This window comes from Aphis gossypii, chromosome 2 (genome assembly GCF_020184175.1).
Source record: "Aphis gossypii isolate Hap1 chromosome 2, ASM2018417v2, whole genome shotgun sequence".
Lineage (NCBI taxonomy): Eukaryota > Metazoa > Arthropoda > Insecta > Hemiptera > Aphididae > Aphis > Aphis gossypii.
Genome location: NC_065531.1, coordinates 67,847,831 through 67,992,009, shown reverse-complemented (window position 1 = coordinate 67,992,009; position 144,179 = coordinate 67,847,831). Strand labels below are relative to the sequence as shown.

Sequence of the window (144,179 nt, the reverse complement as noted above, 5' to 3'; positions counted from 1 at the left end):
CTCTTCCAAACATCACTGTCCATTGTACTTAGTGTCCCATAAAAGGTAAAGCACACACAACAAGTACATTATATTCCTATGCCACTGGATATTCGACACTATTAACTTATCGTCGAACAATTAAGTAAGATTTCGAAGATCAATGTAATTAAAACGTGTTCGGATTTATTAACACGGCGCGATGTATAGATAAAATAAGTACACTCATGCGTTGAAAAACAACATGATAATAATATTATGTCAGTTGATACTCAAACATAATAATATTAATATTACACATTTTTTTCTCCTAATACAATATTTGTTTTAAACAAGGTTAAAGAAAAAACTATAAAGCCATGAAAACTTGGCGATTCAATAATAAAGGTGCATATTATTTTAATATCATACTCATAGTCTATTTTTAACTATTTTTTATCAATTTTTTTCACCATTTATTTTATATTCCATAGAGAGTTAGAAGAATTGTGCGAAGTGAATTCAAAAACCGAACGAGCGATGCGATTAAATGAACTAATGAACGACCACTGGTTTCTGGAGGACTACATGGAGACTATGTCGGACACTTTTGGACCCGAATTGATATTCACAATAATGGACATTTACGTACAGCTATTGTTGTTCATGTATGTAATGATATGGGATACAGTTGTCCGTCGCGTGTTTAAAGACAACGCGTATCCGTATATCAGTGGTGTCATCGAGTCGAGTATTATTGTAGGAAAATTTGTTTACCTGTGCTATAGGTGTGATTCTTCTGTCAAAGAGGTAATTTTAATAATGTTTTTTTTAATAGCTATGATCATATTATAATTAAACGCATAATCCAAAATTATAATAAAAAGTATACAATATATTGTATGCGTTTTATTATATGATGCTTTTATAATATCGTAGTAGAATTGTGTAGTTCGTAAGAAAATTAAACTTTATAATATTATACAGAAATAGAAATTCACCCAATACTCTACAAAAATAGTAAAAATGTATGTAGGTTAGGTAGGTACCTATTATAATATATTTTAAAGAGAAGCAATGGCCAAATTTGAATAACAGAACTTCGAATACGCTGTCCCCGAGGTCAACTGGATGGGTTTAGGATTCGTTCTACCTTTTTTTCGAATTGGATATTATTCTACACGGGATTACTGAAAGTTGTTTCTGTGATCCTACTTAATATTTAATTCTACATAAAACAAGATACTATATAGCCCGATGCTTTATTATTTCAAAGTATTCGTATCCTATTTCTAACGGATACGACCAGACGACGATACATCGAAAAAAGATACCTTTACTAGTATTGGCTATAGAAATTCGTTTATAGCTTTAAATAATATATTTTATACATTAAAATACATAATAAACGTTTAAAAACTCAATTAGCGCTTAGAAGAATAATTATTTGAATAAATTTCCCCAAAATTAGTCTCTGACTCAGAACTTCTCCATAAGTCAAGCGTGGAAGTCTTGTGTATAATATAATTAATATATATATATATATATCAACTGCGAAAATTGCATGAATACAGTATAATACCCCCTAAACGACACCTCTAAATAGGTATCAGATGCAATTTTAAAAACAAGGTACAAAATGACTACAAAACGATCCAGCTAGATAGCGGACAATATTTCAATGACTAACAGTGTCCGGTACAGTATTTACAGGTTTCATTAAATATTAATGATTGTTGATGATATGAATGCAACAATAAAGGTAATAAATAATAATACATTATGTGTGTACTATTAAAATTGATTTCAGAGCAAAAAGATCATTTTTCACTTGAAACACTTGTCTTCGAAGGTGGCAAATGATTTGAATTCTCAAACCATTGTTAGTATACGCAATCATATTATTATTATTGTGTACGGTAATAAAACAACCTAAATAATATAACTAATGGTTGTATCAGCGCTAGGCGGTTGTGGTAAAAATTTGATGAATTCATGCCACGACATGCGATTGTTATTTTTTACATGTACATAATATTATTATGTAATAGCAATGTCCAATAGTTAACAATAATAATGCAGTCGCGAAGACTTACGGTGTCTATCGTGTTTGTATAACTTCACGAGGTTCTGACGTTTTGGTTTTGTATATAATATTATTATAATAAATTGTGTCAACAATAACTGTCTCGTCAGAAACGGACGGTTCTAATTATTCGAATGTAGTTTGTTTATTCTCGCTTCGTTCACAGTTCAAAATATATAGTTTTATTGTATAGTAAGTTTTTCATATACGAATTTCCCACCATTATAGTATATAATTATTATTATTATTATTATAGTATATTTGCATGATATGCGTAATTATAACCTCTGTCAAAATGTGTGAATACAAATCAAATCGAATAAAGAACTTTTAACGATAAATTTCATTCGGTCGATTGAGTTCTAGACCATTTATAGCCTAAACATTTTTCTTGGCTTTTCAAAAAACTATCGAATGGATCGATAAAGCTGTTTATATATAAGACCTATCTAACATATTTGTACGCGAACGTTTCGGCACTTTTCAAAAAAAAAAAAAAATATGCATAAATTAAATGAAAAAATACCGCTCATCTCGCTGAAAATATAACAAAAAAAATGGCAATTTATTATTATACATACATAATATACTTTTTACGCCCGTTAAAACCATCAAGCCGTGGCTAATACAATTTAATACAAAATAAATTTAATCAATAATACCCGCAAGACTATACCTACGTTTCTCAGTCAAAACGCCATAACGTAACATATAGACGAATATTAATTTTAAAGGAAACAATACTTATATTATATTTTAATATTCGTGGACATTCCCTCGTCTGAATTGGAATTTTTTTCCAATGCATTTGTTTCGCGCATTTTTACTTGTTCTGAAGTAATAGTGGTTTTCCGAAGTTTATTGTCGTTTTTAATGACGCCGTTAATCCTTTTAAATACTTAGTTATATATATAATATAATATATAGTGTTTGTATCACGCGGTTTATCCTTTTAACAGCGCTGCGAATCCCTTTTGTGTCGTTTTCGGGTTTGTTAATTGTGACGGCGCTACAGAGTTTAAAATAATATAATAACTTACTATTTTATTTGTTTTATATGAAGTTTTATCTCAAAACATTCAAAATAAATTTGATTTGTTGTATTTTTTAAGGTTTCTGAATGCTGACCAGTGTGAAAAGTATTTATTTTTTTTTTATGTTAATAAAATTAATGTACGTTTGTGTGGAGTTTTAAATATTTGGAAACTACTTAACCAATTGGCATCAAATATTGTTCACATATTTCTTGAGACTCGTAGAGAGTTCATATTTTATTTTTTCAACTTCTGTAGATTGCTATACCGAAGTTCACTAGTGAATATCATTTTTGTCCGCAAAACTTGAAAACATTTACATTTAACATTTAAAAAATCTCTGTGAGTTTACAAAACTTCTTCTCCCGAAATAAATAATTAACTATTGGCTTGTTTATACAATTTTGTAATAGGTAATCAATCTTTTATCAATGTTTGTCGGGGGTTTTTTTTTAAATATTATACTCGTATTTAACTATTGTTTGTCACCCAAAAATGTATTTTATACGATATCGCAGTTTGATTTTTCCTCGCCGTAAATGTTTAATGAAAATACATTTCCTTAAATAATTATTGTTATTTTTGTCTATTAAATACTACAATATTTTCTTCAGCTACTTTTTTTCCAGTTGTTTAATTTTTATTCAATATTGAAGTATTCATTCCAAATAAATTTGACAATATCTTTTTAGTCTGTAAGACCCTGCATTATAAATCTTTATTTCCAACTTAAACTTTATTTATAAATTAAACTAGTCACTTTTTGTTCTCAAATTATATCTCTAGTTTTATTACCAATTAAAATGTTATCCTTGAAAAACTTTGGCTTTCATTTTTCGTGATTAAATAGCTTAATTTCTATATTATATATATATATAAATATATAATAATATATTCACACAGTTTTTGTTTTCTTCAATATTATTAAATTATTTATTAACTCGTGGCTTTTATACGCGCAAAAAACGTATACGTTTTGTATGTATTAAACTTGGTACGGTGATGTACTTATGTACTTAATCCTAGAGATTTTGAAATTAATGCCTATAATTCCTATATAACTATCTGAAGATTAACCCTCGAGCCCATAACATTCTTGGCTCCGTCAAAACATTCATAGTTCCGGGTATCTAGTATCAGAAAACAATGTCACTTTATAATACTACTAACTGTCTTATTTTATTTTATCTAATAGACATTAGATGGTCCGGATGATATCTGTATAGCCCATTAAGCTTAGATTCTTAAAACCAATATTAGTCGCTTTGATGAAATTATGGTTTGAACGAATTGCATCCCCGACGTTGATTAAAGGAATTGAAAGGATTTGGCAAAAGTTTCTAACATGTCCTGAATTCATCAACGTTATTAATGGTGGTATTATCTTATATGTACGAGTATATATAATATATATTTTAATTTTATGCAGTGTTCCAGACTTAGATTGCAGTATTAGTATAATTCAACGATTATATGATTTAAATGAACTCAATTACTATTAAACGATATAATTAATATCAATTATATTATACACGAATATCATAAAAGAAATATATATTATTGAAAGTTCTTTAAAGAAATTATTTTTAATTGAAATACAATTAGTATTAAAAGACGTGCATCATCCACGCAGTAACTAAATCGAATATTAAGTCTTCCTAGTTACCGGTGACTTTTATGATACAATTGGTGGCCATGTCTAAAATTTTAAATTACTTATCAAAAAACGCTTCAAAGTTATTGCTATTCGCTGTTATATGCGAAGGCTTTGTGACAGACGTTCGTCCTTTTAATATAAAACGTTAAAAAAATAAAAATTACTTTACCTTAATACTATGTTAATTAGGTGTTGTATAATTTAACGAGTTTTTATTGTTGACATATTTTATGGTTCACCTCGATTTTTTTATTATTGACGTCGTTATGCCATAATTTACCGAATATACTTATAGTATTATGATCAGCCGTCATCCGTCGATGATGATTATGATCATTGATGTTTTATGTTTGCAAGTTTTACCATTATTTGACTATTTATCACAATCGACAATTTTCTACCATCGTTCCATAATAACTGTAAATGCATTATTCAAAATTGTTAATTTTTTGATTTAAGATCGGAAATTCTTATAGTTAAAAAAAATTAATATTTCATCCGATTAATTACAATACTATCTTAAAGTAGAATTTTTTTGGTTTTGTTTTAAAGACATAACTTTAGGAAAAAAATATTTAAAAATATGTCTGTGCTTACGGTTTTATCGACGATTCATTAATTAATATGCCATTCAGATATTATATATGATGACAAACAAAATACCCTGTCGATATTGAACACATATATTTTGCTAATTTTAAATTATAACTCTCTCGGATAATATACTATTAGTAATATTGTGATTTTAAATGTATTAAATATACATACTTTGGCCTGCAGGGTTTTACAAATTATTTCATATTTTGGCTGGCTTAGTAAATTATAGATTATTTGTTTATTACTCTCGCATTACAACTGAAACGTCTGAATAACATAATATTATATTTGTGAAATATCCAAATAACCGATCCCACCACAGAAAGTAATGTGCATAAACATTTATAATTATTACATTATCATTCTATAGAAGATAGAACTGAATCGTCTGAATCTGTTAAATTTTTTAAACAAAATTGTTCTTCTTACTGAAGTCTATAATATAAAGTAGACGCTTTAACATTTTCTGCAGTATTTTTTTCAGTGATTTTGTGGAGTTTATTTGACTCTCGACCCATTTGTTTTAAAAAATATAAATATAAAACTGAGAAATATATACTGACTTTTAGTTTGTATATTATGTGAAAAGTGGACTTGTTTTTAATTTTTAATTAATTCACTATTATTACAACTATGTTAATTTTACGCGCTTTGTATAAATGAACAAAATATATTTTTCTACGTATATATAGTGTATATATTTTTTTTAATTACTAAATGTACATCGTGATCAAATTCTGAAGGTCACTAATTTCAACAAAGTTTTTTTTTCATATAACAAAATAATATACATTAAATTGGCGTTGATGTTTGAACTATTATTGTTTGTTTATTACAGCTAAGGTTATTTACACTTCGCGTTAACAGTCGTGCAGTGCAGGTTACAGCTTCCGGATTTTTCGACATAAATCTATCACTTTTGTTTGCGGTAAGACATTTAGATTTTAAATTAATTCTAATTAGTAGACAATTATTGATAATGGATTTCCCGGAAATGTACTCTATGCAATTTTATTAAATCTGAGACGTCACAGTGTCACATTAAGTAATATTCAGTGACCTATACAAATTATAAGTCTCCCGTAATATGATTTTATTATTATTGCGTTATTTTTATGTGTGATACCGAATAATGTGTTGAATACAATAAAGTAGGTAGTTATTTTTGTTTTCGTTGACCATCATTTTATTGTTTTTGCAGACTGCTGGTGTTGTACTGATATACTTTTTGGTGTTGGTACAATTTCAAATGGAAGGCTACAAACAGATGTTAGTATCCAATTCTAGTGATGCAGTTGTAGCGGTGGTCTGTCATTCATGGCCTTGTCTTGAGAGGGATGTCCAAGATTAATTGCATTAATTTTAAATCAAAATCATATCCATTTACTACTTAACATTTGAAATATATTAATTTTTAATTTTTTTTTCGGTTATATATGATTTTTCTTAATACTTAAAGTAGGTAGGTATATATAAACAGAACGTATAATATCTTATAGCTTTTTCTCTCTGAAAATGTATTAATAACCAACATTTTGAAACGAAATATAGTTAAACCGAAAAATGTATAAAATTTATTATTCTGCATTCTCTGGTTGCATTGTGGAATAGCATTGTAGATTTCCGTCCATGGTTATTGTTAATACGAACAAATCAATATATTATAGTATTCGAGGTTACGCAAAAAAAAAATAATAAGAATAAAAATATTCTAGTTTCTAATATATATTCCTTAGTACATCTATTTTAATAATACACGTACGAATTTTGACGTGATTCAAAAAAAAAATCATCTATAAAATGATTTACGGTAAAATAATGTTAGTTCTTATTTGAAAAAAAAACTTGTATCACCACATGATACACGCGTTTAATGGTATAGAAAATCTAAGTATTTTGAGATATGGTGTTATAATTACTAGATATAATATTATAAATATGATTATAGGTTTACATAAAAATTCCAAATAAGTGCATTACTATATAGATATGAGCTTACTTGGAAAACATACTAATTTTTTTTATAAAAAATGCAATTTGTACTTAAAACACTTTTAATATATTATAATATACTATCTTTCACCCGCGTGCTCCGTCCGGCGGATAATTGTTTGCAAATTGTACGGTTGTTTCTTTGTCTTATAGTTATTTCGATCATAAAATGTTATAAAGCGTACATACGCAAAATAATAAAAATTTAAGGTCTTTATAAATTCTCGTAAATATACTTATATAGACAATAAAAACAATTTTTTTCTCACATTAACATCATTATTCTTACACCCGGGAAATATATTATATAATAATATTATAACGTCGTTAAATAAATAACAATAATAATGATTATTAAACAATAACAACAACAGTGGGCATGGCATCTTGTGGGTCTTCGCGTATCATACAGCCAATCAGCGCTACTGACTTATTATACTACTTTTCTATTGGTTATTAAATTATTATTATTATTATTTGATGCGTTTTAACATATCTCAACTACTCGAGTCTCAAGATAAGTACGACAGTCGTAGTTGGGACGCAGTGATCTACACATCAAATCCCGCAAGACCGTTCAACCGAGCTGTTGTCATATCTCACAATATAAGTATGTCGACAATAATTCATCTGATTCATCGTCGATTCTATATACACATTCTGAGGTGAGTCGTAAATTATTGCTTTACTAAACGCTTTAAACAATTATTTTAATATATTTTAATATATAATAAATATACGTATATATAATGAGAGACACAACATTTATTTTGTGTAACGTCTTATTGTGTTCCCTTTTCGAAGTAAATCAGTGAAAGATACACATACTGTTACTATATAGGAACAAGTAGATATGTTTCGTTTTCATACCAAATAGTGTGTATAGACACAAATTACATATTTCTGTAAAAATCTGATAGTTTCAAAATATTGGACAAGTTCCCTAACAAAAGTAGTACTAAAACTTCTAGCGAAATGTCAGGTATAACAGTAAAAAATTAGGCGACGATACGTTGAACGGTGTGGATTTGTATGCCTGACAAAAAATCAGGACTCGCTCTTATAGTATAAATATATAATTAGAATTATTTTTAAAATAAAAATGCACACTATTCTAGTACATAATATAATTATAATATTTATAGTTGTATTTAAACACCATCCGCATTAATTATTTGGTTAATCTATAGAAATCGCGGTCGTAAAGCTAGACACTGGTTAACAAATTGATCACGATTACAACATTTACGGTGTATATATTGATATAACCTAAAGCTCATCTGCCAAAATGTTTTCTTCTAAACTTTTAAGGGAAATTAATTATCGGACAAGTATAGCAACTGACTTATTTGTAAGGGGGAAACGTCGTAAATCCGAACGTGTCACATTTTGCGCATTAGCATAAAAATCACACAGTACCTACTCGTATATCCGATACTTCGAAATGGGTAATTCCCAGCCCAATGCATATTATATTGTGTTCAATTGAATTATTATTTGAATTTTGTGCTTGAAATAGTGGTATGACGTATTCAAAACGAAATGTAGTGAATGAAAAAAAAAATCGATCGTTAATAATAAATAGACAATTTCATGGTAATGATTTACTGCATGCATTTATTTATTATACGGAGTGATTTATTACGCATACGCAATCAAATTTTTCTTTTAATAATGAATAGGGTACATTCAAATTCTAATTTTTGGAACTTTTAAATACACTAATTTAAGGACTTAATTTTTATACTTATTTAGATTTTATATACCGTTTATGGAATTTGCTGTGGTAATGCAAACTTTTTATTTTCAAAATAGAATCACCATCATTTCATGTGAATCATTAATCAGATGACTTTTAAGAATTTTGATTAATCTGAATCGAAATTCGAACGAATAGTTTTTGAGATATATTTAACTTTTAGTACTAAAGATAATAGGCCAATGATAATGAGTTTGTATGATATAGGGTATGACGATTTGAAAACTTGAGTAATTAATATTAATCCATCAACATTTTATAATTTGTAAAAACGTCTGATGGTAATAAATACTAGATCCAATATTGTACATACTTTATATTCTTGTACAACTATTTTAAAAGACTATTATCCTTATTGTGTATCCATTATCCATATTAATAACTCATAAATTATTCATTCAAATTTTTATTTAAACACACCGACATTTAAAAAAAATATATGATTATTATAGGTTAGAAATGATTAGTTCTTACTTTTTAGTCTATTTAAGTATTTTATAACATGGTCCTTAAGTATATAGTGATATTTAAAAATTCGAATAAATTCATTGTTAAGGAAAAAATGGGCGTGACACTACTTGGTAAATCACTCTGTATTATTTAGATGCATAACTATAATACGTTCATCTGAAACAGATACATACTATATTATGTAGGTAGGTATTATGCACGAAAAGGTAATGTAATAATGTAATGTACGTGATTAATTTGTTTTGCAAAATAAAAATATATGTCGTACCTAAACAATTTTAAGGGGAAATGAAAGTGTGTATATATTTTCATCGCCTATCACGTACATCCTGGATCGCAGTTTTTCATCCCGGCGCGAATAATTATATATAATTTGTGCGTAAAACACGTTTCGGGATGATTTTCGATCATTTCGTTATTGTTGAACATCGTAAAACACGTACCGGCGTAAACTCAATCGCTATTACTGACCAAACGAACATTTATTATATATTATATTATTTACGAAAATATAGGACTCGGCGGATGACATTTCACGAGCGCACAATATTTCGGATTCGTATTGTGTGTATGTATAGGCACGAATTTGCAGTTTCGACACTTTATCTGGTCCATATATTACTATACCCGAACACGTCTCGTTTCCGCGAAATCGTCGACGTCCATCGGGTACAATTAAATCGAAAACCGTAGACAACAAAATTCGACACCGCGTCGATTATAATATTCTTGAAACGTACACCGCCACATCGCTCAATCATTGACGTTTTCAAATATAATAGGTATCCGAACAAACATCGCAGTTAATATAATATAATATTACATCTATCTTTATAATTTTATAGTTTTATAATTAAATACCAACCTAACCTAACCCCTATTTTTCTTTTCATAATAAGTTTATCCAAATTTTGACTTTTATAGATTATGAACGAAGTGATGAATGTATTGATTATACAATGACGTATTTTGTGTGTGTGTACCTACTTAGTATTTAGCATAACTTATTGAAATCATCAAACTTCGGGGGTGGTTTCCGATAGAAAAGTGAATATTCTTGGTGCATTATAGAGGTCAAAAGGAATAATTTTCAACAGTTTTCAAAAAAATTGATTTTTTTTTTATAGGTATGGTTATAACTCAAAAACCAATTTCTATAAAAACTTGGAATTTTCACCTAATATTTATATTAGTGTTATCTTTATACAGTTAAATTTTCAAAATATTTTGGCTTTTAATTTTTAGATTCTGAACGAAGTGAAGAATGTATTGATTTTACAATGATGTGTGTTTTTTTTTTTTTTTGTGTCTGTGTACAGCATAACTAGTCGAAATAATGCTCCAATTTCAAACTATGGGGGTAATTTCCGATGTAAAAGTTAATATCCTTGGTGCATTATAGAGGTAAAAAGTTAACATTTTCCAACAGTTTTCAAAAAAATCGAGAAAAACAAAAAAAAAATGACGAAAAAACGGCAATTTTTACGCAAAACCAGTTTTCAACCAAATGGATTTTTTTTTATAGTTGTAATTCAAAAACTAATCACTGAAAATACTTGAAATTTTCACCAAATGTTAATGTCAGTGGTATCCGTATATAGTTAAATTTTCAAAAAATTTTGACTTTTTTTGAGTTATTTAAAGACCACTGAAATTTTCGATTTTTTTGAGAAATTTTTTTTCAAAGTGTCGATAAAAAATTTTTGGATGACCAAAAAGTTTTGAAAATTTAATACAAGGTTCCTTATGAGTTGTTTTTAATGTAGCTAAAAAAAATTAAAAATCGTTAGTCACAATTTTTTTTTATAAGCGTTTTTAGTTCAAATTTTTACGAAATCTGTCGAAAACGCGAAAATTTGCAAGTAATTTTGAAGTTGAAAAATCATAAAATTTTTTTCTTTTATAACTAAGATTTGAAAATTTGGTACAAGGTTCTCCATAAATTTTTCTTCAAATATCTGTAAAAAAAACTCTACCGGATTCAGACAAAAAATTTTTATGAGTGTTTGAAATTTAAATTTTTACAAAATCGCGTTAAATAACAGTTTAGCCTCAAACGATTTTTGATATTTGTTATTATTCAAAAAGTATAAGTCGTAGATAATTGAAAATTTTACCAGTTATTAAGATTCGCGTTTTCTTTACGTGATTTAAATTTCAAAATATTTTGACTTTTTTGAGCTATTTATAGACAACTGAAATTTTCAATTTTTCTAAAAAATATTTTTGAAGTGTCGATAAAATTTTTTTGGCCCTATCAAAATACTTGAAAATTTAATACAAAGTTCCTCATAAGTTATTCTTATAGTGATTAAAAAATTATAAGAATACATAGGCACAATTTTTTTTTATTAGCATTTGAAGTTCAAATATTTACAAAAATTCGTCAAAAGCATGAATATTTGCAAATTATTTTGTAGGTATATTTCATAAAAATTTTTGTATAAGTAGCTAAGAGTTGAAAATTGAATACAAGGTTTTTCATAAGTTTAGCTTACAATTATTATAAAAGAACTTAAATTTTGTTGTATTCAGGCCATTAAAATATATACCACCTTTTTCACCAACCACTAGAAATTATATCCTAGGCTGACAAATCATCTTCGTTCAGAATCGTTTTTCGTATACAATGATAACTATCATTGGATTCAAATTTAACACTCCTATATAATATATAATAATGATCCATACGGCACCTAATGTACAGCAGAGCGGTACTCACTTGCCCGCTTTTTTTTTTTTTAAGTGTCGATAAAAATATTTTGGGTGACCAAAAGAACTTAAAAGTTTAATACAAGATTTCTCATAAGCCGTTCTTATTATAATTAAAAAAAATTCATTATATAGCATTATATATAATCGTTCAAAGTTCAAATATGTCAAAATCGCAAAAATTTACAAGTAATTTTGTAGTTGAAAATTTATAAAAATGTTTGTATTTATATCTTTATATCTAAGGTTAAAAAGTTCAACACTAAGTTTTCCTTCAAATAGCTATAGAGAACTCGAAGCGTCATTATAAGGAAAAATGTTATGAGCGTTTGAATTTTAAATTTTACGAAATTGCGTAACGATAACGATTTATCCTAAAATGATTTTAATTACCTACTTGTTAGGTAATATTCAAAAAGGTCGTAGATACTTGAAATTTTTACCACTTATTTATATTGGCATTTTCTTTACATGATTTAATTTTCAAAATATTTCACTTATTTTAATGCTATTTATAGGCATTTGAAATAATCATTTTTTTTTTTTTTATGTATATAAAATATATCGATAAAATTATTTTGGCTGAGTCAAAATACTTGAAAATTTAATACAAAGTTCTTCATAAGTTATTCTTATAGTTATTCAAAAATTATAAGAATACATATGCACAATTAAATTGCAATTTCAATTATACATTACTTTAATGCATAATTTTTTTTTATTAGCTTTTGAAATTCTGAAAAAAAAATTCGTCATAATCATGAATATTTACAAATTATTTTGTAGTTAAAATTTAGAAAAAGTTTTGTATGAATAGCTAAAAGTTAAAAATTTAATTCAAGATTTTTCATAAGTTTATTGGCTTACAATAATTATTAAATAACTTAAATGTTGGGGTATTCAGGCCATTAAAACATAAACCACCTTTTTCACCGCCCACTAGAAAATATATCCTACGATGCGAAATCATCTCCGTTTAGAATCGTTTTTCGTATACAATGATATCTATAATCATTGGATTCAAATTTAATACATCCATTGACCATTATAGTGACTTACTATACAGCAGAACGTTACTCACTTGATCACTCTTTTTAGATTCTGAACGGAGTGATGAATGTATTGATTTTACAATGATGTGTGTTTTTTTTTTTTTGTTTTTTTTTTTTTGTGTTTGTCGACAACATTTGGAGCAGTAAAAATGCTTCGATTTTTGACTTCAGCCCCTCTTTGAAAAGGAAATTGAATCTAGTTGGTACTTTGGGGAGTCAAAAGTTAAAAATTTAAATGAACCGGGGAAACCCTAAAAAAATGAGGGAAAAACGGGATTTTTTACGCAAAACCAGTTTTCGTCAAAATCGAATTTTTTATTTTGCTATAACTCAAAAACTAATCGATGTAAATACTTGAAATTTTCACCAAATGTTTATATTAGCGTTCTCCGTACACGGTTAAATTTTCAAAGATTTTCGACCTTTTTTTGAACTATTTATAGCCAATTGAAATTTTCAATTTTTCTAAGTATTTTTATTTTTAAATAACTATAAAAATTTTTTGGCTGACCAGAAAATCTTGAAAATGTAATACAAGGTTTCTTATAAGTTGTTCTTAAAGTGATAAAAAAAATCCGAAATCGTTAGGCACAATTTTTTTTTTTATAAGTGCTTAAAGTTCGAATTTATACGAAATATGTCAAAATTGCGAAAATTTGCAAGTAATTTTGTGGTTGGAAAATCGTAAAAATTTTTTCTTTTATAACTAAGTTTTGAAAATTTGGTACAAGGTTCTCCATAAATTTTTCTTCAAATATCTGTTAAAAAAACTCTACCGGATTCAGACAAAAAATTTTAATGAGTGTTTGAAATTTAAATTTTTACAAAACCGCGTTAAATAACGGTTTAGCCTCAAACAATTTTTTATATTTGTTGTTATTCAAATAGTATAAGTCGTAAATACTTAAAAAAAATTTCAATTATTTAGATTGTCATTTTTTTTACGTGATTTGATTTTCAAAATATTTTGACTTTTTTTGAGCTATTTATAGACAAATGAAATTTTCAATTTTCCTAAGAATTTTTTTTTTTTTAAGTGTCGATAAAATTTTTTTGGCGGAGTCAAAATATTTGAAAAATTAATACAAAGTTCCTCATAAGTTATTCTTTTAGCGATAAAAAAATTATAAGAATACATAGGCACAATTTTTTTTTATTAGCATTTGAAGTTCAAATTTCGACAAAATCACGAATATTTGCAAATTATTTTATAATTCAAAATCATAAAATTGTTTATATTTGAATCTCGGACGTTTCGCCCCCGCCGTTTCGTCCCCGTCAAAAAAACCAGTCCCCGGACGTTTCGTCCCCGGCAATTTTTAAGATAGGACATTTCATCCCGGAGAGTTATTAGACATAGGACGTTTGCTCCCCACCATATTTTGATAAGTACATTAATTTTAAATGAACAATTTAATTTTTAAATGACAATATTACAAAATTACAAATACATACTCAATATTCACACAATATAATTACAAATAGTCAAAATTTAAATAAATCACAATTATATTAAGTCATATTGAATTTCGTAAAAATGAATAAATTAATACATTTTTAGGTCAACTGGCTTATTTTTTTTTAAATAATATAAAATGTCACTATGGTTATTATATTTAAATGTTGTACAAAATTAGTAATTACTGTAGTTTCTTTTCCTTAAAACTAAGTATTTTCGGTACATTTATTATTTCATTTTATTTTTGTATCAATGCTGTCGTTGCAGACGCATTGCACATCTGTATTGATTCGATAAATATATATAAATTAGGATGTTTAATTCTTACAATATTTTTTAATTTTTTGTTGAACCCTTCTGACACGTTGTTGATCCGACCATAGCCTTCTTTTGTGACATTGTAAACGTTTCACATGTGTGGTAAAAATATTGGTGGATGTCGTAGAAAGCGAGTTGTACCGTACTCCGTTATTGTGAATTTGTAAGTTCCGTTGACATAAGTTGAATCAAAATACACCAAGATATCGTCTAATCCTTCCAATGATTGAAAATAATTGGATAATAGTGACATTCCTACATATTTTTTAAATACTTAAAGATTATAAAACTACTTAAAATTAATAAATAATAACGATTTAAGAAACCTGAGAACCGAATGTCCTTTAATCAAAATATGCCGGGGACTAAAGTCCTATGTCTTATAACTCTCCGGGACGAAACGTCCTATCTTAAAAATTACCGGGGACGAAACGTCCGTTTACCTTTATAGGTATTTATATCTAACGTTAATTAATATTCTAGACTGACAAATCATCTCCGTTCGCATCTCTCGTTTTTCGTATACAATACCTATCATAGCATTCAAATTTAACCTACCCTAGTCCGAGGTTCACCCCACCCCCTAATGTATAGCAGAGCGGTACTCACTTGCCGACTTATTTTATTTATGTTATTTGATCAATATTTTTATTTTTTTTTACTTTTTAAAATCCATTCGTTTTTTTTATTGCGTACCCTGTGTATTATAATTAAGTTACTATTTTCTAGAAAGGCTAAAATTACAAATACTAAGTATCTGAGGTACCTTTGGATTCATTTTTACTCTTCAGACATTAAAAGCAGCAAAAATTTAAAAATTTAAAAATTTAAAAATTCGAAGTATACATTTTTATAATAATATCATAATATGTGATTGTGTATGGTGTATCTTCATCTCAACGCGCATTAATACATTGTTAATGACCGATGTTAAGTACACAGTCGATTACGGATTAAATACGTCGTTGCACAATAATTATGTCGTTTATTATATACAATACCAGTCATCCTGGTCGAACGTAACTTATTAACGACGTTTTTATGGGCTCTTTGGGTCTACGGTAGTACGTACGTCGTTAACATAATATTTTAATAATATTATATTGTATGGGAGGCTTATAGGTACGTATGTGTTTGTCGTTCGTCTGTTGCATATTCATTTACGCTCATTACATACATGCGCACTAATATAATTTTAAAATATTAAAATGTATTACCTATGCTGGCTCTGCTCCACTATAGCTTTTGATTTCTATAATTTTCGGAACATCCGCCTTTGTGTACCCACAGAAATGGGTAGTGCGGAGATTTCAGTTAACTTTTATTTTATATAGGTAATCACACATCAGTTTATAACATCTGTCGCAGACGACATGATGCGTATACGGATGACAAACACTATTCAACAAACGAGTAATGTTATTAAATCACGTTATCCACCCGGTAGCTCATTAACTCAAAACTTACTGCCACTCTTTATATAATAATAATTGTAATTGTATTTTACACATCTATATCATATATATTCGCGATCTGTTTTCTAAAATTATATAATGCGACTAATCTAACGACGACGCCCTCCTCTGGGATTTTGTGTCCGAGAGATTATGAGCTTATTAATAAGAAAAAAAATATAACATTTTTGTTGGTCTTACGGAAGTATAGTCCCGACCCAATTGTTGTTTTTGAACACGACTAAAAATATTATATTTTAATTAACGAACGATTTTTATAAACGTCATAATTCTGGTTGCAAAGCTTTTGAAAAGGGAACTAATTGCTGAATACAAAATTTAAGCCTAAAGGATTACTTAATCTGCTAGTATTGGATTAGATGGTTCATTGTATTTAAATTTGTTTAGTGCATTTTTTTTTTATTCCGAAACTATATTGAAATAATTTCTTCTTTATTATTATTTAAACTTTCATCACATACCAAAAATATACGCCCGAATGAAAAAAAAATTAGAAACCTGAAGTCGATCGTGACGTATGTTTCAGACTAAAAACTGAATTTTCTAAACATACTTTTATATTTTTTGTATGTCTATGATAAAATTGCTGAATCTAAAAAAGGCCTTCATCCGTTTTAAATTAGTTCATTAAACCTCGTTGGTCTACTAGCTACGTGATATGTACAAAGATCGCACATCTACATACATAATTATATAATATTATAATTTATAATGAAAATTAATATATTATACATAAGTACTACTTTACAAACACTTATAATAATAGGTACCTATAGTATAATACGCGGAAATGTACAATACTGTTCTCAATTTGTACATAAAAAAAAAAAAACTTCAAGAAAATTCACTGATCTCATATAGGCACTGCAGTAAATTGAATATTAATATAATATAAATTATGCGGTTCAAATAATTCAATTACTGAGTGAGCATAATAATATAATATTGTTTTGTGTACTATAACTATAAGTACTTAAACAACTATAGTTTAGGAACTCCTCGACCAAAACGCGTATACATAGTATAGGAAAGGTATCATGTTCCCTATATTGATTTTATACTTTATATTTTACTAAGATAGAGAAATCAGTATAGGTACACAGTTATTATTACGAAAAACAATTTAAAAAACAACTTATACATTATTTTGATAGGAGTTGAAAAAATGTTAAAATTAAGACATTGAAAAAATTGAATTATTAATATATAATTTTAATCTCTCTATAGATGAATTTATAAGTGAAATAAGAATTTTAAAGACTTGTAACAAAAATTCCAGTGACAAACTTACCAACAAACATTATTCATTTTAGCTATATTGATTAATAGACATAGGTAGTGAAATTGACTTTTGAAAAAAATTGTACATAACACAAGAAAATGTTAACAAAATTCTCTGTAATGCCAGTTAAGAGTGCTTCATATGAAAGAGTATTTACAAAGCTTATATAATATGTTATAAGACTATAAGCATCATACAACAATTGATTTTAAATACTAATAATTAGGACTTAGATTTTAAAGCACATGCTTCTTTATTTATATATGAGATAGAAATCTAATTTGTATACATAAATTCGTTTCACGTCATTCTGATTTCAAATAAATCAATTTATTTAGTATTCTTTTTTGTAAATGCTTTTTTTGTTTTGTTTTTAAAAAAAAAAATATACCAGCTGTGGATTTGGTATAAGCTTGAGTTTATACAACATTTTGATTTCACTTACTACTCACATTTCGTCGGATTGCCTACGTGGTGAGTTTATTTGCGTTTAAATGGATTTTTCTCAATGGTAACTGACAACTTAACTTGAATGTTTACATGTTATTCGACTTTAACTTATCCTACAATACAACATTAGACTTTCGACTTCAGGGGGTATGACAATCCGCTGTAGATGGATTGCACTTTCGGATATCGATTTACATTATGTGAGGACTGATAGCTAGATACTCAACTACCATTTTCCATATTTATTTATTTTTAATATTTATTTAATTAAAAAAGTTTAAAAAAAAGAACCGGAAAAGCGTTGAGACAACCTTTTATATTTACATTTACACCAAATCCAAATGATAATATAAGATTTATAGAATAAAAAAAATAATTGAATGTAGGTACACAACCACAACAATCGACTTGAGTACTTTTCCTACTTTTTTAGTGTATGATTTATTTTCTAGACACCCAATTACCATTTCCGAAAGAATTTCCGGTAAAACGATTTTCACTTGACCACCTCGAAACACGGAGGCGGCTTTCAAACACCCTCATCGAGTTTCACCGGCCCCTAGTAGGTACAGTAAAACATTAAGGTTAGAATAAGGAGACCAAACTATTAAAAAAAATAGTACGGCCGCCCGCATGAAAAACGTACCGAAACGAGTCGCACGATCGAACGGCCAGAGATGGCGCTGCGTACGCTAATATTGCTACTTTAACACGTTGTTATACCGATTATTAACGTTTTTTGCGTTTTTTGTAAAATATGTGCATTATTTCGAACCATGACCCATTATAAATTTTATAGGTCGTAAAATTGCGCATTCATACATATGCATGTGTGTGTATTTCATTTCATTTAACAAGATTTCATTCAAAAAAAAATAAACATATTTTAATATTTCTAAAATAAGATAATTAAATATTAGTACATAACATCTATAATAGGCATTATATTCAGAAATATTTTGATTTCATGATCATAGGGTCAACTTAGATATTCTGCTAAATATAGCAATGGCCATGATTGCATTCATTTTATTTGTATGGATACCAATTATAATTGGGCAAAAAAATAAAATATACACATATACACATGTATGAATGCGTAATTTTACGAGCTATAAAATGTATAATGGGTCATGGTTCGAAATAATGCATATATTTTACAAAAAACGCAAAAAACGTGAATAATCGGTATAACAACGTGTTAAAGTAACAACATTAGCATACGCAGCGCCACCTGGTAAAACGGCAATTGTGCTTACTCATCACGCAATCACGCATTCACGCCCATGGGCCATGACGCTTACGGTATCAGAAGCGTGGTTTGGTCTCGTAGTCGTTGTCTTCATGCAGTAAAATATTAAAATAATAAGATAGTATTTTTAATTGTTGTACTAATACATTTTAAATTTTATATTTTTTTATTTAAACATCACTATTGATTTATTTTCAACGAAAATTACAATGAATAACAAGGATCGGACGTTTTCGAAAAGATCCGAAGACACCAATCGTTTAATGCTCCCAAGCGTTCGTGAGATATTAGAGAATAAAGATAGGCTCGACGAGGAAGATCGAGTAGTACGTTTCATTTATGATTTATTGGTGAGAAATGTATTAATTTGTTATTATAAAATTGTTTTAGTTCATTGAAGAGAATTTTAATGATGAAGATTTCATTGACATCAGTGTAAGTCAACAGGTATCTGCAGTTACTAAATTAAAAACTTACTATGGAAACTCTTCATGGAATGCATCAATGAAGGAGGAAATCGTAAATTATATTTCAGTTCTTGGAGAATTTTTCAAAATGCATACTTTACGCATCCATTTACCATCATTTAAGTTGCTCTTGATTTATCATATGATATGTGCATATAAAGATAGGCTCAATGAATTTGATTATTATCAACGAGTACAAATCATTGAGTCGATTGATCCAATCGATAAATATGTAGCTAAATTACTACGCCGTGGCTAAATGGAATTTGTAATTTGCATTACGTTAGTATCCAACACTGGTAACACTGATACAGACCTAGTAGAATTAATTATTATTTCACAAGTCATCGAAAATTAAATTTGTATGAACCTATTAACTAAAAAATGATTAATAATTTTTTATATAGTATACTTAGCAGGCACACATTTAATAACTAAATATCTTTAACAGTTAACAGTTAAAATAAAGTTTGACAAAGTAGAGAAGTGCTCCAACAAATTTAGATGTATTTCATTTATGCTTGTTATAGTGATTTTCCCAACTTTGTAATGGTGATTACAGAATAATAGAATGAATTATTACTCGTTTTATTAGATTACTATTTACTACTTATCTTAATGTTTAATTTTTTAAATTGATACTTATTTTATACTACAAAATTAATTTTTAATTATTGTAATCAAATACAAACTTCTTATTGTGTCCGGTGCTGGAACTATATGGCATATTATGCTATTACATTAATAAATACAATAAAACTTAAATATTTAAAAATTATTTGTGTTATTTTAATTGGACTGGTACCTAGTCCAAATTGTATGATTTCTGCATTATTTTATTTTAAAAATTAGCCAACCTACAAAGGGCTGTTGACATGAAGATTTTTAGTTGATATTCACTAATCATGATACTGTTAACTTTCAGAAAATGAACTGTAAGTACCAGTAATTAAAAATGGTTTTAAATTAAAATACATATACATTGTACCTACGTCCTACATATATTTTGCTAAATGATAAGTATATTCAAATTTTATTATTATTTATGATGTTATGTAATAACATTTAATTATTTTTTCATAATTTTGTATAAAAATTAAATTAATTATTAGTGAAAACAATTTCATTTTACTTAATTTTAAGAAACATACAATATATTTCATTAGATTAAGAAACAATTTATGTACAAATTTTATTATACAGTCTACTTGAACAAATTCTCAAACACACGATCTTTAGAGCCTTCCAGAACGTTAGAAGAAAGGTAAAAGCATGAAATTAACATTTATATTTGATAAGTGATTAAATTGTTCAGCATTTATAACTATAAACAATAATCTTCTAGACCTACATCTATTATTCAAGTTTTAGTTATCCTTGGCTCAATATTTTTTATTTTTACTATGGGTAGGGTAGGTAGGTATTCTCTTATAGTCTTATTATAATACTTTATAATTTAAATTTAAATACAATACTTTATAAATATAGGTACCTGCCTATGTTATTTAAAAATGTTACGAAAAAAAACTATACTTTGATTCAGCCAGTGTATGTCCAATACTCCAATCCATGAATCATTAAAAACCAAAAATAGAACAAAATTATTACAGGAAGAATATTATATGTACGAAGGTAGATATCAATCCACCTTGATATGTACTATAGAGACATAGATCATCTAATTTGTACCAACTAAAAATCATATCATTTTAAATATTGAAAACTGTTTTATGCAAGACAATGTTGTTTCGTCGTCTATTGAAATCCTATTGTCAACATTTGCTCTAAACAAAAATTTTTTGAAATTCAATATAATCTAAATATATTTATTATATTATGAAGATTATATATCTAAAAAAGTCTCTATTTGTCTCAATTGTTATTATGTTTTGAAAAATTGGTATAAATGTAGTATAAAAAAAAACTGAAATTATGGATATTTTAGATTTGTGTGATGCAAACTTTTAATCTTGGTTACCTTTACCTACCTACGTTTCCCAAGTTCCTGAACTGAATATTTATACAAAATATTCAGAATATAATAATCACCATGAAATATAGATATTATGTTATAATCATGTATGCTATATACTATGTTAATAAATTTTTTTATAGTATTTTTATCCGCATAAACATTTTAATAAATAATATTAAATTTTTTTCATGTCGTTCATGTATATGCTTCATCATGTCATGGTTTGCTTGGTTTTTTACTAGGTATTTAAGAACGTTGTAAAATGTTTCGTTTCACCTCATTCTGATTCCATATAAACCAATTAATTTTGTTTTTTTTTATGTAAATGATTTTTTTTAATTATCCCAGCTGTGGGTACTGGTTTTTTTATATGTTTATCATGCTGTAGCAATAAATAAAAAAAATAATAAGAAATGTATAAACCCAAAATACGGATCAATAAATTATTGTATTGGATTATTATTGCTTTCGTTATCGGCTTGTTTATTAAGCATATTAAATAGTATATTATAATAGAAATAGATGATCGAGACATGGCCTACAGTATACCCACAGTAAGTGGGTAGTCAGTAGTCAGTATGGCTTCAACATCTATATCGACCACATCAATATTTAAGATTAAGTATTATAATTTGAAACGTCTTGTATAAAGTATGCACCGATCACTTCAGTGGTTTTAGAGCGTTTGTTTTCTATAGATAAAAACATTCTGTCGGACAATTAAGTCAGTTCTTATTTTCACTACCTACAGAAAATATAGGGAAATACATGGTTGTTAATTGTTTTTTTTTTTAATTTAAATACATTTTTCAGTTTTTTTATTAATTTATATAACTAGTTCCTGTTAATTTTTGATTACCTATGCTTCTTTTTTGCTTTTTTAAAACAGACGAGTCTCGTGAGCAGATTTCTTGTTAAAATCCGAGCTCTACTAATATTTAATAATAATAGTATTTATGAGGAGTGCTATAAAGTATAAAATATAGATCTATAATAATTAAAACGAGAAATTGAGAACACAAGACTCTTGAATATCTTTAATCTTCAAAAAATCCACGATCCAACTATCCAAGCCAATTTTTTTCGTAGTTGTTATCAAATTGTTATCAGCTGTGTGATATATATATAAGATAATAATCCGTGTGTAATCCATAGATATTAAAGATATTCTATTCTTTAATATCAATGGTGTAATCATGTGACTAATCTATGGAGTTGAGTATTTTAAATTGTAATATACTAATATGTTTTAATACATACAGTAAAATATTTAAGTAATAAAATTGTATTATATTGTTGTACTAATATATTTTAAATTTCATATTTTTTTATTTATTCATCATATTTGATTTCTTTACAACGAAAATTACAATGGATCAGAAAGCATTTGATGAGGCTGTGAATGAAACCATGGATTTATTAGACATGAGCTATTCTGAGGCGTTAAAAGATACAATCAGTCAGTTCCAGCAAATGGTGCGTTTCATTTATGATTTTATTGGTTAGAAATGTATTATTTTGTTATTCTAAAATTGTTTAGGGAATGGATATGACCGGAATAAAAATCAACATAGAAAAAGCTACAGATCCACTGCCATCAGCACTTTTTAAATTAAAAACTTATTATGAAACCTCCTTATGGGATGAATCAATAAAGGAACAAATTGTAAGTAACCTTTCAATTGTTGAAAAACATTGCAAAACACAGGATGGCCGCCATTTATCCAAGTTGAGTGGTGCTTATAATATTGTATGTGGATATCTGGAAAGGCTCACTGAACTTAATGTTGATCAAAAAGCACAATTCATTAAGGCATTCGATTCACTCCTTGGAGGTAATTTATGCATTTTTGATACAATTTTTTAGAGTTTAAATAGTATGGACGTGTTTAAATTATTTTTTTTTTTTTGCTATTAAGTAAAATGTTTAAACACATTAATATGCAGAATAACCTTACAGATAAATAAATTTGAATAATTTGTAAAAATTTTCTTTTGTGTTCTTATACAAATCTCAACTCTTAAATTACTTCAATACTTTTATGTATTTGTTTTCATTGATTTTTTTTCTGCAGGTGGACAAGTTGTGTATGGTAAAGCATTAGACATAATGGTTGAATTATTGAAGAGTACTAAAGACGAAAAAGTGTTATTAGCTCTATTATCGTGGTTCAAAACAATTAGTGAACTTGAAGATGAAAGAGAGGTATCTATAATGTAAAATCAAAATGCTACTACATTTTTAATTGTTTTATTTAATTAATTGTCATTGTTAAACCGACAATATTGTAATATTTTTATCATTATCAAAATTTATAAAATATTGAGAAAGTATATTCTTATTCAGTAAATATATTTTTAGGAACTTCGAATTATTGGTATAGGCAATATTATGAAAGATATTTTACAATCTAATTCTTCAAATGAAGCTGTGATTATTGCAACTTGCCAGTTGATTAGAGCCCAACTACGTGAAGACAATTGTAGTGGAGATTTCTCTAACGCAGGGGAACGATCGCGACTTTTTGGTTGTGAACTATTACTACCTCTACTTCAATTGTTAAATGGTGAGTTTTAACTTTTAAGTATATCAAAAATGTATTGTTAATAATTATAGTAGAAGAATGAAAAAAAGTATATTTTATACATTTATTGTTGCTAATTATAGTTATGTAATTATAAAATATCTAGTTTTGTTCAAATCAAAAGGAAAACATAGTTTATACCTATGTTAAAAATGTTCCAAGCTAGATTTATCGTTAATCATTTAACAGCTTTATTTTATTATAATATATTTTATTTTAAAAAACTTACATAATATTAAATAATACATTTAAAATATTTTTGATTTATTTTAGATGATCAAATAATTGAATTGGAAGAAGTGACTAGTGAAATATTCTTTACTTTAGCAACTATTATTGTTCGTTTTGAATTTTGTCGTAAATTTAATGAATGTGGAGGCTTGTTAAGACTTAAATTAGCCATGGAACGTCATTGCACAATGGTACACATTATCATTGAGTATACTATACCCAATGATAGTATACAGTGCACAAAACTCCCTCCCTAGTTTTATCATAGTATTTTACAACTATCAAAGTTCATAATAAGATTGGAATTGTGTCTGTTCATGTAGGTGGATGAAAAGCTTATGTTACGACAGGTTTCAATCATAACCATGGCGGAGACAAATAAGCAACACACTTATGTTGTGGAAACCTATGTTTATATACACAAGTCTGTAGCTACTCTCCTAAGCTTCGTTCATTCTCAGTTTTAAAACTAATTCTTGCCAATCAATTCTGGGTCAGAAATTAATTATATTGTGCGTAAAAAACTTTAAAAAACAGTATCTGTTTTCACTTGATCAGAAATAGAGGTGGATAAGTGGACTAGGGAGGGTATTTTTCTGCATTCTGTATTCTAAAATAATAATAACAAAATATATTGACTATTTTATGTTACAAAATCTAATCTGTTCTTAATTCTGACTATAGAGATTGAATTGTCAGGCATTCAAACTTCTTAAATCACTAGCTGGAGATGATATTGTGAAAGACGATATCAGAAAAGTAGGATTTTGCCCACTCATACTATCAGTCTTACAAAGGCATATAGTGAGTAAATTTCTTTGATGGAAAGTTTTTAATTAATAAACACAACCAAACTAAAACAACTCACTTTTGTTTTTTAAAGAACAACAAACAACTATGTATTGACGCAATGAAGTTATTGACAGCTTTGACATTACGCTCTCCACAAAACAGTGCTGAATTGACACAATTAGGTATTGCAGAACTTATTGTTCAGGCGATGAAAGTGCATTCAAATGATGACAAACATCAGGTATTTTATAGTATAATATGTATTACATTTAGTAGTAAATCAGACTAAATCTAAAATGAATGTTAATTAATATAGACAAGTATTCAATTTTTTTTTAACAAAACAAAACAAAACAATAAACACATTTATACTAGAAACAATAATGATTTAATTTTAATATGAATTAGAGTTGTCACCATACATATTGTATCTTTACTTCATTAATTTATTTAATACTGCAATAATTTTTATTATTTAGGGTGTAGAGTATATTGAAAGATATCTATTTTTCATATTGTGTTTTGCCTCAAATATCATAAGTCAAACTATCTATAAATATCATTTGAACCTGTATTTATGTCTTTGTAATAGCTGCTTTTATTTTCTATTTAATAATTTTAATTAGAATGTTTATTTACATTGAATAATAATAATTGTTTTGTGTATTACAATAAATTTCTGTTTATTTTGCAGAAGCACGCTTGTACAGCTGTGCGAAATATAGTTTCAAGGAACCGTGAACTAGCCTCAGAGTTTTTGGCACATAATATTGAAAGTATAATTGAAAAAATAATAAGTCAATATAAAAATTGTGAGTTTGAAGCCAAAAGTGCCTTACGAGATCTTGGCTTAGATGTTAACTTTAAGGAACAATGGACCGGTACTGGACAAAATTTATCATCATAAATGTATATTATTAAAGTTAATAACCACTGTTCTAATTCCAATAATTATTAATTAACGTGATTTTTTTCCCCACATTAATTATAATAACTTTACTAATTTTTGTTACTTTTATATTGATTATAATAAATAATTGTTACACTAAAATATATTAGATTTACTTTGTGCTTTATCATATAATTTTTGTATGGCATTGAGAATTAATTGAAATAATAATAAAAACATTCTCAATAATATACTTATACAATATACATTTAATAATAATACCTTTTTTCAAAATCATCTTTAAAATTTAAATATATTTCATCAATTTTTTTATTTGAATCTTGGCCATTGGTGTCATATTTATTTTATATAATATCCTATCTTACTTTTCAACCACTGTTTGCTTATTTTGTATCAATAGGTATATAAGAAATGTTATGCTTTTTAATTAAGACAAATTTATAAATTAAACATCAGATGTCTGTTGTAATATTTATGAACATACTTACAAGCACGTAAGTACAAAACAATAATAATACTTATATGTTTCCGTAATGTATACTGTATAGTATTCACTCGTATCTGAAATTAATGTGATTCAAATAAAATTATTAATCAAGATTCAATATATCTAAACACAACTTTAATACAACCTTGTACTCGGGTGATAACAGTAATAAGTTATATACATTTATCAATATATTAATTGTATTAGGTGGACATAATATAATATAGATCAAAAGTTCCAATTTAAAATTTAATATTTTTGTATACATGTATTGAAGTAATAATTTACTGTATTAAATAATTTTAAAAGTTAAGTATTAAATTATTACTATAATACAGAATTCAGGGTTGGGTAAATTATTTTTAAAAAGTAATAAAATTACATTACTTGTTACATTAAATATTTTTGTTTAAATTACATTTGCATTACGTAACACTGGTTTTATCATGTTATGTTACTTTTTTATTCAAAAAGTAGGACGTTACAACTAAGGTTGCTTTTTAAATATATATATATATATATATATAACTGTAGTTAATGTAAAATAATATTTAATTGCTATTTTAGACTTTGGATTACTCTCAAGTCATAATTAATTTTTAAATCTGAACTCTTTTATTTTCCACAATAACATTAATTCTTGAGATCTTTAACAGTATTGATTATTAATATCTAAAAGTCTTAAACTATTTTAAGTATTTTTTTTTCAAATATTCTGCCACCAAGTTTTGACGTTTTGTTATTCATAACTTATTTTAATAATGTCAAAAATAATACGTTGCACTATATAAACTACGCTTAAAAAGTAATCTTGTTACAATTGGGTTAATTTAAATTAAATGTAATACAATTACTTCAGCGTTACAGAATATTCAAAATAATAATAATAAAATTAGTACTCATTTTCCTAAGATTACTATTTACTACTAATTGTCTTAATGTATTTTTTTTTTTTTTTTTTTTTAATTGATGTTTAATTTATATTGCAAAATAAATTTTTCATTTTTTGTAATTAAATACAATAAAACTTTATTTAATAATTATTTGTGCTTGCATATTTTTATTATTTTTATGGAATTGGTACCTAGTCCAAATTGTATAATTTCTACATTATTTCATTTTAAAAAATAGCCAACACTACCGTTGACTATCGTCTTTGCAAAGAACAATATAGAAGTGACACTCAGCTGATCGGTCTACACCTGTATCCCTGCTACCGGTTGAAGTATTAGCACAGAATAGAACAAATAAGTAATAACAATACAATATTATTAGAATCTAAAATTTAAAACCGTATCCGTAATCTGACTGGATGTTAGCTCTGTCGGCATATTACATTGATTCGGCACCTTCAATATATGAAGTTAGTAACAATATTCACAAACTATGTTATATATTCTAGATAATCATTGTCATTGTTCTACAACTTCCTGCAGATAAGATGCCACAAAATATAAGTAGGTACGACCGACTGGCCCTATGAAAAAACGTACCGAAACGAGTCTCACGATCGAACGGCCAGAGATGGCGCTGCGTACGCTAATATTGCTACTTTAACACGTTGTTATACCGATTATTAACGTTTTTTGCGTTTTTTGTAAAATATATGCATTATTTCGAACCATGACCCATTATAAATTTTATAGGTCGTAAAATTACGCATTCATACATGTGAATTTGTGTGTATTTCATTTCATGTAACAAGATTTCATTCAAAAAAAAATAAAAATATTTTAATACTTCTAAAATAAGATAATTAAATATTAGTACATAACATCTATAATAGGTATTAAATTCAGTAATATTTTGATTTCATGATCAGAGGGTCAACTTAGATATTTTGCTAAATATAGCAATGGCCATGATTGCATTCATTTTATTTGTATGGATACCAATTATAAATGGGCAAAAAAATAAAATATACACATATGCACATGTATGAATGCGTAATTTTACGAGCTATAAAATGTATAATGGGCCATGGTTCGAAATAATGCATATATTTTACAAAAAACGCAAAAAACGTGAATAATCGGTATAACAACGTGTTAAAGTAACAACATTAGCATACGCAGCGCCACCTGGTAAAACGGCAATTGTGCTTACTCTTCACGTAATCACGCCCGTGAGCCATGACGCTGCGGCCTGCGGAATCAGAAGCGTGGTGGTTTGGTCTCGTAGTCGTTGTCTTCATGCAGTAAAATATTAAAATAATAAAATAGTATTTTTAATTGTTGTACTAATACATTTTAAATTTTATATTTTTTTATTTAAACATCACTTTGGACTTATTTTCAACGAAAATTACAATGAATAACAAGAATAAGAGGTTTTCGGATAGAGACAACTACGCCAATCATTTATTGAACCAATTGGACCCAATCGTTTTTAAGATAATAGACCATATAGATAGGCTCTACTCGGAAGATCGAGTGGTATGTTTCATTTATGATTTATTGGTTAGAACTTAGAAATGTATTATTTTGTTATTATAAAATTGTTTTAGTTCATACACGAGAATTTTAAAAGCAAACCTACCACAGATATCGATTCAGAACCAATGATATCTGCAGTTACTTCATTAATAGAAATTCTCTATGGAAACTCTATATGGGATCCATCAATGAAGGAGGAAATCATAAATCATATTTCAATTGTTGGACAATATTTCAGAACACCGAATTTACGCTTCCATTTATCATCATTTCACGCGATCTTGATTTATCATATTGTACGTGGATTTAAGGAAAAGCTCAATGAATTTGATGTTGATAAACGAGTACAAATCGTTGAGTCGATTGATCCAATCGATAAATATGTAGCGAAATTACGTCGTGGATGAACTATAATTTGTAATTTGCATTACATTAGTATCCAACACCGGTAACACTGATACAGACCTAGTAGAATTAATTATTATTTCACCAGTCATTGAAAATTTAAATTGTATGAACCTATTAACTAAAAAATGATTAATAATTTTTTATATAGTATACTTAGCAGGCACACATTTAATAACTAAATATCTTTTACAGTTAACAGTTAAAATAAAGTTTGACAAAGTAGAGAAGTGCTCCAACAAATTTAGATGTATTTCGTTTATGCTTGTTATAGTGTTCCCAACTTTGTAATGGTGATTACAGAATAATAGAATGAATTATTACTCGTTTTATTAGATTACTATTTACTACTTATCTTAATGTTTAATTTTTTAAATTGATACTTATTTTATACTACAAAATTAATTTTTAATTATTGTAATCAAATACAAACTTCTTATTGTGTCCGGTGCTGGAACTATATGGCATATTATGCTATTACATTAATAAATACAATAAAACTTAAATATTTAAAAATTATTTGTGTTATTTTAATTGGACTGGTACCTAGTCCAAATTGTATGATTTCTGCATTATTTTATTTTAAAAATTAGCCAACCTACAAAAGGCTGTTGACATGAAGATTTTTAGTTGATATTCACTAATCATGATACTTTTAACTTTCAGAAAATGAACTGTAAGTACCAGTAATTAAAAATGGTTTTAAATTAAAATACATATACATTGTACCTACGTCCTACATATATTTTGCTAAATGATAAGTATATTCAAATTTTATTATTATTTATGATATTATGTAATAACATTTATTTATTTTTTCATAATTAAGTATGAAAATTAAATTAATTATTTATGAAACAATTGTCATTTTGATTTCATTGACGCAGTGGCATCAAAACATTTTCTTCACAGGGGCAAACATTGAAGTTAGATTACCACGCAAATATTATTTTTCCGATATCTACAGGTATACTATACTTTTAACAAGATAATAATAGGCATAGGCATTATGTTTTTAACATTTTGTATTTTAACTTTTATTTTTTAAGTAGGTAGGTACAATTCACATAATATTTGACAATTGTGAATAAGAAAAGTAAATAATATTGGGCTCATGGATGAGAATCATATGTTTCTATAGATCTAAAATAAGTTTTTTATTTATGTTATATCTATGTATTTCATTATAATATGCGCTCACATATAGTTGCATAGGTAACAATAAATAAATAACGGCAGTCAAACGCAGATACCTAATAGTTTGTAATTCGCAGTATAAATGTCGTTCATTGACGAAAGGAACAACGTCGGTCGTTTGTGTTAATTGTATTACTAGCCAAGGAGCATACCTTCAGTACTTACACCTGTTTCTCGATTAGAATGATACTTAATTAATATAAATAATTAGGATTTTGCGAATCCTGCAAAATTGTATTTTTACTTTAAATTTTTGAAGAAAAATTGTTTTATTACTCATTTAAAACTGATTATTGAGAGTAGGTTAGTAAGTATATATAATATACCTACCTAATATGATATAAATTAATAATTGTTTTTATTTTAAACAATAGATAAAACAGCGTCTAAAAAATTTAAATTTATTATAAACCAATTATTATAATATAGAGACATTATTAATAAAATTGAATTGTAGTAGGTCAAGTGACCCTTACTAAAACAATTCTGCACACCTGTGAACAATTTCTGCGCGCGTCTCTGCTATGCACGTATAGATTTAATATTTTACAACTAGGATTTCGATTTTTACTATAGGTATCCGTTATATTATACTTTCATGTGGTTTTTTTTTCATCTTTTTAAAAAAAATATATATAATATTTAAGTCTTCAATTGAATTATATAGGTAGTCACATTTTTCCAGTAATAAAATTGATGTTTTTTCAATAATTGAATAATATTTAATTCGATGACTAATTATTTTTTTATAGCGTGCGTATTACGTATCATATTATTCATAATATTATATGATTTTGTACGGCGACTAACAATAATATTAGTTTTTAAAATAATATTACAGAAACTCAAAATAATACCAATAGATAACACAAAAATTAGATTGTAGTTGTACGAAGTTTATATTATAATATTATAGGTATATAAAACTTAACTACTTGAGGCAAACAAAATAAAGATAACATCATTATATTATATTTGGACTATTTGGTACCTAGCTAAAATATTATGACTACAAGGAGCATTAAATATTTTAAAATCAATTTAATAAGGCGCTTTGTTATACTTGCTTTTTTGGCGCTAAAGGTAGATTGGTAACGTATTTAAAATCATGACGACGCGTATTTGGACGTTGCTGTGTTATTTCATGTTTGTTTAATTAAAAAGGTTTTATAATTTCGATATATTTCAGAAGATTTTTAAATTTTTAATCTAATACCTGTCCTGTGCAAGTGATACTTATTCAATGTACCTACTCGTAAATGTTAAGAATTTCTTCTAGGGCAATAATCTTAATGGCCATGAGCGTGATAACTGATAAATTTTTTCAATTTCCAAATTGGTTTGAAATAATATGTTTAAATTTTAAGTTGGGTACCTACTACCTACCTACGTCGGCTACATCTGCAAAGAAACAAAAATGCTGCAAGTTTGTACCAAAGTTCTAATTTTTTATTTCTGAAAATTCAGCTTTTTGTTTGTGAATAAACAATTTAATTTCCTAAAACTTAAGATTTGCTTAATGGATACCTCAATATGACACATAATAATAACACTGTATAGAAGATTTAGCTCGGAGAGAAATTTTTTATACTTTCGGTCATTTATAAATATCTGGCTGTGATAAAAATAACGATTTTAACTGTTTTTTTTTTCATAACAATGATGCTATAATTATTTGGAAATTTACATAATACATTTTCCTGCTGAATCATGTAATAGTCGGAATTCATTAATTTTGATTTTTAAAAAAACAATTTTTTAATGCGGACATGTGGTTAAATACCTAACAAATTTTAAACGCATATCGTAAGTATAACTGTACTTATAATATCTGTTAAACCGGTGATTTAATAAAAAAGGAAATTATGAAATAAACAAAAATAATAAGATAAGAAAAGCTATTGCATTTAACATTATGTAAAACAAATGATTTTATTTACTAGGTATATTTAAATTTTGAATTTTAAAATGTACAATTATTTAGTTTTGGCGCTCAAGTGCTCAACACGTCTTGTTTAGGATCTCAAGCATGAAGACATGACCGCAGTAGCGCTGTAGTATATTCTGTGGTTACTGGTTAGACCTCAGTTATCATTCGTCTTATCACACACCGTTGATGTGTTAACAGTTAAATAAAACATAATATTTTATTATTATTAATAATATTATTTAAAAACGCTTAGGCACAATGCCCGTCAGATACCTATTATATAAATTAATGAAATTATTCAATTTAAACAAATTAAGGCCAACACCACTCGTTTGAAATGTTATTTATTATTAAATGTTACAGTCTATATTGTAGTTTCTATGTGTTCGAAACGCATTAGGTTGCCATCGAACTGAACGTGCACATCACAAACGACTTCGGAATGGTGGACGTTTGGAAATACGTCGTTAAGATGAAGGCTCCCAGTCCAGTGAGCTACGTGAGCGCGATACTTTTGATAGTCTTCACGGCGGGTGTCTACAAGCAATTAACGTTGACCCAGAAGACGGCTAACAATTGTGAGATGACGTTCATGTTCGAATACCCTCATTTTGTCGTGAGTGACATAAGTTCAATTATTTACACACACACTCTATATGATGATACCAATTGATAATCTAGTTAATTTTCTTTTTTTCCAGGAAATCTCCGTACCCATGAATAGGGGAAAGTATAATTTATACGCTTACACCGAAGGCCAAACAATGGAGAAAATAAAATCTATGAAGTTTTACGGTACACCAGTCATTTTTATACCCGGACATAGTGGATCGTACAGACAAGGTGATAATTATTCATAAATAGTTTTTGAAGTTTAATTGAACCATTTACGTTTTATCCTTTACAGTTCGATCCATTGCTTCGGTTAACATTAGAAAGATGTATCATATTCAATCAAACATAAAATTTGATTTTTTTACTGTTGACCTGAATGAAGAATATTCTGCCGTTTTTGGAGGTGTTCTATTACAGCAAACCGCATTTGTTTCCCAATGTATTGATACAATCATAAAAACATATGAACATGACTACAAACCTACGTCAATTATACTTATTGGACATTCTATGGTAATATATTGAACTTAATTATGTCAAGAATACATAATTAAATAATTAGTCTTCTTTTTCTCTTTATTACAAACATTTAGTATACTAATACCGCTCATCATATTTCCATCATTATTAACATAAATGATGATCTATAATTAGAAACATCAGAGTAAAATCTTTTTTTCTTATGAATTTAATATTTTTAAAAAAATTGTATTTTGGTGCTTATTCGTACATTGTATTTATAGTTTCAAGTGTGTACACCTATTTTATAACCATTAGATATTTAAATTAATTAATTTTAATAAGTTATTTACCGTAGAATTATGGCACAGTAAATTACTTTAACTGGCATTCAATTTTTACTACAAAAACAATATTAATACCAATTCAGTTATAATGATCAAGACAAAATAAATATAATCGGATCTTAAGGAAATAATCTTATTGTCGTCTTTATTAATAAATATTATTTACTTTTATTTGAAACTTGGTATGCTGTTACAGTTTAAAAATTATCTTAAGTACAACAGGCAATAATCTGGTGTGTTAGCAATAACAAACGAGTATCATAATTTTGAAGTATATTATTATTATGTATACAGTACTTTTTAAAATCAAAATATTGAAAAAAATCATCTGAGAAAGTACATTTCTTAATATATGTTATAATAAGTTTTATTAAATAAATAGTCATAATGTAAGTATAAATACAGCAAACAATTTCATCATACATTTAAATATTAAGTTAATTGACTTCACTTTTTATTCTTCCAAAAAAAAAACAAAATGTGATTAGTTACTAAATCAGTTTATCAAATACAAATTTTAATGTTCTTATAATTTATATTATTAAAATTTTATTTTATTTTCAGGGTGGTATTATAGCCAAAGGATTGTTTATTGATCCTCTGTTTGATACCAATCTCGTAGAATTGATCATTACTTTGGCCACTCCCCATAGACCTTTGTTTTTAGCCGATCACTATATGGATAGTTATTATGACCAAGTGGAAAAAATTTGGGGAAACGGATTAGACAAACCAAGGTCTTCATTTTTGTCAAATATTTCACTATTATCCATTGGTGGCGGTCATCGAGACTTAATGGTTTGGCCTTGCTTGACTTATACTCCACATGCAGACATAAATGCATTAGTAAGTACTCTATTTTACATAAATAATTCAATCAGACTTAAGAATATTACTAAATTCTAACATCCAATTATTGATCTTTAGAGTTTAGCTATACCTGGTGTTTGGACTTCCACTGACCATCAGTGTATATTGTGGTGTAAATCATTGGTCAAATCTATTGTAAGAGTGCTATTTGACTCTGCAGAATCTGATTCAGACGATACAATTTATGAATGGAGAAAAAAAGTTTCTACTTATCATTTTGACAAAGTATGTATAATAACAATAACTATTGATCACATTGACCTTATAATATCTATTTGATATATACAATACTCACTGATAATCTGTGACCTGAGTTATTTTTACTAATTGTAATTATTGAATAACAGAGAAGTAACGGAAAATGGTTTCATTCGAATTTACATCCTGTTACCGTGAAATTGAATGAACCTAATGTGATTGAGTGGAATGAAACATATAAGCTTCAAAGATCGATTTCATTGGAAAAGGGAACGGCAATGCCAATTGTCATACACCTGCCATTAGTTGAAAAATCTTTAAATTATGAAATGACTGCAGAAGCTGTAAATATTGATTACCACGATTGGGTATTTTCGTGTAAACCCGATTATCGTTCAAAAAAACACTGGTATGATATTTTATTAATTATTAAATTAATTTTTTCTACAATTTTTTCTTTAAAATTCCAAAAATTGTATTATTTTAGTTTATTTGGCACAAACTGGTCTTCTAATAGTACTATATCGGTTTCAAAATTTATGAAAAGAAGACATATTACTTTAAAGTTGCCCGACGTTCACAAATTGGGTCATTCAAATTTGGTTTTCAAAATAAAAAATACTAAAAAACCAGTGAGTTTTATAAGCTGTAATAAAAATCATAAATATAATTTAATAATTCTTCATTCTAGACAGCATTAAATATTGACATGTATGAAGCTAGTGATAGAACTAATGAAATAACGTGGCGATTTTGGTACGGAGTTTTCAATAGATATCTGTTGTGGAATGTCAATGTTTTTGAAACAATACAATACAAAACTATTTTGCATGGTTGGCCAGATAGTATATGTATGCATTGTGTGTATAACGTGCACATGGTACCCATCAAATGTTCAAAAAAAAATCATCACGCTGTTTCTAAATTTATAGTACCGTGGACACAAGGCATTTTGCATGGTATCACTAGGTAAGTTATTTATCATCATAGCTAATCTCTTGTTAAACTTAACGTTTTGGCTTTGATGGTTTTACTTCTAATTTCAGTGACACTTATGTAGAACCATTGAGAATATCATTAGAAAACATACCTTTGTCAAATGCAACAAATGATCCGTATTTGCAGTTCATACTAGATCCAAAATGCAACTATCGTATTGAGTAAGTGTCAAAAGCCAATTGTATTCTGTTGTATTAAAAATTTATTAACATTTAGATTAGAACTATCTATTATGGATACGATTGGAACAATAGGATTGAAATATGGATTGACTTTTCCGTCATACATTGGGATCATAATACTGTTGGTATTGTCAAACCAATTTTCGCAATTGGCCAACTCAACTAAAGACGATTGCTCAATATATCACAACTCCTTGCCATCTATAATCAGAGTTTTTAAAACTTTAGCTATTACAATTTGTTTTTTGACTGTTATGTAAGATCATAAGTTGATAAATTTTAATAATTAGGTATATTTGGATTATAGTGATGTTTATTTTTAGGCAAAACCAGTGGCCTAACATCAATAAACCGATTGGTGGCATAGACTGGCTTGGACATCCATTAAAGGCAATGATATTTTCGTCATTGCTATATTGCATAACTAATTCATTCATGTATTTTGCCACTGTAGCTCTGTGGATGATGATGTTGTTTTGGGGAAAGGCCATAAACGAATTATTAGTCAGGTAAATACTACACATAAAAGTTTTTTTTTAAATAATTAAGTATTTTTTAAATTTTTTAACAGGTTTATAATGAAAACGTTGAGAAAAAATGCTACATTATCTGACTGGATACTGTATGGATTTGGAAAATTACCAATAGCTGTTTCAATGATAGCTATTTTAATTTCTTATAATACATGTGGTACTGTAGGACTCATTATTTCAGCATTTTTCTATTATTTCTTAGTAAGTTAATTGTACTAAAGCTTATATTTTTTAGCTGTCCTTTATTTAAATTGTAATTTATACAGGGACGTATTGGGACATCGGGAAATCGAGATATTCCCGATGGGTCGCGTGCTAACTAGTTGATGGAGCCGCTGCGTGCGCTACCAAATTACGGCTGTAGCCTTTCGCAAATAAAATTTTAAAATTTATTTTATTCATATCAATAATTGTAAACTAGAAAGCAATAGGTTAATAACTAAAATTTGAATAATAAATATTACCCAAGTCTATATCGCATAATATAACAGTACTCATAAATTTAACAAAAACTGAATAATAATTTAAAGTTATAGCAATAGTTCTTATCAAAAATAAAATAATCTCCGTGAACAGTAAAATCTATAAATAATTTGATATTCCGTATTCAGGTTGTCGCCTGTCAGAGGGTGACGACATAAAATTTAACAATGTAAGTCGGCATGGAACTTTAGTCTGAACAATAAGAATATTTTTATTTTAAATTTATATTATTTATAATATTGTAATAAGTACTGTCTAATTTATATAATTATTAATACACATATTAGTTTACTAACTAAATAATTAATTCGTTTATCGTCTATCATCTTTCGACAGTCAACACTTCGTTAATCAGCACCAAACAGTCTATCTATTCACACCTCATTAATATTATATTATAATATAATAATTTTTGTATTAACAATGAATACACCATAAAATTTAAATAAATATTTACTGCTCCTTTAAAGGACTAAAAAATACCTTTAGTATGGTGCACTTGCCCTCAACAAAAACACGGGGCCGCTAAAAAGTTATTTTCCCAGGCCGATCGAAAATTCCAATCCGTCCCTGATATATTTTTAAGTTTGGTAACATCCAGTCTATTAACTATTTTCTTTATTAATTTTAATCAATGTTATAAAGTCTATTTTTTCATTCTAAAATTGTTTAGTATATAAGATAATTAAGGATATTTAAATGTTTGATGTTACAGCTATGCACAATGGTTCAAGACTGCATTGACCAATTAATTTATTACCCAATAATATTTTTTAAAGAGTATTTTATGAAAGGCGAAAAACCTGGTTTAAATTTGTCACTGACATCTATCCACCTGCATTTTTCACTGTTTTTGTTGTGGTTACTAATTTGTGGTTGTCATCTGCCGTGTAGCATTGAATGGGCACGGAATTACCAGTAATTTTTATATTCTGTATGTGTTAAAATTTGAAATTAATTTTTTGAAATTGTTACAGTCACAGCAAATCCTTAGATCCAGATCCATCATTGATTACTTCGTTGATATTAAATACGTGTGCTGGCATTATGTGGCAGATGGACATCCCCAAACGTAATTTGTAAGTAATCGTTAAAAAAAAATCATTGTATTTTACTAAATAGTAAATATATTGTATATTGTGGTTTTAGGAAATTCTACGCACAATTAAGCAACCTTTGTATAGCAGCTTCAATAATTTTGTTTTTGTTCTGTCAAACTGCATTATTTCGAATAGCTCCAATTTTAACATTGGTTTTTGTAGTCATCACTCTTCACCAATGTTTTAGTTCTTGGATAGGAGTACAGGATCCAACCGATAACCAAGTAAGTGGTGCTAATGATAAGACACCACAAAAAAAGGTTGAGTAAATGAAAAATTGTAATTAAGTATATTATAATGTATGTACAGTTGATAGGGGTGGACTGGTTTGGGTGTGCTGATTGTTATAGCACACTAAACTGGTTCAATTTTGGTCAGGGAGCTGACAAATATTTGATAATTTTAAACAATGACTTATTACTATTAGTTTGTCATTGTACGATACTGGTCCACACACTTCTCAGTACGCCTCTGAATTTGATTCTTTTATTCAACAGTGAACATAATTTTTGTCAATGTTTGGGTTACAAATAACAACTAAGTGGTCAGTAGGAGTTATGTCGCAATCTCATTTATTTTGAGTATAAATGTTTATTTATTGTTCAAGCCTAAAATCAGTATTTGGTTTTTGCATTTATGTTAATTAATAATTTTATTTAAGACAAAAAAGTGTTACAAAAGTTATAAAACTTAAACCCTTATTTTTCTTTTGCTTGTGTGCCTATCAAAAAAATTTGAATCGTTTGTTAATGACATTTATTGGTTATTTTCAGAGCTCAGATTTTATAGTACTAAAAATGAATAAAATATGGGTGATGGGTCGATTGAGCGAAAGTAATAATTTTGACCAAAAAAATAATAGTCTGTTTGGGCGATTATCATTTGTACCGTTTGGAGTGAAATTATTTTTACCTATGTGAGGTAAAAACCTGGTGGCTAATCATTATTAATCACTATTACTGTTAAGTGTATATTATGAGCATCTTCGTACAAAGCCAATAGATTAATTTAAAATATACTAATTTTATTATCTATAATTTTATTTATTATTTTTTGACTGTAGATTACTATTTACTATTGATTATTAAATAGATCTATTCTATCAATACTATTTACCTATATAATAATATTATTAATATTTATACCAATATTTTTTTTTTAAAATAGGACTCATTATTAGTTATGTATATTTTATATGATTCTGTTTAATTGTTGAATGTATACCTATTATAAGCATTTTCTTACTTATTCGCCCAAAAGGAATTTTTAGTTGAATAAACCTTCGCCCAAACGGTATATATCTATTCTCCCAAACACCAAATTTTGAACGGTCTATGCCCTTTAATATGACCTAGAAAATTGCTATAATATATTTTAAAAACATGAAAAAGAGTAAAAATAAAAATTTATTCTGTTCACAATTTAAAAAAAAAAACATTTATTTAATAATTATTTATGAATTAATGCATTTCTAAATTGAAATTTATAAAAATTATTCTAAATTATTTTGTCTAAGTCACACTGTATAATTAAATGTTTTGTCAAATTTGAAAATTTGAAACACCAACAGTTGCATTCAACAATGTTTTGTATTTTGAGAAGGAATTTGATATTTGTTGTCCTCGATGCATAAATCAAATTTGTTGCTCATTCTGTTATTTTTCTGTGATGTTTCCTATAATAATTGGCAAATGCTATAAAAATTGAGCCCTGGTTATTGTTTGATACTTTTTAGAGCTTTTAATCTAGGCCCTACTTATTTTAGTTAAAACTTACCAATACTTGACAATTTTGTATGCATTTAAATATATTTTGTTTGTTCAACACTAACACTGTGAAATAATAAATCAATTAATGTCAATATCTATAATAGAATCGGAATTGTGACTATACTTATACTACATATGATTTAATTTAGCAATTTGTTTTATAGAACACATTAATAAACTTCAGTCAAATTCTTAATTTAACAGTATGTGGTTATAATGGTAGTGCCAAGTATGATAACGGAAAAATACCAAAATTTATTTTGTTTAAGAGAATACAACATTAAAATCACAGGCCAGTTTAATTATACAGTGGAACTTTGATTATTCTTCAGGCACTGGCCTAATGTCCTGATAAATAATTAGATAGATGTTTAATCAGATGTATGGTGTATGGTATTTCTGAAAATAAAACAACAAAAAAAATGATTTTTAATTTTTGTACATTGTATACATGAATGGATATATTTTTTTATAAATTACTGTAATGTATAATTTAAAAAAATTCATATATTATCGAATGAGTGTGCCGAACTCCAAATTATCGAATTCTATTTTTAGCAAAATGATAAATATTTTTCATTTGTTCAATAATGTTTTTTTTTGAGTATGACGGTTAAACAAAGTTCTACTGTATTGGGAGTACAAGGAAAACAGCTCTTTGTATTTTAAATTATGTGTTCATAAAGATTAAATTAAAGTATAATATCTTCATAAAAATTATTGAGAACAATTTTAATTGTCATTTTTTATAAAATTTATTTTAAATGTTGGTTGTTAATAATTTTATGAAAATACCACCGGCTTTCAATAAATAAAAAAAATTGTTCTCAATCATTTTTTATATAAACATACAACACCTCAACTACAGCTATTAAATTATTATTTTAGAAGTTTTTAAAAATACAATAATTGACTAAAATAGTGTTCACAGTTAAAAGAATCTCCATGTATAAAATGTTACCAATTTTGGCTATAAATCATTTACCTGATGTATGAAAAATTTTATATAATATGTATTAATGAATTGTGTTGGGCCATTTTTATTTATTTTTTACATTTTATTTACCTTATACCAGTGTCATTTCATGTTTTTTAAAGACTGATTTGTGTTTTTGATTGTGTTTATTATTATTTTTTTTTATTTGTATTTATTTGTTTTATAATATGTATTATTTAATTTTGTTTAAATGTAATTATTTGTTGTGGACATTGTATTCTATATGTTGAATCTTATAAGTCTAAGTCATAATAATCTTCTAGTCAGTTCTGTAAACTCAAATGAATGTATACATTAATATCTATATTATAATGTTTTCTATGTTTCGTTAAGTACTCATTATTCATTAGTATATATAATAACAATTAAATGTAACATAAAAAATAAAAAATTTATATAAACCTTCAAAGACCAAATGTGTATTGGTCATGTGATTTTGTTATATATTATATTTGTATGTACATAAATCAATCATAATTATTTTAGTACATGTTATAATACTACTAATTCGATCATTGTGTATTATATTTTTGTGTTCTAATAAATGCAGCCAATGAAATTAACAAAAAATTGTAAAATCGACAATGTGTTGTGTGTTTCCCTTTTCGTCCTCTACAAATTATTGTTTGGGTGAAACTACCGTGTGTAAGTCCAAAAGTTTACTGTAACGTCAAATGACAAATATCTTTACTTTGTATATGATGGGTATGGTCGTGAAAATGTTTGTGTATTTTAAACCGCACAAAAGCGTATTAAGATGGTTGTCAAAGGAGCCTCTCATAAAGTCTGTTTTAACAACAAGTAGGTAGGTATCTATAGACCTAAGCGTTCGTTTGAAACTAGTAAACAGAGTAGACGAAATAAACAATAATAAATGGTAGGTGGGACTTAATCCCCGCGAGATTAGGTCATGTCTCCTCCCCACCATTTATGCGTACGGTAGAAATCTTTTAATCTTCTAAAATAAATAAAAAAAAAAAAATCCACCCTTACTTAAACGTTCCTGCTAATTACGCAAACGAAAATAGTACGCATTCCCCCTTATAGTATTCGGGTCAGTGTTAACTGCTAATTGTCGTGGAAGTCTAACTGTAATCAACGCTCGTGAAAGTTTCCATTTCGAATAGTACGTATATATAAAAAAAAAAAAAAACCGGAAGAAAATTCGTATCGATTATTATAAATGTCACAATTTTTATCCGTATATAAAAGAACTGATGACGTATTTTATAGATGGTTTTTTTGCGTAGAAACTTATGTAAAAAGATAATTTTTACCTGCTAAACCTCGAGTGGAAACTTCTTCCCGTCGTACAACATGTTGACACATTGTCGACATTATCTGGGTTACAAAGATAACTAGATTGTATTATTTCACGAATTGTGATTATATGAGAATATCACTTTAAAGTCATGTAAATTTTTTTTTCGCACGAGTTTTAATGCCTTTTTTTGCCTATCTTGCCATCTACTAAAAAGTTTTTAACTATAATGTTTTACGATTATCTATATGTTTATAGAGAATTATGACAGTATGACTATATTATAATTCCATTCGTTAAAAACTCGACCTATTTCCAAATTGTTTATTCGCCACCATATCGATGAGTATAAAATCAAAAAAAAAAAAAAAAATGACTATTTTAAAATTGCTAAAATATGTGAATTAAAAATAAAGTTAAGCGCGTTGTCGACATTTTATACTTTGTAAATCGCGATAAAAAGGTGGTCATCAATCACGTAGTCAATATGTTTACATTATAAAAAAAAAAAAAAACTTCATTACATTCACACTGTTTACGTACACGAGTTGTTTATACGATTAGGGTTACCTATTGGATTTTTATACTCGATCGACATGTACTGTAAACAGGCATTATATTTATGATGACAGGAAAATAGTAGTACAACAATAATGTGTAAGGCGTATACTGTACATAAATTTGCGATTCGCACTCGACGCGGCTTAAAGTTCAAATCGTTTCGATTGTCGGTCAACATTGATCACACGAGTTCGTGAACGAAAAAGAAAAATAACTCTCGTTTCAGAGTCATCGAAAAGCCGGTCACAAATAGCTGCGGGCAGTGACAAATTTACGAGGGGGTTCAAGGGTTTTGGCTCCCCCAGAAAATGTTATACACCTACATATATACCTAATATCTTGTATTATATACATGTACTCGTTTTTATAAAAATTTGAAATACGTATAATTTTTTAGGACCCCCCCCCCAAGAAAATTTTTGAAAATCCTCCACTGGCTGCGGACGTGATCGTATTATTAATTCAGATTACCCATAAATACCAGTGTAATCGCTATATAATATTGTATACCTATAATACATAGAATGGGTATTGCTATGATTTTAAGTCCGTCGCGAGTCGTTTCAAAATCGCTATGTATCGTACGCATGGTACATAATATTATATTTATATAATATATAATATTATGTGGTTATAATTATATAACATGCACGAATACATAAGTGTATAGGTTTTTTATTGTAAACTATATATATTTATAACTCCGATACGATATCAACCCACTCGAGAATATAATATATACTCACGACATTAGAAAGGCGTTTAACGTAATACATTAATGGCCATATATATATAGGTATAGGTAAATCGCAACTTAAACGTCTAATATGATTTTCGAGTTTATCTTCACGCGGAACACGGTAAAAAAGTCACGCGTAAATGCCGTACATGAACGTGTCCACTTGGACAGTGCCATAATAACGATATCGTTCTGTACAGGCATTTTACTATGTGCGCATTATTGTTTGCCGAACACTTGAAATCGAGTGGAATGATTTACACTATAATCGACCATTATGTGGGTACACATTCTACCGCGGAGACCGACCTATGGGTCGGATAAGACTTATGAAATAGGTACTTACATATTAATAATATGTGTCCGCGGTGAGTTGAGTACTTACGCGCAAAAATTATTATCATTATTATTATTAGGTACATATATCGCACTTGCCTCTTGTACGAAATGTCATTACCTACGTCACTAAATAAAACTCATCGTGATGCGATATAATAATAGTATTAATAACAGAACGAAGTATGGGCGGGACGTGATTCGGCGAGCGACCGATCTGCGTTTTTTCTTCTCCTTCGACGCAAAGCTGCAGTTACTTATACCTATTCGATATCTGATTTTTGGATTTTTTTTTAAACTTACGCCGTACTTTATCGTCGGGAGGGTTCTTATTTTAAAAGCAGAAATTTGTAAAGTACAAAAAAAAATCTCAAAAATTAGATTAAACGTATTATATTGCGAATGCGAGCACGTTTGGCGAATCACACCGCGTGGAGCACAATCCAATATCATAATAATTATAGTAGACTCCGACATATTGAGTTGTGGTGCGACTTAAAAAAGTTATCGTCAGTACCTATATGTCGGTAATAACGATGTAATATCCTTTACGCCATGATATTTTACCTATAGCCTTTTCATTAATTCCTGCACACAGTGTATCTACCATAAACGATGACGTCGGATACCGATTATTTACTCAGCACATACTTGGGCACTAACCGCTATTTACCATACGCAAAACGTGTATGTATTATTATCGCTGCTGTCATAATAATTCAATTGTCGATTTTATGAAACTTTGTGTTATTATAATGTAATTATTATTGTGTGTGTAGTATTAAATGTACCTATAAAGATAAAAATTCCAACCTCATAAAATACCTGAATTGTAAACGTGTTGCCTGCAATTAACCGTTTTTCTTCTTATGTGTATGACGTGTAATTAAATTCTGCAAACATAATAATAAGTGTTTACTTTTTGCTGCAGTAATAACAAAAAAAAAGTTTGTTTTTATGGTACAAATTATTGTCGATATTATTAATATTATTGACAAACAATTTTCACTGACATTGAATATTGATTTCCATATGTTACCTACCATTCTACAATAATTATTTTATTTTCTAAGAAAAGAATTATATCTTGTAGATTGTCGTCATCTTTTTACAGGTAGATGCTGCCTCACAAATACCTGTCTAAGCATTAAGACAAAAAAACATGTTCTGATAATATCTAAAAGAACTTTATGAAATTGTACAAGTATAGTAAGTTTATACTTATAAAAACAACAGTCAACAAACACAAAACCTCACGATCCGGACAATGGTTTATTTTAAAAATTTCGTTTTATACCTAATAAATCAACAATTTTTAATTTTATTAAAAAATTTTATTTCGTCTATCTACGAGTATATATAGAGTTAAGAGTATAATTAAAGCATCACCACATAAGAAAAGTATTTGAATACTTATGTTTTATGTACCTAACGACTGATGACATAAAATTATATTGTAGGTACTCCTGAATTTTGATAATATTTTATGAACAATTAGAATTAAATACATACAATATACATAATATACTACTATGAAAACCTATACACTTGAATATAATATCCTCGTATCAGCACAAGTCTCAATTAGTTGATTAAAGTTATATATTGATTTTGTGCAAATCAACTCTATTCGATAAATATAAATGTATTGAACACACAAATATTTGATACTGTACATAGCTTTTTTTTTTTGATCACTCAATTAAGATACAAATCAATCAATGTTTATTAGAATATATAGAAACGTATTATACGATTTACTAAAAAGTCAGGACTAATCATTAATGCGAATAAAATAAAACACATACCTGTCGACTGCAGGGGCGGACATCAGACGTAATAACAGGTATCTGTATTACTGGTCAGAGAATATGTGTTTAAAGTCTGTTTGAAGAAGTATAAATAACTTTAAATATTTAGGTAATAATTTAAATACTTAGAGTCTATAAGTGATAGTTGTAAATAAATTATAATAACCGCAACACACCGGGAAACCAATGATTCTATGCTTTCTCGAGGTTAATGGACCAGGGGGGGGGGGGTCGAAGTTAATATTGAAGAAATCAAAAGAGTATAACAGATACCATAGTGATAATGTAGTATTATGTACATCATTTAAGTATGTATGAATGTGAAACATGGTCCACTATACTCAGAGAGGTGAATAAATCTATAATATAGGTACTTATCTACAAAGTAGTAATAAAAATAATACGATTCCTTAAAGTAACATATTATTTAGTGGATAAAAAATATGATAAAATGTTTATGAAAACTGATGATAAATTCTTATAACATAAAAAATGTTTGTCCATTAAGTTATAAAAAAGAGTGGTCAAGTGAGTAACACTCTGCTGTATAGTAGGTCACTATAATGGATGTATTAAATTTGAATTCGATGATAGGTATCTATCATTGTATATTTGTATACGAAAAACGATTCTGAACGAAGATGATTCGTCAGCCTAGGGCCTAGGATATATTTTCCAGTGGGTGGTGAAAAAGGTGGTTTATGGTTCAATGACCTGAATACCCCAAAATTTAAAATTTAAGTTTTTTTATAATTTTTGTAAGCCTAACTAGCTTATGGAAAATCTTGTATTAAATTTCCAACTCTTAGCTACTTATACAAAATTTTTTATAAATTTTAACTACAAAATAATTTGCAGATATTTATAATTTTGAAAAATATTGTTGTCAATATTTTATCTTCAAATGCCAATAAAAAAAATTGTGCCTATATATTCTTATTATAATATTTGAATCACTATTAGAATAACTAATGAGAAACTTTGTATTATATATTAAAGTATTTTGATTCAACCAAAAAAAATTTATTTATATTTGTATAAAAAAAAAAAAAACTAAACGGAAAAAAAATATTTTAAATGCCTATATAAATGCGTTAAAATAAGTGAAATATTTTGAAAAATAAATCATATAATAAAGAAAAAAACTGATAAAATGTTCAAGTATCTACGACTTATACTTTTTAATAATATCTATACTATAAAAGCAAAACACATAAACCCACTATTATAGGTGTGAATACGAAACATATCTACGTGTTCTTATATAGTAACAGTATATGTGTATCTAGGTATATTTCATTTATTTCGAAAATGAAACTTATAAGTTACACAAAATAATATTTTAACATATTATTATGTTTTGTGTCCCTCCTGCAGTAAAATTTAAATATCGAGGTCCTACATGTATTATATACTATAATATATTAAAATAATTGTTTAAAGCGTACCTGTAATTAAGCAATCGCCAACGAGCCACCTCAGAATGTAGATTATATACTTGTAGAATCGACGATGAATCAATTATTATTGTAGACGTATATGAGATGAAACGACTCGGGACGGTCCTGAGGAGTTTGAAGTGTATAGATCACTGCGTTCGAACTACGACTGACGAACTTAATCCCGAGACTCGGGTAGTTTTAAGTTTAGATAGATTAAAACGCATCCAATAATAATAACAACCAATAGAAAAGTAGTATAGTAAGTCTTCAGCACGCTGATTGGTTGTGTGATGCGAAGACCCACATAATGCCCAAATGTTGTTGTTTTATAATCATTATTATTGTTATTTATTTAATTTAATTATTATATAATATATTTCCCTGGAATAAGGAAATTAATGTGAGAAAAAAATTGTTTATATTATCTTTAAGTATATTTATGAAAATTTATAAACACTTTGAATTATTTTTATTTTGCGTATAGGTATGTACCCTTTATAGAATTTTATGATCGAAATAACTATAAGACAAAGAAGCAGCCCCACAATTTGAAAACAACTATCCGCGGGGGCGGAGAACGCTGGAGACAGCTGCTAGTAACAAATATTTAAAATTGTTTGAAGATAAATCGTTATCGTTACGCGATTTCTTAAAAATTTTAAATTCAAACGCTCATAACATTTTTCATATAACGACGTTTCGAGTTTTCTCTATGGCTATCCGATGAAAAACTTATGGAAAACTTAGTGTTAAATTGTTTAATCTTAGATATAAATACAAAAATTTTATGAATTTTCAACTAAAAAATTACTTGTATATTTTCGCCATTTTGAAATACTTCAATTTAAATTAAAAAAAAAAAAGAGTTGTTATGAATCTGTTGAGCAATCAAATTAAAATTAAATTTGTTATATTTTACCTGATGGTTCTCGACAGTTTTAACAAGATATTGAGTTTCTAGATATAGGTACTCAGCACTACTGAACTTGTTATCTATTTTCAAAAATTTTTGCACAACATAAGACGATTTTTGCTGTAAAATAAATATTATAAACTGTCAAAAATTAAACTAGCACATAAATTATGTTGTACCAGTAGAACTTTGGTTGAAGTGATTCAGTTTCTCTAAAATATTGTAATGCTTTTCTCATATGTGGACGTGGGAAGTATAATTGATCCAAGCTTTCGTCGAAACTAAGAGATACCAGCAAGATTGTAACAACTAAAAATTGCAGGGTCGAACTGGCTCAAAAAGGCCTACCATGCAGTTAAGTAAAAAAGGCCCACAAAAAAGAAAGCTTATAATTAAATTTGAATTTTTTTAATTCTTGAGATTTCTTATACTACTTGTGATTTGTGGCAATACGATATACTTCTTTATTTTTAAATAAAAACCATAGTTTTTGAACTGTAAATTATTTAGCATAACATTTTTCTAAATATGAGAGCGTATCAAAAACAAAATTTGAACGAGTAGTTTTTGAGTTATACACGTAGTATATACGAATAATAATATCGATAATAATAATCGATTTAGAAGATACGCGGGTTGGAGGATATGAATATATGATGCAGTCTTATAGTATAATGTTAAGTAGGTAATATTAATAAAATAATCTACTAATAGCTATTTGGCGTAAATTTAAAATATAAGATTTGGTATAATAAATATTGTATATGCGTGTAAAAAAATTCAAAGGCTATTATCTCTAGTACAAATATTTAAATATTTTTTATGGCTGAAAAACTACTCGTTCAAATTTTGAATCAGGTATATCAAAAATGTTAAAAAAATTATTCACGGAATAATTTATAGTGAAAGAATGTTGGTACTCATTTAAAATAAAATATATAGATAGGAAGGTACTATAGGTTTATACCTACCATAAAATAAAATGCAATTAAAGAACACTGAAAATTTCACCTGCAGATGACTTCAATTGTTCTTCCTTATTAATGACTATAAATGTGACGTACTGACGTCTACATACGGTATTATAATATTATTCGTATATTATGATTATTACATAGAACTAAATATCATTGATAAATTAAATCAATATATATCAATAGATAAATATTAATGAATTATTTTAAACATCGATTAAACAATGTGTGTAGATATTTTAAACAAATCTATATGTTTAAAACACTTTTTGACCCTAATTACCGCACGCATTGATTAAAAATGCACTCACTTCAATTTTCCAACCGCAAAACAGTGTCGAGGTTACCCGCAGTTATAGTGGTAGCCATAATTTTGATTTTACTCTCATTTGTACACTCCAACATGCATTCGCGCACGTAAACCCGTTCGATCCCTCGTTACTGAAAATTATGCTTTTGATTTGCATCTGTCAATCTATTTAATATTTATACATTATTATAATATTGTTAGTGAGGACGTTAAGTCGTCATTTAACGAATAGTTTTTGGGCGTTGTGGATTTTTTTTTACGACTGTCGCAGTAACGGTTGCACTGTACCTTCAAGTACAGTCGACTGCAAAAACGAAACCATATATTAACTAAATGTATATAACAGTATTTTGGCGCAGCCGTCTGACATATTATATGTCATTATATAAGTAGGTATCCGTTTAAAAACAATATAAAAAAAAAATCATTTATGCGTATAATATAAAAATATAATACACATCGTATAACAGACAAAAGTAAAGATACAGTACATACGATATCTCCAGAAAAAGTAATTATCTTATAGTAAACGTATATATTTTATTATCGTTATTTATCATTAAAAAAATATTCATATACGTATGTACACGATCATAACACATGCGTAAAGATATTTTTAACGGATGACGTTAACAACGCGGGTTTAACGTTCATCACTTATAATATAACATCACATCAGTCGTACGTAGAGTGCGTAGGTAAAAATATAATATAGGCCACAGTTTACGTAGGTATAGCCGTACAGGTATTAATTACTCACGTGTTTGTCTGTTTAGGTATAATAATAACTACTTATTACTATTATACTATCACATTAATAAACATATCACTGATGATAATGAACATGTATATGTACAAAAATAAGATGTATACGGAGCGCGTATACAATATATAATATAATTAAGTCGTGCAAAAATAACAAAATACAAATAGGTACAAATACTGAACAACGAAAGAAAATAAAAAACAAAACAAAAAAAAAAAACAATAGGTATAACAATAATTATGTCGAACGTCGTTCAAAATACGCACGACTAACATAATATTATGGACACGTGGGTTCGAGTAAATCACATATAGATACTAAGCGGTCGATGTAGAATCAGTAGTCTTCAGTCGTCGATCGTCATATTCGCCCGTTATTTATATTATTTATATATATATATTATGTACATAGATTGGTAGGTAACGTACAGCACGAGAAGGGGGGGGGGACAAAAAATAATCATTATACGAAAAACGCGAAAACAGTCACACACGACGTCGCAAAATATTATCACACATGTATAGGTACATATCCGGGTACATATTATTATATATAGGACGGAATATATTATCGTATATTTCACCCAAGTCCGTAAACATAATACGCCGTGATCTGTAGTAAATACATAGAGATCGTGAGACTGGTCGTGTGTATAAGTCGTACAACGCAATAATATAATATCTAACGTATAATATACTATAACCTAAGTGGGGTCTCGCGGATATTGTCACGGCAGAGGATATGTCTATGCGAGTCGCAAGAATTCGCGATTCGTGTAGATCGGTTGCGTGAGAATGATTTCGTCGTTGATCCTAAACGTTGGCGTTTCAGCGGTCGTCGCCTGTGTGATTTCGGTGACGGTCGTGAACGTCGAATAGTTTGGCGGGGCCGTGTTCATTTCCACTTCGTCGCTGATCGACAGGGACGGGTTCAAGGAGCCGTGCAGGACAGTGCCCGTCCGTCCGAAATGAATAGCGCCGTACTCGGGAGGTGGCTGACACACGAAAAAAAAAATCATAGAAATAATAACAATAATAATAATGAAAATAATTAGCTGGACGGGACGACGGACGAAACGAACGTTAAGACCCATATTTTTGGACTCGGTGGGACTTGATCGGAGGAGCGTGAACAAACCGTGAGCTCAAAATTATTTTACAGTATTTCTACGATGCTGTAGTACATTATTGAAGTTTTTCATCATTAACAAAAAAAATAATAATAAATTATTATTATTTAAAACAATAACCCGAAATATTTTTCGGCATAAAGACGAAAACGGTCGCAATGTTATAAAATATAAAATGAAATATAGAGAAAACAAAATAAAATAACGTAATTTATAGAATTCAAAAATTATAACTATATATAGTTAATCAGTTAATGTCTAGCCTTGTATTATAATTCAGAAGTATATGTATACATAATAATTTAAGAAATGCGTTTTTAAATCCCAAGAGTTAAATGAATTATCGGAAAATGCAACGGTATAGAGAAATCCCTCCTCTCGTTACACATGATGTGATTATCGGGTTATGCGTCGCAATCATGCAATTACGGAGCAGATTTACAAGCACTATATTATAATACTAAATACGCATGATGGTCATGACGATGTAATAAAACATACCTGATGGTGATTAGTGCATACACTTGTACTGCAGTCAGCAATAGGAACTTTACGGTCTTTTTCGATGTCGTCGTAACACGGCGGCCTGTTTTGCATTTTTTGCTTAACGAACTCGTTCAGCGAACTGTCACTGCCCACTCTACTCATCGAATCGCATCTGCAAAAGCTGCACCTGTAAAAAAATGAGGTTATGTCAAAAAGGGGTTTTTTTTAGGTCTCGGCTAGGGTACGCAAGCTTATAACAGGATAATTATATAAACTGCATAGTCTCATATATGGCAAACCGCTTCTTATTTAAAAAAAAGCTTACAACCACAGAACACTAATTGTACATACGTAAAGTATACTTATAAAATATAAAGATGATTAACCATTTTTATGGAATTTCGGATTCTATAATATTAGTACCTATATAATATAAGGTCGGTACCAGGCGCGGATACAAGGGGGGGGCTATGGGGGCTAAAGCCCCCCCCTTAGCCTTTAGATGCCTAGTTTAAATATTTCAAAGTTTGGACGTAAAAAAGTCGTACAAATCGACATACGTAATGATGGCAAACATGGCAGTAACTCACATTTACAACTTTTTTTTTTCAATTTGGTGTTACTGTTTTTCTCTAACGAAGACGGCAATAATTATTGCATCTTATTGTATAGACTATAGAACGTCTTTGGTTGATTTATAGTAATTCGAAATTCGTTGGAAATCCCTATGTACTAATGTACTATGCACAAATTTATAAATATACGTACGTACAAACTAGGTATAAACATGACGTATATGGTATATTTATACATCTGGTACTATGTTAAAATAGTATCATTATTCATTAGTATGATCTACTCGAGCTTACAGTATGGATTACGCACAGTGCACGCTAATACTTTTGAACGAATGATCAATTCATGTAATATAATTCAATTTTTAAATGATTGTGTTTAAAACTTTAAATAAAAAAAATATCATTGCATTACAATATTTATTATTGTAATTTATTTGAAAGTCATATCTTTATACTATGAGTGGGAAAAAAAGAGATGGTACATTGTTTTCATTTTTTAATAAGAAAACTAAAAATGAACATGTAAATATTTCAAATATCCCAAATGATCTAGATGTTATAGAAGATCCTGACAAATCAGATGCTAAAATACATCCACCAGAAGTAAGTTATTCTTTCTTTTTTTTTATTTATTATTTTCTTATACCTTGGTATTTTTTGATTTAAATTATATTGAAATACAATTTTGTATTTAGTATTTAGTATTATACAATAGTATATTGTACGTTTGCTTTATGTCATGCTTTTGCTTGCAAGTTGCAATTGTATTGAAAGCAAAAAGAATTGCGTTATTAAGTTTCATTATTTATATTATTTTTATGATTTAAAGGTCCTTGCAAAATTAAATATTATAATTTATAATTAATAATGATTGCATAGGTATAAATTATAAAGATTATATTATAAATTATCATATTTTTTGTATAGATAATTAATATTTTGTATTATATATAATTAAATATATATATATTTATTTATTATTTATAGTTGAATGAAAATGCATCAGATCTTATAAATGTGTATGATGTTGGGTTATGTGTCGATAAAGAACTTACTGATGAAGAAAAATTTAATTTTTGTACAAATATATGGAGTCCTGTAGTAGGTTATAAGTTTCCAGTTGTAAAACATGGAAATCAAAACCGAAGCTTCCAATTAGATTGGTTAAGAAAATATCACTGGTTGGCTTATAGTGAGCTCAAGAAAGGTGGCTTTTGTAAATTTTGTGCGCTTTTTGCTCCAATAGGTGGTGGAAGAGGATGTCAGGTAATAAGATAGGCATAGGCATCAAGTTTCAACACAGTCTAGTCTACAGATATTTGTAATATTTATTTGCATTATATTAATTATATATGTTATAAATTATATAATCTGTGAACTGTGTTGAAGTTTTTTTATTGTGCTATAGCATAGTGGTTGAAAAAAGCTAATGCTAATTATCATAATGATAAAATATTAAAATACCTTATTTTGTTTTGTCTCCAGGTTTTAAAGATGTTTGTCAAAGAACCTTTAACTAACTATAAAAAAGCACCTGAATTTTTGAAGCATCATGCATCTACTCAATATCATTTATTAGCTACTGAAAAGATATCTGCATTCATACAAAGTTTTAAAACCGGTGAGTCGGTTGAAATAATGCTTAATAACAAAGTATCATCAATCATGGAAAGTAACAGAAAACGACTTGTACCAATAATAAAAACTATTATTTTTTGTGGACATAATAATCTTCCTTTAAGAGGTCATAGAGATGATGGTATATTAGACATTGATTCAGCTTTAGTAGGAACTCAAGGAATTTTCAGAAGTCTTTTAGCATTCAGAATTGATTCAGGAGATAAGGAGCTAACTAATCACATAAGAAGCTGTAAAAAAAATTCAACTATGATTAGTAAAACTATTCAAAATGATATAATTAACATTCTGCATAAAGTAATTATTGAGACAATTGTAACAAATGTAAAAAAATACAAGTATTTTTCCATATTATGTGACGAAACTACAGATATCAGCACGAAGGAACAAATGACTTTTTCAGTCAGGTACAAATTTTTATATTAATAAATTTTACATCAATTATTCTAACTAAATTTTTTTTAGATACATTGACATGGAGGAAATGAAAATCAAAGAAGAGTTCCTTGGATTTATTGAATTAAATTCAACAACTGGGTCTGCTATAAAAGATACCATGGTAAAACAACTTGAATGCTATCAATTAAGTTTAAAGAACCTTCGTGGCCAAGGATATGATGGTGGCTCAAATATGTCTGGTAGGAATAATGGCGTTCAAGCACTTATTTTAAAAGATCAGCCTCTAGCAGTATATACCCATTGTTTCAATCACAAATTAAATTTATGCATTTCCAAAGCATGTGAAATACAAGCTATTAGAAATTTGGTTGGTATTGTTGGCTCTATATCGGTTTTTTATCTACATCTGCCAAAAGAACAAATATTATGTTAGAAATAATTTCTAAAGATGATTCAGTACCAGTTCCTCAAAAAAAAAAGTTAAAAGCCTTGTGTGCTACCCGGTGGGTTGAGAGACATGATTCTATTATAACTTTTCGAGAACTTTATTCTTATATTGTAATTACATTAGAAGAACTGGAAAAAATGTCTGATTCGGAGACTGCATGTAAAGCAGTTCGTTTTAGTGCAAGTATTAAACGAAGTGAATTTTTAATATCTTTAGAAATTGTAGCTAACTTGTTTTCTTATACTAAAACGTTAAGTTTAGTGTTACAAAGTCCTAAGTTGGAGTTATCTAAAGCTTTTTCGCATGTAAATGATGTTATTAATGTTATTGAAAATATTAGAGAAAATTCTACATCCAGGTTTGAAACATATTTTAAAAATGCTTCTGATATGGCAGCGCTTGTTGGTGAAGATATAAGAATACCTCGTATATGTGGACGTCAAACAACACGATGTAATATTCAAACAACTGATCCAATGGAATGGTATAGAATAACTATTTTTTTACCTTTTATTGACCATTTGATTTCCCAACTAAAAATAAGATTTAACGAAAAGCTTAGCGAAGTAATGCCTTTGGAAGGATTGATACCAGCATATATTGATAAATATGATGAATCAAATATTATTAAAGCTGCAATGATATATAATGAAGATTGGTCAGGTCAAATAATGGATATACAATCAGAAATATCAATCTGGAAGAATAAATGGAGCAATATTCAAACTATAAAACCAGATACGGTGATTGAAACTATGAAACACTGTGATGAATTTTTCCCTATTATAAAAACATTGTTACATGTATTTGCTACTATACCAGTTACCACGGCTAGTGCTGAAAGAAGTTTCTCGACATTAAGACGTTTGAAAAATTATTTGAGATCAACTATGGGTCAGGACCGTTTGAATGGATTAGCTGTTTTAAATGTTCATAATAAAATGCCTATAAATATTGATGAAGTTATTAATATATTTTCGAGATCATCTAGAAGGATAAAGACGGAGGATTGGTCAATTTAAATTGTTTATTTAAGTTATGTTATTGTTATTGTAGTTAGTATAATTAAATAAATTATTATAATATGCATAAATATTTAATATTTTATTCATTCTTAAAATTCAAACTTTATGCCTATGTTTTTATGAATACATGAAGTAAATTTTGTTGTATAGCCCCCCCCTTATTTCATTTCTAGATCCGCGCCTGGTCGGTACATACAAATCGAAACCATTCCCGCCTGACTAGATTTTAAAATAATACACTTTGGCACAAACTAATATAATATCCCTCCCCACAAATCTTCTTTGGTTTGTTCCCGTCGAGATTAGGTCATGAATACTTTACTCGTATAATATGATATTGATCTCACATTTATTTAGATGATATACTATGTGATAGGTACTTTACCTGAACAACGTTTTCCTGACGACCGCTATGAATGTGATGGCAAGGAAGACGAATGCGAACGACACTGAAAGAGTGTTGGCCAACTGAATGCCAAGCGTCGGGGTATATCTGCCTCTGTAAATCAACAAACTGTATAAATTAAAAATGTGAACTGTGGTCACATCAATCAACTACGACGTATTGCAGGCGTGAAGTATTTTTTAAACATATTCGATAGATGACGGCCTGGGTCAGTGTGATATATACCATTTTTCAAGAGTTATGTTGTTATTTGTCTCATATCGAGTATCGAGTCTCAAGATTCCACGATTTTTAAAATCTAAAATAAAATTTTGTAAGTGCTGCCATTGATTATAGAATATTATATTCTATAATTAACGGTATTGTCTTCCCATGTAGCTATATCTATATGCATGTGTGTGAACCAACTACATCACTCTGTACATTACCTACATTTATAAAAATATATATTTATCTCGATACAATGAATATAATATTTCTTTTATTAACTAGAGAAAGACCTTATCTTGACATAATAATATGTATAACGTACGTGTTTATGTATTAATTAATAATTATATTCTAATAAACATTGATAGCAAATCTTAATGGACTCTAATAGAAAAAACAAAACAGTACGTAGGTATATATCAAAGATTTGTGTGTTTTATAAATATAATATGTTTATAGAACGGATGAGTTGATTAGCACAAGATCAATATGCAACCGTAATCAACTGACTGAGACTTGGGCTGATACAAGGACATATACATTGTACATATTGAAGTGTATATGTTTTTACAATGGTACCTATATTATGTATACGTTTAATTCTATTTTTTCAGAAAATATCATCGAAATTCAGAGGTAAAATATTATAATTTCACGTCGTCAGCCGTGATATATTAGAATACTTTTCGATATTTTTCTATACGGCGGTAATGGCAATCGGGTTAGCTTGAGTAGTATCTATTGTACTTACAGACATTCTTCGTCCATTCCAGGCCTGCACACGCACAAGCCGTTGAAGCAAAACGTGGCATGCGGATTTTCACAGCATTGTGTGACAGCGCAGCTTTCTTGAAACACTGTAAATAAGTACATAAATAAAGGAATAAATCATTATGTACTGAATGATAATATACTATTATATAATTGTATGTATTGTGTTCTAAAAGTTAAAAGTTCCATATATATATCACTTCAAGGATTACAAACTGTTAGGGTAAATGTTGGTTGCCTATTATTTCTATTATGTTATTTTTAGTAATAAAGTAAACTATTGAGTTGACTTTGAAACTATGATGTTTGTGACTACCTAGTACTTTTCCCAAGTATTTTTTTCACAAATTTTTGTAAAAATTTATTATGTTTCTACGGCATAATATGCTTGTTTAAAATCAAAATCAACGGATATGTTTTTTTCATGATAGAAATTGGTGTAATAATTGTATGTTAAAATTAATAAAAAAAAAAAAAAGAAATATTTCATTTAGATTTTAGTGGACCCGTATTGACATAATGCAGTTTTCCTCGTTAAGTTAAATGTTGCTTTCATTTAGGATACAGGTTGGATTTGTCGATAAAAATAATATAAGAATAGGTGCTCAAATCTAGATTCAAAATATTTTACGATTTATGGCTAAAGATGAACTTTTTTCCTCGATAACTTAAGATACATGACGTTTACTGTTAATTTTTACATTACCCAAGGTGAACTGATTTTTCAAACAACGATTTTAATAATTATTAGTTTTTAAAATTAGGCACGATTTAATAAAATAAATCCAAATATATAATTTAAATAATTCAAAAATCTATCAAATAGATGTAGACATAGGTTGACCTATAGGTTCTATGTACGTTTTGTTTAAAGGGAAATATTGTTAAGGCGTGTATAATATATTAATATACAAAAATCGAAGAGGACATTAAATATAGACTTACGTGAACATAGACGGCAGTAGGTAGTCTCAGAAGTCTTGTTCAATACCTGATAGAAATTTTCGTCACACATACACAGGTGATTTTCGCACCTGGTGAAACCGAAGTCAGCCGGGCATTCCAAGCTGTTGTTACAACGGTACACAGGCGACATTTCCGAGTACACAAAACGCACAAAATTCGACTGTTCGTCCACCACAGCTGTAAAATACAATGATATTTTAATACGATACAAATAATTATAATACTTCATAATATAATATTTTCATTGAGATTTTTTTTTTAAAAATACTATATTAACAGTCGGTAATTGGGCCATATTTTATCTAAATATTGTATATTTTGTGTACAATATTTGTTTACATTTTATTACCCAGTTATTGGGCCACAAATGTATAACACAAAAAAATATAAATATAAAACATTTATTAATTTTAGTAACTTTATCATTTTAACATTTTTAATTAGGTACATAAAATTAGTCAAATAATAAATATTTATTTTTTAAATAATTCATTTTAGGTTTATCAAGTTCAAATCTGTTTTTTACCTCTCGTTGTATTTTTGAATTTTATTAAAAATATAATTTTATCGAATTGAAGTTCGTTTCCTAGCTGTTAATATTCCTAAGTTTCTTTAAAATTGTAGTTCATTACATTTTATAGGTAATACTTGTCCATATTATATCGTATAGGATATATTAAAATGAAAATAGTTTTTATACAGGTAATCCAACAAAGGCTATATTTTAAGGAAAATTACTATTGCGGAAATAAGTTCTCCCCCTAAGCCTCCTAGTTGTACTTAGGGTGCAAGACACTAACTCAAAAGGGTAAAATAAGGGCAACACAGTTTGTGATCTATGATTAACATAGTTGGAAAGGTATCTACTTGATAAAAAATTAAAATAAAATATTTCAAAATGCAAATGTCAGTTTTTCTTCCCCACCTAATACTGCACCAAAAAATGTATACTGAAAATCACCTTAGATATACCTGTATAATAATATATAATAAGTACTGATTATGAAATTAATCTAACCTGCGATAGTCTTCTAATTGTTTTAAGTATTAAAAACTTCATTATACATTGATAAATATAAACAAAATAATCTAAGTAGGACTTAGTAGGTACATACACACCTTTCTTTTATATTTTTTTTCAGTTATGAACCGACGTCGTCTTGGGAACTGCTTTCGCAATACTTCCGCGGTGCTCAAGTATATATACACCTATATAGATACCTATAATGGTACTTAGTTTTGATATTTTTTTTTAATTTGAATATCGCTGGAAATTATGTATTTTGTGAAGAAAAAATATTTCCCGAAAAAAATGTTGAAAGACTATATAAGCCTACGAATGATTGGGTTATCACCTATAAATACTACGTAGAAATAATCTAATATTTACAGATTATATACATTGTAGATATACCTATTATATGATTATAATATTATGCTGCGCGTTTTTTTGAAACATAATCGTACCGGATTAACGTTATAATACCAGCTACGACTTTGATTATTATTGCATAATATACACACAAAAAGTTATCAACAAGCAACACACGGGTTAGTGAACTTCAATGACTATGTATACACCAATATTTAACATAATAATTCGTATTCATGTGGACAACCGAAAAAATCGGGATGTCACCTATATATAATATGTACATTGTACATGCACCGCGTGTACACTTGACTACTTAAGTTATATTACCTATAAACGTATATATGTATACAGCAGTTCAAGGTTTGAAATCTTCAAACCGAGATATATAGATAATAAAAGTATGTACTTTGGTCTGTAATCCCGTTCGTTTTACGCACAGCATAGACTAATTATAATTTATGACACTCTCGGGTTGTATACGTCATGTAATTTGTTCGGGGACATTTGTCGAACTTCACCGAGGCCATACCCTGAACTTGATTGACTTGTTATGGAAGGCTGACAAAGTCTCGGGGCTCTATTGTTGCTAAATGTTGTATTTTATCTATACACAATTATTATAATATATTATATAATATTATATACGGGTACGGTAAAAATATATCTCTCGTAATTTTCCGACTAGAAAACGATTTCTCGACGACTGACGAGCGACGGGTACGGGAAAATCGGAATCCAATAAGGATACGGAAAAACGCACAAAATATAATAATATATACAGGTCGACTTACCGGCTTCGTCGTCGGATGACGTTCCCTGCTGCGGCACCGCGGTAGCGACGGAAAACGTCGAGCAGACGAACATCGCTAACGTCGGGACCATCGCAAAGATCACAATCGTTTTCAGTGTCTTCGGCATGACGAGAGAGAGCGAAATGAAATTCAAATAATATATTATAATAACGGCTAAGGCTCAAAATCAAAAAAAAAATTCACATTACACCGCAAAACCGTCTAAACTTAAACACTCGGACGTGCGTACGCGTCTACGTCGGGCGGCCAGAGCGCGACCTGTTGCTCATGGTGTGCGGTCCGGACAGTAAGTAACTAAACTACCTATAACATTAAAAGTTCGTATCTACGACGGAACTCTCGTCGTCGAGTGGTGTGTGCGATGAGTATATATTATAATATTATATCGCGATAATATTATTATTTATTGAATACATACACGAAGTATGCGCGGTGCACATGTGTACAATACTGCTCTCTATATTTTAATATTATATACGGAGACGACTGATGCGAAGGAAAGAAAACACATAATAATTGGTCTATAACCGAGATAATAAAAGCCGAAGAGCTACGAATGATGATTGTTTTTATATATAATATATATATATAAGTTAATGTTTCATACAATATTATATACATAATAATATGCATAAGCATTAGCACATAATATAAAACAAACAAACGAACTGTTACAAAAGGTTTTCGTCCGTTCGATAAGTCATAAGTGTACTGTACTGGTATACCGTATAATATGTATATTACAGCATTGTACTGCGGCACATTGATAATATTCATATTATTATGTAATTATATGTAAACACTAAACACTATAAACGCGCACTGACATCGCGTCCGAATAAAATACGCTCTGTGAAACTGAAAAAAGTTATGATAATATATTATTATAAAGGTTACACTGAAACTGCATATTGTATACATCACAATAATAAATATTATAACGTGATATACCGTGATTTTCGGGACTTAATTGTCATTAAATACAGTTACAGATTTTTTTTTTTTTTTTTAAATTATTTATTTTTTTATTTACTCGTGTTGTTTGAACATTAGTCAATATTATTTACAGCGTGTTTCGTATATAATATATTATAATATTATGTAGAATTTTTTTTCCTTTTCACTCGGAAAATTCCAAAAGTTTGTTGATATTTTCAATTGGTCAAAGCGATTAGGGCCTTTACGACGTCTCCGTGACATTCCCTTAACGTTCTCTCGGCCAGCGTTTTCGATATTTCCATTTCTCGTATCTGTAAACAAATAATGTTATCACTTATGAGGACGGTTATAATTATTACAGTACAATAAACGAATTTTACAGAATTATAATATTAGTGTTATGGTTGTTTTTGTTATTGTGTGCAATTCAGTATAATTAATAATTAACCCATCAGTAATCTTATCTGATGACACCGAGATGCCGACGTCAATGTGGCTAATAGCTATGACTAACGGATATAGTAACAAAGTAAATAATACGATTTGGTACGAAACGCATGCGCCGTGCACCGTAAGATCATAAAAGTATTAAACAACGACTTAATGTATGAACTATAATACATTAATACTATGATAATAAAATGTTAATATAATTTTTTTTTTCAATAACGATTTACGATAATAATGAATTATGCTTCTTTAATATGCCCATAAATTATAATTAGGTAACTATAGACTATACTTAGTTTTTTAAACCGTTTATACGACCACAATGGCTTTAAACAATAATAATTAAACTGATTAAAAAGTGAAGTTTGGTGTAGAGCTGAATTATTTTTAAGCCAAAAGTATGAAATCTCAAAATTTCAAGTGAACTCTCTATACCCATATGATAGTTCATTGCAACGTCGAAACATTAAAGAAAGATATTTCTACACAGATTTTTAGATGAGAAAATTAGAATAAATCTTATTAATGTATACATTATTTTGCAAACTGTTTAAATTGATGTTTGATTTTAATATTTTACAATAATCGATATGAAAAGTCATCAATTGGTAAATATTTGTACAGATAAATATTTAGGTATAGGGTACATACCTACATATAATTTAATCGCAATAAAATAATGACTGAACATTTTGAACATAAAGCCAAGGTCTATCAAGAAGAGTAGGTAGTATAATATATTATTATATTCACACGCTATTTTTTTTAATCGTTTTTAAATTAAAAATGTATTTACCTATTTAACATCAATACAAGTATCAAGAAACAAAAGGTTATTATTGTGTAATAAGTAACAAAACAATAACTTATATAACTGATGAAATAAGTTTATAATATATTAACATAGGTAATAACACTAATAAGCAATAACTAACAATAAATTATAACCAACGTGATTCTTAGTAAAATAAACATAAATTATTTCAAAAATTATAAAATAAAACAAAATAAAATAAAATTATAAAAAAAAAAAATAATAATTTTTTTTTTTTTTTTTAATATTATATTATAAACAGTTATTAAAATATTTTTAATTTTTTCTTTTTGTCATTTATGTATTTTGGCTATCAGAGTATTAATGATTGACTTTAGACAACAATCTATATTCATGGTTTTATTATCTGATACATGATTTATAAATAATGCATAAATATAAAATCGTATAAGCCTTTCATTTATAATTCAGTGGTATTTAATAATCATATCTTAATCGTACGACATTTTCTAAAAAGGCCTAGTCTGTTTGATGAATTATTATTAATGAAAAATAAATTATGATTGTTAAATACTTCCTTATCACAAGAGGTTAAATTATCTATCAAGTTATTTTTATGAGTCAAAGAAAAATTAATATTAGATTCAAATACATTAGTTAATATTCATTTTTGGGGTTTTAATTATTTGATTACATACTTGCACAAATAATAAATAATATTACTTAAGATAAAAATAGATAATCTACTTTTTTGTTTATATAAATAATATAATTAACTAATAACTTAATGGGTACTTTCTAAGAATACTGAACATATTAATACAAAATACTAATTTGTAAAATGGACATTATGACGCGATCAAAATAAATAATACTTAAAGATTTTGATCACGAATCATGTCATGCTTTGGGTATTCAGCTACTACTTTATACTCTTATTAATATTATAATAAGTAATAAAGTACTTACAGGTTATTTTTAATCTATATTTAATGTTAGTTATTTAAATTAATATTTGAATATAATAAAATATGAAATATTTGAATTCGGTACAAAATAGTATGTTTAAAAAAATATGTTTTAAATAAATAAATATTGTTTTGGTAGATATATTATTAGGTAACAATTGTTAATTATTTGAAGAAATATTAAAATATTTTACATTACAAACTGAGAGACGGTACTTACATTTGTATAATATAAAGTTTAAATTTATAATCATATTATGATATGTACTGTATTTCATTATTATTATCATTTTAAGATACTTACAGAAGCAATACAAATTTAAATAAAAATTTATTTTAATATAAAGTAGGTACTATATTAAGATAGTAGTATTTTAAATTTTTTTCTAATAAATAAAAATTGGTAATTTCTTTTTATCAATAATTTAAATGCCTTTCATTAATATTAAGAGGAGATCAACCTTATTATATTGACTTCATCTTACTCATACGTTTTGTGTTCTGTAAAATCCATTTTACTCTGTTATAAATATGATTTACTGTTAAATTTAAAGGTATGACAATTATCATACCCCTACAGTCTCTTTTTTTATACATACATTTTAATTATGCAATATCGTTCAAATAGATTATAAATAATAGACGTTTTTAATGGTACAAATACATCCCTTGAGAGTTTTAATAATCATCTGTTTATAAAACTTGTTAATAAGCGTATTTTTAATGAAGTTTTAGTGACCAAAATAAAATAACAATAACAATATTTTACTAAATTTACTACAATTCATTATTAGGTACAATACCAAAATAAAATAAAATTTGTTTATGCTGTATACAGTTTAAATATTGAAGTACCTATATAATATTCATAATATTCTAATTATACCAAATGTAAATATTATTTCTTATTATTTTAACTCAATAATTATTGATGTAAATATAAAATCTTAATAAGTATTCTAGTCTTATATTTTATTAATGGTTATTTTAGATTTACTAATCAATATCAATATTTTTAAGCAAAGTATATAATTAATTTGTCATAATTTATAAGAACATAATTTACAATACACAACTATAGCATATTTAATTAACATAATAATAGATCATTGGATTACCATTTAAAACAAATAATAATTGTTATAAAATAAAAACAAATACTATTTAATAAATGCTAAAAAAATTGATAAATTGATTTTAAAGGTAATAATTATGACTAGTAGCAATTGAAAATTATTACTAGGTATATTATTTAATAATTTAAAAAAAAAATACCATGTATGATGATAAGATGAATAATATACAAGATGAATATTTAATCAAACAACACTCAATATTTTAAAATCTAATAACGTTTTTATTTACTTGAATATATTTTATTATATTTCTTTACTTTTTTACTTTTTAAATGACATACATGTTCAATTTCATATTTTATAGTAGAATTTCTTTTGGATTATTCCAATACATAAAAATTGAATTTCAAATGAGTAGTTTTTGAGTTATAAGTATTTAAAGTTCAAGTGAGTAGAGTAAAAGACCAATATATTGCAAATCTACTCGTCCGAATTTTAATTTGTATGTATTAAATTACTCCAAGTATATTTTACTTCAGAAGATGAAATTAAAAATGTAAGCCATGTTGCCATTCAAAAAAGTAAAAAGTAAGAAAATATAACAAAGATATTAAAAAATATGGTTCTTTAAAAAAAAAAAGGTTTTTTATTTTAACTGTATTTAATTATGTAAGAAAAAAAACTGTTAATATATTTTGAAATAATGAGTGTTCACTGTTCAATTATTAAACAATCACCCTATATAAGTATTCAGTACTAACATTTACTTGTTTATTTCAACTGTTAAAAATAATAGTGATTTTTTTTCTAATAAATTGTATAATTTAATGAATGTTGAATGGGTTAGAATATTTGTAAGTAAATTGTGAAATATGTAATATTGTGTAGTTTTAATAAAATAAAAGTAAATAATTATGTTTAATAACTTTTAACTTTGAATAGTTATGATAATATAAATTTGAAATAAGGGAATTTCTTTTGGTAAAGAGAAACTTTAAATGAAAAAAATACTTTTACTGAAAGTTGATAAATATCTACCTAATTTAAGAAAATACGAATCGCGGTATGCAAACAATATATATGAATCCAAAAAAAAAAATACTACCTTACAGCATAAAAACAAAATACATTGAAATTATTTTTCTATGACTAATATTGTGTTCAACTATGCAAAAAATTATTGGTACTCCCATTTATCAACAATGCTATTTGAACATGTAAACTTACAATCAATTCAACATCAGACTTTTTTATGGAGACTTTTTGCAGTTCTTTTTCTTTTGCTATTTTGTCAGCTGCTTCTTTTAACCTTCTGTCACCAATGATGGTCATTGCCTATTCAACAGTAATATAATATATATTTATCTATCAGATGAGTTGCATTAATAATGTAATAATTACTCCGGATATGTCATCGGTTGATATAACTTCCTTTTCTTCCGCATAGTCAGTCACTTTTTCTAGATCAGCAGCTCCACTGTCATATTTCACAGTTTTCTTAGAATTCACATCATCCACATTTTCGGTTTGTTCATCGGTACCGCCGACACCGTTAACCACGGGTTCTGCTGACATTATACTACCGTTTAAGAGTGAATGGATTTCAAACGGAAATCAGAAAGTTTGGGTTGATTAAATCGAAAAAATGTGTTTTAAAATTTAAATATTTGAGATTTTTTTGTTCAGCACGAGAAGTCGGGAGGAAAGCATGATAATGTGATAATAATTGATAAGCATTATCACAACCGTTGACTATCGTCTCTGTCGGCATCACGGTTATAGGATATCTTCTAAGACCGTGGTCGGCATTGACTCGGCACCTTTAATATATGAAGTTAGTAACAATATTCACAAACTATGTTATATCTAGATAATCATTGTTCTGTAATTGCTGCAGCAGGCTGCCACAACATAAAAGTACGACCGACCGTATGAAAAAACGTACCGAAATGAGTCGTACGATCGAACGGCCATAGATGGTGCTGCGTATGCTAATGTTGTTACTTTAACACGTTGTTATACCGATTATTCACGTTTTTTGCGTTTTTTGTAAAATGTATGCATTATTTCGAACCATGATCCATTATAAATATTATAGGTTGTAAAATTACGCATTCATACATATGCATGTGTGGGTATTTCATTTCATGTAACAAGATTTCATTAAAAAAAAAATAAAAATATTTTAATATTTCTAAAATAAGATAATTAAATATTAGTACATAACATCTATAATAGGTATTAAATTCAGTAATATTTTGATTTCATGATCAGAGGGTCAACTTAGATATTTTGCTAAATATAGCAATGGCCATGATTGCATTCATTTTATTTATATGGATACCAATTATAATTGGGCAAAAAAATAAAATATACACATATGCACATGTATGAATGCGTAATTTTACGAGCTATAAAATGTATAATGGGCCACGGTTCGAAATAATGCATATATTTTACAAAAAACGCAAAAAACGTGAAAAATCGGTATAACAACGTGTTAAAGTAACAACATTAGCATACGCAGCGCCACTAGGTTAAACGGCAATTGTGCTTACTCATCACGCATTCACGCCCATGACGCTACGTTATCAGAAGCGTACTGCGTAGTTTGGTCTCGTAGTCTTTGTCTTCATGCAGTCAAGTATTAAAATTATAAAATAGTATTTTTAATTGTTGTACTAATATATTTTAAATTTGGTATTTTTTTATTTAAACATCACTTTTGATTTATTTTCAACGAAAATTACAATGGATAACGACGATCAGTGGTTTTCGGAAAGATTCAAAGAGTATGTGGAAGACACCGATGATTTATTGGACCCAACCATTGAAGAGATTGTAATGGAAATGTTGGGCAAGGGAATGGTGCGTTTCATTTATGATTTATTGGTTAGAAATGTATTATTTTGTTATTCTAAAATTGTTTTAGGTCCCGGATTTTGTTAATCTAGACACCATGGTAAACGAATCACGTCCACTGACATTTGCAATTGCTTCATTAGAAACTTACTTTCAAAAGTTTTCATGGGATGAATCAACGAAGAAGGAAATCGTACAATTCATTTCAGTTGTAGAAAAGCATTGCAATCAGCAGGATTTACGCCGCCATTTATCAATAGATATGTTGAACTATACTTATGAAATTGTACATGGATATATGAGAAAGCTCAATGAATTTGATGTTGATCAACGAGATCAAATCACTAAGGCGGTTGATTCACTCCATGGACATATAATGGAATTACGACGTGGTGGCTAAATGGAATTTGTAATTTGCATTACGTTAGTATCCAACACTGGTAACACTGATACAGACCTAGTAGAATTAATTATTATTTCACAAGTCATCGAAAATTAAATTTGTATGAACCTATTAACTAAAAAATGATTAATAATTTTTTATATAGTATACTTAGCAGGCACACATTTAATAACTAAATATCTTTAACAGTTAACAGTTAAAATAAAGTTTGACAAAGTAGAGAAGTGCTCCAACAAATTTAGATGTATTTCGTTTATGCTTGTTATAGTGATTTTCCCAATTTTGTAATGATGATAACAGAATAATAGAATGAATTATTACTCATTTTATTAGATTACTATTTACTACTTGTCTTAATGTTTAATTTTTTTAATTGATACTTATTTTATATTACTAAACTAATTTTTAATTGCTGTAATCAAATACAAACTTCTTCTTATCGTGTCTAGTGCTGGAACTATATGGCATAGTATGCTATTACATTAATAAATACAATAAAACAATATAAATTTGTGTTATTTTAATTGGATTGGTACCTAGTCCAAATTGTATGATTTCTGCATTATTTCATTTTAAAAATTAGCCAACTACTACTTACAAAAGACTGTTGACATGAAGATTTTTAGTTGATATTCACTAATCATGATACTCCTATAATCTACAGAAAATTAACTGTAAGTATAAAAAATGGTTATATATTAAAATACCTATGTTCATTGTACGTATATTTTTGCTAAATGATAAGTATATTGAAATTTTATTATTATTTATGATGTTATGTAATAACATTTAATTATTTTTCATAATTTTTTATGAAAATTAAATTAATTATTTATGAAAACTATTTCATTTTACTTAGGATATTTTTCGACTTTTAAGAAACACAATATATTTCATTAGATTAAATACAATGATTTAAGAACTAATTATGTGAACCATTAGTTTTGAATGTTTTGATTTTATGGGTGTTATGGCGCCAACTAGGATACCCTTCTTGTACTCAGGCCGCCCCGGAGAAGACTTCTAGTCCCTCTTAAAGGTGGACTATTTCCATTCTACATGATGTTTGTAATCAACTTTTAACCATAGAAACTAGTATCTAGTTTCAATGACCAGATAGGACACTGAAAATTAAATTGTAAATTTTAGTTAATATGGGGTACAAGAATTGAGGAATATGAATAACAACTTGTCCAAGTAATGTATACTCCCTTTTAAACATTATTGGTACCTGTATGTCAATATTATATTTTTAAAAATGTTACCACAAAAATATTATTTTTCCCATACCAATAGAGTAAAAGTATACTTTATTCTTAACAAAATAATAATATGCATACCTAATGTTTTTAACATTTTATACTTCAACTTTTATTTTTTAAGTACAATTCACATAATATTTCAAATGACAATTTATTGTAAATAATATTGGGCTGATGGATGAGAATCATATTTATATAGATCTAAAATAAGTATTTTATTTATATTATATCTAGATATGTATTTAAATAATAATAATAATAATATGCTCACTTATCGTTGTATAGGTTACAGCTTAAAAAATAATTAATAAATAATGGCTAGGTAGTCGAACGCAGATAATAGTTATTCCCAGCATAAATTTCGATCATTGACGAAAATGCACGAAAAATTGACACAGGTGACACGTATTTGTGACAATGAAGCGCAAGACTTGTGACTTTTTTATGTGGCACCGGTGACAAGGGATGACCGAATTTGGGTCTCGGCAGCTGTCAAGAAGAAATATGGTTTATTGGAAACACGCAGAAGCCTTAGATAAAGTCTGCACTCTGGTCAGCATGACCGTGTCTTCTTTTTCACTAGTTCATGAACACAAGCTATATACGAAATAGACAGCACTTCTCCGCATCGGATCCTGCGAGCGACAACTAGACCTCTTTTTTCAACAAGCTATAACATAATTGTATTTATTTTGATTCTCATATTTAGAGATCTAATTTATTTAACCTTACTATTCTACGCATAGACCACCTTATTCTTAGTATAAAGTCTATAATTCTGCGCCATAATGTAGGTACGCGTATACACATTACACAGCTGCGAGCTAGGTAACCTGTACATTATAATTATGTAGGTATTTCATATTAAAATTGTAGTTTATAAACAAATTTCATTATACAGTTTACTTGATCGAATTCTCAAATACATGATCTCAAGAGTCTACCCGAACATTAGGAGAAAGGTTAAAGCGTGAATTTAACACTTATATCTGATAGGTGATTATTTAATAGGGCTCGGAACTTATTGACCTAGAACACAATAAGAAATGACCTAAAAATAACAAATATTAGTTTTAATTAATAAAAATATATATTTATATTTTTAAACATTTTACTCTATTTTACTAGAAAATTTTATATAAATTTATCAAAGCTTCGAATTACTCAAAATGTGATATAAAAATGACAAAAATGTCCTTAAAATAGGGAAATAAAAAAATTAACAGTGGTGCCTTAATTGTTTCGACAAATGTTTATTGTATGTTTTCTACTTCTAAAAATAAAACGTGAAATTCTTCGATATTATTTTCACGAAAAGGTACAATCAATTACTTGAATACCTATATAGTTATCGACTTACTCACAACATTCAGATAAATGTATACTTATTTAATTTTTTTATTAGATTATTAGGGAAGTCATTAAAATACCTAATATTATAAATTAAAGCAAATATATTTTTTTAATGTATTTAAAAACATTCTTTAACATTTTTTAGTTTGATAAAACGTTTATTTATTACATGCTAATGTTTTGATTAGAACCTTTTTTAAATGGATTCATTAGCTAATAAAACGTTCACTGACTTTACATAATGTTCCTTCCACTTTATTTCATATTCTATATAATTGACTATAACCAAGTGAAACTTGTTAACTAAGGTATTCGGCATTTTAATTTTCTTTTTGATACAAACGAAAAAATATAATTTGAAGATGGTTATCATGGATTCTTTAGTAATTTATCTTGAGTACATTTTTAGTTATTCTAACATTAACACATCATTCAATATCTAAATTTTTAGTATCTAAGTAACAGTTGTTCTTTCTTTCCTACTTCACTCATCACTTATTTTTATTTTTGTTATCATTAAATACACTATTATACCTATACTTACACAACACACATAAGACCAGCTATATTTACTAATTTTAAATCTTATTAAATTGTATATTTTTCTCATTAAAATAACAAAATAATTATGATGATTGACAATCTTGAATATTTTTATGGTGGTATAATAATTCCTGGGTTTGTTCTTAGTTTAATTATACTTCTTAAGTTTCATTCGAATGCTAAAGATTGTCTTTTCAATCTATAAAAAAAACTTCATATTTAAGTGTAGGTATACTGTAGTAGGTATTTATATAATTACTAATATAATTTATACAAAAATATGTGTATTATATAAACTATAATTAGAAAATTTAAATGTTTAATTTTATTAACCTAACCTGTAGGGCTGTAGATATAATATATCGGTTTAATATTTTTGATAGTTTTATATGGTACTTATCTACTACATTATAAATTTATATTCTTTATCATTAAAAATAATTATTGTAATATTATTGAAATTAATAGGTAGGTAGCTTATTTTATAATTAGGTAAATACATATATATAAACGTATCATATCAATTTTGTTTTTATCGATAGACATTTACAACCTTTGTATAGATTAATAGATATAAAGAATATTTTTTAATACCTACACGTTAAATATGATTTTATAATAATATTCTAAGTACAGCATAGAGTATTACTATATTATATTATTTAAATTATTACTGACATATTAATCAATTAAAAGTATTTTTTTCCAAATATTAAATTATAATATAATTCATATTAATATTATTATATATCAAACAATTTGGTACTATTATAACATAAAGTAATCTATTTAAGTGTTTAAATTAATTATTTTGAAAACTTTTAAAATATAATTTGATATCATCGTAAAATAACGTTAGGAAAAAAATTATATATTTAAAATATTGTTTTATTACAGCTAATTTTTAAAAAAAAGTTTAAGTTTAAAAAATAATAACGATGACATTTCTTAAAGAAATGTTTTTTATAATCATATTAAATTATATTTTTCTTTAAGTTATGTATTTTTGAATTAGCAAGTTTAAACTTTAAACACATAAATGGACCACCTTGTAATAAACGCAACTCAGCATCTGTAATATAAAAATATTAACGGTGGGTATAAAATAAATTTAATATTGCATTTTATAATATTAGTTATAACTAATAATTTATAAAATTATTCTGATTGCAACTGCCAGTGAATCGAGCTCAATAAATATTATAATAGTTGTTTGGGAGTTATACGAGTAGATATAGGTACTCGGTATGCAGAATTACCGACTTCGGTATACTAGACAGAATTATAAATATATTCTGTAATCAGAAATGGTCGTCCACCATGACACATCATTACCTTAATTTACTTCTATCGAAGTTCTAATGTCCCTCATCAGTAGATTTTCATCCTTGGAAACCGCTGTTATAATATGGGAAAACGTATACGATCCGGGAATGGGCGGTTGTGCGTTGTTAGGGTTAAAGGAAATTAACAGTGAAGTATAAAAGGTTTGGTTTCAAATTACCCATCTTTTAAAAGTTCTAAATATATATATACCTATTCACGCCGTTCCATTGTCGTATAATGCCAGTCTGGGAACTCCGTATACATAATATCTGATCGTTATCACTTATCGTCATATAGAAGACTAACAGAGAAAAAAAATTGTCCTAAAAAAAATTCAAAATAATCAAGTACACGCGTGTGTATAAGTGTCTATAATATGTGATTGAATTATAGAAAATATATTGGTTATTCGATCTCTGGATATTTGGATAAAGAAAAAAGAATACATTTTACAAAGTTCAGAGCAAATTTTAGTTTTCAAATATTGCGATGAATGTTTATATAGAACATGCGCATGTATGTATTATACATTAGACCGCGATAAAATATTAATCACATTGATGTCATAAAGAAGTAATATAATATGCCACCGCTGCAGCACTAAAAATCTTTTGAAAGGAATTTTTTTCATTTAATTTAATCAATAGGTTATGATATTTATTTGACTTAATATAAGTCGAAGTATTGATACTAAACCGTAATATGATAATGTTTTATTCACTTGTTCAGCATTATGTGATTGAAATTTGATCTAACGCCCAAATAACGTGTCATCATAACCCTCAAAGACGATGGTCGAAATAGACGACACTTAGGGCGGTTTTACACGTTGAAAATGTTTGCGTAACGAACGAAGAGTTTTAAATCACTACAAATATACGTTTATAAAATTAAACAGCTAGTCATATAAGTCAACGCGTTTTCACACTAAAATAATCACTTGCGTAGAAGTCTCGGAAGTTCGTATAAGAAATCATAGCATTAAATTTTGGGTGAACTTTCGCTGTGGATATTTGAAGCTAAACACGCATTGCTTTCAATGACTTCATGTACATGGCGTGTGCTGTGCGATAGTCCAATCATTGAAAATGTTCGGCCACTAGTGACGGATCTACGTTTAGCAGAATTAGGGCGCGATTGACATTTGGGTCAACGATGAGGCTCCGATTGTGTATTGTAAAAAAAAAATAATTTTGCGAGTCCAATTTTTAAAATTAACGAGTCGGTCAGTTGTAAATATTATACACAAACTACCTATATGGATGGATCAGCCATTTCACGCAGTAGCTTACTCACGTCAAAATTGGTAATGTGTACTAATTAACAAACAATTCGTCGATGTTCGTGACTCGGTGCTAAAAGTATAAATGTTTTACGCACAACGCAAGAAAATCTAAAAGGTTAAATAGTTCAAATTTGGCTTAAAGGCTTATCAAAGTTTACGCGATTGCAGTACCTATATATTCATTTCTGTATGGAAACTCTTGCGTTTACAAAGACTTTGTTAAAATATTAAACAGAAGTTTCCTATCTAAACTTTTCAAATTTCCTATATCAGAGACAAGAATAAATATAATTTCTTGGCTACTATTTTTTTTTACGGTACCTACCTAAAATACACGTTTAAAAACGCTTAAACTACAGCCATCATCGATGAATTTTACATACTCACACCTATACTCTACCCGGCAGTCGAACGACGTATTGAATGTGCCGTATATAAACGATTTAAATCCATTACACATAGTCTCGTCAGAGTAATATTGCTATATATTGAGACGTTAAACGCTAATGATTTATAATACATAATATTTAAAAATATAGTATATTGCGTAATTATTATAACATGTACATTGTACAGTGAACTCACTATCAATATGATATTAAAATGCAATATAAATACGATACGCAGGTCGATGGTCGTTGTATTCATTAATACTTGTCTGTGTTTTTTATGCATGTGCGTTCAAATGTAAATATAAACATAATGTAATGGATGAATATAACATTATGTTAGCTAAAGTTTATTACCTATTGTGTACCTAAACACGTGAGAACTGAGTATACTAATGAGTAATGTTATTGAAATTTGCGCAATCGGACGATAGCAATTAAACGAATATATAGACAAACTATACAGCGCGTTTCTATTTTTAAAAGCATGAGTTCCTCTTTAAGAAAAAATAAACAATGTATGTAATTCAGAGTACTTACCTATACTTTTAACAATCGCTTTGTATCTATGTATAGATATTCTAAGAAATTAAATACAAAATACGAGTATAAAGTTTTCACATTGATCGCGTTTGAAAACGATATGTTCCGGTTGAGTTGCTCTAGCTAGTCTAAAGAAGTATACATTTTTTTTTTTAAATAAAAATTCTCAATGTTTAACGAGAAACACCTACGGTTCTTGATTCGATTATCTAGCTTAACCAAACCAATATTTTATTTCATCGAACATTAATATATTTATAGCAAAGCAGAAAAAAACTTAGACGATGCTATATACGATAAAGCAAATATTACTGTACGTTATTACTGTTAAATATACCTATAATTTGAGATATTAAGGCATATTATAATTAATTTGTAAAAAAATTAGGTTTAAATCTTATACAAACCAAGGTATTGATACTTTTTATTGTGTTATTTCAATTGACCGTAGACGAATATTGAACATCTCACTTAACATGTTATAGTCCGAAGTCATACTAGATAGTTTTACGAGTGACATTTCTGAATGTTTAATAACAATAGTATGATTAAAAATAGATTTATTTAAATTAGATAGATTGTATTTTTTGTCAAAATTATATTCAAGCACAAAACTCGTTTGTACACTGAACACAAAAACCAATTTCAAACGGTTATTAATTATTTCTATCTATCGCCAATCAAAGGACTGTATTATATTGTTCTTATAGGCAATAGGTAGAAATACTTTGCTATACTTGCTAGAGTTTTTAATTAATTACTTACAATTATATAATAATGGTTAGATCGAATTAACTAATTTCTAACCGTGAAAATCTGTAGATTTCATGCTCAATCTGTACAAACAAAATATTTCTCGTCGGTAAGTCGGTTTATCGCATATAGATATACAACTTTAAAGTATGTACAGTCATCATTACTCAAATCTTGATAAATCGAGTCTAAACAATATTCCTTTAAACTCATTTAATTTATTGGTTTTATAAATTGTAAGAAAAACTTTTTTTTGTCTTTTTCCTCGAAATTTTAGCTATCCAAAGTTGACCGTGCAACGTTTACACTGATCGCTGATGTAATTATCTATTTGTCATGCCGATGCGTGTTTATTATATAGAATTTTCAAAATACGGAAATAAATTGAAATTTCATAAAATACAATTAAAAAGCAAACAACATTACAAATAATAATAAATATCAATTTAAAGCTTTTGTATTTTCTATACTGTGTAATAATTAATAAAATGAATTATTACAATTTCAGGGTTGAACAAAAATACGTTTTAATGACAATTAGTAATATTTTAAATGCGTTGAAAATAATTGAGTTCAGTAACATCGGTGTTACCGCACGTGACAGTAATATAATTTACACTTTTATTTTTATTATTATTAAAATTGTATAATATAGAATATTAATATAGTAACTATTTGCTCAACTCGGGGAATATCAAGGGGTAAGGGTTGTTGGGGTCCAACGTGTCCGTGCTGATCGGTGTCGGTGGTCTCGGATCTTGTTCGGTGCAGCCGACCAACCAGTAGGTGACCACCGCTCCTTTACCCTTTAGTTCCACGTCGCCCCTCAGCTCTAACTTGAATGTCTGAAACGTGTCCAATATGTGTTTGGTTGCCCAGCTCACGTGAATTCTTAATGCTGTAAGTACAATAATTTTGATTTGAAAAATCTTATTATTCATAATATTATTATTACATATGTTTATATGATTAGGTATTAGTGGCTTAATTTGGTGGAGAGAGGAAAAAGTATTAGATCATTACATAATAATCAGTAAATCATTCAAAGATTTTTATGTTTATATTTTCAGAACTATTCGTCAGAAATTTTTTTTCTATTTTGAAATCAAATTGTCAAGTTTAAATAACGTTTTACTTTTTTTAAAACGTCGTTTCATGACTTGTCTTTTCGTGGAGAAGAATAGTTTTCTATTATAAATAAGCAATGAGAGTAAGAATTTAAAAGATTTGCACGATAACGTTAGATATTTAATATGATTTTACTCTTCATCCCGTTCAGACCTTTTTATCTATCAATAATAAAATAATATTATGTTGTACACTCACGTTCTCCAGTTGACTCCATTCTGGATGCAGTGTTAACGGTGTCCCCAAAAAGACAGTAGTGTGGCATTTTCTGACCAACAACGCCGGCGCACACAGGCCCTACAACATATTCCAAAAATAATCGAAATCATAAATTAAATAAAAACTGTTTAAAAAATATAGGTACGTAATATTAAAAATATTTTTAAAAAGGAAAATTATTGTAATAGATTATGGCAATAAAAGATAATAATATTAATATTGTCTTTAAAATATGATTGTTTTTAAACCAGCACAATATGCACAGTTAACAATTATTATAATATATTATATAGTTATAAATTTAAGTATGATAGGTTGATTTAGCGAAATTATTTCTATACAAAAAAAAAAAAAAAAAATTGATTAAGCACTTAATAATTCATAAAAACATTTAATATTAACTAATACGACCTGACTTAATTTTTTTTTTATGGTTTATTTCAAGAGTTTATACCTGTATGAATTCCGATTCGAACTTTGAGTTGAGCATCGGGCTTATGTTGGATCGTGAACATTTGGACGGCGTCGAGAATAGCCAAAGACATGAGTGCAATTTCTTTTGCGTGGTTGTCGCCGTTTCTCTCCGGTAACCCAGAAACAACCATATAAGCGTCCCCGATTGTTTCGACCTAACAATCAATTTTCTCGTGATTATTTATTACATACGACCCGTTGGCAGACATAAAAATCGGGTTATGGTGTTATCCGAGGAGGTAATATTTTTCCCACGTATAGATGAAATAAAATGAATTATTATCATGTGATTATGTTATTGCTGTGACCCGAAAAACCGAAAAGTATACTGTATGAAAATAGTTTGGAATAATAACAAAATAATTTTAATTATATTTACACATAAGTGATGATTTAAATGAGATACATAATTTAATGTTAAATAACGTGAACAATTACAAACACGGTTAACGTTAATATTTATATCGTATTTTGACTATGATATAAAATTCAGTATATTATAATATTAATATTTTTTCGCTTATTACCTTATAGACGTCGTAGAACCCAATGATCCGGTCAAACGTACTGTACAAATCGTTTAAAAGGTTTACCACCTGAAAGAATAACACACACGGCAAAGTTTTCATAATATTGTACATCTGTTGCAGAAGGAGCAACAAATTTATTTTTAAAAGTGTTATATTATTTACCTGCATCGGAGAACTCTGAGCACAAAGTACCGTGAATCCAACGATATCACTAAAGTAAACGGTCACGTTTTCAAATTGTTCGGGTTTGACCATTTCGCCGGCCATCAGTTGTTGAGCGACTGGTCTGAAAACGAAATTATTCAGAGTTATAAAATAAAAATTTTCACTTATGATATTGCATAGGTGTATTATTATCATTTTCAAACAATCAATATATATGACCTGGGTAATACTTGAAATAACAATTCTTCCGATCGACGTTTTTCTTGACTCAACTGGTCGGTTTTCTCTTCGACTAAGGCTTCCAAGTTATTTGCGTACTGTTCCATTCTCAGCACCAAGTCATCCATTAAATTTTCACAATATCCCCTGTAATTATATCATTTTATTGAGAAATGTTGTATTATACGAATACTCGTACGAGTCGTACGCAAGTATATTAAACTAAATATATGAATAATAATAATAATACAAATAAACATAATACCAAGCGTGTGTTTGTTGATAAATAAAATTTTAGGTATTTAATGTAACTTTAAATACAATTATTAGAATTTATAACTTGTGGTGTCTTATGTTTTTTTGTTTAGATATATTTTCTTTTTACAGTAACGTTTTATAATATATAATATGATATAATGTCAACATGGTTATCTCTAGAAATATTTTCCGTAGCTCACTGCCCGGTGCTTTCTTGATAACTTAAAATAACAATATACATATTATATATTTACTTATTTTTATCATTGATATATTCTATAAATAATTTATTGACATAAGACTCGAAAGACGATAAATATTAAATTTGATAGCCTTCCTCTTTTTTCGCGTTCAATTTTAACCTATATATCTCCTTCGTCCTCTTTCAGTATACGTCATAATATTTAATGTCGAGACGGTTTCCTATATAGATGATTCTCGCTGTTTTTCAATTTATTAAAAATTTCCGGTCTTACAACAAGTACAGATAAATCCACGGTTTCCTCTTTTTCGAAATTGTTTCGATGGATTGTTTTTCACGTTCTCTTACCAGTCTAGCGTAAATAATTGTCTAATTTGTGTTTATTGCTAGGCATTTGTGGCGCTCGGATAACTTATGTGTTCGCGTAATTTCTGACGTTAAATTTGGCAGAGTTGTGGTTCTGCAAATAAATACCTACAGCAGTTGGTATAAGGAACATTAATGCTTGTTTCCTGTGAATAGGAAACCACAATATTACGAATTCTTAACGAATACAGACGTAGTAGAGTATAGTATTGTATAATCTATACTAGACAACCTACAGGTGTCCATTCGAATACAAATTAAATAGTGAAAAAATAATAGGTAGCCGTTCATCATTTACGTATAGTATGCGTGGTGTAAAATTATATTATATTATTGTTACCTCGTGATCTGTCGTACGATACTTCGCATGATGTCGAAGCCCGGTCTCTCTTCGGGCACGTCATTCCAACATCTCTGCATGAGTTCCGACAACGGTTCCGGGCAATCGTGTCCAGATATGTCGGGACGGAAATACGGTTCTTCGCGCAACTCGACTTTTTCCAAAATTTCTACCGTCATATTTGTAACGAATGATAATATTAATATCGCAATAATAATGTTGTTTATAAATGACAACAATAATAACTATATCTCATAACATTGCATAATTATTCAGAATATTATATATTTTATATATTTCGATAACAGTTTAGATAATTGACTTAAAATTAAAATGATCGAATAGCAATAAATATAATAGATTCATCTTAATGTGATCTCTTTTTGTAATAATAATAATAATAAAAATGTATTGAAATCATGATGTTGAAATCATCATTTCAACAATCTCTGTGTAAGAGATAATTGAATCACTTTAATGGGTTAAAATCAAAGCTGTTCGAAATCTCAACATAACATAATTAGGTATGTTACGAAGTATTAAACAGACGTCATATCAGATGATTTCAGTTATTCCACATTAAAGGTAACATAATTTAATTTTATTATAAAATAAAAATTATTGATAAATTGTTACTAAGTCAAATGAAAAATCAATTAATTTAAGTGTTCAATCAATTATAATGGACCAATCACGGACTACTAAATCATGTTTAAGGGACCATCAGTTTACTATTGATTCATTAAATGTTTAGTGATTATTCAAGCGATCCGGTACCTATATGTGTTTTATTTATAAGCCAACAGAACAAATAAAGTTAAGCGATCCTTAAGGAAATCAATTATTGATACCTAGTTTCTTTTCATTTATTGTGTTGGATGGATTATTAGTATCAATTGGTTGTTATAGAATCAAACTGATCGTAATCACTGTAGTAGGTCACTTTTATAATATGGCATTAAGTTATCTTAAAATATTATATGTACAATGTACATTGTACATATTTTATTTAGTATTCCGTCATTCTATAGAAAATAATTTATCGCACAACAATATTTCGGAAATAAATAAATAATCGATCGCAAGAGTAAGATATAACGCAGTAAAAATTTACTGAAACAATATTTATCACAACTTAGAACAGTATAGTAGCTAATTTAATATTAAAATAAGTACGATTATTAATCATGAAAAATAATTAATAATAATATAATAATAAATCGGGACTTGCTTTTATAGTATAGACTATAAAGTTTAAAACGTATAGTTAAACAATCGCCCACAACGATGTGTATTGAATATAAACCAGTCATTAGTATGTTGAGGTTCAAGGAAAATATGATAATTTTTTCAGAACTATTCAATCAAAAATGATTTGTTACTATTAAACATAACATTTCTATAAAAATATCATTTTCATTAAAACATAAGCTAACAAAGACTTCCTCAATTACAAATTATCTTTTTAGAGATTTCCAATTAATGAAATAATCATGTCGCGAGTATTATTAATTTTTCAAAAATTACCTTGTGTCGTTAAGTCGTTTTTGACAAACTCGTAAGGTCCACCACGTACAACTATTTCTTCTAAGACAATAGCAAAACTGTAAACGTCTCCTTTTTGAGTAGCTGGTATTAAATTAGAAGTGTGTTCGGAAAGAAGTTCTGGAGCTACCCATAATAATTCTTACAGAAATAAAATAATAAATTTAATTAATTAATACAGTTAAATATTTAATATTAATTTGTTGCATTGTAAAAATAACAAGTGTTTTCATAACTGCAGATTTATAGATACTACATTTCAATTTATTTTATTTTATATAGGATAGTAAGTTATATATTTGTAGATGTAGAATTTAATTCAAAGTATTGATAGCCTATCAGATAAATAAAAAAAATATTATCAAATACTGCCAAAATTAAAGTTATACGATCGAAACTTTTTAGTAAAGCATTGTATTTAACATTTTGACTGATAAATTATTAAATAAAATCAAACGTTAAGTTCTTTAACTTAACTAAAGATACTTTAGATATTTAGTTAAATTATATTTTTTAAATTCACCTACAAATAATTGTATTTTAGGTAAATTAAGATTTAAAGGTAATATATTCATATTATGACATATTATAATATGACTCTGAGTATAATCATTCTAGGATTTTTTTTTTCTTTTAAAATTTCTCACTCCAGCTTACTGTGGTAGTAAACAGAATCATGTACAACTTCTGACGGTGTAGTGAGCGTTCGAAGTCCAAAATTGGACAATTTAAGTACGAATCGTCCATCGATTAAGCAATTACTGGATCGTAGTTTCCCATGTACGCCCACTTCACAACTATGTAAAAATGCCATACCCTGTAACAGACAAGATCAACAAAATTATCAGTGCGATGCTATAATTTATTAAAATCATATCAAGTCAATATACGATCGAAAAAAATGTCCGATGACCTTAATGATATATATGTACCTTCACAATGTCGTGTATTAGTGACATTCTAAAATTCCAATCCAACCTTAGTGCATCGTTTTCCAAGACATCTTTTAAACTTCCTTTTGGACAATATTCGGTAAGTATAAGCACCGTAGGACAATGAATGCACGCTCCAATGAAACGTACTGTATTTTCATGTGTTACGTCGCGTACCTATTTAAAAATTTAATCAAATTTAGTTTTACCATAATATTTTCGGTTTAAATGTTTTTTTTTTTTTGAAATTCTAAACTGGAATCTTGAAAATCAGTCAGATAATTTCAATGAGACAATTTAAGAAAATTATTTTAAATATAAGTGGTTATTAAACTGTAATTCGATCAAATAAAAAATATTTATTTGATTAGTTGTTTTATTGAGTTAAATCAAAGTTATAGAAAAAAAATATTTTAAATAAATAATTTAATTAAATATTATACAAACATTATATATTTCTATAGTATTGTATTTAAATTTTTCGAATAGTTTGTATTACTTATAAGTTATATTGTTAAATTATAAACTTTATTTACAATCCGAGACAATTATGCTTAGTCATTGATTTATATTCATACTATTATTGGTATAGTTTTAATTGGTAAGTACATCTAAAATGTATTTTATAATAAATTACTTAAATGAAAATAATGAAAGCAAAACACTTCTACAAATTAAATACAGATTTTAGTTAATAGACCGATTCAACGCACGTTTTAAGAGATGCTCTTGAGGGTAATTAAAATTATTTGACGATAATATATATGTTAATTATAATTAATTTACTTACTTGTTTGATTTCCCATAAAAGTTTTTTGTTTAAATCAACTTTTTTCTTTACGACTTTTTTTATCGCTACCCTAGACCCCTACAACAACGAGAATATATAATATTTAGAGAAATCATTTTGAAAATGGGTTTTTGTTTACCTTGTAAATGCCAACTGTAGTATAAACTTGTGCCGGTGGCAACGACGAATTTGAAGTGTCTGACCTTCGTCGACAGATTAATTTCTCTTGTAATGCTGGTTCGAATATCTATACGAAAATAATTGGAAAGGTTAACATGACAAGGCTTTTAAAATAATAAGAAAAACACCGCAATGGTTTTATAAACGGACGAGTTTTCGTAATAACGTTGATTAGAATGTTTTATTATTTTTTCATCAGCAGCGAATTATTTCGTAGTGTTATATATATACATCTACACGAAGGTTTTAAAATCACACTAAATTCCTATATATTACGTGCATTATATAAAATAATACGTACAAGTTAGCTTATACCATCTAAGACAAGGGATGATAAAACAGTATACCATACCGTAAACCATTTCTAATCTAATACCCGGTTGTGACCGGATTAGTGTTAGGAAAGTATTAGCGCACCCATTTACTTTTCGGATATCAATCTTAATTTTACTCAGAATTAATATTTTCACATTGTTTAAAAAAATTTAAATAATTTTTTAGACAGGTATAATATGAAAAGACTATCGCGCTTTTATTTGTAATCTTTTGTCTCAGCTTTAATTTGGGCCTGAATCTGACAATTTTTCGTTGCCCATGATAAAATGTATTTTTTTAAGTATTATTTTTTATAGTGAATTTAACTTTTTGTGATTATTTGATTTTGCCTTTACTTTCTTTGGCGAGCAATATACATTGAATTTCGATGGTATCTGAAAACTTCTCAAATGCATAATGTGGCACTCGAAATTTCAATTGCTGAACGCTGCTCTGAAAAGTTTTATTTTATTCAAAGTTGATCAATAATGTAATGATTATTAAAACAATTGAACCAATGGGAGAATATATATTTTCTTATATTTTATTTTAAATAAAGTACTCGAGTGTTATTATTTGTGGGATAATATATTTTTGTATAAAGTGTTTTTATGATAATATGATTTATCTTATAAATTAGGCGCTTAAACAAACTTTATATAGTAAATTAATTTACCATGGCTAGGATTTCCAAGAAAACGTAAAAGTCTACAATTTTGTTATAACGTTGAGTATACGAACTGCAAGGGTGGAAAACTTACTAATTTTAAACCAATTTAAATTACGTAAGTAAGTTATAATAAAAGTTAAGTAAATAATTATTTCCGATATTGATAAAAAGTATCTTTTTAAAACCATAAGTCAAAGGATATGAATTTTAAGTACCAAACTACTGTTTGCTTCACATTAAGAGTTGACAAAATTGACTCTAAAAATTCTAAAAATGTTGTCTGTAAAAACTATAAAAACCATTTTATTTATTGAAATTAAAAAAATATATTAATAATTATGTCGTTTCTACGGTTCGTAATGATTTTTTTTTTACCATATATTGAGTAGGTACTATTGAAAATAATATAATCTAATTATAATTTTGTTTAGAAAAATTAAAAAAAAAAACTTAGATTATAAGTTATTGTAGTTTTCTAAAAAAATAAATTCAGATTATGCAACAAAAAAAAAAAAACAACAATGAATTATTAAAATAAGAAAAATATCCCAAAATACATTTTTATACTTCACGCATAAACAAATTTTACTGAATTAAATTCTTTCCACGAAATAATAAAACAACACACGTGAATGTATTAAGTTCACTGACAATAAATTGATGTTAACCAAATCAAGTTAAAATTACATAATGTAAATTATGTATAATATATATATTTTTTATCGTATAACTTCTATTAAACTCATCAGTTTTTTAATTAAAATATGTAAAATTTGTATTTATGCGTATTTGATTCTTTCAGACAGTCTTGTAATTTTTTTTATACAATTTCGATTATTGATCTAAAACCGACCCTTAAAATATAAATAAGGTAAGTTTTATAGTATATTTTAAGTTCTGACATTTTAAAAGTTTTTATAATAAATATAATAGATATTGGTACTTTTTAAATCTATTCCTTTTAAATAATTTTGCAGATTAATTAATTTTTGTTTTATAAATCAGCGATATATGTTAATGTACTTTGGTGCTATACAAATTCCTAACTCTGATAAATTGGTATAATGAAATTATTGGTTCAAAATATATTTAAACAGTCTTTCAATAGTTATAAGTATGGTGTAATATTATTTGATAAAACCTTCGAGGCTATAATGCAGTATGTAAAGATGTAAAGCACATGACGTGTATCGCAACTACTGACAATGAAGAAAATAATTATCTAAATATCTTTATTAAATATATATTTCAAACACACAAAATACATTACCTCAGTTGGTTTCTGTAGAGCCAAACGTGATGAATACGGTTTGCTGACTTCAATCAATACTTCTTCTGGTCGTACTCTCCAACTCATATTGTTTAAATCTGCCGCAAGTTTAAGCTGTCTATTTCAAAAAAAAAAAATATTTTACTAGTTAATTTCTAGTTTTAATTACCTAATAATTTTTACTGTAATATTAAATGCATACCTATTAACGATGAAAGCTAATACAGTGACGAATGAAATGAACACGGTGAAAGCAATCAATGCATATAACATAATATAGTAAATATCTGTGTGCAAAAATCAATAAGAAATTAGACATTAAAGCAACTAGCATTTAAATAATAATATTATAATTTTGTACGTTTATTTAGTTAAATAATCATAATTTTATTTATGTTTAAATCGGGGAAAAAATTTAAAAAGCTGATTTTTCTATTTATGCGAAATAGGTAATTAATACTTTTCAGTTTTTACATAGAAACTCACTACACGTGGACACAATTAATTTAAATAATAAGTATAGATTAATACATTTTTTGATTTTCATTATTTCACCTAATCTAACCAAGAATCGTAAATAGAATTAAGATTCTGTAAATTTATACGGATAAAAAATGTTGAGCATTAATATTAAATTATACAAGAGAATATTACAATAATATAAAAAGAAAATGTTTATGATAAATAGAAGTACATCGCGCCGCGGAAAAATAAATATAGCGTTATATAGATAATCTGCAGTTATCTTAGGTTCTGAGAAAAGCGATGTGTTAAGTTATTTTTTTTAGAATATTTTCTACTTTATACCTAATACAATATTTTGCATTTTAGATCTTATTTTATATAATTATAGTTTATTGTACGCATAACGCATTGCAATAAAATATATGGGTATATGGATAAATAAATCTCATAAACGGCCTGTGGGAACTATTTAAATCGAAATAAATCCATTAAAATGCCGAGTTACAAATTTAATCGAATGCTTTATTAGAACAAGAATATATTCTATATTAATGCGAATTTTTTATAAAAATCATAAAGTTTTGTAACTTTTTAATAATATAATCCGTAAATAGTCTAATTTATCAAACCGTCTATTACTATACAAGACTATTAGTGCGATGTCGGTCTTTTTTAGTTATGAAAAATCGTAAAATATTAACTATATTGTTTATGTTAGCATTCGGCTTGTATAAAATTTATAATTAAATGTGTAAACCGTCATTTTAATTATATTTTAGTTATTTATGAATTTTTAATTAAGTCAGTGTGACTTTTTGGCGCAATTGTCATAAATGTAAATGAAACATTTTTTTTTATGTAGTCCTAAAATATATGCACAGTTTTATATAATCTACCTTTCTAACATTTTAGATTATTATTTATGAGTCATAGTAAAAATTAAAAAGATATTTTTTACTATTATATACTATAAATACCCTTATTTTTGATTTATAAATAAAATTTAAAATTCATTTTTGTAAATGATAATATTAATATTATTATATTATTATAATTAATAACGAAAATTTGTCTTTTGAACACTCCAAAACAAACTTATGATTTGTAAAATTACTCATCTTAACTTAATTTGCCCTAAATTAGCATTATTACTTATTAGCAATAAAACACACCCATTTATTATCTCTTTTTAATTTTTTTTATATTCCAAACAAATTTTCTTCAAAATCTAAAACATATCCTCATATATATATTATATAAAAAAAAATATTTTACTGCCTGTATTATCTTTCATTAACCATTCAAGCTATATAATTTATTTTTTATTTTTTTTTGTATAATTTTTATTTTCCAAATTATTTTTAACCCAATAATTTAATTGTTGAAACTATGTACCTAACAAAGCTTAAACAAATAATAAAAAAAAAAAATAACAAAAAATGTATATTATTTTTATTATTCCACATGGTCTCGTAGCCTCACATTTAGGACCTCAGTGACCTAAATATCTCCTATATTTATACATATATATATACATATAGTACATTTATTCGAAAGCTCGTAAATACAATTATTATAACAAAAATATTGAAATACCCCATGGACCCTAAGTCCCGGATTACTATATTTTATCATTAAAATAATCCCTGTGCAAAATTTTTTTTATCCCAGAGAAATCATAGCTTTAAATGATTCAAATTTGTAGAATTAATTAATTAATTAAATAATAAGAATTACAGTCAAGATCTTTGAATGATTTATTGAATTATTGATTATTAATCGATTTAATTTTAAAGTATCAGGTTTGGATAAATGATAGATAATGTAATTTATTTATACTTTGACGTTAAAAAATTATTTGATGCAGTGTTTTTTGCTAATGGATCATTCACGACGAACTTTCGATAGATGAAGTTATTCGTCTACAATATATACCATAATATGGTTTTTATTTTTTTTACTTAAACTATTACTATAAAATTATATCTTTGTTGATCGCATCGCACCGACCAAATGATCGGTCGGCCGCCGTTTGGCGCCGACCGTATACGTATAATATACGTATATAGGTACTATGGGCGGTGCGTTTTCACTTTTCTCCCGTAATCGACCTTTTCCGTTTCGCCTAATCAGATAACTGTGACCTTTCTATTTGCGCCAAAAATTCAACGACTTTGTTATAATTTTATAAAAACAGTTTTTTGCCACTGCATTTTAAAATGTTTGTTCGCGTCTAAAATGTACGGTTAGCTATAATAATTTATCAGTTATAAAAATAAAAACCAAACAGAGTAAATGATTACGTTCATTAAAATAATATTTGAAGCCTTGTGACTAACCGTGAAACCATAATATTGTTTTGAAAATATATAAAATATTACTAGTTTATCTAATTTTAGATTCTGAGTGATTCGATGAATGCTTTAATTTTAAAATGACTTTGATTTTTTTAAATTTAGAAGAAGAAAATATGCTTTAATTACGAAATTTGAGGATAGTTTCTGGTAGAAAATTGTATCTTATTTGTATTTGGGATAAGAGGAAGTAAAAATAAAAATTCCTATTAATTTTCAAATTATTCGAGAATTGTAAAAGAATATTAACATTTTTGTTTAGCAACCTCGGTTATACCAAAAAGTTAAACCGCCATTTCTTAGAGTAATTTTTTGTACAATACCGTTATATGCATTTTTATCATTGAATTAAAATTTAACACATCTGTTAGTGATTCAATCAATAACGCGGGCTCATACCAATTCTGAAGCAATGTGGGTACCTTCTTGCTGATTTTTTTTATTTTCATCAATTTGTTCGTTATGGATAATAAAATAATTTATACATACCTACCTATCAATTTAATATTAAAATATGCTATTTTCGAATTTTCCACCTGACTACAGAACCGTGATCGTTATATTTGGTGAGAGTGAAAACCAATAAAGGATGGTTGTTCATACATTTTTTTTATTCTGTCGTACAATAAAAGTAAAAGTTTAACCTACACACACACATATATACATAACAATTCCGTAACCATTATAGCTTTATTTATTTTTTGTCAAAGGAGATGTCTAAAGTTACATAGGCTATATTTAGGTATGCGCACAAAGCTCTATGTAAATTGTGTATTTTAAAAGGACTAAAACTAATAGACATTATGATATTTCTTGTCATTTATTTCAAAACCAATATACCGTTTTGCTTTTATCAATGTAACACATTTCTAAATCTGAAAAATGATTTAAAGTACACTTGTTGTTTGGTTTTTACCGGTTAAACTATTAATATTCAATTTAAATTTCCGTTTTTGATAGTTGATACGTTTGCTACATTTTTAAAACACCTTAAACAATGGAATTTAAAACTATAATATTAAAACCTATTGCAATGACGCGTGACTTATAAAATAAGAATTAATATTTATATGTTTTTTTCCAGGTGATGTAGGTTCAAAAATCCTACATTTTTCCTACACTTTTTAATATCTCGGACTTAATGACGAGTAAAATGTATTAAATACTGATTTAAAATCGTACTCGAACTGAGCAAAATCTATATTATTACAGTATATGCGTGTATTGGAAAATATAACGTAATTACCTTTAGAATCGCAGGCTGGTCCGCTTCCCAGGAACCCGCAGACCGGAACATCCTCAGGTGGTCCGTCAGATCCGCCAGGCCAGTGGATGTGTTTTCCAATCACCGGGCTGTAGTTCCTCGCCTCCCCGTAGTACTTGGCCACCACCTCGAACCGACCCGTGATCGGGTCCAAGTCCAATATCGCATAATCCGCATCCCTGTCGCCGTTTTCGTCGATCCTTACTCGGCCAGTGACACCTTTTCACGCCATGACGACAACAACAACCACGAGGAGTGATAAATAATATAAAATAATATATATATATATATAATGTACGTAACGTACTATACGATATTATAATTCCCCTCCCTTATACGATCTACCCACCCAAACCATCCCACCACTACAGGATCATCTCATCGTCTTCAGACACTGATCGCCCCTGAGTTCAATATCGTTACCTGACGGAAATATATTATTATATTGTCAGTTGTCAAATCGTCCAAAAATGTAAGTCTAAAAGAAATATTACATATTTACACGATTTCACATTTCAAGCTAAACATGTTATTATAGACAAATACACGATAACATACTTAACGAGTTCCGGTGTTATTATTTGTATAATTATAATATGTAGGTACCTACTCGTATATTGTGGCTTTATGGCGTTAAAAATGTCAACGAGACCGTTTTCGTAATTTCCTGATCGGATGGAATAATGTTTAAATATTTTCACAAATCTTTTGTATTAGTATATTATTACATATCATCTATAGTTACCCGAAGTGGTTTAACGGTTTTAAACGGCATTCTAATTTGTACCATTTGAACGGTAAGCTTGTAATAAGATTAATGACGTGATGCCGTATTCTAAGACATAATATAGTATAATACCATTATATAATAACGTCTGTATCAAATTAAGCAACAGCATGTAATTCATTTGTTTGGAAAGATTTTAAATTAAAAATGATTTTGTGCATTGCATATTACAATTAAAAATCGTTTGAGTTCGACATAATAATTATTACGTTTTAATAATTTATTAGCGAATTCAAAACCGTCTTACCGTTAAACGTTCTGTTCCACATCAAACTGGTGATCGCTTTACCGTCTTTGATGTTTTGCCTGTTGGTCAGAGTTTCGTTCATTGCCATGCCGAGCAAATGTACTCCATCGTAAAATGCGCCAACGAAAAAATTTACCTAAAATACCAATATCGACCTTTACACTATCATCTCATCACTTTTCCGACGATCATATATATGATTATGATCATCATTATTATTTAGCAAGATATACTCACTTCTTCGCTCTCGGACAGAGTGTAGTTGTAATTTTCTAATGCCTTTTGCTTGACCAGCTTGGAGAAATTGTGAAATTGCGAACTGGTGGGCTTTAGCAGGGACACTCGCAATAGTGCTTGGTAAGCTTTTCTGGCTGCACCGTCTTCGCTGTCTCCCGCCGACCATCCGTGTTCACCCCAATAAGAGCCCTTTTAATGAATTAATATTAAAAACGCCATTGATCAAAAAATAAAAAGAATTGAGAAGACAAACGTGTTCGAGAGGTAAATCTCGATGCTGCGATTTTCACGTCTCTAAAATACGTTTGAAATAGTTTTTTCTTACTTGTTCGTCAATTGTTTTAACTGGTAAATAGTTGTGTAGCGACACTCGTTGTAATATAATATAAAACTCTTGTCGACTATCATCATATTCGCTGTTTTTTGTAAGACGGAAATCGGATACAATTATTGAAAGAGGAAAAGGTTAAGAATCTTGAAAAAACTAAATACGATGAAAAAAAAATTGTGTTTTTTTTTATAATTTACTTTTTAAGTAACAGCAAGTAGAAATTGTTCACGCAAACAGTTTGTGGAATTTTTTCCGTCAACATATTAATCACCGAAAATAATACATAGGTACTATTCTATCAACTAAGACTTCATTTTTTTAGGGGGGTTTTGGATAAAATTTTTTTTTTATGATTTTTCAACACTAATTGTTTTAATTAAGTACATATTATTATTCGCATTCATTATGTTTACCTGTACTAACTCCACGTCCAAAAACGCCCAATCGCCTTTGGTCATCCCGAGTTTGTGAGCGGCCAACATGCATTTTCGCACTAACGTTCCCCTCACACATAGTATTACGACTGCGTAAAACAAAAACAAAAGAATAATCGCATTAATGCAAAAAGAAAGAAATTTGTTCTCTGATGTATTTTAGTTTTCAACAGTAATAATAGCGTTAATCTCTTTTCTCCATTTCAATACATCACAACATTGAATATTCAATATTATATACATATTATTATTACATACTAATGTTTTATGCGTCTTCCTCTTACATAATATGAATAAACATCATTGTTTTCGTAAGATTACTAGTACTTTATTCACAATAAATTCTTCGTTTACATTAACATCAGTAAAAACAAATCTCTAAAGATATAACTTACAAACAACTGGCTTTAAGCTGATTCTTGCTATAATCTATGTTATCTTTAATAAACAAAAACCTAATCATTTAACATAGTTTATTGGAAATTTATTCATATAGGTAAAGGTGAATATAATACTGCTGTATAGAATAAATAGAATAAATATCTTGATATGAGTTTAAAAATCATAATAGTTACCTGTAGCTTGAATGCTTGCATCTTTTAAATAACTTTCACAATGTGGATCTTCGTCGTTTCCATCTAAATCCCGTATAAAACTCAAAACACCAGCTTTTCTAAGACCAATTTCCAAGTTTTTACCTGTACAATTTAAAACAGTAAAATATAGTATACATTTATGTATTATTGTTTTTTTTTCATTTAAAACGCTATTTAACAAATTAAAATACTTAAAGATTTTTCACATCAAAGGATATTTTTTGAAATGTTTTTAAATAATTTTATTATTATATATATATTTATATATATACTACTATACATGTATTGTAGTAATAATAATTAATATAATTTACAAAATTACAATACATCATATGATTAAATTAAACAAAATGAATCATAAATAATGAATTGTTAGACCAGCTTTATAGTTAGTCATTACTCACTAACTCACTACGTTACTCTAATCATAATGTTACGAAGAAAATTCGAACAATATAAAACGTTAAATACAGAGATACAAATTGCGAGTGTGCACACATTATCTATAAATTTCCTTCCAGTACCATAAAAATATAATAGTTTTGAGTTTAAACATTCGGCTTCTCCGAATAGGTATTAATGTTGTTAAAAGTCTAAACGACTTGGGTTACGCTAACCTTTATTTTGTCTATAATTCCTGCAACGTTCCATTACAATAATAATATTATACGATCAAATATTATATTAAATTATGGGGGGAATTTGTATTGTTTCATGTGTGTTTTTAAACGTTTTTTCTGTAAATATAAAATTTCTCCATCAGACTTACAAAAAATAATTTTACTAATATGTATAATATGTAAATAAATAAAAAAAGGTACTTTGTGGACTTTGGATAAAGTGAATAACTCACATAGTTTTTATCTTAACAACAATATTATAATTATTTGTTTTATAATATCACGGAGTGGTTATAACACTAAAATCGTGAAACCCGAGTAAGCTATATGAACCCAAATTTTAGTGTGCTTGCATTAATGATCATAATAATACCCAAAGATATCGACTGCCTTTTTATAACTCGATGGTTTCCGAGAAATACTCAATACACAAATACTACTCAATATTATGTGCACAAATTAATATAAAACGATGAAATGAATATTATTATGTTTAATAACGAAAAACCCTGTTTCTATACGTATGGTATACTTATATTAAGTATGAATATTTTGTCAAAAATAAGGAAGTGATCTTAAAAGAATATTATAATTTACGGACTGTATACAGTATAAAATATAGTGTTATATATAATGTATTGTTCAATATATTTTTCGGACCGGTAATCCCGATGATTAATTCGGCTCAAGACGAGGGAATAAAAATATTAAACGTAATAAATCAAATGGGAAACAAGACGAGATCGTGTTTATCAATTTTTTTACTGTCAGTTAGTCGATACAAATAATAATATTTTAATCTATTTATTAGAATCACATACCAAACGATTTGCGTGGAAAAATATTCACGTAATGTTTTGCACTTTAACGTATATTTTAACGTAAAATTATAATATTATGAAAAATAATGACGTGCAATTATTTTTTTGTTTTATTTGTACAACATTACTTACCCACTGTCAGAGAAAACAAATCCGAACGGTCTTGTATTAAGGCCACGTGTTTCCAGTTAAACTTTTTGAAAATGCTCAGAAATACGAGCCTTAATCTGCGCTGACAGTATGACATTCTCGTCAGCGTCGGATACTCAGACTTGTCTTTAAAAATGCTCTGAAAATATATTAATATTGAAAATTTAATGAGTAAAAATTATTTATAAAATTTATCGAATCTGTTTAAAACAACTATTTTTTTTTTGAAAAAAATATTGGAGGTACCTATTATAAAAAGGTACCTATTTATCATTTCAAAATTTAAATTAATCCATTTTGCAAACATCAATAACAAAATATGGCGATTTTCTATCGTTCCGTTATAAATCATTTATATTGTAAAATATGCTGTTTGCAAATTTCATTTTCTGAGACCATTGTAACTTGAACGATTTAAAAATCAGAGCGCGTAAAATACATTATTAACATAATAAATTCATTCAGACTTGTAACACTACTGCGTGTTTTCATAACGGAATAATTGAAAGATGAATATAACTTATTTTTATTACTTTAATTTCTTTTCCAATTATTCGTAAAATGTAATTTAACTTATTTTACGAATTTGTTTATTTTAATACACATGAAAAAATTCATTCTGCTATAGTTTACATTAAATTGGAATAAATATAAAAATCCTTATAATTTTGTAAAAAATAAATTATTTTACTTTATGTAAAATTCATTTGAGTAAATGAATTAAATGAAACCCCTTAAGAACACAATTCATAATTCAACAGTAACAATATAGTCATGGTAAATATTCCATTTTATAGAAATGTCGAGGAAGTGATTTTCATTAATTTCTATGTGAATAATTGATTTTGTATTTGCATAGAAAATGAAAATCCACATAAAAATTATATAATGGATATGAATTAGAATATCTTAACTTTTAATTGTAAATTAAAATAAAAAATTAGATTTTTAACAGTATGATTTATGAAACGATTGTTTGTAATAAAATATATCAAACTGTTCAACCAGTATAATCTACAAAATCCTGAAAAAATAATATTATATTAAACATTTAAGTAATTATGCTATAATTATCTAGGCATAGTTTGATTATTATTTTTTTTTTATTAAGAAAAATAATATTTAGAATATTCATTCTTCATACACTAACTACAATAATAATTATTATATTACAGGACGTTACTGATGAAAGTAGGTATTGTTTTTTGAATGTATCTATGTCTACAACTGACACTATTTCAAAATTCAAGTTTTTTTTTAATGGTTTTTTAATTCTTCTAGAAATTAATGGTTTAATCATCAAGAGCGGGGTTAGGTCATTTACGATTATGTTGACGAGTTACATTTTCAAAATAGTTGTGTTATTTTTGGAAAATATATTAAGTATATTATAATAATAGGGTATGCAGCAAGTGAAAAGATTTAAGATTTGGGATCATTACTATAACTGTATGTATTTTAAAGGTTCACCAAATTTTTATGATAGCATTTTCTACTCATATTATAACTTTCAAAATTATTGGATTCTTTTTGAGATATTTATAGGCATTTAAAATTTTCCATATTTTTTTGAATAAGTTAAAAATTTTTAAGCGAAATTCGATAAAAATGTATTTTCAGAGTAAAAACGATTAGAAATTTAAATCTGGTAGGCTCTTCATAAATACCTCATTCATTAATTAAAATATATTGAAAATATATAGTTATAATATTTTTTATAAGCGTTTAATTTAAGAATTTTGATGAAATTCAAAAATTTTGAAAATTTTGAAATTATTTTTATTTAAAAAAACATACGACGCTATTTCATAACTATTTCTGCTTAAATGGTTTTTGATATTTTATTATAATTAAAAAACAAAATATCATTAATCATTAATATTTTCACTAAACATTTTTATGATAATTTTCTAAATATAAGACTATTTTCAAATAGTTTGCCATTTTTTGAGTTATTTATGAACATTTTAAATTTTGTTTTTTTGTTTTATTTTTAAGTTAGGTAAGATTTTTACAAAATTCTTAAAAATCACGAAAATGTACAAATTGTTTTTAAAAGTGTATGCAATATTCATAATGTGTAGCTCATACTAAAACAAATAAATTTAAAAAATATATAAGAACTATATAATATGTTTTCGATATTAATTATTTTGTCATAATTCAAAAACATTATTCATGTGGACCTACAATTTCTACGAGTATTATTATACTTTGTGCACAAAATAACAATTTAAAATGCAATGTTTTTAGTGAAAATGTATTTTAACCAATTGTATTATTAATATTAAAAAAAATTAAATCAATATCAATATCAAAAAATATGAAATGTAATACCTATATACTTTGTAATATTAGCTGCTAAGACCGTCTTTGTTTAGAGTCGTATTTTTGTTGTTGTATATATAATGATATATCAGTGAATTAATTACATTTAACACATTTATCACAGTGATCTACTGGACATTTACTGTATATCAGGGAGGTATTCACTACCCACTTATTCACCTTTTTTTAAATTTTCATTTGAATTATTTATATACCAACAAAATGTATACCTACTCATAATATTTATTCAAATGTTATAGATTTATGTAGATATGTTTTCATGGAATTTATGTTTATTAAAAAATAATATTGTCATAGTATTACTAACTAGAGGTATTCAATATATTTTAATCTTTTTTTAAATTGAATAATAAAAAAATAATATCGATAAAAATTACCAAAGGTCCGAAAAATGAATAAATTATAATTAAAAAATAAAATTGAATAGATATTATAATACCTATATTATATTTAAAAGAATTCAAATATTTATTTTTTCAGTATTTAACTTTTTTTTTTTAAACATTTGTGAAGAAAAAAAAACAACAACAAATAATTATTTGGATACAACAGTTTAAATATAACAGCTTTAATTAAAAATAATATCTTGCTGGAATATCTATTAGTTTTTACAATGCGATCGTTTGTGACTTCATTGCAATTTCGAATAATAATAATTCACTTTTTTATCGAAACACGATTTGACTTTAGGCTGTACCACACAGACACACAATATGTTCTTCACAACCGTGCGAGGGAGTTTTTCTAAACCTATCGTTTATTAATTAATCGTACAGCACTTCACTTTGACGGACTCGATTTATTAGAAAAAAAACCTTTTTTCCCTCTACGTTAACTTTTCTCCCTATATCGATTCGCCGTTCAGTATCCTCTCCGGAAAATCGTCTAGCTAAATAAAAATCCGTTATAAGTTTCATTCTCGGTACAGGTTTTAAAATTTAATAACCGTGGACCGTACACGTGGCGTTTAATCTTTCCGTCATAAATAATATATTTTCTTCTATAACGTATAAAAATGGAAAACGAAAAGCACACCAGCTGTACCGTCTGCATATACAATACGGATGAGACGATGTTGACCAGTCACCTAACCGTATGATCTCGACCGAATTTTTTTTTTTTTTAATCATTGTTTTATCGTCATATCGATGGTGTGTTCAGTGTTTATAAAAGTATATAAATATTAAAATATGTTATGAAAACGCGTTTTAAAAATATTTTTACAAGAACTTCCCTTTGAAGTGCGACGATGATAATATAGCCAGTGTGCTTTATCCACATCACTACACAATATACCTAGGATTTTATGGAGCGTTTGACACGGGTCATTTGTTAAACACGAACACGACTCATGAATATTGAACAGTCAAATGTTGATACAGTCACACGCGGCGGCAATATAACACTACATGATTATTGTACAATATAATGCATTAAAATATACCGGATGATGCACATAAAGACATTTTTTATTTCAATTTTTTTAACGATTTGGATAAATATCTGTTTTAAAAAAAAAAAAAAATAATTTTGTCGTTAAAAATCTTAATTTTTCAAAAAAGTAGTACATATTTTATTATTTCATAGTTATCGGTCTATTTTTAAATGCTTAATTTTTATTGACAACATTTGTATTTTAATCCTTATTCCAAAGAAGAATACTTTTAGATTATTTCGTTAACTACATTATATACATCGAATTTTAGGCGAGTAGCTTATTATTTGTTATAAGTATTTAAAGTTTTTATGAGTGCACTGTAGTGGTGTAGGGTCATCCCGAAAATGTTAGTCCACTACTCCGCTCATCTGAACTTTAATTAATATACTTATACAAACTAATATACCGACTACTTACTTGTTCGAAATTTGATTTTTATGGATCAAAATACTAAGAATATAATATTCTGCTTCGGAATATGAAATAAAAAAATGTTATACATTGTCATTTAAAAGTTTAAACATTTAAAAAATAAACGACAGGCGATAAGATAATAATTTTTTTTTTGAAAAATATTTTTTACCGACTTAAAATCATGTGAAAAGAAATATTTTCCAAAATGTTACTGCGTTATTTGAAATAACGACCGTGTCTTACGGTTAAACGGTTCACCCGGTATTCTGTAAGGAATATTCTCGGTTGTTACGACGCCGTATACGATATTGTTATAACACCGTGAGAGAAAACGCGTGTACCTATATCATATATTTATTTTATATGTGATATTGACAAGAAAATATAATAATATCGAATATATTATTTTTACATAGTTTAATATTATAATAATATGTTGTATTATAATATTATAAGCACTGCTGCCGACGAGAATAATAACAAGATACGTATTATAATCTCTTAGTCTTGGCATAAAATTGTATAATATTATTATAATCATTATATTATAGGGGAGAGTTATTTATGTATTTGAGAATATCCGCCTCTGTTCTCTCGTCGGTAGAGCACTGGTGTTCAAAAAAAAAAAAAAAATATGGCTTTAGCGTCGTATAAAATGTCATATAGCACTACCCATATTTATTACCACGTAGATTTTAAGTATATTTTACGTTTCCAACGGTGATCTCACTATACTCACCGAGTCGTTTTTCCATTTCGGCAGTTTGCCGAGTATGCCCGACATGACCGATACTTGACCTTCGGCTGGAGGCTGAAAACATAATGTTATATGATATTATTTATACAAGACGTTTATTTTTGGTTTGTTTTCTCTGTTCGAATTCGGAAAACGTGTAATACGTCACTATGATGCTACGACTTACTTGGTCACCCATTCCGGTTATGATCGGAATATTCCAAAACGCGGCTAGTCTGGCGACGGGTTCCAACGCAAAAGCGCACGCTGGTCCGATGAACGCTATGACTTTATCGATATAGTACATTTTGGCAGCCAATCCTGGCGCTTGAGCGCCTGAGCAAGATGGATAGCTGAAAATTCAAAACGGAAATGAGGTTTAGATTAGTTTCGATCATAACATATAATAAATATCATATACGTAGGTATACAGTATACGTGTGTGTAGACGGGTGCGGATTTACAGCTACGCGGTGACCTTCAGGTGGAATGTATTATTTTGGGGTTCCAAAAAAATAAGCGGGATAATACGAAATTTTTCAATTATATTATATTAAATAATTATTCCATTTTTAAATTCGCTAAATAACAATAACAATTTGAATGTCTCTCTACTCGAACGTTGTGCACTTTTAACTTTGTAAGGCGAAATCATTATATCGACTTTCTATTATTGTTCTACGTCTGAATAGCAATGATTGTTCATATCAAAACATTTTTTGACAGAGAGAATTCGTCGTTGACCATCATATTTTTATGATTTTTGATGTATAATTCTCGACCCACTTGTGTATGTTTAGAGATGCGTCCAATAATACTTTTACGATCGATCATGCACGGAGATCGCGGAACACGGTAATTAAAACACATTATTCGTGGGAACTTATACCTACTTTTTTTTATTTTATATTTATTATGAATTTTACTATACGCAATAACATTTTTGATTGACGTAAAAATACCAAGTCAATTTAAATGTTTGGTGGCGTATAATAATACTTATAACCTAACCTTGCCTAATGGTTTTTAATTTTTATGAATATAACATTGAATAATTAGGTGTCAACGTAATAATAAATTAACTTTTCTAACATTACCATAGTCGTTGTAATAATCAATAGTACAAGTATTATAAATAAAATGTATTGATATTAATATTGATTTATAATCTATGTGTACTATGGGGGACAATTTGAGTATCTTATTTGGGTGTACTTGAATTACCCCCCCCCCCCCCCCAAAACACCTAGCGGCAATTCGAGTGAAAAAAGGTCACCTGTCCTTGATTCAGGTTGCAATTCGTGTGTGACAATTTGTATTACATGATAATTTTTCAACGTCACGTGTTGGATTCAAAAATAATATTATACAAACTAGTCACTCAGTCACACTTATTGATATAAGAATTAATACCTGTCTAAATGTAAATAAATAAATAAATCAATAAATCAAATGTTTAACGATTATAGTGAAAAATATTTTACGTTTAATATTTAATTATAAATATGGCAATCGTGATATTACAATAATATAAGTTATCTTCATCAAAATATAACGCGCAGTAATTAAAATATTGTTTAAACTTTGCATTGCGTCTTAATATATTTTCAATTATCGTGATTTGAACGATAAATGTGAATTTCATTTCAACAACCTTTAAGTTTGGCATATTTAAATATTTATTTAGTACCTATTTACATTTGAATTTCTAACAAAAACTTTAAAATATATAACACAATCATGTAATTTAATTATATTAATATTAAATATAATTTCATATTGCATAAACTAATCAAACGTTTAATGTAAATCAGTCAAATGTTCTACAGATAGATTTGTTTCTTCGCGGAGATTTAGTCAAACTTGTTTTTATTGTTAGTAAGTAAATTTTTTATTATTATTATTAATTGTATAAAAATATGTTAACAATAAACAAAAACAATTATTATAATAATTGTTTTGATAATAGCTGCGTCAAACTTTTTATACTTTTAAAAGTTATTTAAATTGACCTTTTTTTACAACTATATTAATTACATTATTATTAGAGTAACCTGCAAGGTATTTAGAGTACTGCGTATTAAAAATACTTTTATTTGTATCGCACCAATCATTGTTTAAATTGAAAACATTAAAACATCCTCATCGAGTATGATTTGACGTCGTGACTTATAAATAATTATACGCAATTGTATAATTAACAGCTATAAGAGTATTTTATAGATTCTACGTCCTAAAGATTAGAGCATTGTGTGTTTCATTATTACGAGTATTATTATCATTATTATTTTACTTTTTTTTTTGGTTTTGCGTTTTTATCTATAGTAATAATTTGTAAATTTATACTTTCAAGATGACCGGGTATTGTTATTGTAAAAGCTTTGTGGAAAAATATGATTCATTATTATTATTAAGGACAACATTTATTACTACCTACCAATACACTTTACACCAAGAATCCTTTTATAGCATCGTTGTTAAAATCGGGGGTTGCATTACAATATTTCTATCTATGTATATCCGAACGCGAGGTTGCTGGAATTTAATTTGATAAGGCCAAAAGAAAATAAATAATAAAATAATATTATAAACCCCAAGGCAGACCAACGAGTAAAAACCTATAGTACAAACATACGAAAGTCTTCAGTTCGATAAACTCATAAATTTCCTGGAAATGGCTTCCCAAGAATTTATGCTGTGAAAATTTCACACCGGTCGAATGTTTTATCTGTACACCGTAAAGAACGAAAAAAAATATAACAAATAATAGTTGAACAATAATAAAAACTACAATATCTAAGTTATTTGATATTTCTCTAAGGTCGTTTATTTTTCAACGTGAAAATTAACTAATTAAAAATAATATTTATTCGTCCGAATAGTATAACGAGTTTAATTTTAAGAGCGTGAAAATTGCATGAAATATTGACTACAGCACGTATCGAACAGGAAAATATTACACAATATAATATTTAAATGGCGTTTGTACTTTAACGTTCTATTCCACGAATTTGATCATCAGTGCCAGTTTTTGGATTGTCGGAATATTGGTACGGTTCATAGAGTTTATAACAAAAGAAAAAAAAAACATAGAATACTGATACTTTTCAAAATTTAATTTTCAGGGGTCCTAAAATATTTACAATGATCAATAATAACTATTTTATACACTTTTCAATATTATTATTTAAAAATTGTCCTATTTTAATCAATTAATTTAAATAATTCTAACATTCGTTGTGTAGTCTGTCTTGCAAACTTATTTATTTATTTTATTTGAACTTTTAGGTGTTAGGTATTGTCTACGTTTGATTAAAAACGGGTTCTTTCAATCCACGTTGTCGCTTCATCTTGTTGGATACACTTAATTACCGACCAAAATGATGGATTATTTGTTCCAACAAGTTTATTGAAATAGCTATTCTACCCTTCACAAAAATTGTTTGTTCTGTTGCCATTACTTAGAGTGATTTCGTGTACACTGTACAGTCTATAAGTGTGGAAAAAATAATTGGGCTCCCAGACTTCCCACTAACATAATTTTCAAAAGTCACTCGTGGTTTCCTATTGATTGTCAGTAAAATAAAATTAAAAATAATCGTTTCACATTGTATTCTTTTTTTTTTCATAAAAATTTGGAAAACCTGGTCTAGGTATTGTGGATCGCGCACCAGTATTCCATGTTTATAAAGACCATACCAGTTTTCCGTTTACCCGATTTCGATCGTCATTTTAATTATTTCAGTTAGTTATTAATCGCATAAAAACTTGATTTTTTTTTATAAGAACGTTTGAAAGCTTAAATTAGTGTATGCCTATCGACTTAAACTCGAGTTACATTATTTGATTTTATACTAGGCAATTATTATCAATATATTTTTAAAAATACTTCAGTTGTACAAATATTATTAGGTCCACTAAAACTAATATCATTTTTTTTATCTGCTTAATATTATAGTTATAAGTTTATAACTTGCAGTTATATACGTATAAACTTTTTTCAAGAGTCGATATTAAGATAGTTTCTATCTCGTATTTTTTCCGAAAGAAAATATCATATTTGTACAAATGATAAAATAAATAATAATTATATCGCACATATTATATTTATATACTGAAATGTAAACTTGTATTCTTAAATAAAACTACGAGTTAACATATTTTATATTAATATTATTTAACTAAACGATGAGAAATACATACGATGAGAAATATATTGTTAAGGATTGAGCTGGTAATTATTTTTTATAAATAGGAATAAATATATATTTATTAATACGAGTATATTACGACTGAAATGATCTCAATGTCATTTATCACTTTCATTTGACCGTCAATTGATATTATTTTTATGTTTGGTTTGTGACTTAAATTTATCTATTCAAAACTATTCCAACTATTCTGCAAATGTAACTCAACGAGTACCTAAATATTAAATAACTTATCGAGAATCGTATCCAAACATAAAAATATACTAAACAATCAATGTGTAAATAATAATAATTATGTTCAGCAAAAAACACTATATTTTCAACATCAAGCAGACGAATTAAAAAATATATATATGTGTGTCTTACAAATACTTTATTGTTTTATGCACTTAGTATTTTATTGTTATCGGTGTACCCTTTGGTTTCAGAAACACGAAAATTATTGGCTCATGTTCCAGTGCATTGGAGAGTGAATCGCTGTACATTGTTATTATGAAACGTATATTTAACTGTTGTATATGATTTCATGGGGATTAGACCTTTAACTAATGAGGACTACTAGTGAAAAATATCATGGATGTGGGTTTGATCGTAATTAATACGAGTACAATGAATTGGGTGTACCGTACAAATAAAATATAGGTTGTAATTGTTGAAAACGTTACATTTTTCATTGTTTTATTATCATTATTATTGTTATTATTATATCGTTGTCATACGTGTGTGGTATTTATGATATAATTTGTTGGTATTTCTAGTTTGTAAAGCTTTGTTTTATCTATGGAGGAGACGATGATATTGTTGATTGGTATTTCTGCGTGTGTGGTATGATATGGTAGAAAAAATTTTGACATGTCATTCCAACGATTTCTTTTGTTTTTTATACTATTAAACAAGAAATGTATAAACGAGGAGAGATCAAATTGAAAAAAATCATTTCACGATCGGATAGTTTAGGCAGACTTTAATAATTATTCAAATTATTATTTATTTAACTCGATTGATTCTGCGGTAGTATAATACTTATTTCGAGAAAACTGCATTATTGCTCTACTACACTGATATGCATAAATTAACAACATGTAGTAATGAAATTTATTCAGAATTCACTTAGATTTTCGTAGAAAATTAATGAACTAATAAATTTATTACGCATTTCTATATAAATATAATATATGTATAGTATTTATATGGGCGGAATAATTGCTTGTTATTGTTAAACAAATATAAATTGGTAATTTTATCTTAATGATTATGGCGCATTACAAATTTTGAAAAAAAAATTAGGTAGTTTAGCTTTACTCCTGAATATCAAAGTATTGCAATTAATCGATGATATTCATGCATACAATTTTATACTGGTAATAAATACTACTTAACTATAGGTAATATATTTTTTTTTAGGGTTTTAGAAAATTTTAATTTCAATTCTTAATACGCAATATAATATTTTAAATAACATACTTGTAAATAATTAAAAGTAAAATTTCAGTACGATTATTAAGTATAAATAATAACTCCCTACCTCCAACACAAGCTATTAGCTTACAGGAGGTAGGTAATCAAAACTGTACTCATTTGAAATTTGTTTAATTTGTAACCATTTATTTTGATTTCTAATAAAAAAAAATTATTTTGTAGAGTAATTTTGTTATTTTTTTATTATCTAATTTTATTTTTAATCTCCATGTATATGAAATACTTGGTAAGTTTAATAATACATATTACATCATAGTATGTGAGTAGGTATGTATTTTTAATTATGATCCCTAATTTTTTTCAAGTCTGTGTAAAGTTTATATTATACTTTTACTCTATAGTTATACTCTTCATATTTGTCTATCAACAACTCCAACACGATAAAAATTATGTAAGTATAGATAATTGAATAATTTATTAATTTTTTTATTAAATGTTATACGTTGTGCTTCGAAGAGAATAATATTATAAGAATAATATCTAATCTTTATACAGTAGGCTCAGATAATATTATTTTTAGTTTATTAGTCATCACTGCTTGTTTTCATAGTGAATACCTAGTATTCTATAATAACGGAAAAATAAATATTATTATACATTTAAGAGCATAATATTTGGTCTTATATTTCAAGTGGTAGTATAATAAGTAATGACTAATAAGAAGTAACTAATAATAATTAATATGATTATATTAAAATATTAAATGGCTTTCGACATGAAAATAATTTTTAACGGTTTAATTAAATATATTGAAATATTTAATTATCTTTATATAATGGGTATAATAATATTAAATATATTTAATCGTAATATTTGCAATAGACAGTGGATTCAATAGTCTTTGAAGACATTATTAAAAAACCTCTAGGGATCAAAAACTATATATTTTTACTTTTTATAGGGTCAAGTTATTTCTCAGAAGTATTTTCGATACTGTTTGTACATTATACAAGAATCAGCCAACATTTATTTATTGGATACATCAAGTTATATTACTTCTATATAATATAGATGAATGAAAGCAAACATTCCAGTGGCGTAATCAGAATTTTGCCTTTGGGTAAGGTGGATAATTTGTTATATAGGACTAGGATCCTTCATGCTTTTGGTATGCTGATGTTGTGGGTATATATAATTGTAGATTTTTGCAACAACCTCCAAACAAATTACAATTTAAATAGGTATATGGTTTTGTACTACATAATACGTTCATTGAACGCCGAAAGCATTTTTTAATTTTCCTAATATTTTATTTTGCAGCCCCATTTAGCTACACCACTGGAAAATTACATCTTTTATATGCATGAATTATTTTTTATATAAGTATATATTTATGTACTTATTTGATCATAGAATATTCATAATAATATTAAAACTCAATACTAAGAAAAAGTTTTATTCACATACCTACCTCATATAATTATATGATTTAAGAAATTGGAACAATATCAAACAGCAAAGTGAGCGTTTAAACATAAGTGTACTTACATGTAAACACATCTGTTCAAATATATTTGATGGAATATAAAATAAAATAAATTTACGGATTCATAGGAATAGTAAAATAGAAAAGAATAAAAAATGTAATTATTAATAAACTATATTATTTAATAACTGGAAATTTAAAAGAAAAATTAAAATTTTTTGAAAATAAAGGTATTCCTTATTCCTTAATTACCTACTACATAATTTTAGCTACTAAATTATTGTCAGTCCTTTCGGTTACACTCTGTTAATTTATAACATGTAACGGTGCCTATAACATGTAGTTATTTGTCAAATACGTGATATCGAACAAATATTTACACGAAGAATCCTATAGGTACATTTAGTTAGCGTAGGCGTATACGTTGAATTTGGATTTATTGGATCTGTCGAGATAAGACTAACCAAAAGCGTATGAGCTCTAGTTAAGGATGTCTCTGAAAAGTTTGGTTCGTCAAGACACATATAGTATACGTAAGTTTACGTGAAATATCGTACCTATTTAAACAGATGGAAATATTAGAACAAGGCTATATTGTGTGATTTATTACGCATGTTCATTTAATATCCTTTTATTCTGATTTTTAGAATTTTTGAATATTATTAAAAGGACCATATTTTTAAATATTAATACTTTTTTATGCTATTTACCGAGTGCCTCGCAGTGATATAAACTTATTAAAGATTTTAAGTGTAGTAATGAATGTATTGATTTTACAATGATGTAATTTTTTTGTTTTTGAATGATGACAGAAAACACTATTTCTAGTAGCAAAAAATGCTCTAATCATTAACTGCGATACAAGTTTTATGTATTAAATTAGTAATTTTAGGAGGTTAAGATTGAAAATTAAGAGTACTTTATAAAATAATCTGGAAAAAATAATACGAACATATGAACCTCAATGTTATTATTAAATTATTAATTGTTTGATATCCTTTTGGTACTAAAAAGTTAGTCAGTAATTTTTCCGAATCGTTTTTTATCACATACAATGGTTTATAATTGAATTTAAATTTGTTGACACATAGTGCAATTGTACAATAAGTCACCTACTTTTTTCAAATAACGACTACCTGTTTTTTTATTAATATTATTTCTTAATTAAGTATTTTTTTTGTATGTTTTAATGTGTCTTAATCGAAATTCAAATAAGTAGCTTTTGAGTTATTAAACTTTATGTACTAAGACACTAAGTAATAAGGTTAATAAAGTTCAAAACAAAATTTTTAGAAAATATGGATCATTTTAAAATGAAATTATTAAGATAAATTAATTACAATTTCGTAGTTTGAAAAAATTATCCAAGTATAATAAAAACTAGACTTAATATTACGATATGTAGGTATATTAAATTTTATGGAAAACCATTATTTAAAGACTATTATAGTATTATTCTTGGTATATAAAGTTTAATTACTCAGATACTACTCACTAAAATTTTGATTTAGAAGAGTCAATATTTTCAAAAATATTCATCTGAGTAACAATGTTAAGATGGTACTCATTCAAAAAAAATTTGTCTAGCCAAGAATGTATTTTCGGATTGTATAAAAAATTCTAAGAAGGTATTTTTTAATACCATCTTAGTAAGGGTAATACGAAATTCAAAATTTTGGAATTTGAATAAAAAATATATCGTTTGATGGAAAATTTATGGGAGGGAGAAGTGAACATGCTTAGTAAATCATCTTGATATATACTTGTTGTTTAAATTTGACAATGTATAATCGATATTTCTGCTATGAAATCGTAGATGTGAATTTGTTACGATGACATATATGTGCCACAAACAAACTTTGTACAAGACACTAAGGCGTATAATAATAAATTAATTTTGACATAACAATAATCTACATATAGTTGCATTGATAAATTGGTTGGAGTATAATATTGTTTACGTGTTTAATGTGTCTATAAATGTTTTAATAGATTTATAATAACTGAACAATATTTGGTCGTGATATAACTTAGAAATTGTGAAATAATAAGCCACAATATAAAGTTCCTATAAATTGGTAAACGACTTGCATTACCTAACCTATGTTACTATTATTTTATTTATAAACAATTGTCTGTAGATATATTTATGTTTCTAAATTTAAGCCCAAAACTATAGTTTGAAATGCTCCGATTTAGGAAATATAGTTGAAAATATACAACTAATTTTATCCTTTTTACGTGAGGTGATTAACTAAATAACAAGCATTATCTTCTTTTATTACCTTTTAATAATTAATTTATTAAAATTAAAATTTTTTAAATTTTTAAGTAAGCTAAATGGTCATAACTTTAAATAATTAAAAATTTAACTTGAGTATTCCATTGTTCTATCTTTGTTTGGTTAAGAACCATGCTTTTTCTATAAATTATTAAGTAAATGATTTTTGAGAATTTAAACGCATATTATTTGGAATTTTAACTATATACGAGTGGTACCTAGTTTATAGTTATCAAATTTTCAGTACAAAGAATAATAATTCTAAATATCGGTTCTTTAAAAAATATTAATTATCTATGTGATATTCAGGCTAATATGCATACGTATTTACATATTATATTCAGACAATTTTCACAAATTATAATGAACTATTAAAATTATTTTCGAATCAAATTATTTCTTAAGAGAATACAAAAAAAAATAATAATGAAAACAGAATGAATTTAAATACAATATAGGCAGGTTAACCTAGGTTACTTATAGGCACCTACAAGACATATGAGAAAAAATGCGAGCTTGCTAGTGAATCACGAATTTCCGGGACATAGAAATCTTACACACCATAAACCACGTACTTTAGTACTTACATAAGTAAATACTAAATATAGAAAAAAGTACAAAGTAATATGTTTTTGGGATAATATTGGTTTCGGGGTGTCGGTTACCGTTAGTCTTTTTAATACTACTCGGAAGATTGTATTTTTTTTCCAACGGTATAAAGAAGAATGATGATGAAACTGCAATCGTGTGTCTTTTAGGGTTGCTCCGGTTTATTAAACTTTAAACATTTTATAACTGAGTTGCAGTTATCGTCCATGTTTTTCGAGTTGCCGACCATTCTTGCAGCATAGGTATTCTGTATGGTATATATGAACACACGCGCCAACACGATTATGATATTTTCCGTACCGTTTAACACTGAAGAGCAAAAACTTTACAGAAAGTACGAATGATAAAAATACGAGAATAATAATTAAAACGACAGATTATATTTTCATTAATGTGTTATAGCATTTTAATTCGGTTTATTCTCAAAAGTTTTTGTTGTAAAACATGCTAAAATTGTTTACAAACTAAACACATACACTCATATTTTAAATCTGGAAGTGTCTAAATCAGCTGTCCTCACTAGAATTTTAGAAAAGGCTAAATATATAGTTTTTAGAAAATTATTCGCCGGCACCAGACATTTTTTAGTAATACTAATTAAAAATATAAAACTTTAAAACTGTTCACTAAATCTAGCGAAGAATAAAATATTAACGAGGTGGAAATGAATACATTTATTATTGTAGGTACCAACCTACTTGTGATCTGTCCAAGTGGTCATTCAATACAAGACACAATAAGTTGAAAGTAGAAAAATAAAATAAATAAAAATAATAAGATAAGATAAAAAGCCACAGCAGTGCGCAATATTATTTTATTATTATTATATAATATATATATTATAATAATACCTAATTACAATTATAAAATAAGTATTTCATTTTATTCACTGTTTATAGAATTTTGAATTTTAGAATTTACGATTTAAAGTAAATTTATTTAAGGGTTGCACGTGGTAGTCGAACCGCTTGTCTACATCATTACTACACAAAGACAAAATCAAAGTATTTACAAGTTCGAATCGTATGGATATTAATTTTTACGTGGAAACAAATTTTTAGTTTTAACTTATTTTATTAATTAAGTGGTGTCTATTGATGTTTGATATTTATTCCAAGATGAATAGCCTTAGCCTTATATTATATTATATTAAATTATGATGTATAGGCCCGTCATAAGGGTTGTTGTCATAATACATATGCATAGAATTTTTGTGAAAAGATAAAAAAGGACATTTGATGCACTGCTGTTTAATATTATAATATATCTGTAATAAAACACCCTTTTTAATCAATTCCGAAAACAACTATAAAACGCATTCAAAATAATTCAACAGTATTATAATAATTATTTAACTGAAATCGAATATAATATATTATGTTCATTCGTGCGCAATGATACGATACAAAAACGATAATATTCAAAAAGCAAATCTACATTTTACGTTTTAAGTCAACACGACAATAGGTATTAAAATAAATTATTGTTTAACTAATTTAATTATCGTTCAAATAATAATTATATTTCAATGGTTTACCTCGTGTGTCAAACAAATCGTAATCGTAAAATAGTTTTTTTTTGTTAGGTATAGGTTATACCAGGCGTGCCCAACCGTTTTCAACTTGCGAGCCTCATTCAAAATTTATATTTATATTTTATACTGCTGGCCGTAATACCTACATCATGGTTTTTTATCATGGTCATTTTGATAAAATGAACATTTTATTGTACAATTTTCTATATCCAATTTTAATAATTAAAACTAAAAACTCTACAATATTTTTTAATCCTTTAAATCCTTTTTAAAATCATTGTTAAACTTATTTTATTTTTTTTACCTAAACGAATTTCTAATTTTTATAAAATGGTCACGGGCCAGTTGGAATGCTCTCGTGGGCCGGATTCGGCCCGCAGGCCGCGGGTTGGACACGCCTGGGTTATATCTTATAGATAGCTGTCATAATATAATGTAGCGTGGACTTCGTCTCTTTCACGTATGATTTGAAATACGCGTATTACTTATATCTTAAGTTGTACAATGTTGTATTTTGTGACAGTTGTTATTCAAATGCTTTTGATATTTTTCCGAGAAGCATCTCTGGAGGTACAATTTTTCCTTTCACATTTTATTATACGGTCATGCGATGATGGAAATTCAGTAAAATGTCTATTCTATTTGATATCTTATTGATCTGAGATGTCCATATCTATCGTGTATTATGTATTAGACGTACCACTCATACATGAATTATTTATAGGTACCTACTGAAAATAATACATTTATCTTCAAAATTATATCGATATATATATATATATTTTTTTTTCTCTCACTAATGATCGAATAGCGCAATAATTCTTAGTGTATAATAAATCTTATAGATATAATTCTGAAGACTTAAAATATCCGTAGTAACTCTTAGGCTGTAACTTTCAATAGTCAATACATTTTTATTCTTCCGAGAATCGAGATAAGACAAATTAGTTTAGTAAATAAACTAAAATAAATTTATCATTATTATTTAGCTCATACATCACTTAAAAATTAAATACGAATGTCAAATGCATTAATTCCCGATGACCTGCGACGCCAAGGAGTATTCTAATAAAATAATAAAAATAGATATATCGCTTTGTTGTACTACAGTAAGTGTTGAGTGTACCTATTATCATTGAGTAGATTAGTGTATTGTAAATTATTTCACTTGTGAATTCAATGATTAATTATTGTGCAGGTACGGTAAAATACGGAGATGATTTGTCGACTTATATTTCTTAGGTTATTTTATTACCTATGTCTTTACAATTTATATACATATATTTGCAATTGGAAATTAATTTTTTTACTAGAAATACGGTAGAATAAATTAGTTTTGTAAACTTGTAATTCAATAACGATTTACATTAGAATGATTTGAATAAGTTTGTGGTATAACAGTTTAAAATGAATCAAAATATTTTGAAAATTTCGTATTGTATTAATAATGAAAATAATGCTAAATAAAATTAAAAATATTATGCGTAGTGGTAAAAAGTTTGAAATCGAATAATATGAATTAATTAATTAAAATTGTTAGAAATATAATAATTTTTCGTTAAAATGTCAAAATTCGAATTCAATTGTTTATAAAATATTTGTATGCGAAGAGAAGAACTTGCACTGAATCTAACCTGAGGGGAACCGCTTAACGTCAAATACCTTGTTCACTATCATAACCATTTGGAAACCAGAAGGAACCAAAAATTTCCAAACAACCTCTTTGAAAATCTAAGCCCAACTATTGAAGATAACAGCAATAAAATTAGTGTATTTATTTTCTTAAAATTTATGATCTGTGTAACTACTGTTACTCAATCTATGAAATTCTGTATTTGTTCATACGTAGTGAATTGTTTATTATTTTTATAAACTAATAACCTTAGTTTTTGATGCTGTCCCAATAATAATAAAAAATAATATTTATCTTAATAATATATTGCCAATATTTTTAAACTGTTATTAAAATAAATTATGTGGCATTTTAAATTATGTTATTTTATTTTTTAGCAAACATTAAAATAAACTAAAATAATTCAAAAGTTTAAAATTCCAATAAAAAAGTTTAAAATTAATTTTAAAATTTTGAAAAATGCGTTCTATGTATAAATATAAAATAATAATTTTAATTATATAGCGGAATGTTTTTGTTTCGAGTTTCAACGACTGATATTTTTTTAATTATAAAATTTGTATTACAAAATAAGAAAAATCGTTTAATAAGAAACTGTTATTATATTATGTACTCGTAGTATCTAATTTCGTCATAATTTAAACTTCAAATGCTCATAAAAATGATAGTGGAATTACGAAAAATTTTAATTTAATTTAAAACAATTAGTGAGAAAACTCGTATTTAATTTTCAAACCTCTTTAACAACCAAAACATTGTATACTACATTCAAAGAAAATAAATTCATACATTTTAAATGTCTAAAAATAGATGAATGGATCAAAATATTTTGAAAATTATAGAAAATTATATTTTACATAAATGGTGAAAATTACAAGTACTTCTTACCGTTTTTATTTTTCACCCATTCCTTCCACTACCTCTACCATTAAGTACTAAGTTGATTTAATTTGCTATCAGAAACTATATATTTGAGTTGTGGATCGAATTATCTTTATAGTTCCAAAAATAGATAAAAATGAAACACAATCGTTACGATTCTTATACTATTATAATGATTCGAATCAATAATAATTGCCAATAAGTAATCGGTACCTATTAAAAACTTATGATGCCAAAAACAGAAGCTTATAAATGCTACTATTTTAATGTATAATCGATGCGTTCTATACATATTATATTATTATACGCGCATAAGCGGCTTTAAATATTGCGGTTAGATTGGTTTCCCCGAGAATCGCTTGCACGTGTTTAAAAAGAGTTTTTACTTTTCCGTCGAAATTGAATTCCAACGATTCGCGCGCTGGGTTTTAAAACACGGAAAAACCAAAAAAGAAATCTAATTCCAATCCCATACCCACGCGCGTTTACGGGGTATATAAAAACATTGTGTTTGATATGCAATTTAACATAAGTCCCCCCGGGATGACATAAACGCACGCACGCACGCACACAATATAACGTACACGCACCAGCGGAGTTTCATTTCATTAAGCTTTGAATAATAATAATAAAGAAAAAATATATACTAACAAATTGTTTTTATCGACTTTGTTCATTGATTTTATTTAACAACGCCGTGAACGATCAACGGTAATAGGTATATTAATATTATAATACAACTCTGCTTACATATAATAAAACTTTCGTGAACGAATTTATTATGCTAAAATATATATTGTTCGGATAAACTTACTCTAGGTGCATATATACATGAATAGTTTCCTCGAAGGCTTGGCGTATTAATTTATGCGTTTTACTGTGAAAATGCATTAAACGATCGTTGTTGTATAATCAATGTAAATACCTATAAGTTAATCTACCTACCTATATTTTAACAAGTTAAAATATTTTTAAACATAAAACCTATGTCGATATTATGGTAAGTAGATCAATGTCACAGTGAACGTTATCGATTTTTAATCAATACAAAATTTTTGTATCCGTTAAAAAACAATAATATTAATTGATTTTAAACATGTATAAATATTTAGTATGCTTGAAATAATAAAAGATTCAAAACTTTTCTTTATGGTTCACACTAAAAATTATAACCTAATGACCCTTTAAATTTTATTTTTATGGCTTAATGAAGGCAATACCTATAAAATAATTTATATCATAGTTATTTTATTTTAAACGTTACATTCCCAGACAAATTAATTTTCCCTCTATCTATAAAACAGGTTCTTTCCCCATTCAGACAACCTCGACTGTATACACGTTTCATACATTGAATATATTATGTATAATGTATATATATATATATATATCTTTTTATCCAAAATTCTATTCTGTGACTTTCTACTTAAATATTATATTCCAGTAGAACATCATCTAAAACTCATTAAATACAATAAGGCTCCAAAATATGACTTGATAATAAATCGTATAATAAAACAATTAACGAACAAATCTTTTACTTATCTCACAATAGTTTGTAACTTTATCCTCTATTTTTTGCATCCCTTCTTTTTAGTACACTAATTAATATAATCAAAATGCACATACCACAGCTCCTAATTTCCCCCTGCCATACATAGCAATGAACTATACCTCTTCTTATCAAAAATCCTTAAGAAAAAATTGTATTCCAAAGAAATTATTCAATTACTATTACAGCTATAAAAATAATTTCAAATACACTCTTTGGATTTTAGAAATAATCGTTTATTCTTCCATATATACATACATAGTATTGCCTCTTCATTAGAAAAAATGTTAACAGTTTTTACAATTGTATTCCATTGCGTATCACGTATTAACTCAAACTTTAATAATGTTTGGCACAAAGGACTTCCTTACAAAATTCAACTCGTTAAAATCTAAATACGACATAAATAAATAGACTATCAATGAAACTGTGTAAAGTACCAATCGAAAAAAAACCTTCCATACATATTTTGAGACTTCGAGAGAAAATATGAATTTTTCGAATACGTAGATTGGTACAATACTACAGACTACAATACATCTTGAAAATCCTTTTCCAGTTTACGTTTTATTACAAATATGAAGTAAGTCTATATGTTTGTTTCACGTATAAATGTGTGTGTATGTGTAATACACTATTATAAAATCATTAAAAGTGCTACAAAAGAAAACTAAAAATATACAAAGCCATACACTTTGGAACCAGAAACTGTAAATGTTATTACAATTTAATTGAGATATTATAATATTTTATTATTGAACAAACTCTTATTGTTGGTGTGTTAAACTTTTTTTCATTGATTCGTTTATAAATTATTTGAATTTCTGCGTAATAAAATTACAACAAATTTTTATAACAAGTCTTATTATCATGCAATACAACATAACATGATTTGAATGGACAAAAAAGTACTCATAGATAAAAGCTTAATGTAATCAGACATTATATGCTTATATTTTATGCTCAAGACAATAATAATTGTATTGAATGTTAAAATTTAATTTCAAGAGTATTGATTAAAAACATTAAATTATTATATGTGCTTGTTGAAAAAAAAACAACTACATTACCCTATATTTACTATAGATTTGTAAGAAAATTCACGTACTTAATTATCTAAAGTACGAATCACGTTTCTAGGCAAAATTATAAATGATAACGAAAATGATTAATATTTAAATAATGATGAAACCAATAATATATAAAAGAAGAAGTATTTTACGTCAAGTTTGATAACACACGTGTAGTTTTAGTGTTCGTGTTTAATGAAATTTTAATATTATAAAAATTTCTCATTTTATGAGCTTAAAATATGAAAACCAACTAATATGCAATTAACCTAATTCACTAAAAACCGATCTTCGAATTAAATGGTTTATTACTGCATTTAAATTAATTTTATAAATAGGTATATTATAGTTACCGATAAAATAAGGTAAATTATAACATTTTCCCAGTTACCAAGGTGATTATAACAAGAAGCATAAAATATTATATCGTATCTGTGAACATTTATTTTACTGTTATAAAAATAATTTAATTGCAACATAACATTAGTTACTGATTTGATAAATATATGATATAGTTATTTACATAAAGTTCATTATCATAAAATAGTGTAAGACTAATACCTTATGATTATTTTCTTTAGTAATCTCTAAAATGTGATGACTGTGAATAAATTACAGTCAACTGATGAGTTGTAAATTCGAGTGACATAATTTATTATTCTCGTACTGTGGGATTTAATAAAAATTAAAAAGTCTAACAAATATCATCTAAAATCTTTTAAGTCATTGTACATCACAGATTTTAGTCAAAGTGATTTCCTTTTTAATTTAAACCGGTTTTTATCAGAACCAATTTTAAATTGTTTACGATTAGTTAAATATTATAAAAGAAAAATCGAGGGGAAAAGTATACGCTGTCATATTATAAATTGAGTAATTACGGGGAGGGGGGGGTGAGAATTTACCCCTCATATTTTTAGTTGGGAGGGTAAATTACTTATATTTTCATAATAAAAATGTTAAGATTTGTGTTTATGTAAAAACAAAGAATTAAGTTATAGTGGTGATTTTAGTTAATAAATTATTTTCCTCCAATAGCTTATAACTCAGTTATGCAACTGCTCATATTAAAATAAGCAACTTGTATAATTCATGTATTAAATAATACAATTAATATTTTATGCAAAGTTATTCTTTTAATATGTGTGTAATACGATTGTACGATTCTCTATCTATAAGTCAATATATATATATATCTTTTAAACTACAGTGTTTTATAACTAGAGATTATGAATTAAACACTCGAGACTGTGAAAAAATGCGTTTTGTACATTATAAAGAAAAGGGTAAAACATTGAATTAAATATAAGTAAAAGCAATTTTGCAAAAAAACAATAAGCAGGTTACAATAAACAAAATTTATTATTTTCATGTTATATCTAAAACACTAAAATGTTTGTTTCGTAAAAATGATAATACATATAAATATATATATATATATATTATATTAGAGCATATAGCGATGGATGTATTGATTTTACAATTTTGTGTGCTTTTTATTTATTTATTTATTGTCTATGAAGACACTCTGCTAGTAGAAAAAATGCTCCGATCATCAACTTTGATGGAAGTTTCGTGTAAAAAATTGGATCTAGTTGATATATTTGAGAGGTCAAAATAGAAAAAACTCGATGTTTTTTAAAATAATCAGGAAAAACCAAACGAAAAATACGGACATTTGATAAAATGTTAATAATATATTAAACTATAAATAGGAGTTATAAATAGCTTAAAAACAGTGAAAGGTTTAGAAAATTTTAATTTATATAGAGTAAGCCAAAAAATTTTTTTAAAAATTGTAAGCAATTAAGATGAAATAGGTACAACATAATAACAAAATAGTTTGTTAAAACAATTGGTTTAATATAAAAATCCTAGATTTAATCGTTTTTCATAAGCTCAATATTAATTATCGTTGAATTCAGATTTAAGCATTTACACGTCATATGAATAAATAGAAGAATAAAGTGACTTACTCACTCACATAGTATACTCGATATTTACTATAAAATAGAAAGGTTACCTACCTACTTTTATATAGGTAATGTGTGTGTGTGTGTGTGTGTGTCTGTAAACACAATATAGGGCAGTAAAAACATTTTTTCAAAAATGTTAAAAACGGGGATGGTTTATGGAAGCAAATTGAATCTAATTGATACTTTGGTGGATCAAAAGTAAAAACTTCCCAAAAGTAAATTTTATAAGCAGAAAAAAATAAAAAATGTCGAATTTAGACCAAATCGATTTTGTTTTTTTTTATTGTACCTCAAAAACGAATAACCGAAGATAGGTACTTGAAACTCTCACCAAGAAGTTTAAATTATTTTTTATTTACGATAACATTTTAAAAATATTTCGACTAACTTTGAGCTATCTTGTACGCAATCTTCATGAATTTTTAAACAGTGAATAATTATTATTAATTTTTAACTTCTATAAATAAAACTTAAAATTATTCACCGAATTAAAATTTTTGAATATTTAATACAATATTCAACATAAATTGATCAGTTTTAAAATTTATAAATACAATTCTTTTATATTTATTAGATGTTAAAATTTTTACGAATTTCTTTAAATCCACAAAAAAATAACTATTTTGTAGTTAGAAATTCATTAAAACTCATATTGTCATATCTAAGTTTTGAGAATTTAATACAAGATTAAGTATTATTACTCATAATCAGTTATAATACTGAAACCATAAAATCTAATAAATATGTAAAAGCAATTATTTTTCGTATACATTTTAATTTCTAATTTAGACAACATAACTTATTTATAGATAAATGACGATGTTAATTATTTTCGTTGGAACTTACATTTTTATGTATTTTATATTATTATGAACTTAACTACAAGCAGTACAATTTCAATTAATTTTAAATTATTAGCTATTTATAGATACTATGTATCTATTTATACTGTTTTACGGTATTCACAAGAACACAGGAAGATGTTATTATATTTTGAGTTATATAAGGTTATATAAATATAATCTATACTAAAAAAGCAAGTACCAATTTTTTGTCACACATACAAATCTTAACCGTTCAACGTATTGTCACTAAATAATTTTACTGTTGTATACTTAAACCTATAAGTATACTGGAGGTTTTTAGTACCTCTTTTGTGAGGGAACATGTCCAATTATTTTGACATTTTCAGATTTTTACCGAATTATTTTATAAGTATAATAGTATATACACTTTTCGGTGTAAAAACGAAACATATCTACATGTTCCTATATAGTGACATTATGTGTATCTTTATTTAATTTATTTCGAAAAGGGAACATAACAAGTTACACAAAATAAGTTTTGTACCTATTCTATAAAATTTGAATTTCGAAGTATATGTATTATATATTACAATATATTAAAATAATAATTGTTTACAGCGTACCTGTATAGTCAAGCAATCGCCCTCGACCCACCTCAGAACTCATACTCGTAAAATCGACGACGAATAAATTGTTATTGTCGAAGTATATGAAAAGGGTAACAACGGCTCGGTGATTTAAACGGTCTTGCGGGGTTTGAAGTATAGATCACTGCGTTCTAACTACGACTGGCGTGCTTAATCTCGAGACTAGTTAAGATAGGTTAAACGCATCCGATAACATTAATAGCCAATAGAAAAATAGTATAATAAGTCAGTGGAGCGCTGATTGGCTGTACGATGTGAAGACCCACAGGATGCCATGCCCATTGTTGTTCTTTAATAATCATTATAATTTTTAAATTCATTTAACGACGTATAATATTATTATATAATATATTTTGCAGGGTGTAAAAATAATGATGTTAATGTGATAAAAAAAATTGTTTTTATTATCTATAAATATATTTATGAGAATTTATAAACACCTTAAATTATTATTGTTTTGCGTAAGTAAAGGTATGTACACTTTATAGTATTTTATGATCGAAATAACTATATAATACGAAGAAACAGCTCCACAATTTGCAAAAAATTATCCCCGGGGTGGAGCACGTGGGAGATAGCTAGTATGGTATAAAATATATACTTATACTGTTATAATAATTAAATAATAATAATATAATACGTGCGTTATATCCAAAAAAAAAATGTAAAATAAATAACTTTAATAGCTATATCAAAAAACATGTCACGAAATACACTTAGTATAAGCTGACAGACCGTCTTCGCTCAGAATCGTTTTTCGTATACAATGATATTCTATCATTAAATTCAAATTTAACATAGCCATAATTATAGTGATTTACTCGACATATAATTTACAGCATTGCGGTAACCATTTTTTTTTTTTTTAATTTTTTCTATAGGTTAAAATTACACCGGCTATGGTTATTATTCATTACTTTATTAGGAATATAATTACCACTTTCATTTTTTTCTACAAGGCTGTTCTTATTATATCTAAATAAATATATTTATAGGTAATTCAATGTGTTTTAAAATAATAATATTAATAAAAAAAACATTTTTAGCCTTTAACATCATTATAATATTAATTTATGATATAATTTTATTTCGAATTGAAGTCTTGCAATGCTATTAATAGACTTGAACTTTACTTTAAACTATTATAAAAAGCGTAGGTACAATGTACAACCATCGTGTACGGGAAAAATATGAACGATGTTACACATAACATTTTATACGGTTGTTGTAAAACAGAATTCATTTAACAATGACATATATTTTTTCTATAAATCTCATTTTAGAGTATCTACCTAGAAAGTTTCACAAAGTAAATAAGTATTTGAATAGAAATGTTATACTTAAGCGCTAACAAAATGGAAAATTTAACGCATAAAAGTAAAAAAGTTTTCATCCGAAATTGATTTTAGAGTTCAATGATAACCATGAATCATTTTCGAACACTACACGGCGACAGGATTATTTTAGCATTTGACATACCTACGCAAAATAATATCTAGAACTACGTATGAACTTAGCATCACGTGCTTTGTATGTCCAGTGCAATAATTCGTTTTAAAGTGTATTGTTATAGATTATTTTCTAGTGAAATTTTAAGAGGAAAGATGACGAATATTCGTAGAATTTCAGTAGAGTGTATTCATAATTATCTAGATTTAATAAAAAATGTATTCACTTCGGAACACTGTAAGTAATAATTCATAGTTTTCTTTCGAACAAACTGATAAACGATTTTGAAGTTAGAAACTTTTTTTTTTTTTTTAATATAAAATATACATAGGTAATAGTAGTAATATATAAGTAAGTAAACATAAGACAAATAGCAACCGAACAATATTATTTTAAGTAACAATAGAATTCAGACAATAGTCTAAATTTCGAATCCCACAAGAGGTCAAAATGTTGTAATATTAATCTCAAATATACTGTTTCAGAATCACGAAGTAACTACGGAGCATGATTGCGGTGTCACGTGCGAAGAGACAATGATAACAACACACTACAGAAATGGTGTCCTGCTCTTATGGGAAAACTTTATGGTCTACATTTACAACGCTACACGCATGAACAAAACTGAACTGGCTTTAGTTTCCTAAAATGATCATTATCCCGACGAATTTACCAAACGATGAACTAAGTCAAATTTTGTATTTTATTATTATTTACTGTGTCTATGTATGTTACATTGTTGTTCTGTTTATTATTATAATCTCTATATATCTTTCAACATTGTTATCAGAAAAATCCTGATGTTAAATAATGATTTGATTTAAATTTCATAAAAAAAATAATTCATACATCGTTTTACTAATTTAAATAATAGAATTGGCTTTAATTACTACGAACCAATAAGAGCAAAACGTAAATTAATTGTAAATGTCTTGGGATATAAATCGTTTAAGTAAGTGTCCCCCACATTTCTCAGTAAAAATAAAAAAAAATTTCGATTATTACTAAAAACATCATGTTTAATCATAATTCATAATATAGATTTGCTTAAGCGAGAATTTATTAATCTTCTAATAACAGAGAACACAAACATTTTACATTTCAATCTGCTGTTATTATCGCAGCGTTATAAATAATAAAACTCGACAAAAGTTATTAGTGTTTGGTAAACATTAAGCATTAAAGACAGAAACGTAGAAACTTAATGTCCCTAGCGACCACACTTTGAATTTGCTAAGATGTTTCTCATTATTCTCCGGTGTGCGTGTACGTGTATGTGTGTAAAATGTACATTAGTACTTTTGACAACGTCAGGTATGGAATATATGAGGTTTATATTAGATTTAAAGTTAAAAGCCTCAAATAACACGAATAGAGTACGTATGTCGACTGTCACAAAATTCTTACAAAACTATTTTTGGTGAACATGACTAATGTTGAATACTCGTCAAAATCAAAAATTATACTATATCAATTTCTGGATTTAAACGAAATTGAGTAGAGTACCAATAAAAAAATCATAACTGTTAAAATAATGATAATAAATCATACGTGTTTTGATTAATCAATTCGTATATATTTATACAATACACCTTAAACATCCTTTTCCTGTTTACGTTGTATTAAAATTAAGTTTGTACATGTTTCACACATATATTTTATTTGTGTGTGTGTGTGTGTGTGTGTTATGTTTAAAATCATTAAAAGTGCCACAAAAGAAAACTTAAAAACATACAAAACTTTAAAACCAGAAAAAGTAAATGTTATATCAATCTAATTGAGTTATTATTCTATTTTATTATTGAACAAACTCTTATTGTTTGTACGTTAAACTTATTTTTATTCGATGCAATAATGAATTATTTGTACTTCTACTTAATAAAGTTATATGATTTTTTATAAAAAGTAATTTACTTAAAATATTATAATACAATACGACGCAATAAGAATTGAATGAATAAAAAAGTACCGATAGAACAACTTGATATAAACAGAGACTATTTGATCATTTGGGCACAATACAAGTTATCATAAACATTAAAATTTAATTTAAAATGTATATATTAAGAAAAAAGACATTAAATACTTGATACGAGATTGACTATTTTTGTAAACAAAATACTTAACAGAAATATTTATTTTAACATGCTTAATAAAAATAATTTAGACGTATAAAATTAATGTTTGGATCGTTAAAGAGACAAAACTTATTTTGTCAGAATACTGGTGCTTTAGTAAGTCTTATTGATGTATTTTATTTTGGGATGATTATCATCTTTGTAAATAAAAATTTATAAAATATAAAATATAAATATCAGCTCTTAATAACCCAGTTAACTTTACAAACAATTGTGATGTTTGAATATTTTAGAGTGTTAAATCGTTGTCCAGTAAGTTTAACATTACTTTTCGTACTAAAATATTATGCTAAGTTTGATAGGCATGTACCTTACACGTTCATAAGGATGTACTATTATCATTATGTTTCGCTTGTTGAGACTTCAAAGGAGTTTGATTGTTAGAAGCGCAGAATAACAGGATGCTTATACTGCTTGTAGGTTAATATTTTGTTAACTAACGACTGTATATTTTTTGCACTGCCATACTTGTATAGAGTTGACAGACCATTCGTTATCGAAAATTAACCGATATACCAAAATAATAATATGACAAACTATTATGGTATTCGAAAATAACGACATAGAATTGACCAACAGCTATTAAATGATTTCATTAATGCAAATATCACCGCATATGATGATTCTGATTAAATTAAACTATGTTTATAAATTATAATTAAGTATGTATTTTTTAATTGTTCGGATAAAAAAAAATATTTGGAAAGATTGTCTACCGCGTAGTATATTTTGGTGTGCTGGTAGACCATTGAGTAAGTCATTGTAATACATGTGCTTATTTATTTGTTTATTTTTAATGAAATATTAATCGATAAAACAATCGACGAAAAACGATCATAAGCAATGATAGTCGATCAGCTTCTATTTTTTAAGGATGTTAAATAATTTTCTCATTATATGATTACTATTACTGCTATTAGTAATGTCTGTAATAAAACAATACGATGGAACGTCATACATTCATTCGTAATATAAAAAATTGTTTATAATTAGTCTAAGTAGGTAGTTTGAAAATATTATTGCGTATAGAATAATAATTAATCATAATTAGAGTTATTTAAGGTAATATCATTGTATTTTGATTAAATTTCTAATTTTATAAATGTCTATAACAATTATTAATTCGGCAAACGTATTTATTTTAGGTATTATGAGAGACGCCGTGTTAAATGTTCTATCCAAAGCATAAGAACACTTATAAACGCTGCCTACACGTCATGATCTTCTACGGTCTTATTAAAATAAATAAAAACCATATTTTCACTGCGTAGTAAGTATGCGTCTAATAATTTAATTTACCTATACTATTCATCTTTTAAAATTGCATTATTAATTTGATGTTGAGATAATAGTACACTGTAGAAATCTATTTAGTAATATTCACATAATTTTATATATTATTTGGTAAATATTATACATATTATACGGTAAATACGTCATCGGTATAATGGCTTTATTTGATTATAATAAGTATATCGATTATACGTATTATGTCGTATATCTTATACGATTTAGAATAATAATTTTACTAATACACAATAAGACTATATTATGACATTTTGCTGGTTGCTATACTGTAATCCCGAATATTATTCCGATCCAAAAGTTTTAATAAAATTATTACTCTTCCAAAACTAAAACGCACCATGTTAAAAGGAGTAAAGACCAAATATTAGTGTTTGAGATCATTCTGATTTTATTTCAAAACAAAACTTGTCTGGACTTATAATATATTAAAATATATATTTTTTGTATCATTGTGTTTATTGATAAGTTTATAAGATAGAAATATACAAATTATACTCTGTGAATTATTTTTAGTAAAAAATATATTCTAATTGTTTTAATGAAATGGAAAAATTAGAAGTTATGTTTTTCTTTATTTTATTTTTTTAGTAACAATAATAATTAAGAGGCAAATGAAAAATTCAATTTAATTTAACCTAATTTATTATATTTCTGAAATATCCACTGAAAATAATTATATAATAATAATTAATAGATATAAAGTATAATTATAGAAACTCGATATAAAAGCTGCTACACAATATTGTGTATTAAATACTTAGAATTTATCTTTTTATTTTTCAGGTATATTTTTTCTTGAAATTTCAATAATTAGTTCCATTTCATATTTTCATTTTGTGAAAAATAATTGGAGTTCATTAATACACGTTTTTAGTACATTATTTTCAGATATTTTATTTAGAAAAATTGATAAAATATCAATTACATTTATTTTTTAACTGCTAACTATGCAATGTGCATTCATTTTTTATTGTTTTTTAATTGTGATAAGTTTATTATTATAATTATAATGATTAAATTTTTTTATTTTATATAAAGTATAAACTAAAATAATTATTTGCCACACAAAAATTAGTAGATACGTATTACTTATCCCAACTGTATCATAAAATATATGTATGAACAAAAACCGTTACCTATGTAATAATACATATTTATTTATTTTCATAATACAGTAGAACCTCAGTAATTCGAATCAGTTGTAGGCGAAAAAAAATTTGAGTTATCGAAAATTTGACTTATAAAGGTTCGAGTTATTGAGGTTCCACTATAGTAGTATGTATTTTATTTAGATAAAATCCGAGTTACAAACATGATTTTGAAATAATTAAAAAAATATTTGTGTACCTAGTAAAAAAAACGAAAATTTTAGTTTTTTTTTTTATATTATGTATATAGTGATGGCATTATGAAGGAATGGAATTTGGGAAGGGGGTAATTTTCTCCTGTCTGATTTTAAAAATAACTCTGATCACTAGACCTGACGACAGTTGTATTTAATTTTGTTCTGAAATTCTAAAAAAATCTTAAATGACGACACTTGAAAAAGTATTATATTATTTAGCGTTTTGTGTATTTTTGCAAAGTACAATACCTACCCATTTATTGTGCTTACTTTCATACAAACAACATAACCGTAGTATATAAGATAACTGTTTCCGATGAGAATATTATCATATAATTTTAAAACTATATTCTGTTGTTATGTAGGTTAGTTAGTGAAGTACGATGTAACATAATAATTTGAAAATTAATTCATAATAACTATAATTAACAATAAAACAAATAATAATAATTACGAATAGACATACAAATTAATTAATTAGTAACACAATACAATAGGTGTCCTGAGATGGGAATTTTCATCAGTGGGCGTTAACTAGAGATGCGGAGAAGGGTGGTTGTATTTTGACCATATATTGTGTTGCGTAATAATATGGTAATTTAAACGTGTGTTACTCTGCAACGCGTGTATAGATATATGATTGTCAATTAGAGTAATTAGCCTTCACAACCACACAAATTTGATTTATAATCAATGAATAAGTAACCTTCAGGTCATGGTTGATTGAAGGCCATGAGCACGAGGGACACCCTGTAATTTTATATAACGGCCTACGCATCTTTTTTGATTTTTTTCAGTTTATTTTTTTGATCATATGATAATACACCATCCTTAACAAACTCGCTAATCATAAAAACCAACGTTTAAACATATTTTTTAAGATTAAATTTATATAATTGTTTAAAAAGTGTTGCAATTGTTTAGATTTAATGACGATTTATTACGATGGATAAATTTATGAGGGATTGTTGATTTTCTTACCTTAACCATAGTATATGTACTGAAGGTACTCTACGAGTATCCGATCAAATTATTATAAAACCAAAAAAATATTTACTATGGTACTATGATGCCATCACATAAATCAAATAATTATATTCTTAAATAATACATATGAATATTTAATTGGATTTATTATTAGAATTATTTATAACCAACGTAGTTAATATCTTTAGTCTGAAAATTAATTATATTGTCATTAGATTAAAAGAATAGTGTGTAGTTTATGTACAGTAAAATCGACTTAATGTGTATATTTATTTTTATTTTTTATTATATAATTAATATAATAATGTATATAAATAATTCTGATGTTTTTATTATATTGAAATGCATACCTTTTATCATTTTTATTAGGATGCTATAATTACTGCAAAGCAGTTATAAAGTAATGTTTAAAAATTAAATTTATAACAATAAAATATAATAGTTTTTAAGACATACATTATTCAATTTGACCTAAATGTAAGACATTTTAATTTAATTAGAAAAAAAAAACATACATAAACAACTTCTTTTATTTTATTTTGTATTCATCACGAGTAAAATATGTTATAAATTATTTTTTATTCCCTCGAGTATTAAAATAAAATCAGTATTTTAACATCGAATGAAGCTTAAAACATTTATTTTATTTAAAAAACAAATTTATTTACTAGTATTTTAAATATTTATCAATTGGGACTACTATTTTATTGATAACGTATGTAATAAGTAATAAATAGGCTACCCATGTTATACCCCATATAAATAGGTACGCTAAAATGATCCCCTTAAGTACTATAAATGTGTCAATATTTAGCATAATACTCTTTGTTTGTTGAATATTGCACCAAGCAATAACTACAGATGAATAGATTTATCGTTTTATGCAGATTATTCCTAATATACTGAGAAAAAGTATTTTAAATTTAAAATGTTCGTTTTATACTCATTAAAGTTTTTGTTTATTCAGTAATATGTATAATACCTATGTATAGTAAATTTATTAAAATGATAATTTACATACTATAATGATTTTTTGGTCTTTAAGGGAAAAAATATTTATGTTTATGAGGAATTAAGGACTAAATATCTGTAGCTTTTTTTTATAAGATTACTTCAAGATTAGCCATCAACTTTTATTATGTTTTTTTAATGAAGTTAATATTATGAGATTAAGGTTTAAAAAATGTAATATTTTAAATTGTATTACACATCACGAAACAATATACAATTCACGATCTAAAATGAACAAAAACAGTTTTACTCAGTTCATACTACTAATACGTGTGTTTAATACAAATTCTGTAGTTTCAAATTTATTTATGTAAAGTTGTAAGTTGTTTACTTTTGTTTTAATTTGGATATTATAAAGAATAACTATAATTTTTGACTTCAAATTTCGTGCAATACAATATTTGATAACCTAATAATTAACAATAAAATAATTACAAATCGATACATTAACAATATAGATTTCAATAGTTTCAAACATAAATTATTCATTTATTTGATTATTATAAATCCATTGTTTCAATCAAAAGTTAATCCAACAATAATTTTATTTAGTTTTTAATTAACTGTACGTATGCTGTAATTTATCCAAACGAAAATGAACACGTTATTATTATTATGATTATTTATCAACTTAATACTGCGATATTTCGTTTGGAAATATTGACCGCTGTATTAAAATTTTATGTTATTATCGCAAAGCATTAATAAATAATAATATAGGTAGGTCCTAAGTGCACTATGGCGAAGTACCATGCTCGTTTGTGCTGTTAAATTGCATAATTGAAACGCCGTGTAACGAATACCACGTATGTTGCCCATCTAACATATTTATACTAATACTTGGACTGTATATAATATGTACAGATTACACCTATACAGACAAATATAATGGGAAATATAACTCGTGAGATACGTTGTGTTTTACGTGGCTATTAAATAAATTACAGTCACGATAAGAAGCAGTAAATTTTTAAATATTGTAACCACGACTGAAACACAATAATATTTATGGACAATAATGCCTGATAACGATTTTTCACATACCGCCAACCACAAACTTACCATTCAATTGATGTGAGTTAGTTTGGTTCTAATAAACTATTAATTATATCGTAAAATAAAAAATAAATCGTTACCAAAAATCTCGTACTTCAGGTAAATAATACAAATTATTATTTACATTCTGTGTATTACGCTTCTATGCTGACTATAAATACATATTATACGAAAATTCCTTTTTTTCGATTCAATATCATCTATATACGATTTAAAGTTTAAACCTAAGATTAACTATGATTAATTTTGTTTCCCGAAAATCAGTCATACACGTATTTATTTCGCTACGGTAGTTTCGAAAAGACGTATATATTGTTGTAAATTAATGAAATATATTTTTACGATCGTCAAATAATCTCAAAACGAAGTGAAGGAAATGTTGATTTTACAATAATATGATCTCGTTAGATAGAAACTTTTTTTGAAGAAAATACGTTTCGTAATGACATATCCGTCATTGATGGTTGTCAATATTGATCTTATAAGCAATAAACAGAAAATAAGTTTGTGTACTAAAATGGTCGCGAATTCATTTTTTTTGATATGTATAACAAATATGTATTTTTATTTTTATTGTTATAATATCACATTTTTTTCTCGTAAAAATATTAATTGAAATTTTTTTTAAACATTTAAAACATTAGCTTTTAATTATAGCTAGACAGAATTACTATACAAATTATATAAATTAGTTTAATTTCGTCAATTGTTTACACATTTATGTAGAACAACTTCAAAACTATTTTAATTTTTAATTATGACATAATGTTATTATATACACCGTTTTTATACTAATATAATAAATATTATACTCCTATCTGATTGGTTTATTTAACTTCAAACTACAATACAACATGTATCAAAGTCACATTTTTATTTTTAATAAATATTAAATGATATATACTTACGTTTTACATAATATTTTAAATTGAAAATATTGAGTTTTAAAGTATATTATTAAAATTATACAACTATTATGTAAACAATAAATTATGAAGAGTTATTTTTATAAGAATTTAATAATATACTACATTCTTCAGAGAATGTTCTATTCACGAATCTTCTGTATAAACACAAAGCTGGATTGTATCGCTGAGAAAAATTTAAAATAATAATATTATATTATTATTTTAATATAAAGAACATGGATAACCTAATCTAACCCATATTAAATTAAAAAATAAAGTAATAATAACTGAATGATATTGAGAAACCGTCTGGGTAACCTCCTCATAATCGCACAAACAATATTCTTTTGACATAATTATTAAATATTTGAACACAATCATAAATAATAATTAATAAGTCATCTAAGCCACCGTCTGACATGTTATATATATTTTTAAACAATACTCTATAGCAACGCTTCTCGACCTTTGATACGCGGAAAGCTTAAAGGTGGTACACGAAGAAAATCTCCCTTTACAAAAATAATTGGAATGAATCATTATTAACATTAAATATAATATTATTTGGTTTATTTTTATTTTATATTAGCTGGTTATATATATATAGAAGATCATTTGTAATCGTAGCAATTAAGTTAACGATAATCTATTTTAATATAGATATAAATCGATAAACTCGATAAGACGTATTCTTATTTAACAATAAAACGTTTTTACATTAGTTCTTTCAGTTTATTCACGAGTGCAACGCGAGTCGTTTGTATCAAGTATTTTTTATACTACTATTTACAACACTAACCGTCCTATTAAAGTAAATCATAATAATTGTAATAATAAATAATGATAGTACTTATTTTATTTCTTACTGTGCATTAAATACTTATAATGTCATAATCCTGCAGGTTAGGTTTAACCTGCATAATAAAATAAAATTTTTTACATAAAAAACAAACTTACACATTTTTAATAAACAAAAAAAAAAAATAAAAAGGTTATTACGTCAGGTGGTACTGAATACAAAAAGGTTGAGAATCGCTGCTCAGTAGCAAATAATATGTGCTTATATTTATATACATAATTCTTCTGTATGTGTGTATGTGTCACTGAACTCCTAAACGACAGAACTGATTCTAATGACATTTTTCGTGTATTTGAGTAGGTATCTTGGTGGTTTGGATTTACATTTAGACCTAGCAGATGTCGCTGCAATCAGGTCAAAGGAAATGTTGACATAGATATGTCTTAAAAAAAACATGTGTGAGTCTTAAATGCCAATTATCTCAAAATGCAATCATCCAATTGTTATCCTTTTTTTAAAATTAAAAATCATACTACACATCAGGTTTTAAGTATAGTTTTATGGACCTAACTCTTGTTTACAGAATATTAGCGATAAAATATAAATATATCAATGGCGCCATCTGTCCAATAAAACTAAATTTAAATTTAATACGAAAAATTTTAAGACTTTCACAATCTAAGTCGATATTAATATAAATAGAAGAATTGTAAATAATATATTAACTTAATTTTTTCAGTTAATTTTAAAATAATTTTATTAAAAATATTCCAAAAAAAAATTAACGATAACTGATAGGTATACTGAAGCCGAGATACGGTGATGTATCACCATGGAAAAAAAGTTTTTAAACTCATTTCCTACTCACTAAATTAATATTTAGCAAACTATAGTTATTCATTTTTCAAATAATCGGCAAGTACGCATACAAGCACATAAAGGTATAAATGAAACGATGTGTTGCCTGTAAACAACGAGTATAAGTTAATATCGAATCGAATAAAGTTTGAATCACATAAGAAGTGTAATTTTAATGAAAAATGAAGTGCAGGTGAATAACTGTTGTATTTTTTGCTCCCGTGTAAGCTCCGTAAACAAGTTATACATCTGTACCCCTGATCACAAAGACGAATAAACGAATAACTTGCAAAGAAATAATAGAAAAGCGATAGAAACTTTAAAAAAAAAAAAAATATTTAGTCTGACACCTGTCAACCGAGTGAAAAATAATTTTTAAAATATACGATATGATCGAAAAAATGTTCATGGACAATACTGGTTATCGTCTACACATCAAAACAAAAACAAAAAATATTATTTATATCAACATTCAACACAAGGTACGCTAAATATTTACATTAGACAACCACGAATACGTTTTGTATGATCAACGAAGTGCACGAGGGAAAACTAGTACGTTATATTGTAATTTTATTTTAATTTCAAATGCATTCAACAACATTTTTATTAGACAGACAATAATTTACAGAGTGCACTCCCTCGACAGTTTTTCTTCAGTTTTGCAACTATAACTGAAGTCGTGAGGAATAGATAGGTTTATTGCAATGGATCGATGTATTTATTTTTAATATCTACTCAGTAAACTATACACTTACGAATATTTTCTTATTGTTGAGGTACCTGGTGTTTATCTAACGAATATCCGAGGGTAGAACAGATACATTCCTATAATACACAATATTTTATTTTGATAATAATTTTATTTGAGTTCATAATACAACCCTTGCACTATCATATTTCTCCAAAAATAAGTTTGTTGTTGTAATATTTTATTTTTTTTTTTTTTTTTTTTTTTTTTTTAGTTTAAATTTCGTTTAAAACTGGTCCTCTGTTGCTAAAATATAAGTCTCAATTTAGTATTTCGTGTAAAAAGTATTTTCCAGTATAATAGATTCAGTAATCTCGATACAGATTTATTTAAAAAACATTCTAAAACACAGTAGTTAATACCTATAGTTAATTTCAAAATAAATTGTATTAACACATCGATAGAATAATTTACATTGTTTTTAGTAATATTAATCCAAGTGCAGACTATTTTAGTGGTGGGATTTAACAATTTTATACGTACCTTGAGCTGATAGCTTTCGGTGTAGCAAGCCTTTCAACGGAAGTTATGAATAATTGATATTTTATTTATTGAACACCACATATATTATGGAACAATTTTTCCAGTATAATCAATATTATATTTTTGCATATAAATTAATCACGAATGTATTATTATAAATTAATGAAGAATTATTGTAATTATACAATTATTTTAAAGTTAAATTTCTTATAGATTATTCGAGACGCACCCGATTTTCATAAAAATCAGATCAATTAATTTACATTTTTAGTGATTTTGAAAAATTATATTAACATTTATTTAAACTTTAAAAACTTTTATAAAAAATTGTACTTAAGTAAGTATGTGTTTTCAATATTTTTAAACTACTATTACTAAAACTTAAGAGAAATCTTGTTTTTATTTTCTAGTATTTTATCCAAGTTAAAGTTTTAAACATTTTATCCACATTAATCGTTAAAATATTTCTAGTTTTATTTTTATTTATATATTACAACACAATTTGTTTTATCAGTAAATCCACTTTTCCTTAATTTATCATTTGCACATACCTACACTATGAAAATTTCAAAATATTAAGCTAATTTTAAACTGCATATACAAAGCTCAAAATTAGTCTAAATATTTTGAAAACTATAAAAGGTGGATTTACAAAAAAACAAACATTCTGTCATATTTAAATCGAAAAAAAATTTTAATATCTATAAATAACACCTAAACGGTCAACATAATATTTATTGAAATTATATCATCTAGAAAATTCTTACATAAATATTTAATGCAAAATCCAAGTCCCTACAGTTATTTATAGCTTTAAATTTCAATAAAAAACAAAAAGTATATTTTTAAAAGTTCTAAGAATTGTATGCTCTAAAATACCTTATACTCAATTTAATAACAAAAAAGCAGACACCACCTACAAAAATTTAAAATTCAAACATTTATAATATTCTAAAAAGTTTTTTTGTGTCTGTCATCACCTTCTTTTAAAACACTTATCATTATAAATAAGAGGAACTAATACATTCATCACTACTCTACAAAATAAAGATTTTGAACGAAAACAATTTTATTAAAAAATGAAAATTGATTATGTTAAAAACAAATATTACAATATTCTTGAAATATAATATTATAGGTATTGTTCTTTATACCATTATATGTTTTCTACGACTTTTTCAGATACCTAACAATGCAAGCGATGTATGTATGTATCGTATACCAAATTTAAAGATAGTTTGTTGTAGTTATAAAATTAAAAGTAATAAAATAAAAATGTTATTTGTAGTACATAATAATACACTTAACTGATATCTACAGTGAAAATTATATCTGATTTTGAAAACTGAAAGAGTTGTAAGATGTTAATAAATAATGTAAAATCATTAAGATATTGAAATTCCATTAATATTTTTAAATTTACCGAAGTTATGGTTTAGGTTTTAGTTATCTGTAATTTAACTCGATATATACACAATACACATACAAGTTGCTTACAATGACTGATAAATATTAATACATACGATTAAATTAAATTATTACCTTTCTGAGAAGTTCAAAGTTATTTTAATTCTGCGCCAATATAGTTGTTTTTTCTCGAGTAATTTGTAATATTTATTTATAATAGACATTGTAATCATATTGAACATCCTCCGTATATTTTTATTAAGACCAAACTGTATTATCCAGAATACTGAATATTATTTATATTTAAACAATAAAAACTAATTATGCTCTTTTTATACGAAGAATTTATTGTTTTTAATATTATGAGAGTTGAACTAAGTTTTCATAGCATAATAAGTTCCAAATAATACCTGAAATTATTGTAGTAAAGTATAATACAACAAAACAGTACAAAATAAAATAAAATAATGTTTATAAATATTTCTACGCTACTAGTCGTATTTTTCAACAAAAATAAACAATAAATTCTTCGTTAACAATTTAAACGTTATGTTATGTTTGTATATATATATATCAATAAGTACTGCGTTCTGTAGCAGGGCACAGCAGGGTTTATATTATATTATTATAGCATTAAATATACGAATCAAACCCGTTTGAGACGGTGTCTCGCGCAATACAAAATTCTGAAAACAACATTCGTCACTACATTTAAAGTATTTACACACAGATGTTGTGATTTTTTTTTTTAACGAAGTCTTAAAGTTTTCACCTGGTTAACTGTTTTATATTGTGAAAACGGGTATATTATTGTTCTGGGACGGAAAAGATTTAATGAAAACGTTAAAGTCACGATCTCGATAATATTCTTATCGACAGAGGAAAAAAGTTCGTGGGTCGGTTTATTAAACTTAACGATAACGGTTTGATAATACGATGATATTTCAAGTGAAAAGCGATACATTATACAGCCACCACGCGGGGACGTAATTTCTGCGGTTTTTCAACAGTGGAGTCGCGCGCTACGTATTATAATATGTACGATAAGCTAGTCAATTTTTTTGTACGGGCTTCAGCGAGTCCCTTCCTGCGACCTTGTCGGCAGGCCGAAGTAAAAGAATAAAAATACAACATTCCGACGTGAAACATTAATTATATCTGTCTGTTATTTCTATTAAACGGGATTATTGCAATGTAAACGAATATCGTCAAAAACAGACGAATTTGCTGTAGGTAGATTGATAGATAGAAAAACCTCTACGACAAACAATCTTTGTATCTATTGTACCTAGAACGAAAGACTAGTCAAAAGCATTCGCAGGCGTATTAATAATAAGCGCTTAACTAGAGATACGTCGTACACTAAACATCGGTTTAGGTGATTGTTCGTTGAGCTTGATTTCGGCATAATAAGAGACCGACACAAGTGGGTTGTCCTCGAAAGATTTATTGGGTAGCCACTTTTTTCACCTCTCCGAAAACACGCTCATAACATTCGACTTCCGAATACACCTACCAGCCGTATACCGCATACGCACGTGTATAATACTATGACAAACAGGTACGCGCGTTTATCCCGCGCGACTTCGAAGGATTTACCTGCTCTCGACTTTCTTCAGACGTACCCTGTGGTGGGCCAGGAACTTCTTGTTTACCATGTCCAGGGCCAGGTCGACGGCAGGACCGCACCGTTCCAGGTCGAACGGCGAGTCCAGTTTGGTGGTCATCAGCACTCCCACCTTGTACTCGACGAAGCCCCCGGCGGCGGCCTGCACGGTTAGTAGTGGCGGCAACAACAGCAACAGCCACGCGGACACCGCCCACCCCGTCGTCAACATCATTCGACGGCGTGTAATCGCGTGCGACCGGGTGAAATCGCGTGCGACGGTGATGCGGTTGCTGTGACGGCGACTGCGACGGTGGCGACGATTGCGACGACGACGACGACGACGGCGGCGGCGACGATGACGACGACGACTGCGACTAAGGTCCGCGACGACGTGGACACCACCGCGAAAGGATCGCACCGGCCGCCGCCGCCACCGCGTTCGTCCACGAGGCACGCACCCGCCCGCGCGCATGACCGTTGCGTCGCCCCGCGCACTTGTTGAATTTCCCGAGGGCTGATTTTTCATGCCCCTCCGCCCGCCGCATCACATCTGCAGTAGTGGTTCGGATGTATAGTACTATTACGCAAGCCACCGCTGCCGCCGCTGCCACCAAACTCGTGTCAACAAGTGTACATTTGTACATTGTACATATATGACGTATACAGGGTGATTTCCCGAACACGTTCACCCTCCTCCCCATTTTTCCTGTAACTGAGAATTTATTCGAATTATGATTTTTAGAATTTTTAAACACGATAAAAGAGCGTTTTTTCAATTTTTTTTCATTTTTTTATACTATACCTGACCAAAGGGTACTGTGGCGATACAGACTTCTGTATTTTTAAAAATATAAGAAATCCTCGTTTTTTGACTGGAAATTATTTAGTGGACAATATATTTTATAAAAATATCTATTAAATAAAAGTAATATTAAACCAAGTGTATATTATTCTATTTGGACCTTCACCTTCACCTCCACTGACCTTGACTGGAACTTGAAAAATTAAGTAGCTCAAAAAATACTAGTTTGAATTTTGATTTTAACGTGTTAATGTTTTCAGTAAGATTACACACTAAATAATTTATAATAGAAAAGAGAGGTTGTGATTTGATATTGTATCATATGACACTCCTTAAGTATAACAAATAATTTCGAGGGTTTTAAACTATATGGTCTATAAGTAAATTTAAAAATCGGTTTTTGAATAATATTGTTTTATTGATGGAAAAAAATTGGGGTGATAATAATGAGAATACTTGATGACTCACCCTATATACGAATATGATAATATGAACCTGCGGATAACTATGACGATCCAAGGCCGTTGTAAACCACGAGTTTTCCTGGAATCGATCTCGTGTCGATCTTCGAATACACAATATATTATATTATAATAATTTACATATTTTACACTTGGGTACTCGGTGCATAAAATATTATGTATATTAGAACGCATTTATTTTTTATTTTCGAAACAACTACCACGGTACGTGTACCATCGCCACGTTCAAATATTTTTTCGCCGTCGTTTCGTATAAAATCAACATTTTCGATATACCGTGTATTTGCAGATAAAATACTACTGTGAGATGAGAAAGAAAAATGTCTATAGGTAATGCACGCACGGGGTATAATATGAAGGTGTTCGATTTGGTTTTCCGTCACCTAAGAAAACTTTACGATACCGCCATTTGTTGCACAAGGCTGCTGTATATAGATACTTTATACCGTATATAATATAATATTATATACTCGGGTCATGTTTAGTTTTGTCCCCCAAGTATATAATATAACAACGATGTAGCACCAGACTTGAATATTTATTGTAAGACCATCTTATTTATGTCGAGCAGAGTTGCAAGCGGGCGTACTGTATGTAATGCGAATTCAAAGTTATACAACCGTCAAACGAGAACTTTTTCATTTTTTTTTTTACCTACATGAATTTCATCAGCAAATGTAAATCCGTACTAAAAATAGTCATTTTTCATATAACTAAACGAATTCCTGTAGCCACGATTTACCTAACGATAAGTCTGTTAAATAATACATATTTAATAAGTACCTATATCGGTATACTATAAACCGATTTTATAGCCATAATAATTTAATGATTAAATAAAATAAAAAAATACACTTAAAAATGTAATTTTTAAATCGACGACATTACATTTTTAAACTGTTATGCCTTACATACTATATTTATGTGAAAACATTTAACTAAACATTAAATTTAGTTTTTATTTAGTTACCTATATTAGTAGGTATAATGGTTAACCTTAAAAATATTATATACTAGTGATGTTGAAATATATTGTTCACTTGAAAAGTGGACAACTACTTTATAAATAGGGGTTTTTGATAACCATAAAAATTCAATCATATTCATTATATTTTATTGAATTATAAAAATTGCTCTATTTGATTAACTTCATACAGAATGGATATAATTAATATAATGTTATGTACCTAATTAATTGTATTATATGGGTGTGTTTCTTTATCAACCCAATTAAAATGTATAAATTCCGCACATTCTACCGTTATTAATTAACAAACAGTTAAAACAACGAGTTAACCCTAACCCAGTAGTTCAAAAGTCACATCGATATCATATTACCTATATACTGTTTGATGTAATATATGTATATTAATGTAATAGTGAATCGTGGTTATTATACAACAGTTTTTTTTACTGTATAATAATATTCTTTGATGCCTAAATTATTTTTTTTCAAAATAAATTGCACCAAGCTCTTTTTAAGCTTAATTGTGCAGATGGTAGATAATAATTTATAGTTATAGTTGATAAATTCCTATAAATTTATAATTTTATTTTTAATTATAGGTATTTATAAGTTTTTATTTGATAATAAAAATATATTGTTAGCTAAAAAAAAATATTCATTTAGAAATAATAATATATAAGTCTAATTTTTTAACAATACTTTAATACGTAAAATTTAAAAATTGGCTTCACCGAGCCATGTATAAATACAAAAATAAATTACGATTTACAGTCGACATTTTTAATATTTTTTTTTTTTTTTTTTTTTGAAAAAGAAGAATTTGAATTAGCTAATGAATGATGATAAAATATAACACTATATATAAAGTTTTGTGTACGAAATCATACTGTTATACGCCTGAATTACTTTATAGTGACATACTGCACTGACGAAGCGTGGGATGTAAAGCAAGGACGACAGACAATTGTCTTTACAGTTATTGAACACTAAAACATTTGAATAATTTGTTATACTATGTAAATACTAAACTGCTAAACATGAAATATATTTTTGATTTTTTAGTTTACAACAATACAAAAATAATAGTATTATTTTATCTATATTATCGATGTATAGTATACCTACAATAAAATACGAATTTCAAAATAATTACTATACACAATTATGTTTTTACTTAATATCTCTTATGCCTAAACAAAATTTGTTTTTTCAATAATTACTTGTCGCGACGGAATGTTATTTTAATTCCATGTAAAGGATAAGAGTTAAGTAATCTCGTGTATTCGAAACCCTATTCACGATACGATCGTTTTTCATGAACTGAATGCCCATTTTACAAGAAAAAAAAACGATTAAGTATACTATCTGGATGTAACATATATGTACTCCTAAGTAGGGTAATATCAAAAACTAGTATCGAACACATCTCCATATTTTATATGCTTAACTTATAATCTACACCGTCACAAAAGGATGTCCTTAAATAACTATATAGGATGTTCCTAAACGGTAAACACATATTTTTTTTACTTTCACGGTTTTAAAAACCATGTAAGTGTTGGAATTTTTCGAAAGTAAGGAACTATAATACTCGTGTAGGTAGTCTGAACGTCTCCAAAAAAAAAAAAACAGTCTGAGACACCCCATAGACGCGTAACCTTGTACACATATATATACGTGATATTAAATATGCATAGTAGGAAAGATAAGATAGAAAGGGATTGCTTTTAGTGACCTATAACATTTACCAAGGTAACTTGTAACCTAGGTAGTTCACTTAAGATCCACAGGACCCTATCAATTTAACTGAAGAAACTGGTTTATTCATGTTCATGGGTATAAATGTCACATACTTTCTAGAATTATCTTGTTTTCCTTAAATACTAATGACATTGTCCAATACATATTACCTTCATATTATATATTTTTTTTAATTCTTTCATACACCCCGACCTAACCCGACTGAAAACTAGTGGGAATGCACAATAAAATATAATTAAATGTTGGTTTATTATTCAGTTCGTATTTAATATAATATACTATTCCTAGTAGGTACAGTTATATTAACTGTATTGATTTATTTTATATTTGTTATATCTATGTTGGTTAAATTTCGTAATTAAAGCAAAAGAACAAATTAAAATTACTTCAATATCAATGTATAGTTTTGAATAACCGTTTTCTTTAAAAATGGAAATGAGTAAGTACTTCACTTTTAGAAACACGTTTTTAAACTCGAATAAATAAAATACTTTGTCAATCAATTTATATTAAAACAAATTAATTGCTGTTTCATCAGTTATAATAATCATTATAAGTTAAAATATCATATTTATCTTCTTGGAAGCAAATGGAATATTACTAAAATATTATATTTTAGACTAAAAAATAAAAAATAATTTTTTTTATAGACTATTTTTTTGTCATTAAAACTTTCTAAGATATATTATTTTAAATTATATTATTTATATATATAGACAGTTTGGAATAGTGCATTTGGCCATGATTAAATAGTATTTTGTACAAAGTCCGAAATGTATAAATATTGTGTACTGCTTTTCAATTGTCAATAATTAACAATTGTTCATTGTGCACACATTGTAAAAAATAAAATTCAATCTAATTATTTATTCAACAGTTTGTAAAAAAAAATAAAAATTGAAATTTGAATTGAATTGATATGAATTTAAATGATAATTAATTCTGTGTAAATAAACATCACACATATAGTATCGTATATATTGCTTAAAAGCTTTAACAAATCATCGGACCTAAATGATAACAATTTAAAGAATTTTTTTTCATTATTATTTTTAATGGTACTACTTTATAGAATAAATTTAAAAAAATATAAATTCAATAAGCTGTGATTTACACAACTGCTGGAGGTATAATAATAAAATAAGTACAGTTATAATATTTTAGTTAGCGAGTATAGGTTAAATTTATGATACCTACTCACAATATTTAAACTCTTTAAAGCAATGTTTTATTCAGATAGACTTTTCAGTTGACGTCGTTGTGTTCTATTACGCGTTTGTATAAATGTTTCCAGCAAAGTGTTGAATCTGCCATTCTATAAAATATCAAATATTTATGTCTTAAATGTAAAAGTAAGTATATATATTTTAAAATAAATTTAAAAAGTGGACATATTTTGATTAAACACTTAAATAAAAATCCTAGGAGTTGTATTATAGAATTCCCGTGCATAATTTAAAACAACATAGCAATTTACTACGTTGCTTAATAGTACAACACGGAATGTCTTAAATTTGTACAGTAAGGTTTCGTTAATCCGAACGAAATTGCAGAAAGAGGTCATTGGGATTACCGTTTTTTTCGGATTACCTATGATGACTTAAAACAAGATCAATTTTCTTGTAATTTAAATTTTTAAGTTTATATTTATTTTTACCTGTAGGTATATATACTGTATTGATTCGTATCAAAATTATAATTATGTATATACAGTCAGTTAATATATACGTTACATATTATGCATATCTAACCTAACCTATTCATTTAAAATATTGATTTATTCATTTTTTTTAACACTAGTACTTATATTATGCTGATAAAATGCTTTGTCTTTCAAACAGCGAGCGTGTGTGTATTAATATAGGGATGCGACGATTTTCAAACCCATTCGGATTACTACGTTTTTCGGATTAGCCTGTGTTCGGATTAACGAGACCTTACTGTATAATATGGTGTCTACATTTAACATTTTTCAAAATACATAACACACATAATAATATTTATTTTAAATGCCTATGCGGTGTACGTTATGGTCAAGATTCACAGGTGATAAAATAGTCGAAGTCGAATCTGTTTGGACGATTCAAACGTTGACGTATTAATTTCTTTTTTCTGTGATCTACTATTTCATCATACTTTGTAAGGCTTAACTTTGATTAGTCGGAATCGTTTCAATTTAAAGTCACTGGAGCATGGCATATTATTTTCTTTATATACAGCACATCATATTTATTTGGTTAATGAAGTTTGTGGCTTTTTGAATACAATGCAACAGTACAATATAACAATTATTTATATTATAACATACGAATAGTTATTTTTTACATTTTTTTATTACAGTACTAAATAATGTACGAACCGTTTGGTAATTTTTTCGTATTCTTCGCACTCATACGATGACGATAGCAGCACGAGAGATGGCTCTCCTTGTAAAGTCGTTCTCCAAAAAAAAAATCTCCTTCTGACAGGGTTTAGATAGTACAGGGATCGTGGGACGAGCATTAAGTTTAGGAATTCGGAAAGCAACTCGATAAAGAAAAACCCGTACGGTATAAACTACGAAATACTGAGTTTTTTGTGCTCGGACCGAATGTGTCGTGTACCCGAGTTTTTTGCTTTCGGATCCGATGGCATACGTGTAAGTACGAGTACATCTATTATTTTGTAATGCGGACCGACATCGTCGCGCTAGCAATTTTTTCGGGTGATTCGAGTTTACGGCGTTTCATCGTCGTACATAATACGCATTTCGGTCCGTTATGGCACAGTATAAGGTCCCACCATAGGGTTGGGGTAACATATAACTATTTAAACATTAAACGTCTTATGTCGTTCATCAACAGCGATTACTGTCACGTGTGTACATAGTAATATTATAGCTTATAGACATTAACACTAACCGTTGTGATTTTGACGTCATTACTAGTAATCGATTTAGTGCACAGATGACGTACGAACACATAATATCTTATAATCATACGATATAGATAAATTGCGTTTATATCATCTCGATTATCGTTTTATAATTATTATAGAAGAATATAATATATATAGGCTGTTAAAAGACTATTTGAAGACGTAAATGAGTTTTCCTATACTTCAATGTACACTGCAACGTGACGGTGACAATACTATTTCTTCAAATTTTAGACAAATCATGAATTACCTAAATGTGTGTTTAAATTTTTAGATATAGTATTATTATCTACAACGTGTGTTATAACATTGGATCTACATTTAGGAATAAATATTTTTGTTTTTTTATTACAATCAGTGCCACTAATTTTGTCATTTTACTTATTCGTTTAAATTATTGATGTAATTTGAGAAAAATAACTAATGTAAAAATGTAAAATATCTTATAGAAATTCATAATAAAATTCATCTGTTTCAAATATTTTATTACAGCAATGATTAATACGTACAATTAATTTCGAAGAAATGATTCCTATAATTTTCAACGGAACTTGAATATTAAAGATTATGATGCTCACAGTTAATAAAGAAAGAAACAGAGTAATTAATTCTCAAAATATTGTTTATGAATTTATAATAACAAAGTAATTTTGTTTAATGTTTTTCAATATTTAATTTTCTCGCACAAGAGAAAAATTGATACTCAATATGAGTATCATCATAAATTTAAGGTAATGATTGTTAATTTATGAAAAGTATATACATGACAATATCTCTCAAATAATTGTATTCAATAACAATAAATTATTATCTATTTTAATCATTAAATTTCTTTCACCCAATATCTGAATGGTCATTATTTTTTTTGCAATGTATTGTTTTATCGTTTCACTATTAATAGTTCAATACATTAGAAATTGATTTCAAAATATATGTAATTACATAGTGCACTTGATTAAACTTAGACAGTAATCCATTATAATTACAATTCACTAAATGTATTGTATCGCAACATTAATCAGTTTGAACTTCGGATTCCCGGGTTCGAATTAGTTGCTCTGTAAACCTGTCCACAAATTTACAATATCTAGGCCACAATCAAAATAATACGGAATACTAACAGCATAATATTGATGTTCCGGGAAATTTATTATATGGATTGATAATGCTAATTTTAGGATATGGCCATTTTTACAGTTTTTTATTATTCACATTTTTTATTTTAACGTAGACATAATATTACGTTAATCCTCTATCAAATAATGAAAAACTCGAAAATATAATCCTGTATAATTTATTTATTTAAAAGCAAAACGCTATTAAAATTGCACGATGGTTTTTTTTTAATACACCGAAGTACTTATATCTTACGCAATGTACATCTATGTATTTATCTATATAAAATAAACGATAATAGAATAATTTACTAGGGGAATTAACCGGAATCAAATTTTTTATGTATGTTACAACCGCACAGACGCTCAAGTTCTCAACTTAAAAATAATTACGTTTACGATTTTTAAATATCTAATTATTGCAGTGTTATATACGTATGTATATAAGTCAGAGATCACTAGTTATTATACTTCACTATAGAGTAATGACTATGTGAAATAAACGAAAACCTATTCACTATAATTAATCATCGTGAATGAATTACACTACAAACCTACAGATAGTATGTACACATAATAAAAACTGTTCCGATGTAAGGTGTAATTATTATATTTTATTCGTGCGATCTATTCGTATACACATTGGTAACACGTATTTTTTTTTTTTACCAAAGTCGAGTACCGTATCTATAGCAAAATATTTCAATTCAAAATCATTTATCATAGTAGGTACATACAAAATCAATTTAAAATAAAATAGGTAGTTGCGAGTACAATATCTCGTCATTCATGCGTCTTTGCGCCATAAACAACGGTACGTAATTTTGGAAGAAGCGTATTTCTAACAAAACGTATAGAATACAATGTACCGAGTTAGGTATGATACTTTTATTCACACATAAATAATTGCTGCTTAAATACGACGAACTGACACACCTATGTTTGTTGAACGACATACAAATATATGTCCAAACGTGTCATTGTTGTTGCCAAAAATAGTGTGTTTGGAAAATCGTAATATTATGTACCTACTGTATTTACAAATGAATACAACCTATTAAATATTACACTATATGAATACTATAGCTATGTTTTGTGTACTTAGTATTTAAACAATTTTAAATTTAAATGACATATTAAAAAATAAAAAACAAATATTTTGCATAAAAAAAATATGTAGGTACCCAAAAGAATAAATTAAATAAACAAAAAATAAATGTAAAACAAAAATCTAAGTACCTACCTATTTAACAATATTTAAAGATAAACTAA

At 27.2% G+C, this 144,179-nt stretch overlaps 9 protein-coding genes across 19 annotated transcripts in view; 6 read left to right on the top strand and 3 right to left on the bottom strand.

The window, feature by feature from the left end:
* The window catches only part of LOC114122167 (uncharacterized), a 10,647-nt gene extending 3,601 nt beyond the window's left edge, over positions 1-7,046 (top strand). Inside the window, exons 3-6 of one of the 2 annotated variants that reach the window (XM_027984757.2) lie at positions 453-768; positions 1,769-1,840; positions 6,171-6,260; positions 6,534-7,046. In XM_027984757.2, coding sequence (XP_027840558.2) covers positions 453-768; positions 1,769-1,840; positions 6,171-6,260; positions 6,534-6,683 — 628 coding nt within the window. In that variant the 3' untranslated portion in view covers positions 6,684-7,046. The remainder of the gene's footprint in view (positions 1-452; positions 769-1,768; positions 1,841-6,170; positions 6,261-6,533) is intronic. The other variant, XM_050201744.1, reaches the window with a different exon arrangement.
* Positions 7,047-19,530: 12,484 nt separating this feature from the next.
* On the top strand, positions 19,531-20,796 carry LOC126550009 (uncharacterized). Its single transcript, XM_050200720.1, has 2 exons — positions 19,531-19,880; positions 19,945-20,796. The coding sequence occupies exons 1-2, from the start codon at positions 19,764-19,766 to the stop codon at positions 20,278-20,280; spliced, it is 453 nt and encodes a 150-aa protein (XP_050056677.1). The 5' UTR covers positions 19,531-19,763; the 3' UTR covers positions 20,281-20,796.
* Positions 20,797-23,185: 2,389 nt separating this feature from the next.
* Positions 23,186-26,746, top strand: LOC114122161 (armadillo repeat-containing protein 6 homolog). The gene is made up of 8 exons (XM_027984744.2): positions 23,186-23,472; positions 23,537-23,831; positions 24,072-24,202; positions 24,359-24,563; positions 24,855-25,003; positions 25,497-25,616; positions 25,696-25,845; positions 26,299-26,746. Exons 1-8 carry the CDS (start codon positions 23,368-23,370, stop codon positions 26,509-26,511), a joined length of 1,368 nt encoding a protein of 455 aa, XP_027840545.1. The 5' UTR covers positions 23,186-23,367; the 3' UTR covers positions 26,512-26,746.
* Positions 26,747-29,060: 2,314 nt separating this feature from the next.
* Positions 29,061-30,360, top strand: LOC114122009 (uncharacterized). The gene is made up of 2 exons (XM_027984554.2): positions 29,061-29,436; positions 29,508-30,360. The coding sequence occupies exons 1-2, from the start codon at positions 29,311-29,313 to the stop codon at positions 29,841-29,843; spliced, it is 462 nt and encodes a 153-aa protein (XP_027840355.2). The 5' UTR covers positions 29,061-29,310; the 3' UTR covers positions 29,844-30,360.
* Positions 30,361-32,372: 2,012 nt separating this feature from the next.
* LOC114121992 (GPI inositol-deacylase) lies at positions 32,373-45,761 on the top strand. Of its 7 annotated transcripts, XM_027984533.2 has the most exons (17): positions 32,376-32,464; positions 33,369-33,584; positions 33,670-33,811; positions 33,876-34,096; positions 34,954-35,235; positions 35,317-35,484; positions 35,607-35,866; positions 35,945-36,089; positions 36,149-36,426; positions 36,504-36,617; positions 36,673-36,894; positions 36,962-37,147; positions 37,210-37,372; positions 38,370-38,572; positions 38,632-38,733; positions 38,804-38,978; positions 45,532-45,761. In XM_027984533.2, exons 1-17 carry the CDS (start codon positions 32,456-32,458, stop codon positions 45,559-45,561), a joined length of 2,916 nt encoding a protein of 971 aa, XP_027840334.2. In that variant the 5' UTR covers positions 32,376-32,455; the 3' UTR covers positions 45,562-45,761. The 7 variants fall into 7 exon arrangements, 6 of the variants coding, with proteins under 6 accessions (XP_027840334.2, XP_050056514.1, XP_027840327.2 ...); XM_050200557.1 differs by lacking the exon at positions 45,532-45,761 and having other exon boundaries at positions 38,804-41,674; XM_027984526.2 differs by lacking the exon at positions 45,532-45,761 and having other exon boundaries at positions 32,450-32,464; positions 33,332-33,584; positions 38,804-41,674.
* Positions 45,762-50,294: 4,533 nt separating this feature from the next.
* LOC114121965 (uncharacterized) lies at positions 50,295-61,351 on the bottom strand. 3 transcript variants are annotated; one of them, XM_050199499.1, is made up of 7 exons: positions 60,856-61,000; positions 59,809-60,668; positions 58,669-58,866; positions 57,704-57,809; positions 56,722-56,850; positions 52,264-52,435; positions 50,295-51,627 (listed from the first exon to the last, which is right to left on the bottom strand). In XM_050199499.1, the coding sequence occupies exons 3-7, from the start codon at positions 58,817-58,819 to the stop codon at positions 51,379-51,381; spliced, it is 807 nt and encodes a 268-aa protein (XP_050055456.1). In that variant the 5' UTR covers positions 58,820-58,866; positions 59,809-60,668; positions 60,856-61,000; the 3' UTR covers positions 50,295-51,378. The 3 variants fall into 3 exon arrangements, with proteins under 3 accessions (XP_050055456.1, XP_027840291.2, XP_027840298.2); XM_027984490.2 differs by lacking the exon at positions 59,809-60,668 and having other exon boundaries at positions 60,856-61,351; XM_027984497.2 differs by lacking the exon at positions 59,809-60,668 and having other exon boundaries at positions 56,722-56,835; positions 60,856-61,349.
* A 518-nt stretch (positions 61,352-61,869) lies between these two features.
* On the bottom strand, positions 61,870-66,863 carry LOC114121982 (huntingtin-interacting protein K). Its single transcript, XM_027984515.2, has 3 exons — positions 66,486-66,863; positions 66,312-66,419; positions 61,870-62,126 (listed from the first exon to the last, which is right to left on the bottom strand). The coding sequence occupies exons 1-3, from the start codon at positions 66,657-66,659 to the stop codon at positions 62,031-62,033; spliced, it is 378 nt and encodes a 125-aa protein (XP_027840316.1). The 5' UTR covers positions 66,660-66,863; the 3' UTR covers positions 61,870-62,030.
* A 799-nt stretch (positions 66,864-67,662) lies between these two features.
* On the top strand, positions 67,663-68,858 carry LOC126549649 (uncharacterized). The gene is made up of 2 exons (XM_050199500.1): positions 67,663-67,952; positions 68,017-68,858. Exons 1-2 carry the CDS (start codon positions 67,836-67,838, stop codon positions 68,344-68,346), a joined length of 447 nt encoding a protein of 148 aa, XP_050055457.1. The 5' UTR covers positions 67,663-67,835; the 3' UTR covers positions 68,347-68,858.
* Positions 68,859-76,242: 7,384 nt separating this feature from the next.
* On the bottom strand, positions 76,243-135,279 carry LOC114122213 (atrial natriuretic peptide receptor 1). 2 transcript variants are annotated; one of them, XM_027984807.2, is made up of 23 exons: positions 134,855-135,279; positions 98,837-99,002; positions 98,653-98,724; positions 93,695-93,851; positions 92,101-92,223; positions 91,505-91,614; positions 90,761-90,949; positions 90,524-90,659; positions 89,472-89,708; positions 85,609-85,693; positions 85,407-85,524; positions 83,111-83,218; positions 82,972-83,049; positions 82,182-82,358; positions 81,907-82,066; positions 81,232-81,390; positions 79,705-79,873; positions 78,539-78,685; positions 78,317-78,440; positions 78,152-78,220; positions 77,605-77,779; positions 77,130-77,228; positions 76,243-76,701 (listed from the first exon to the last, which is right to left on the bottom strand). In XM_027984807.2, exons 1-23 carry the CDS (start codon positions 135,094-135,096, stop codon positions 76,475-76,477), a joined length of 3,327 nt encoding a protein of 1,108 aa, XP_027840608.2. In that variant the 5' UTR covers positions 135,097-135,279; the 3' UTR covers positions 76,243-76,474. The 2 variants fall into 2 exon arrangements, with proteins under 2 accessions (XP_027840608.2, XP_050054900.1); XM_050198943.1 differs by lacking the exon at positions 134,855-135,279 and adding an exon at positions 118,732-118,880.
* Between the last annotated feature and the right edge of the window lie 8,900 nt (positions 135,280-144,179).

Coding starts and splice junctions, on each gene's coding strand:
- LOC126550009 (XM_050200720.1), top strand. CDS start 19,764: ATGAATAACAAGGATCGGACGTTTTCGAAAAGATCCGAAGACACCAAT. Junction 19,881..19,944: donor TCGACGAGGAAGATCGAGTA/GTACGTTTCATT, acceptor AAATTGTTTTAG/TTCATTGAAGAGAATTTTAA.
- LOC114122161 (XM_027984744.2), top strand. CDS start 23,368: ATGGATCAGAAAGCATTTGATGAGGCTGTGAATGAAACCATGGATTTA. Junction 23,832..24,071: donor ATTCGATTCACTCCTTGGAG/GTAATTTATGCA, acceptor TTTTTTCTGCAG/GTGGACAAGTTGTGTATGGT. Junction 24,203..24,358: donor AACTTGAAGATGAAAGAGAG/GTATCTATAATG, acceptor ATATATTTTTAG/GAACTTCGAATTATTGGTAT.
- LOC114122009 (XM_027984554.2), top strand. CDS start 29,311: ATGAATAACAAGAATAAGAGGTTTTCGGATAGAGACAACTACGCCAAT. Junction 29,437..29,507: donor TCTACTCGGAAGATCGAGTG/GTATGTTTCATT, acceptor AAATTGTTTTAG/TTCATACACGAGAATTTTAA.
- LOC114121992 (XM_050200557.1), top strand. Junction 35,867..35,944: donor TATCGTTCAAAAAAACACTG/GTATGATATTTT, acceptor GTATTATTTTAG/TTTATTTGGCACAAACTGGT. Junction 38,573..38,631: donor GAATGGGCACGGAATTACCA/GTAATTTTTATA, acceptor AAATTGTTACAG/TCACAGCAAATCCTTAGATC.
- LOC114121965 (XM_027984490.2), bottom strand. CDS start 60,982: ATGCCGAAGACACTGAAAACGATTGTGATCTTTGCGATGGTCCCGACG. Junction 58,867..60,855: donor GTCATCCGACGACGAAGCCG/GTAAGTCGACCT, acceptor TGTATTTTACAG/CTGTGGTGGACGAACAGTCG. Junction 51,628..52,263: donor TATGCACTAATCACCATCAG/GTATGTTTTATT, acceptor TTCGTGTGTCAG/CCACCTCCCGAGTACGGCGC.
- LOC114121982 (XM_027984515.2), bottom strand. CDS start 66,659: ATGTCAGCAGAACCCGTGGTTAACGGTGTCGGCGGTACCGATGAACAA. Junction 66,420..66,485: donor CAACCGATGACATATCCGGA/GTAATTATTACA, acceptor ACTGTTGAATAG/GCAATGACCATCATTGGTGA. Junction 62,127..66,311: donor AGTCTGATGTTGAATTGATT/GTAAGTTTACAT, acceptor ATTTGTTTACAG/ATACGAGAAATGGAAATATC.
- LOC126549649 (XM_050199500.1), top strand. CDS start 67,836: ATGGATAACGACGATCAGTGGTTTTCGGAAAGATTCAAAGAGTATGTG. Junction 67,953..68,016: donor AAATGTTGGGCAAGGGAATG/GTGCGTTTCATT, acceptor AAATTGTTTTAG/GTCCCGGATTTTGTTAATCT.
- LOC114122213 (XM_027984807.2), bottom strand. CDS start 135,096: ATGATGTTGACGACGGGGTGGGCGGTGTCCGCGTGGCTGTTGCTGTTG. Junction 85,694..89,471: donor ACCAGCCTGCGATTCTAAAG/GTAATTACGTTA, acceptor TTTTGCACACAG/ATATTTACTATATTATGTTA. Junction 78,441..78,538: donor TTATTTCAAGTATTACCCAG/GTCATATATATT, acceptor TTTCGTTTTCAG/ACCAGTCGCTCAACAACTGA.